The sequence below is a fragment of the Canis lupus genome, chromosome X (genome assembly GCF_011100685.1).
Source record: "Canis lupus familiaris isolate Mischka breed German Shepherd chromosome X, alternate assembly UU_Cfam_GSD_1.0, whole genome shotgun sequence".
Classification (NCBI taxonomy): Eukaryota; Metazoa; Chordata; class Mammalia; order Carnivora; family Canidae; genus Canis; species Canis lupus.
The window spans coordinates 41,706,075-41,843,152 of NC_049260.1; the positions used below are offsets into that span (position 1 = coordinate 41,706,075).

A 137,078-nucleotide genomic window follows, 5' to 3' on the forward strand; every position below is an offset into this window, starting at 1 on the left:
GAGAAGATATGGAAAAACCCTGCCTTACCCCTGAGAGATTCCCTCCCCACAGAATATAGTGGTTCATGTGTTGGGCCCATCAATCTGGTCTCATGCTTCATCTCTACACTCTGGCATGGGAAAAAATTATTATTATATGCCCTTCTTTGAAAGAAAAACAACTTCCCTATCCAGGCCACTTTCAAAAGCTGGAGAACTAAGGGTGGAGACTCAGATAAAGCACATGGGGGAGGGATTTTCTCCAGAACCCTCACAAGCATTTGGATAGAGCAGGGTTGGAGTTCATTTGCCCCACCCCCCACCCCCTCCCCTGCCAAGAGTGAAGCGGGGGTGATGCTGTGGGACCCCGGCCTGAGAAATATTCAAGTTTTCTGTTCTCCTCTGAGACTTTGTGGTATGAATTACCACAGTTAACAGAAAAAAAAAAAAAACAGTTCCCTGAAAGTTTTTTCTTCTTCTTAATTAGTATTTTTAATTTTAATTCCAGTATTTTTAACATAGAGCATTGTGTTAGTTTCAAGTGTACAAGGTAGTGCAACAATTCTACATTCTACACATTACACAGTGTTCAACATGACAACTGTACTCCTTAATCCCATTCCTGACACTTCTTAAGGTGAAGCAAGTCAATTTGAAAACTGAGGTTTTGCTTACCCACAAGTTGTACATGCATAGATCTGTTCCAAAGACTTTCTCTGAGCTAAGAGATAGATTGACACACACATGGGACACATCCAAATAGTACTGAAAAGGCTTTGAAAATGAAACTGCAACCAGCAGCCTTACCTCAGTCAGACTGATTGCTGCTATGGAATGTTTATGTGTTGAAACCCTAACCCTCAATGTGATGGTATTAGGAGGTGCTTGGGCTTGGATGAGATCATGAGGATGGAGTCCCCCTGATGGGACTGATACCTTTATTTTAAAACGCGGGGGGAGGGGGCGCATGGGTGGCTCAGTGGTTGAGCATCTGCCCGCTGCTCAGGTGGCTATCCAGGGGTCCCGGGATTGAGTCCTGCACTGGGCTCCCCACAGGGACCCACCTGCTTCTCTCTCTAAGTCTCACTCTATGTCTCTGCCTCTAAGTGTCTCTCGTGAATAAATACATAAAATCTTTTTAATTTTTTTAAAAAAACCAGAGCGCTTATGCTCTACCTTTTCTCTCCCAGTCTCCCACCCTCTAACATTCTTAAAGGAAGTTTTTCAAATAGAAGGGAAATGATAACAGAAGGATACTTGGGACATCAGGAATGAAGGAAGAGCAACAAACTTAGTTAAATAGCTAGGTACATATTCTATTCTCTTGAGTTCTTTAAAATATGCATTATGATTGAAAGTAAAAATCAAAACATTGGTAGCGTTTTTATGTATGTAGTTATAGCATTCTGGATCCAATCAGGAACATCAACGGTGTGGCCAAAGATAAGGAAATTAGTATGGACCAGCCATCCAAACAGAAGCCAGACACTATTCTTCAAGACTATGGAAGAATGACCCTGAAGGTGATTCAGAGATCCTCAGGGCTATCGCTGCCACCACAGCCCCAGAGTGCTAGGTCCTGTGGCCCCGAGCAGTCTCAAAGGCTGTGACTGTGGGGCACCTGGGTTGTTCAATGGTTGAGCATCTCCCTCTGGCTCAGGTCATGATCCAGGGATCCTGGTATCAAGTCCTGCACTGGGCTCCCCACAGGGACCCGCCTACTTCTCCCTCTATGTCTCTCTCCCTCCCACCTATGTCTTTGCCTTTCTCTGTGTCTCTCATGAATAAATAAAATCTTTTTTTTATATAAAAAGGGTGTAACTGCATGAGTGGGGCCACCTCAGAGAGCTTTATTGTGGGCAGCACCCTGTAGGGGTCACACTGCCCCCCAAAGGGCCCAGAGGGAGAACATTGAGCTACATAGGATTATTCTCCAGCTTTAAAGTTTACTGTTGTTTGCTCTGTTGGATCTGGGACTTACTTGGGATCATTACCACTTTATTCTTTCTAGTTCTCCCTTTTGGAATGGGAATGTCTATCGCATGCCTGTCCCACCATTGTGTTTTGGAAGCACATAACTTGTTTCACAGGTTCACAGCTGAAGAGGACTTTGCCTCAGCAAGAATCATCTTTTGAGTCTCACCCATATCTGATTTTGATGATATTTAGATGAGACTTTGGACTTAGACTTTAGAGTTGATGTTGTAATGACTTAAGACTTTGGGAGCTATTGGGATGGAATGCATGTATTTTGCATGTGAGAAGGACATGAACTTTGGAGGACCAGGGGCATAATGCTGCAGACTGAATATTTGTGTCCTCTCAAAATGCATATGTTGAAAGCAATCCCCCATGTCATTCATTTGGAAGTGGAGGCTTTGGAAGGTAATTAGGTCATGAGGGTGAACCTCTCATGAATGAGATTAGTTCCCTTACAAAAGTGACCTCAGAGAACTTCCTTGCCCCTTCTGCTGTGTGAGGACGCAGTGAGAAGACTGACATCTCTGAATGAAGAACTAAAGCTCTGACCTGACAAAGAATCTTGTGAGCACCTTGATCTTGCACTTCCCAGCCATCAGAACCATGAGAGATAAATTTCTGTTGTTTATATAGCCACTATGATACTCTGTTATAGCAGCCTGTTAAAAAACAAAACTCCAACCAAGTTTGAAGATCTAAGTAGCTTTATTAAGTGATTCATGCATGACGCAGGGCAACACCCCACCTAGTAAGTAGAGGGGAGCTGTAAGGAGTTGTACAAAATGGAAGGTTTTATAGAGAAAAGAGTGGGTCAAGAAAGTTATTAGCAGAAGAAAAGATAGGCTTGTTCCAAGCAAAGTCACCTTTCCTTCAGTGGAAGGACAAGGGGTCTTTAGGTGGATTACCTCACCTTCCTTTGGGCAATGGAGAGGGTAATGGAGAGGGTAACAGATTACCTTATTGGTGCTGATCAGAACATTCCTGATTAGACAGGTTAAGACTTACATTTCCGGGGAAGGTTTAAACTGCAGTTAGGTTAGGTATTAAGCCCTGGTTTGCTGACTTGGCCTGGAGCCAGTGCTGGGTTTTTGTGTTTAACAAGCTTAAACTGGGGCACCTGGTTGGCTCAGTGGGAAAAGCATGCAACCCTTGATCTCAAGGTTGTGAGTTCAAGCCTCACATGGGGTGTGGAGATTATGTAAATAGAAAAATTTTTAAAGCCTACACTGTGGGACACCTGGGTGGCTCAGTGGTTGAGGTCTGCCTTTGGCTCAGGTTGTGATCCTGAGGTCCTGGTGATGGGGGAACACAGGGGTAGCTGAGGACAAGGCACGAGCTTGGGGCAGCACATTGACAAGTCCTTGAAACAGGCAAAGGGACATTCCTCTACAGACTCAACTGCCTCTATGTTCATACTTTGCTAAGGGCAAAAGGCAATCTTAGCCTGACCCCCAGGAACCTGTAACATATAAGAATTCCTTTAAAATTTCCTTTATCTCTAAACCCCCAAGATGCGTGTTGGCAATCATCCCCCAAAGCACACGGCCCACCGATACACATCTGAAGGGTCTCATGACTCAGGTTTTATTAGACGGTAATAAATGACCTTTTCCCAACAATAGCTAGCCCCCTCAACATCCTGGAAACCTTGCTTCCAAAATTCCTTAGAGAGTACAGCTATCCTCAAACCTCTCCCAACTCTCAGGTATATAATCAGCCACCCCTCACAGGCCCAGGGCAGCAGCTTTTCCTGCCCATGGGACCTGTCCTCGTGCTTTAATAAAACCACCATTTTGCACCAAAGATGTCTCAAGAATTCTTTCTTGGTCGTTGGCTCCGGACCTCACCTCTATTCCAAAACTTCATCAAGAATGTGTAGTCCACTTGTAAGTCAGGAGCCACGTTTACCCAAGTTACACGAAAAGAGCAGATCCCACTTCTAATCAGAAGAGCTTACAGAATCAGATGTTGGGGTGCTAGCAAAAACACCAAATGTATTGATTTGCTTGTTTGTTTCTCTTATATTTTTAGTAATGTTAAAGATACCAGAGAGTCTGTTGGAATGGAGGTACAACATTCTTCCACCCTGATGATGTTTGGAGTTGTGGGCTCTGGAGCCTATGGCCAAGAAAGAGTTCTTGAGACATCTTTGGTGGAAAAAGGTGGTTTTATTAAAACTCAGGGACAGGACCCATGGGTGCAAAGAGCTGCACTGGGGTTGTGAGGAATGGCTGATTATATAAGATTTTCTGTCCTATGGAGGGGAGGGTGATGTTGGGAGTCCAGGAAATCGAGTTTATAGGTTTTCTGAAGATTGCTTTCATCTTATCAATCATTAAGACAGTTGCAAACTCATGGAATCATGCAGGCAGGACTGTGATCCTATCAGTTAACTATTTGTTTTTCCCTTTCTTTTGTTCTAGTGCAGCTAGGAACAAAAAGGAATGCCGAGGAATGTCACACACATCCCTCCTGGGGCAGGAAGTGGGCGGGGGCAGGGAGGTGTTAGCTTGTGCTTTGTCCTCAGCTTGCCTTCTGCTCCCTCATCAATACCAACAAATGGACTGATGCTCCATGTTCATGGTTTGGAAGAAAAAAAAATTTTTTTAAGATTTTATTTATTTATTCATAGAGACACAGAGAGAGAATGAGGAGCAGAGACACAGGCAGAGGGAGAAGCAGGCTCCATGCAGGCTCCATGCAGAGAGCCGGACGTGGGACTCGATCCAAGGTCTCCAAGATCACACCCTGGGCTGCAGGCGGCGCTAAACCGCTGTGCCACCGGGGATGCCCTGGAAGAAAAAATTTTGTTAAAATGTCTATACTACACAAAGCAATCTACAGATTTAATGTAATTTCTATCAAAATAACCAACAGCATTTTTCACAGAACTATAACAAATAATACTAAAATTTGTAGGATATTTACATTTAATGTAATTGTTAGGATTTACGTCCTATAGCTTATTACTTTTCTGATTGTTTCCTCTATTTTTGTTTTTTTCTGACTCCTTTTTAAATTATTTGAATATTTCCAGCATTCCAATTTGCCTAGTAAATTTTTGACTATATCCCTTTTAATGTATATTTTAACGGTATTGCTATGAATTTAAATATATATTAGCTTTTCACAGACTGATTGGAATTCATATTTTAAAACTTCATGCGGGGGATCCCTGGGTGGCGCAGCGGTTTAGCGCCTGCCTTTGGCCCAGGGCGCGATCCTGGAGACCCGGGATCGAATCCCACGTCGGGCTCTTGGTGCGTTGAGCCTGCTTCTCCCTCTGCCTATGTCTGTCTGTCTCTCTCTCTCTGTGACTATCATAAATAAATAAAAATTAAAAAAAAAACTTCATGCGGAATGTAGAAAGCCCCCTTTATGTTACTATTGCTGTTTTATATCTATGTGTCATTTATCAATTTATTGCCTCTTTGCTGTGAGCACTCTTCAATATATACTTTATGATAAACAACCAACTTCCTATAAGCATTTCTTCTTTTTTTTAAGATTTTATTTACTTATTCATGAGAGAGACACAGAGAGGCAGAGACCCAGGCAGAGGGAGAAGCAGGCCCCATGCAGGGACCCCGACATGGGACTCGATCCCGGGTCTCCAGGATCAGGCCCTGGGCTGAAGGCGGCGCTAAACCGCTGAGCCACCCGGGCTGCCCAAACATTTCTTCTTTGAAGTGAGCATAAGGTTAAGATTTCTCAGTAGAGGTCACTCACTGAAAGGACATGACAGGAGGAAGATGCTTCCTACAGTTTCTGGTGTAGGGGAAAGGAGTCTTCCCTGTGGATTTTAAGGACATCCATCCTGCCTGAGTCACAGGCCCAGAGCACTATCTCACTGTGACTTGGCAGCCTCAGCCTGGCAAAAGCCAGACCACAGCCCTTTGGATACAGATCTGGTACTCTGAAAACCCCCACCCTGGACCCTGTAAAACCCACGTGTGGCACAAGGGACCACAAAGAGTAGCTCATGTGTATGCCAGTTCCCCTTCTGCACATAACACATGTGCTCTGAAGGCCTTTTGCCCCCGTTGACACCTGTTGTGATGTGGGCCAGAAGTGGCAGTCAAGGAAGAATCCTTAAGACATTTTCGGTGCAAAAAGGTGGGGTTTTTAAATTTAAAAAAATTTTTATTTACTTACTTGAGAGACACAGTGAGAGAGAGAGAGACCATGAGTGGGGTGAGGGGCAGAGGGATAAACAGACTCCCACTGACCCCAGACCCACCAGGCTATTTTCACCTATTACTGGGGACTTTCAACTGCTAAGATGCCCCTGCCATTACATACATAAGGGTGCATCCAGGTCCCCATCCCTCACATAGCCGTTTCACCCCTGCCTGGGATTAACCTGTGCCTCCCGCCTCACCATCGTTTGCAATCCCCTGATGCCTGTCCCGCTGCCGAGTACGCTCCCCATAGGTTTCCCACTAGACCTGTCCCACTCGGACAGTAATCTAGAGTCCTCCGCCCGGCCGTCCGATTCTATACAGCACAGCCCTTCTCCTCTCCCCATTGCTCAGTTTGGTTCCACTGAGGTTCACGCCATCCGTGGGGAGGTGGTAAAGACAGTGCTCGCGGGGACTGCAGCAGCGGGAGTCCCAGGTGCGAGTCTATTCCAGGAACTAGAAAGGCTACAACCTGGGCGGCCTTTCCACGCAGAGGGCGAGGCAAGCTCCGTGATCAAAAGTTGGGCGAAACCGGTGTGGTGTTCTACATGAAGGGCGGGGTGAGCGGGACGTTTTGCGTGAAGGGCGGAATGTGTGGCGTGATCTACGTTGTGGGCCAGGCTATGGACAGGTCTACGTGGTGGGTGGGGTTTGAGGGCGTTCTACGTGTGGGCGGAGCGAGCGGGACGTTCTACGTGAAGGGCGGGACGGTCAGTGTGCTGGGAGGAGCATGTGAGGACGTTCTAAGGGTGGGCGGGCGTGTGGAGCGCTCTACGTGATGGGCGGGACAGGGATATACGTAGGGGGCGGGGTGTGGGGGCGTTCTACGGGCAGGCGGAGCGAGCAGGACGTTCTACGTGTTGGGCGGGGCCAGAGGGTGCGCTCTAACGGTGGGAGGGACTGTGACGTCATTCTACGCGTGGGCAGAACGAGTGGCGTGCTCTACGTGGGGGGCGGGACAAGTGGGTGGTTCTACGTAGGGGGTGGGATGTGAGGGGTGTCCTACGGGCAGGCGGAGCGAGCGGGACGCTCTACGTGTTGGGCGGGGCACGGGGGCGGTCTAACGTAGTGGGCGGGGTTAGACGTCTTGCTACGTGTGTGCGGAGGGAGTGGCGCGCTCTTACGTGTGGGCGGGACATGTGGGTTCTACGTGAAGGGCGTTCTACGTGGGGCAGGGTAAGCGCAGAGGTCTAACGTGGTGGGCGGGATATGTGGGCGGCTCTACGTAGAAGGCGGGGCGTGTGGGGCGGTCTAATGTAAGGGCAGGGCAGGTGAGGGCGTTCTATGTGTGGGCGGGGCGAGTGCCGCGCTCTACGTGGTGGGCAGGACCTGTGGGTCTTTCCACGTGAGGGTGGGGTTTGGGACGTTCTACGTGAGGGCGTGGCGAGTGGGGCGGTCTAACGTGGCGGGCGGTGCACGGGCGCACTCTTGCGTGATGGGCGGGGCACGTGGGGCGTTCTCTATGGGGCGGGGTGTGCAGGACGTGGGGGGCGGGGCGTCAAGTAAGGGGTGGGGAGTCCAGGGGCATTCTAACGAAAGCGGGGCGTCCCTAGGCGCCCCACACGCCCTGCCCACTAGGGTTTCTCGCAGCCCACTGGATGGGGCTTCCAGAGCAAGGGCTTCCTTGCGCTTCCTTGTGGGCGTTGTCTTTCGGGGCGAGAGCTGCGCCCACTAGCGGGGTGGCTGCGGCGTTACCTAACATTTAGGAGCTGGAGCTGTGGCCCGACCGAGTCTCTGAAGATTGTGGTTTCTGTAAACTTGGCCACTGTGTTTTTGTTTTCTTTTCCTATCCGCGTGCCTCAGTTTCTTCAATTACAACTTTGAAATGAAGATGGTAGTAATAGCTAACTCGTGACTGGTGCGGAGCGTCCTGAGCTAGGCTGTGAGCGTACCCTGGGTGGCGCAGCGGTTTGGCGCCTGCCTTTGGCCCAGGGCGCGATCCTGGAGACCCAGGATCGAATCCCACGTCGGGCTCCCTGCATGGAGCCTGCTTCTCCCTCTGCCTGTGTCTCTGCCTCTCTCTCTCTGTGTGTGTGACTATCATAAATAAATAAAATCTTAAAAAAAAATAAAACGGAATGATGTGTTTTCTAGGGCAAGAAAGGGGCATCCTGATTGGGGGAGATAGGCAGGTGCTAACAGAAATAATAGCTACAGTTAACATTCAGCCCTTAGGTGCTAACACTGTGCTAAGTGCTTTTTTTAAAAAGATCTTATTTATTTATTCATGAAAGACAGAGAGAGACAGAGACACAGGCAAGCTCCATGCAGGGAGCCTGACGTGGGATTCAACCCCGGGTCTCTAGGATCACACCCTGGGCTGAAGGCGGCGCTAAACCGCTGAGCCACCCGCGCTGCCCTGTGTTAAGTGCTTTGCTTTCTTCAGCTTTTATTTTATCTACTAAGAAGCTACCAAGTGAGGACTATCATTATCCCCATTTTATCAGTCCAAGGAGAGCAAAGCATGACACGTTCTTCCAGGTGCTGGGCCTCTCTGCTGAGCTCTCACCCCTCCTACATCTCAGTCTCTTGTTTGTGAGTCCTCTGCACTCCAGGCACTCTTGGGATTGGCGGAGTGCTCTCCCATCACATTTAATTGGAAAATTCACATAGTGTTCTCACACTTTAAAAATCTCTAGGTATTTTAATTATACTTCCTTTCTCATGCGTAATTCTGTTTTCATCTTAATTTTATCTTAATTGAATTTGACTGGCCTCAGGGCACCTGGGTGGTTCAGTGGTGAGCGTCTGCCTTGGGCTCAGGTCGTGATCCTGGGGTCTTGGGATCGAGTCCCGCTTCAGGCTCCCCACGGGGAGCCTGCTTCTTCCTCTGCCTATGTCTCTGCCTCTCTCTGTGTGTCTCTCATGAATAAATAAATAAAATCTTAAAATATATATGTTAAAAAATGGTCTTTTTCTTTTTAGTGGTGTTTGGTTTTGAAACCAGAAACTAAAGGCCTCTTAAACCCTCCATTCTAGACTTTTCATTCCTGGGTGTGGGCAGCTACCTACCACATTTATCCGGCACTTGCTGCATTCTGTCCCTCCTGATGTGACCACCGGGAAATGCCTTTTCCCAATCAGCCGAGGGACACGATGCACCTGTCAAAACAGCTCTTCCACAGCTTTGCAGCATATTTGCTGGGTTCTTGTCCCATGGAGCCAAAGAATGAACCTTGCAGACAAAGGATGAAGTGAGAGTTTATTTTGTTTTATTTTTAAATTTAATTTAATTTTTAAATATTTTATTTAAGTTCAATTTACCAATATATAGTATAACACCCAGTGCTCATCTTATCATGTGCCCTCCTTAATGCCCATCACCCAGTTACCCCATCCCCTTCTGCAACCCTTTGTTTCCCAGTTAGGAGTCTCTCATGGTTTGTCTACCTCTCTAATTTTTTCCCTACTCACTTTCCCTCCTTTCCCTTATAGTCTCTTTCGCTATTTCTTATATTCCACATATGAGTGAAACCATATGATAATTGTCTTTCTCCAACTGACTTACTTCACTCAGCATGATAACCTCCAGTTCCATCTATGCCGATGTAAATGGTAAATATTAATCCTTTCTGATGGCTGAGTAATATTCCATTGTGTGTGTGTGTGTGTGTGTGTATTACATCTTTATCCTTTCATCTGTCAAAGGACATCCTGGCTCCTTCCACAGTTTGGCTATTGTGTACATTGCTGTGATGAACATTGGGGTGCAGGTATCCTTTCACTACATCTGTATCTTTGGGATAAATACCCAGTAGTGCAATTGCTGGGTCATAGGGTAGCTCTATTTTATCTTCTTGAGGAACCTCCACACTGTTTTCCAGAGTGGCTACACCAGCTTGCCTTCCCACCAACAGTGCAAAAGGGTTCCTCTTTCTCCACATCTTCTCCAACATTTGCTGTTTCCTGTCTTATTAATTTTAGCTATTCTTACTGGTATAAGATGATATCTCATTGTAGTTTTGATTTATATTTCCCCAATGGCAAGTGATGTGGAGCATTTTTTCATGTGCTTGTTGGCTATGTGTGAGGTGAAAGTTTATTAAGAGAAGGTGAGAACAGGGGGTAGCCCAGGTGGCTCAGCAGTTTAGCGCCGCCTTCAGCCCAGGGTGTGATCCTAGAGACCTGGGGCTGAGTCCCACGTCAGGCTCCCTGCATGGAGCCTGCTTCTCCCTCTGCCTGTGTCTCTGCCTCTCTCTCTCTCTCTCTCTCTCTCTCTCTCTCTCTCAAGAATGAATAAATAAATAAAATCTTTTTAAAAAAAAAAAGAGAAGGTGAGAACAGAAAGGAAAGAAACACTCTAGAGTGAGTGGGGCTCTGAGTGGGTTGCCACGGTCTTTTATAGAAAGCTAACCAGGGACCTTGGTAAATATCCATAACATTTAAGACAAACAAGGTGTATTTAAAAATATTATGAAAATATCTCACCTATATTTAAAACAAGGTAGATTTGTTATGTTCCTTTCTCTCTGGTTAATATCTTGTCTATAACATTTCTCAACAACTGGGATTTCTGCAAATTTGGTTCGTAGCCCCCTACCTGTCTCTCCCTACTTTGCCTCCCCTGTCCCTTACTCACTGGCTATAAACCCCTCGAGGACAGGAAATGTGTATTCTGCATTTCTGTGCACCCAGACACCCAGAAAAGTCCCAAGTGCGTGACGGGAGTTCAAAGAAGTTTCGTTATATGAACACTCAGTGGTTTGGTATTTGTTACATTAATTTTTTTAAATTGGGAAGCTTTAATACACTGGGTAACTTGCCATAAGCATGCGTCGTGCTGTTGGTTTTGCAATTATATGTGTATATACACACACACACACACAAAGGCATAAGTAACAAGCACATAAGCATGATGAATCGCTCAAATGAACACTTCCATGTAGACATTATTCATTTCAAGGAACAGAGCATATTGTGTGTCCGAGCGCTCTAGCCGAAGACCACCAGGGACACACATGAGGTTGAGCAAGTTGGATTTATCACTCAGCGCAGCGAGGAAGAATGCACAACAGTGTGGTGTCTCAGTAAGGGGGTGTGATAAAAGACCTGCAGGATATGGGCCTCTGGTAGGTGATTTGGGGGAGGATTAGAGAAGCCAGATGTGGCTTTAGATTGGGTGCTGTCAGGAAGCAGGGGGTGTCTGAAGCCTGTATGGTGGAAGGAGTGAAGAAACGCTAAAAGTAATCGGTAAAGAAGCACGAGTCACTCACACTAGCTGACAAAGGGAGGGTATTCGATCATTGTGGTTTGGACAATGTGTTTTTGTTTGTGGTCAGACATGATTAGAGATGTTGTCTTGATTCATCCCAGCTGTAGAGTGACCTGGTCTGTTTTTCTACTGTAAAAATGCTCCCGTTCAGCAGAGGAATCCCAAGGCCCAGCTGTGTCAGGCCAGCTTCCTTTCCTACCAGCATCCCAGAATTCCCTTCCCATCTACTCTCCATAACAGTCCCCCCCCAAAGGTAACTGTTATCCTGATTTCTCCCAGGCTAGGTTAGTTGTGTCTGTGTTTGAACTTATCTAAATGGCATCGCATGGTATGTGCCCTTTGAGGTCAGCTTTCCAGCCATCGTTATCTTTATGACTTTCACCCACATCGTTGCATCGACCTGTTGTTTGTTTCCATTACTCTCGAGTATTCCACTCTATAGATTTACCACAGGTCCTTTGTCCGTTCTTTTTTTTTTAAGATTTTATTTATTTATTCATGAGAGACAGAGAGAGAGAGGCAGAGACACAGGCAGAGGGAGCATCAAACTTTTATTGAAGTATAATTGACAATATTTGTCTCCTCACACTCTAGGACTTTCGGGGCTTTAACTTAGGAAGCAGAGTTCCCTGGTGTGGAGAGGCAGCTGAACAAGTGGTCCTGACTCTGTCCTGAAATGTACCTTCCCCCATTGGGGTTCTCCTGCTTTAGTAATCTCTGCCGCAATAAAAAAAAAAATTAATATCTACTCTCTCGGCAACTTTCAAACTTGAATTCTTTATGTATTTTGGAGAGTAGCCCCTTATCCAATAGAGGATTTGCAAATACGTTCTCCAATTCAGTAGGTTGCCTTTTCATTTTGTTGATTTTTTTGGAATACATGAAGGTGGAAGAATCCATCTGTTACAAAGTTAACACAATATTATTGACTATATTCCCCATGCTATACATTATATCCCCATGACTTACATATTTTAGTACTGGAAGTTCCTATTTCTTGATCCCCCTTACTCATTATCTCCACCCATTAATCCTCTTCCCCTCTGGCAATCACCAATCTGTTTTCTCTATTTCTAAGTCTGGGCTATGTTTTGTTTTGTTTGTTTGTTTTGTTTCTTATGTTCCACATAAAAGTGAAATCATGTGGTATTTGTCTTTCTCTGTGATTTATTTCACTTAGCAGAATACCGTCCAGGTCCACCCATGTGGCAAATGGCAAAATTTCATTCTTTTTAATAGCTTTACAAGTGGATATCTCAAATTTTATTCTGTTTGTTCTAGAGGGCAATGATTACTTGGGTTGAATTATGGAGAGATTATTTTTATTTAAAATTTCATACCCTGGAGCACCTGGGTGGCTCAGTGGTTGAGCATCTGCCTTCAGCTCAGGTTGTGATCCTGGGGTCCTGGGATCGAGTTCCGCATCGGGTTCCCCACAGGGAGCCTGCTTCTCCCTCTTGTGTCTCTCATGAATAAATAAATAAAATCTTTTTTAAATAAAAATTTTATACCCCAAATAATACTTCCAGTGTGATACAGGCTTAACAGAGACAGAAAGCATGGGCACACCATTGGTGCCAGGTCTGCCCTTTGCAGCCAACACTAGCCATAGGTGGGGGCCAGTGCAGGAGGCCATAAAGGGGCCCAAAGATGTCTATTCCACTCGTGCAAAAAAGCAAAAAGCAAAAGAGCAAGATTTTGTTTAACGACACATCAAGGCTGTTCAAAGTACCCAAGTAGAAACCCTTCATCTGTTCAGCACCTGTTTGGTCTCCTGCTATCTAGACAGCCAGGTCCTGAACAGTGAGCTCTATATTCCCTTTCAGTGGGTCAGAGTCTTTCATTGCCTGCTCTCCCTCACCCATCCCTGGCATCTTTAGATGGGACAGGCCAGAGCAATGGCATTCCTGCTCTCTTCTGCTCTTCTTTTTTTTTTTTTTTTTTTTTTTTAATTTTTACTTATTTATGATAGTCACAGAGAGAGAGAGAGAGAGAGGCAGAGACACAGGCAGAGGGAGAAGCAGGCTCCATGCACCGGGAGCCCGATGTGGGATTCGATCCCGGGTCTCCAGGATCGCGCCCTGGGCCAAAGGCAGGCGCCAAACCGCTGCGCCACCCAGGGATCCCATCTTCTGCTCTTCTTCACACAGGCCGATCTGGTTCTCCACTAGAAACTGGCAACTTCTGTCTGAGGCTATTACACCAAGTGAGCGTCATTGAAGCTTTCACTTAAAAGAGACTGCCATCCCCTGTACCAATGTGTTTAACACAGCCAGGGGTCAGAGGGCCCCAGAAGAGTCTCTGCCCACAGTTGAGTCTTTTCTGTGCTGGGTAGAGTGGCTGCAGCAATGGTTATTGGTCCATTGGATATGAGATGGTAGTTAAAGTCAAGGAGGCAGGTCACCTGGGGGTGGATCCCAATTCTTTCACCGTACAGCTGGGTGGCTCTTACCCAGACCCTGTGGCCATCCCTGATTTGCCCTGTATGTCGGGCCTACTGCCAATGACAGCAAGGATGGAACTTCCATGACACTGTGTCTTCCACTAGTGATTGATCATTGGACATTGGCTCTTCTTCCAAGTCCTTTAAGAATAATAGGCACGCCATTGGTCAGTGCCCTGAGAAAATGGATCATCGGGTTTCACAGGGGAGACCGGGTTTTTAAAAATCAGTGATTTATTTTTTTAAGATTTTATTTATTTATTCATGAGAGACACAGAGAGAGAGAGAGTCATATACACAGGCAGAGGGAGAAGCAGGCTTCCTGCGATGAGCCTGATATGGGACTTGATCCCAGGACCTGAGCTGAAGGCAGACACTCAACCACTGAGCCACGCAGGTACAGAAAGCAGACACAGAAATCAGGTGAAGTAATAGGTGATGTTTGAGGCCTGGGTAGGAAATTTCTTTCCTCTTCCACACATTCAGAAACACTAATCTTTGGACTCTTACAGTATGCCAAGGTTATGCCAAGTGAAGGGATGAAGAGCACTATAAAATGGAATCTGCTCTGAAGGAGCTGAGAAATCTATCCTGACGACACCACCATGAACATTATGAGGAGCAAGGAAGACAAGAGTTGGCACTGGCTGGGAGGGTAGTGTGGCCCGAGGCTGCTGGTACTGAGAAGGGGGGAGGAATTAGGGTGGAGGTGGAACTGCCATAATGAAAAGACTTCAGAGGGCTTTGATCCAGGCTCAAAGAAGGCACATTCCCTCACCTCCCACCCCCATCAAGAGGCCAAGGTGGTCGGTGGCCCTCTGTGGGTAGAGGGTCACAAAGCACACTGTTGTTCCCCAGAGCACTGCCTCCATCTGCTGCATGGTGAGGCTTATTGGGTCCCAGGCCACCAGAATGAAGAGCCCAGGTCCCATTGGCAGGGCAGTGGTTGAAACTGGCTCCTGATACACCAGGAACAGTGTCCTACAAGGGTGCTATTGCAATGCAGCCCCTCTGTCCCCCAGGGGCAGAGGCTGAACCGTAGTTCCTAACATAGAATCCAGCACTTGACTGAGAAATGACTCCAAGAACCAATGCACACCAGCTTTCAAAAGTACTATGCATCTGCCACAGGGGGCTCCTCTGGGAAAGGTCCTGAGGGAGCAGGGGATTAACTGCAGTTGAGAAGGAGTGTGCAGGAAGGGCCTGGGGAGTAGGGATATCAGCCACGATCTAAAGAAAGAAGAGAATGCCTTGTGGATGGACAGAAATGGTTGTGGGTGGGGGCACCCAGGAAGGGCTGAAGGGAGGCCAGCTCCGGTGCCGGCTGGGGGTCACTCTTCCAAGAGGGGGTGGGCAGAGGTTTCCCAGGATGTGGGGGCAGGGCTGGATTCCCCTCAGGGAATGAGCCCCAAGAAGCCCTCTAAGCAAAGGGAGCAGAAGAGGATGCTCCTCAGCAGCAGAGGGTGCTCCTCAGCAACAGAGGGAGGCTTGACAGGGAGCCGTAGGCCAGGTGAAAGCCAGCCACTGAGGGCCATGGGGCTCTTCCAGAGGAGTCCTGAGCATGTTCCATCTCCCTAGCTGGCTCTGCCAGGCTGTCCGTATGCTGAAGACTTTGGGCTCTGCCCCCCTGTGGAAAGGAGACAAAGTGTGTTGGTGGGGTCTCAGGTCAGGGCAATGGCCTTTTTGTTTGGGTGAGAGGGAAGGAAGAAGTGGTAAGAGGAAGTGTCCTGAGTCATTATCGTGTTCCTGGTGAGCATAGGTAGGGGCTTGTGCCCTCTGTCTCACACAAAGCAAAGAGAGCTGTGTCAAGATGCTTTAGGGAACAGGGAAATGCTTTGTAGTGCTCTGGATGAATTTCGCTGCAGTGGCCCTCCTAGCAGGCTGGGAGAGTTAATGAAGATGACCCAGGCCACCCACTCAGCAGCAACAGCTTCATCTTTAGAATGATGGGAAGCTTCTTGTCTTATAGACACAGGACTGCAGAGAGAGCATAGATGGGGTCACTCAAAGTGTAGGCCCAAGGGACCAATATTGTACCCAAGTAAGGAGATCGTATTTTTTAAAAATTTTATTTATTTATTAAAAAATTAAAAAAAATTTTTTTTATTTATTTGCTTGAGAGAGCACACAAGTGAGAGGCAGAGGAGCAGACTCCCCTGCTTAGCAGGGAGCTGGACACAAAGCTCCATCTCAGGACCCTGAGATAGTGACCTGAGCTGAAGGCAGACACCCAACCAACTGAGCCACCTGGGTGCCCCATGGAGATTATCTTCAATACAGAGAACCCAGCCAGATTGGAAAGACTCCATAAATATTGTTCTAAAATACTGCTTTAGGGGTGCCTGAGTGGCTCAGTTGGTTAAGCATCTGCCCCTCCCCCCTACTTGTATGCACTCTCTCAAATAAAAAACTACTTTAATTCCTAATGATCCCATATCCCAATGGAACTAACAAAGTTAACTTTTAACCTTTTATTTACCAATAATTTCAAACTTAGAGATAATTTCCATAAACAATACAGAGAACTCCTATGTGCCGTTCAGCCAGATTCAACAGTTGTTAGTATTTTGCCACATTTGTTTTAAGATTCTTCCCCTCTATCTCCCCCCAACCCCACCACCACACACATTATGTATGTATTTTTTACCCCAAACCATTTGAGAGTAAGTTGTGAACATGATGCTTCTGTGCCTCTCAACGTCTCTGTGCATTTCCTTTTTTTTTATTTTTTATTTATTTTTTATTTTTTATTTTTTTATTTTTTATTGGTGTTCAATTTACTAACATACAGAATAACCCCCAGTGCCCGTCACCCATTCACTCCCACCCCCCGCCCTCCTCCCCTTCCAACACCCCTAGTTCGTTTCCCAGAGTTAGCAGTCTTTACGTTCTGTCTCCCTTTCTGATATTTCCCACACACTTCTTCCCCCTTCCCCTATATTCCCTTTCACTATTATTTATATTCCCCAAATGAATGAGAACATATAATGTTTGTCCTTCTCCGACTGGCTCACTTCACTCAGCATAATACCCTCCAGTTCCATCCACGTTGAAGCAAATGGTGGGTATTTGTCATTTCTAATAGCTGAGTAATATTCCATTGTATACATAAACCACATCTTCTTTATCCATTCATCTTTCGTTGGACACCGAGGCTCCTTCCACAGTTTGGCTATCGTGGCCATTGCTGCTATAAACATCGGGGTGCAGGTGTCCCGGCGTTTCACTGCATCTGTATCTTTGGGGTCTCTGTGCATTTCCTAAGGACAAGTATGTTCTACCTACCACTGTCTTAGCTCAGGCTGCTACAACATAATACCACAGACTAAGTGGCTTCAGCAACAAAAATGTATTTTCTCACAGTTCTGGAGGTGAGAAGTGCAAGGTCAAGGTTCTAGTTAACTCCATCTCTAATGAGGGCTTTCTTCCTGATGTGTTGGTAACTCCCTTCTCATTGTGTCCTCACGTGGCCTTTCCTTGTGTGTGGACATCAGGGAGAAGGGGGTGCACCCGTGTGAGCAAGGTCTCTAAAGTCTTCCAATCTTCCCGGGGCAGGGCCCTTCCCTTACAATCTCCACTTAACCTCATTACTTCTTAATTACTTCTTCAGAGACCCCATCTCCAAACACAGCCATACTGAGTGTTAGGGCTTCAACATATAAATTTGAGGAGGGGCACAAACATTGAGTCCATTAACAACAACCAACACAATGCAGTGGTTATAAAAATCAGGAAATTTGGGCAGCCCAGGTGGCTCAGTGGTTTAATGCCACCTTCAGCCCAGGGTGTGGTCCTGGAGTCCTGGGATTGAGTCCCACATTGGGCTCCCTGCATGGAGCCTGCTTCTCCCTCTGCCTATGTCTCTGTCTCTCATGAATAAATAAATGAAATCTTTAAAAAAAAGATATTTTAAAAAATCATGAAATATAACATTGACACAACTGTGTTACATCCACCCCTAGATCTCATTCATTTTCACCAGTTCCAATACAGGATCTGATTTGGGACCACACATTGGATTAGTTATGTCTCTCTAGTTTCCTCTAATTTGGAACAGTTTCTCAAATCTTCCCTTGATGTTATGGGCTGAATTGTTTCCAGCTGCCCACTACCCCCTGCCAATTCATGTGTTGGAGTTGTAACCCCCAGCATATCAGAATGTGAGTCTATTTGGAGATGAGGTCTTTAAAGAGGTAATTGAGGTTAAATAAATTCATGCGGGTGGGCCTCCTCCAATCTGTCTGGTGTCCTTATAAGGAGAGGAAGTTAGGGAGCACCTGGGTGGCTCAGTGGCTGAGCATCTGCTTTTGGCTCAGGGGTGATCATGGGGTCCTGGGATGGAGTCCTACATCGGGTTCCCTGCAGGGAGTCTGCTTCTCCCTCTGCCTGTGTCTCTGCCTCTCTCTGTGTCTCTCATGAACAAATAAATAAAATCTTTTTAAAAATAAGGAAAGGGGGATCCCTGGGTGGTGCAGCGGTTTGGTGCCTGCCCTTGGCCCAGGGCACGATCCTGGAGACCCGGGATCGAATCCCACGTCAGGCTCCCTGCATGGAGCCTGCTTCTCCCTCTGCCTGTGTCTCTGCCTCTCTCTCTCTCTCAGTCTGTGACTATGATGAATAAATAAATAAATTTTAAAAAATAAAAAAAATAAAATAAAATAAAAATAAGGAAAGGAAGTTAGGACACAGATACATACAGAGGGAAGACCATGTGAAGACAGGGAGAAGGCGGCCATCTATAAGCGAAGGAGCAAGACCTCAGAATAAGACTGAACCTGGTGACATTTTCATCTTGGACTTCTGGCCTCTGGAACTGTGAGGAAATAGATCTCTGTTGAAGCCACTCAGCCTGTGGTGCCTTGTCATGGCAGTCCAAGCAAGGTAATATCCTTGATTTGTGTGACCTCAACACTTTTGAAGGTTATGTGCTTTGAGAATGGCTCTCAGTTTGGATCTATGTCATGTTTTCTCATGATTGGATTCAGATCATGCACCTCTGGTAGGAATGCCACAGAAGTGATGCTGTGTCCTTCTCAGTGCTTCATATCTGGAGGCATCATTTCCTCTCTGATTTTGGTTTTTCCCCAAGGTGTAACACAGACTTGTTTTCAGGTAGGAACTCTACCTCACTCCTCACAGAGCAGTATGACTAGGAAAGTGATGAGAAATCCCCACCTGTGTTTCCTACATTGCCCAGAGTGGACAGGAATGTATGGTTACAAGCTGTGCCACCTGAGGATGTGGCTGTGTATGGCCCTCCAGCTGGAGGAAGCTGGACCATTCTCAGGAGCCTGATGCTGGAGAGTTGGAGCCACCTGGTCTCTATGGGCAAGGATAGCTTCCCTGTGCACGTGGGCATTTCAGGTTGGTATTTTCCATTCAGAGCTTTTACCTCTTGGGTTCTGAAGGCTGGGAGATTGCTCCAGTGATGAAAACATTTGTGTTTTTTTTTTAAAACAACATTTTATTTATTTATTCACGAGAAACAGAGGCAGAGACATAGGCAGAGGGAGAAGCAGGCTCCCTGTGGGGAGACTCAATCCCAGGACCCCGGGATCACAACCTGAGCCCAAGGCAGATGCTCAACCACTGAGCCACCCAGGTGTCCCATGACGAAAACATTTGACATGTGAAATAGGGATATTTGCCTCACAGGGCTTTTGGGAGGATCAGACAAACTTATTGGTAGAAAGCCCCTCACACAGTGGTCAGGGGGAGCCATAGTAGAGGCTGTGTAAGTGTTGGCTATTATTATTGTTATTTCTTTTTTTTAAAAGATATTTTATTTATTCATGAGCGAGAAAGAGAGAGAGAGAGAGAGAGAGGCAGAGACACAAGCAGAGGGAGAAGCAGGCTTCATGCTAGGAGCCTGATATGGGACTGGATCCTTGGGTCTCCAGGATCACGCCCTGGGTTGAAGGTAGCGCTAAACCGCCGAGCCACTGGGGCTGCCCTGTTGTTATTTCTGTTACTGCATGCCTATCCCCATCCCCCTGCCCCCAACCAGAATGCCCCCTTCTCTCCCTAGAAACCCCCACAAGTTCCTCAGGATGCTCACAGCCTAATTCTGAATCCTCTACTTATTACTATATTACAGTAATAACAATCCTTGGTATTTATTTTTAAGTAAAACATGGAGCCCAATGTGGGGCTTGAACTCATGACCATGATGAGATCAAGACCTGAGTGGAGATCAAGTCAAACATTCAACTGACTAATAATACTAATAACCAATAGTATTGGTGCCCCAATAATCCTTGGTATTTATAATCCTCAAACACAGTGTGTGTGATCACCCTTCTCTTCTCAAAAATTTAGAAAGCCGAGTCCCAGAAAGGCCTAGGAATAAGGTGCTCAAGTGTCTACATATCACAAGCATCTGAGGTAGGATTCATAGCTTTAGAGCCAGACCTAATAGGCAGGCCATTATGCAGCATTCTCTCTCTCTCTCTCTCTCTCTCTCTCTCTCTCTCTCTGATGCCTTCCCCCATTGAACTTTCAGCCCCAGTGATCTGGGTGGAGGGCAATATACCTACCCCTGACTCGGGAAGCTCTGCCTCAAGCACCCAATGTTCCCCAGGACAAAAATTGGGAGTGGGTCAGTAAGTTTGGTATGAGGTACAGCTTCTTCCCTTCCCAGCACTGGGAATGGGCTTGCCACTGAGACCCTCCTGATCTGGGCAATGATGGAGAATCAGGAGAGCTAGTCAACCAGGGAGCCAGGGGAGGGGTGGGTAGGTCTGAACTGAAAGAGCCTGACCAGTAGAGACATGGAAGGGTGATGCTGTATGGAATTAGATGAGCAGAGCATGGCAGCAAGGATGGGAGGTTAAGGAGGCTGATGAGGAATTGTGAGGGCCGTGAGCAGGGCCCACTGGGAACATACCTTGCATGGAGTCAGGCTATAGTGACGTGGAGGGTAGGGATGTAGAGGCTGGACATAGTTAGTAGAGTCTAGGGCAAGAGTAAAGTATTTAGTTTATTCAGGGCGAGGCCGCGGTATCCACCTTTTTTTTTTTTTTTTTTTTTTTTGGTTTGATGGATAATTTTTAAGGTATCCACCTTTAAATATGCAGTTGTCTCTGTTTTCTGGACTGGAGTTTCCAACCTTGGTACTATTGACATTTGGGTCTGGATCATTCTTTGTTGCGGAGGCTGACTTGTGCATCATAGGATGTTTGCCAGCATCCCTGGTCTCCCACTGGATGAAGTATCATCCCTCCCAGTTATGACAACCAAAAAAGTCTTTAGGCCTTGACAGATGGTCCCTGGAGGACAAAACTGACCCCATCCGAGAACTACTGATCTAAAGAAACTCTATGTTTCATGTAGTTTACTATAGGAGTCGGCAAACTTTTTCTTTCTTTTTTTTTAAAGATTTTATTTATTCATGAGAGACACAGAGAGAGAGGCAGAGACACAGGCAGAGGGAGAAGCAGGCTCCATGCAGGGAGCCCGATGTGGAACTCGATCCCGGGTCTCTAAGATCAGGCCCTGGGCCGAAGGCAGGCGCCAAACCGCTGAGCCACCCAGGGATCCCCCAAACTTTTTCAATGAAAGGCTAGGTAGGAAATACTTCAGGCCTTCTGGGCCATATATGGTCTCTACCTGTCTGCCATGGTAGTGGGAAAGCAGTCTAGACAACTTCTAAAGAAGTGGGCATGGCTGTGTTCTAATAAAACTTTAGTTATGAATGCTACTATTTGATAGATTTTGGATACTCACCCTTTATCAGATATGTCAGTTGTAAATATCTTCTCCCATTCTATAGACTGTCTTTTAGTTTTGTTGATTGTTTCCTTCACTATGCAGAAGCTTTTATCTTGATGAACTCCCAAAAGTCCATTTTTGCTTCTGTTTCCCTCATCTCTAGAGACATGTCTATTAAGAAGTTGCTGCAGCCGAGGTCAAAGAGGTTACTGCCTGTGTTCTCCTCTAGGATTTTGATGGTTTCCTGTCTCACATTTAGGTCTTTCATCCATTTTGAATTTATTTTTGTGTGTGGTGTAAGAAGGTGGTCCGGTTTCATTCCTCTGCATGTTACTGTCTAGTTTTCCAAACACCCTTTGTTGAAGAGGCTATTTTCCATTGGATAGTTTTCTCTGCTTTGTCAATGATTAGTTGACCATGTAGTTGTGGATCCATTGCCAGGTTTTCTTTTCTGTTCCATTGATCTATGTGTCTGTTCTTGTGCCAGTACCATACTGCCTTGATGACTACAGCTTTGTTGTTTTGTTTTATTTTTTAAAAGGTTATTTATTTATTTGCGAGAGACACAGAGAGAGAGGCAGAGACATAGGCAGAGGGAGAAGCAGGCTCTCCACAGGTAGTCTGATGCAGGACTCAATCCTGGGACTCCCGAATCACACCCCAAGCCAAAGGCAGACACTCAACTGCTGAGCCACTCAAGCATCCCATGATGCCTCCAGCTTTGCTTTTCTTTTTCAGGATTGCTTTGGCTATTCGAAGTCTTTTTTGTTTCTGTACAAATTTTAGGATTGTTTCTTCTAGGTCTGTGAAAAATGCTATGGATACTTTGATAAGCATTGCATTAAACGGGTAGATTGCTTTGGGTAATAGAGGCATTTTAACAATGTTTGTTCTTTCAATCTGTGAGCATAGAAATTCTTTCCATTTCTTTGTGTCATCTTTAATTGCTTTCATTAGTGTTCTATAGTTTTCAGAGTACAGATGTTTTACCTTTTTGGTTAAGTTTATTCTTAGGTATCTTACTGTTTATGGTACAATTGTAAATGGGATCAATGCCTTGATTTCTCTTTCTGCTGCTTCATTACTAGCGTGTAGAAATGCAACAGATTTCTGTACATTGATCTAATGTCCTGTGACTTTACTGAATTCATGTATTAGTTCTAGAAAATTTTTCATGGTGTCTTTTAGGTTTTCTATATAGAGTATCATGTCATTGCAAATAGTGAAAGTTTGATTTCTTCCTTGCTGATTTGGATACATTTTCTTTTTGTTGTCTGATTGCTGAGGCTAGGACTTCCAGTACTATGTTAAATAACAGTGTTGACAAGACATCCCTGCCTTGTTGCTAACTGTAGAGGAAAAGCTCTCAGTTTTTCCCCCTTGAAGATAATATTAGCTGTGGGTTTTTGCATATGGCCTTTATGATGGTGAAATGATTTAATGCCATTGTGTTACCTGTAAAGTTGGTGTTTCTGGTAATGGTCTCTGTTTCTCTCGAGTCTTTATTGCTTTTGGTCTTTTGTCCCCCCTACTCAAAGAGTCTCCTTTAATATTTCTTGCAGGGCTGGTTTAGTGGTCACAAACTCCTTTAGTTTTTGTCTTAGAAACTCTTTTTTTTAAATAAAAGATTTTATCTACTTATTTGAATGTGCGTGCACATTCTCTTCAAGAGAGAGCATAAGAGGGCGAGAGGAGGCAGAGGGAGAAGCAGACTCCCCGCTGACCAGGGAGCCCAATGCAGGGCTCAATCCCAGGACCCCAGGATCATGACCTGAGCCAAAAGCAGACACCCAACGACTGAGCCACCCAGGCACCCCTGTCTTAGAAACTCTTTATCTCTCCTTCTAATCTGAATGACAGCCTTACTGGATAAGGTATTCTTGGCTGCATATTTTTCCTATTCAGCATGTTGAATATATCCTGTGAGTGTCTTCTGACCTGCCATGTTTCTATGGATAGGTTTGCTATGAATCTGATCTGTCTTCCCTTGTAGGTTAAGGACTTTTTTCCCCCCTTGCCACTTTCAGGATTCTGTCTTTGTGTATTTTCTGAATTTGACTATGATGTCTTGGTGATAGCCAGGTTTTGTTGTATTTAATGGGAGCTCTCTGTGCTTCTTGGATTTGGCTGTCTGTTTCCTTCCCCAGATTAGGGAAGTTTTCAGCTATAATTTCCTCAAATAAACCTTCTGCTCCATTTTCCTCTTCAGGAATTCCTATGATATGAATGTTATTATGCTTTAAGGAGTTGCCTGAGTTCCCTAGGTCCACATTTGTGATCTGATACCTTTCTTTCCCTCTTTTTTTTAGCTTCATTATTTTCCATAATTTTATCTTCTACATCACTGATTTGTTCCTCTGCTTCATCTATTTTCACTGTCATTAAATCCAGTCAGTTTGCATATCATTTATAGCATTTTTAATTTCAGCCTGACTAGTTTTTAGTTCTTTTATCTCCACAGTAAGGGATTCTCTAGTTTCTTCTATACTTTTCTCAAACCCAGCTAGTATCCTTATGATGATTGTTTTATTTTTATTTATTTATTTTTAAAGATTTTATTTATTTATTCATGAGAGACACAGAGAGAGAGGCAGAGACATGGGCAAAGGGAGAAGCAGGCTCCCTGCAGGAAGCCTGATGTGGGACTTGATCCTGGGACCAAGGGACCACAACCCAAGCCAAAGGCAGACACTCAACCACTGAGCCACCCAGGCGTCCCGTGATGATTGTTTAAAATCCTAGTTCAGACATCTCACTTGTATCTGTATTGATTAAATCCCCAGCTGTGATGTCTTCCTTTTCTTTGTTTTGGGGTGAATTCCTCCATCTTGTCATTTTGTCTGGGTCAATGTTTTTGTTGTTGTTGTTGTTGTTTGTGATTGTTAGGAAAGCCTGTTATATTCCTGCTTCTGAGAGTAATAGCTATATTAGAAAGAAATCCTCTACTGTCTTGGGCCTGGTGCTTCAGGGCCTGTTTCAGAGTGTGCACTCTGCTGCTGTGTTGTGGCTGCTCCTTCCCTCAGGTCAGTCCTCTGCAAAGTGTCTCCTTGCCTGCAGTGGGGGATGTTTCGGCCTTGTCCACTGTGTAGCAAGTTTAACTAGGTGAGTTTGGGTTGCCTGTTAAAAGAAGCAGGATCCTATTTCCCCAAGATCTGAGGCTTTGCAGCACTCTATCAGCAGTAGACTTGGTGCATGCAAGAGGTTTGTGCTGGTCTTCTGGGAGAGGTACTTCTTTGCTGATTCTCAGGTGGATTTGCGCCTGTAGGATGCAGGGGGGCGGGGCTTGGTGTAAGTGGCTCCAGCCTCCACTGGGGGGCACTGTGTTGCTCACTGAAGTTGGTCTGTCCTGTTGGGCGAGTGGGTGGGGTGTATGGTGTCACCCTGCTGTCTTTCCCCGGAGTGGAGAGTTGGTGCTCACCACTTTTCAGAAATCCTCACAGAAGAGCAAACAATCTCCTCTCCTGTGTCCCTGGTTTCCGTCAGATCCCTGGCTTCACCTTGTCTATGCTTGAGCTGTCTGCCGGCCAGGCAGCCCAGTACTCCTGGGTTTTATCACAGTCAGTCACACCACTGCGTTTCAAAGCTCCAAATTTTAGGGACCCCCACAGGTCAGACCCACACAGATCCTCTCAGGGAGGATCTTGCCACACTGTGGCTAGTGCTGGTTTGTCCCAGGAAGCCAGGCCCATGACCACACAGCAGTTCAAAATTAATGGCAAAGCGCAGCAGACAGTGGGCACCAAGGTTTGCTGCCCTCAGCAGGTGTCTCTGTTCCTATGCTGGTGAACAGGGCAGCACATTGGTGCCCACCAGCTCTTTTGTCCCCAACAAGGCTGTGCCGCCTCTCCCAGATACACTCCAAGGAGGGGAACTGTTTCTCTCCGTGTGACCCAGGGGATCCTCAGACCATGCTCCTCACTCCCAGGCCTCTGCCCTCCTTCCCCACGCCTGCTAAGCCCGCCAGGCGTGACCCCAGTGATGGCACAGACTTCCAAAACTTCAGACTTTGAGCTCTATTGCTAATAAAAACTTGCAGTAGTCAGCATTTCTCCTTTTCCCAGGCAGTGGCTTTGGGGAAGAGTTTTTCTTGTGTAATCCCCTGTGCACAGCTTTCACTCTGGTTCCCCCTCTCTCTTTCTCTCTCACCCCTCTCTCCGTGATCAGGGCTCCCTCTCCTCCCCAGACCTGCAATTCTTTTCTCCCTCAAATCAGCTCTCCACAGCTCCTACCTTCCATCATGTGGCTGTTTTTCTACCTTTAAATGTGCAGTCTTTTGCTCTGAGTCCTCGGATTGATTTCTCGGGTGTTCAGAATGATTTGACATTTATCTAGCTGTGTTTGAGGGATGAGGAAAGCTTAGGGTCCCCCTACTCCTCCACTATCTTAACTTCTTCCCATTGCCCCATTTTTTTTATTGGGTTGTCATCTTATTGTAAGGTTTTTGGTATATTCAGGATATAATTCCTTATGCAATATATGATTTACAAGTATTTCCTCACAGTCTGTGGCTGGTCCTCTTATTTTCTTAATGATGTCTTTTAAGGAAATATTTTTTAAAAGATTTTATTCATTCATGAAAGACACAGAGAGAGAGGCAGAGACACAGGCAGAGGGAGAAGCAGGCTCCCTGTAGGGAGCCTGATGTGGGACTCAATCCCAGGACCTGAGCCAAAGGCAGATGTCCAACCACTGAGCCACCCAGGCATCTCGAGGAAATATTTTTAAAATTTAAGTGGAGTCCAATTCATCATTTTGTATGGATGGCACTCTTAACATCCCATCTAAAAAATCTTTGTGTAAGCTACAGTCACAAAGATTTTCTCCTATGTTTTTTTTTTAAAAATATTTTATTTATTCATTCATGAGAGACAGAGAGAGAGACAGAGACAGAGACACAGGCAGAGGGAGAAGCAGGCTCCATGCAGGGAGCCTGACGTGGGACTCGATCCCAAGTCTCCAGGATCACGCCCTGGGCCGAAGTCGGTGCTAAACCGCTGAGCCACCTGGGCTGCCCTCTCCTATGTTTCTTTTGCAAGATTTTTTCATGTTAGACTTTACATTTAGGTCTATAATTCATTTTGAGTTATGGATGGTGGGATATAAGAGTCTAGATTCATTTTTGTTCTATTTTGCATATGGATATGCAATTGTTTCAGGACTATTTGTTGAAAAGATTAGCCTTTTACCATTAAATTGCCTTGGCACCTTTGTCAAAAATCAGATGATCAAAAATGTAAGGATTTATTTCTGAACTCTATTCTGTCCCATTAAGCTCTATGTCTACCCTTAGCTAAAAATATAGCTTATTGTATCTTTTTGTTAAGCTTTGGATTCAGGGAGTGTAAGTCCTCCAGTATTGCTCTTTTTCTTTTCTTTTTTTTAATATTGCTCTTTTTCAAAATTATTTTGGCTACTCTATGTTCTTTACATTTCCATATAAATTTCAGAATCAGTTTGTCAACTTCTAAAAACAAAACAAAAACCCTGCAGGGATTTTCATAGGGATTACACTGAATCTATAAATCAATTTGGGGAGAATTGACATCTTGAAAATATTGAATCTTCCTGTGGTACCTGGGTGTCCTACTCTTGATTGCAGCTCAGGTCATGATCTCAGGGTTGTGAGATTGAACCCTGTGTTGGGCATGGAGCCTGCTTAGGATTCTCTCTATCCCTCTCTCTGCTCCTCCCCCCTTTCTCTCTCTTCCTCTCTCTCTCTCTCAAAAATGTGTTAAGTCTTCCAATCCTTGAGCATAATATATCTCTCCATTTTTGAAAGGTCTTATTTAATTTCTGGTGATAATGTGTTGTATTTTTCAGTGTATGGGTCATGAAGTTCTTGTGTCAAATTTATTCCTAAATATTTTATTCTTTTTTCATTCCATTATAAATGGAATGACTATTAATTTTCTTCTTAAATTGTTGTTAATGTATAGAATGCAATTGATTTGGTTTACTTATCTGTTATTCTATGACCCCACTAGACCCATTTATTAATTCTAGTAGATTTTTTCTTACTGTAGGTAACTCAGGATTTTCTATGAAAAGATTGTGTTGTCTGTGAATAAAAACAATTTTGCTTCTTCTTTTCCAGTATGTATGCCTTTAATACATTTTCCTTGCCTTATTATATTGGTTGGAATCTCCAATGCAATGTTGAGTAGAAGTGGGGAGTACAGATATTCTTGCCTTTTTTTCTTTTTTAAAAAAAATAATTTATTTATTTATTCATGAGAGACACAAAGGGAGGCAGAGACACAGGCAGAGGGAAAAGCAGGCTCCATGCAGGGAGCCCGATGTGGAATTCCATCCCAGGACTCCAGGATCACACCCTGGGCTGAAGGACAGCGCTAAATCGCTGAGCCACCCAGGGATCCTTATTCCTAGTTTTTTAAGGCTTTTACAGATGAAAGGTTATTGAAATTTGATAAGTGCTTTCTCTGTGTCTGTGGGATGATGGTCATGTGGTTTTTGTCTTTTATTCTATTAGTAGGATGTTTCTCATTAATGGATTTACTGGTTGTTTATAATTAGTTCAAGGGATTTCAGGGCTGTTCAAGGAAAAAGATGTGGTCACAAACTGGCAATAGCCTATGACAAGCTTGAAAAGGATGGGGGCAGCCTGGGTGGCTCAGTGGTTTAGAGCCTGCCTTCAGCCCAGGACCTGATCCTGGAGACCCGGGATCAAGTCCCATGTCAGGCTCCCAAATGGAGCCTGCTTCTCCCTCACCTGTGTCTCTGCCTCTGTGTGTGTGTGTGTGTCTCTCATGAATAAATAAATAAAATCTTTAAAAAAAAAAAAAGGATGTGTGCAGGGGATTTCCTTCACAGCAGGTGAAGGCCATACCAATCTGAAAGGGAGGAGGACAAGGGAACTCCCCAGCAAGAGGTATCTGAGAGGGAACTTATATGTCATGATAGGTGGGGAATCTCCTGGTTAAAGAGTTCCAAAGGCAGCAGTGGTTTTGTGTCTTTTATAGATAGATCTAGGGTTTATTTTATCTATGGCAGGCAAATTTTGCCTGCAGTTTTGAGGGTATACAAAGCAGACAGGCTCTAACTGGCAAAAAATTCTGCTTATTGGGGCTATATTTAAAATACATAGGGAGGGGTACCTGGGTGGCTCAGTGGCTGAGCATCTGCCTTTGGCTCAGGGCATGATCCCAGGGTCTTGGGATCAAGTCTTGCATCCGGCTCCACACAGGGAGCCTGCTTCTCCCTCTGCCTATGTCTCTGGCTCTCTCTGTGTGTCTCTCATGAATAAATAAATAAATAAAAATCTTAAAAAAAAACATGGGGAGGGGATCCTTGGTGGCTCAGTGGCTTAGCGCCTGCCTTCGGCCCAGGGCATGATCCTGGAGGCCCGGGATCGAGTCCCACATTGGGCTCCCTGCATGGACCCTGCTTCTTCCTCTGCCTGTGTCTCTGCCTCTGTGTGTGTGTGTGTGTGTGTGTGTGTGTGTGTGTGTGATGAATGAATAAATAAAATCTTTTAAAAAAGCACATGGGGAAACAAAGGATTCCAGAAAGGGAAGTGGGTACGGGAATAGGGTAGATGGGGAAGGGCATTAAGGAGAGCACATGATGAGATGAGCACTGAGTATTTATCCTATATGTTGGCAAATTGAATTTAAATTAAATAAGTCAAAAAAACCCACATGTGGATATTAAAAATTTTGGAAACAATGATTTTTGAACTAATGGTACTGACCTGCTGTGAAAAAGTAAACAACATAAGACCAATATATAGGGACTGTCATTGGCTCATTTATATAACAATCTGTCCCCTGTCCCCATGTTGTTTTATAGCTAAAGTTGTAATTCTTAACACATGAGCTTGGGAGCAGTGTAAAGCATCTCTATTCCTATGAAGGTCAGTTTGCATGGCTTACTGAAGTTCCAGGGAGTGTTAATAGAAGGACAGAATGTTGCCGTCAGACAACTTTGCTTGTTCTCTACTGTGCATTCAGCACCTAGGTCAACTAAAATAGTCATGGGCACAGCCCACGGTTAACCACATATTTCTGTGAGATTAGCCTCTGGATATTGCTGTTGGATGTGGATACTTACAGGAATAGGCGTCTCTTGGTAAAAGACGTTGATGGAGGAGCTTGGCCAGGCAGTTATTATGCTACGTGTACTAAAATCAGGTTGGCAGAAGCAAGGACAACATGAAGTTAAATGTGCCATCTTGTGGATGGTTGTGGCAAAGGCAATATGCAGGTTTGGTTTGGTGGGGAAATTGTATCTTGTCCTTCTTCTGATAAGTGGGCTCTGATGCTTGGGTTCCCTGCCAGTTGCCAGTAGTAGTATGTAGCATCAGTGTGATTCCAGTGTGTGGGATACACTTTGCAGGTGCTCTCGGCAGTTTGAAAAATAAAAAGCTGTTAATTTAGCCACACACCAAATTATATCGTGAACTACGGGGTACTAACATATAGATAGGATCTTTACATGGGGACCAAAGTATCTCCAAAATAGACATTAACTGTATTATACATTTGGCCAATTTCTGTCCCTTTTTATCTTGACTTTGCTGTGTTGCAGTAGAAGACCACCTGCTCTATCACTTCTGTTCTAAGGGAGATTTTTCTAAGGCAGACTCAGAGGTTGCCCCTTGGAAGAAGGTGATGGGACCCACAACTAAATTTCCTCCCAGATTAGCCTTGCCTCTAATCTTGTGATTATTGTTTCTGTCTCTTCTATTGTGGGATTCTGGACATTTTTAAAAGGATTCTCCAAGGAGAGTGACAGTCTCACTCAAATATTTCTAAAGCCTTGTTAATGGTCTTGGTAGGCCCAGCAAATGTGATTGTAGCTGTAAGCAATGTGGATTTGGGTGGAAAGACTCCCAGGCAGAGAGCAGTTAGATTTCTCCATGGGATCGTATATGGGTTTTGTGGGAATTGTCCTTGCTGTAATACCTAGGAGCTCTGCTTGTTCACTGTGGCAGCTAATGAATGTTGCATCTGTTGCAGAGCCCACTTCCACTGAGTGTAGGGTCAAGTTTCCCTCGGTGTTGTGGAATGTTAGGAATTCCCAAGCTGATCATAGACTGATATTTTAGACATGCTTTGACCTAGGAAAGATGTAGTATACATTGCTCTCCTTGTATATATTGATTAGCAGCCAGGAAGGAAGTTTGTGGTAAAGTCCCCTGGGTCACTTGGTTAGTACACTTTCTTTCTCCTTCAATAAATGTGACTTGTTTTGAAGGAGGAAAGAGATCATTATTATTAATAGGAGGAGAGGCCAATTTTAAGGGTGTACATTGTTGGCAAGGTTTAATTTATCATCATCTGGGGAATAGGTAAGAGGTGTAATTTTCTCTCCGTAAGCCCCATAGGGTTTGTTGGTATTAGGTCTGGACTACAACATTTTTAATTTGATTGCACCAATCATGAGCATCCTGGTTGTAGTATTGGTGCACACCCTCTCTGGGAATACCTTAAATGAGATTCATAAGTAGTGGCCCATTGCTCTATTTGTTTGATGGCACTAGTTGGTGATAGTCAATTTCATCTGATTTGGAGTAAAAGTTAACCCATAGAGTTAGAAGGCACCTGGGAGTCACAAGCCATGTGTTAGAGTCTGGCTTAGCCAGAATCGGTGGTGCTGGTAGTAGTAGAGGAAGAGGAGGAGCGCTAGCCTCAGTGTTGGTGTCTGTGATCATGTTAGTAGGACTGAGCCATCTGAATAGCCAACGGCATAGTTCTTGTGCTCCCCATCCTGACCTATGTCACTTGTCACCCTGAGCTGTGCATGTGGCATGTTGTTTCCAGAAAGACCTTGTCAGCAGTAGGGTGTAGATTGCCAGGGCAGGGTGATCCATCAGTGGGTGTGTAGCTGACACTGGTGAAGGTAGGAAGTTCTCAGGTAAGGAGGAGGCAGAGCAGCAGAGCAGAGGTGAAAATCAGAGGTCACCTGCGGGCAGCAGTGGGGAGAGAGAGGAGGGGCAGGTATTTGTCCCTTGGGAATCAGTCAAATGGCCCTACTGGTCTAGGAGGGATTAGTTCTACCTCCTGGGTTTGGGGAGCAGGCCCAGGTTTGTTCCATGGTGTTTTTAGTGGAGTATGTGGGCAGCAGAGAAGGATGCCTCTCTCCAGACAGTGCTGAGTGGTTTGCTCAGCTTACACTAGATGAGGAGCAGAAGCAGGCTGAGAGGATGGTCCTGGAACCAGTGGTCCATGGCTGGTCCCTGTCAGGTTGGAAGTTCCAGTGGTTAGGCTCTGGGTTTTCTATAAGAGAGAAAAGAAAGGTGAAAGATACCATGTGGACATTGCTTTGCTGTTTGGTGGCAATGTCAGGGGTCCCACATCTGTGAAAACAGATTGAGTTATGTCCAGTGTGGATGTGTGCACTAGCAGAGGTCATAGCGTCTCTATTGGTGGCCTCTTCATTTGTTGTGATTTTTAATATTTTATTTTATTTTATTTTATTTTATTTTATTTTATTTGTTAGAGAGAGCAAGAGAGCAAGAGAGTGAGAGAGCAGGAGTGGAGGAGAGGGAGAGGGAGCAGACTTCTGGCAAGCAGGGAGCCTAACTCAGAGCCAGGATCGTGACCTGAGCTGAAGGCAATGCTTAACTGACTGAGCCACCCAGGTACCCTTGTTGTGAATTTTAATGATGCAATTATGCCACGGTGTGTGTGTGTGTGTGTGTGTGTGTGTGTGTGTGTGTGAATTTAATGTAATCAGGACTGCGGGCAGTACTTTTGAACTTGAAGGATCATTGTTCTCTCAGGAGTCCTTGTTTTAAAATACCATTATTTTTTTCTATGCTCTCTCTTGCCTGTAGGATGGCAGGGTAGGTGGAAAATCTAAGCTATGCTATTTTTTATTGAGGTATACTTCACATATTATGTTAGTTTCAAGTATGTTGTGTAGTGAGTCAATATTTTTATATATCGTGCAATGATCACCACAAAAGTCTAACTAACATCCATCACCATACATTGTTACAAAAACATTTTTTCCTTGTGCTAAGGACTTTTAAGATTTACTCTCTTAGAAACTTTCAAATATGCAATACAATATTATTGACTCTCGTTACCATGGTGGACATTGCATCCCCAGGACCTATTTAGCTTATAACTGCAAGTTTGTGCCTTTTGTCTCCTTTCACCCATTTGCCCACCTCACAACTGTGCCACTGGCAGCCATAAATCCATTCTCTGTATCTATGAGCTTGGTTTTCGTTTTGGGTTTCTTTTTAGATTCTACATATAAGTGAGATCATATGGTATTTGTCTTTCCCTGTCTGAGCTATTTCATTTAGAATAATGCTCTGGGGGGCACCTGGCTGGCTCAGTCAGTAGAACATCAACTTTTGATCTCAGTGTCATGAGTCCAAGCCCCACATTACACATGGAGCTTGCATACACACACACACACGCACGCACACACATACATACATACATCAGGATAATGCTCTGAAGGTCCATCCATATTGTTGCAAATGACAAGATTTCATTCTTTTTAGTGTCTGAATAGTATTTTTTATATATACCATATTTTCTTTATCCACTCATTTATCAGTAGACACTTAGATTCTTGGCCTTTTCCATTATGCAGGACATACTAGAAATCTAGGTCTGTGGGGTAACTCGCTCAGCCCCAGAAAGGACCTCAGTTTCCCAAACTGCCCTGTATGCTGCCAGGAGTGGCCTCTCCAGTGGCAAATACATTTGGGCTGAGACTGGAAGTTGGTTATAGTAAAAGTCCATGGGTTGGAGTTTGCCTGTCCCAGAGGCCCCAGGAGGCAAATTTCGGTGGTGGAAACTTCTACCTGTATGTCCTGCCCCTGGGGCACTATTGGGAGAGCTGAAACTAAAGCCCCCTTTAGTTTATCTAGTGCCTCTTGTTACTCAGATCCTCACTGAATATGGAAGACCCCTGGACTACCCAGTAGATAGGGCCCAGCAGATAGCATGAGTGAAGAATGTGTAGGCATCAAAATCCAAACTTCTAGCAACCATTTAGCCTCCTCACAGATGTGGGAGGTTGGAACACTAGGAGATTTTCTTTTACCAGACTGGAAATAGTTCACCCTTTTCAGTTCCAAATGTAGCCCCCAAGCATAACAGAGTAGAAGAACCTTATAGAGAGTACCTTAGACCTTGTACCTTATGGAATGGGACAATCCTCTATCCCCTCTCTGGGAGGCATTCACTCATTGTTGTGGGTCCTTGAGACAGAGACTTGGCTAGGTCCAGTGAAGAGGATATCATCAATATGATGCCAAAGCCACTTTTGGTAGGAGTGAGGGGCAGGCATCTGGGTCCTGTCAGCAAAACCCATATGCAATGGCAAGACTATTGACGTCTCCCCACGGACGACCAGGAACAAAACAGGTCTGTTGTTGACCCGCAAAGGTGAAGGCAGATTGTGGTCAATTCTCCTGTGATATTTTCACTGAATGAGACATGTTAGCCAAGCCTGTAACTCCAAACCATTTACCCATGTTATTTTGAATGTTGTTCATTAAAGTGCTGTTATCTGAGGGCACCTGGGTGGCTCAGTCAGTTAAGCATCTGCCTTTGGCTCAGGTCATGGTCCCAGGGTCCTGGGATTGAGCCTCCAGTTGGGCTCCCTGCTCAGCGGGGAGTCTGCTTCTCCCTCTCTCTCTGTTCCTCTCTCCCTCTGACTGCCCCTCACTCGTGCTTTCTCTCACTTGTGTGCATGCGCGCACTCTCTCTCTCTCAAATGAGTAAATAAAATCTTTAAAAAATAGAATTTAAAAAACTAAGTGGTGCTATGTGGTAAAGGAGCTCTAGTGAAGGGAAAAAGCTTTATAGCTTTATAGCCTCCACTCACTACCAGCGGCTGTCAGCACAGGCAGACGGGGGTTGAATGATGAAATGGTAGTACCGCTTCTTCACGTCAGCCATGACAGTACGTCATCCTTCAGCACCTTGCCATAATTGCTACTGTGGTGTCCTTACCACCCATGCCAATGAGGGAATGTTAACTGGTTATCAGTGCCCACCAATAGCGTACAAGCCTTAGTCTGTTACTCCCTGATGACTGAGACAGCCCGTTCCAATAATGGAAACAGGCATAGTCTCCAAGGGAACAACCAGGACAAAGATCTTTTGGCATTTTGCCTCCCCGAGGCCCTCACCTCCATCTTGTCTTCCCCCAGAGTCTGTGCTGTTAGTCCTCTCCAGGCTGTATCCTGGTGAGAAGCTGCCTGGAAGCAAGGCCCAGCACGCCTCTCGTGGGTTCTGAGTCCCTATCCAGGAAGACAGCAACCTCCTTAGGGGTTCTGTGAGGGTCAGGAATGAAAACTTCCTTGCCTTGGTCACTTTAAGTAATGCTTTACCTGGATGAGCCCAAAGGTGGCGCTCTGGGTATCCCTCCAGGGACAGGCTAGCCGGTTGACACTTGCAACAGAATAATTCAATGTCACAACAGCTGAGACATGCTGGCTGCTTACAAATATGTCTCCCCCACCCCACCCCACCACAACCACAACTGCACTAAGGCAACTGGCCTCAGCCTGTCACAGTGGTCTCCAGGGAAGAGGACATCCTCTCATCCCCAAGCCCCTGGCCCAGCCACGGGGAGCTCCTCCTTCTATGGCCCGATACGGAGTCAGGAGTAGCCCTCCCTCAGTCCAGGGGCAGACACTCCTCTTCTTTTTCTCTCAGGCCTACAGGCCTTATGGTATCCAGGACCTGCCTGGTATCAGAGACCCAAGCAGGCGAGCTGATCGCCTTCCCTGGGCAGCTCAGCACCTCTGATGCCAAAAGTCAGTTCTAATGGTGTGAGTTCATTCAAATACTGGTGTTACTGCTTGACCGGGCTAATGAAGCACAGGAGAAGACCACAAGGGCACCTGGGTGGCTCAGTTGAACCTCTGCCTTCGGCTCAGGGCATGATCCCGGGATTGAATCCCACATTGGGCTCCATGCAGGGATCCTGTTTCTCCCTCAGCCTATGTCTCTGTGTCTCTCATGAATAAATAAATACAATATTTTTTAAAAGAGAGAGAGCATACCACACACACACACACACACACACACGCACACACACACACACACACACTGGAGCAACTGAAAAGAACAGTGCCATGCCAAACTGACACGGAGGCATTCCAGAGTTGAGCCCCAACCACTTGAAACCATCCAAAATGAATTTGCCATTTGAGTGTCCTCCTGACTAGGTAGACATGCCAGTTCCCCGTGCTTATGGCCTCACGTAGTGGGTTTGAGGATTTGGGGCTAATCAAAGAAAAGACATGATCACAATATGTCAGTATTTCTCAGCAAGGTTTTGTTTTGTTTTGTTTCGTTTTTGTGGTGGTGCTAGGACAGGGTGCATGTGACTGAGGTCCCTCATAGCAGGAAAGCTCCCGATTCAATGGCTTAGGGCCACCAGCTAGAAAAGTAAGAAGGCAGTGGAACTCCCAGTGAGGAGGGGTTTTGGGAGAATGGGGTATTGCACTCGGTGATGTCACTCAGCAGCAAGATGGGAGCCTTTGTCAGAGGGCTCTGACAGGTGACAGCTGCTCAGTGTCCGTGACCCCAGGGCTTGTCTCATCTATGGCTAGCAGATTTGGGGTACAGATTTGCAGGGTCCGTGAAGCAGGCAGGCTCTAAATGGCTGAAAATATTATTTGGGCTATATTCAAAGCAAGCGGATTTGTAAAATTTGAGTTTGGCACTGGCAAGCTTTGAAGTAATGGTCCTAGTTTGCTATGAAGAAGTAACAAATAGAAGAAGGCCAGGATTTAGGGGCCATATTTGCTTCATTTATGTAATAGCCTTTGAATTTTATGCGAGATAATAAGAGCATTTGTTTTGCAATAGATACTTGGTTGCTCCAACATTGCTTATTTCAAAAAGACTAATTTCTCTACTGAATTTCATTGTTCGTTGTTCATTGAATTTGTTGCAGTTCAGCTGATTTGTACATCTATTTCTAGATTGTTTGTTCTGTTTATTTGCTGGTCTGTCCTTGTTCTTCAAGTCTGGATTATTGTAGCTTTATAGTGCATCCTGAAATCAAGTAGTGTGAGTCCTCCAATTTTGTTTTTCCTGATCAACTGGGATATTCTAGGTCCTTTGTATTTCCGTGTATGTTTGAGAAGCTGTCAACTTCTCCAGAAAGTGTACTGGGACTACATTGAACCTAAATGTCAGTTGGGGGAAAATCGATGCCTTTACAATGTTTAGTATTCCAATAAATGCTATTTAGGGCTTGACATTCTTTCACTAATGTTTGTAATTTTCTCTACAAAGATCTCATGCATATTTTGTTATATTTATTCCTTGAGGTTTTTAAAAAAACATTTCTTGCTATAATTGTAAATTGCATAATTTTAAACTTTAATTTTCCAGTTGTTGCTGTGATATAGAAATACAATTGTGTGTATACAATTTTATATATTGACATTTTATTAATTTTGCTAACCTCACTTATAAAATCTAATAGATCTCTGAAGATATTTAAATTTTTTTACATTAAAAATATAATCTGCAAATTATGACAGTTTTATTTCTTCTTTCATATCCTTACTTTTTAAATTTCTTTTTCTTGATTTACTGCATGGCTAGGGCCTTCAGTTCAATACTGAATAAAAATGGTGTAGTGATAGCCGATATTCTTTCCTTCCTCTTGATCTGAGGATAAACTTTAACTCGTTCACCAGTAACAATTATGTTTGCTGTAGGATTTATATAGATGCCCTTTATTTTTTTTTTTTTTTTTTTTTTTTTTTTTAATTTTTTATTTATTTATGATAGGCACACAGTGAGAGAGAGAGAGAGAGGCAGAGACACAGGCAGAGGGAGAAGCAGGCTCCATGCACCGGAAGCCCGACGTGGGATTCGATCCCGGGCCTCCAGGATCGCGCCCTGGGCCAAAGGCAGGCGCCAAACCGCTGCGCCACCCAGGGATCCCTAGATGCCCTTTATTAGATTAAGGGAGTTCTTGTTATTTCTAGTTGACTAAGTTCTTTTTTTTATTAAGATTTTAATTTTAATTCCAGTAGAGCTAACATACAGTGTTATATTAGTTTCAGGTGTATGATGTAGTGATTCAATGATTCCATACATTCCTTAGTGTCCATCATAAGTGTACCCTTTAAATCCCCATCACCCATCCCTCACCCACCTACCTCTCCTCTAGTACCCACCAGTTCTCTATACTTAAGTGTCTGTTTTTTGATTTGTCACATTGTCTTCCTTTGCTCATTTGTTTTGTTTCTTAAATTCCACATAGGAATGAAATGATATGGCATTTGTCTTTCACTAATTTCACTTAGCACTATACTCTCTAGCTCCATCCATGTTGTTGAAAATGGCAGGATTTAATTCCTTTATATGGCTGAATAATCTAGTGTGTGTGCGCACACACACACATACACTCACACATCACATCTTCCTTATCCACTCATTGGTCAATGGACACTTGGGATGCTTCCATTATTTGACTATTATTTGATGTTAAAGAATACTGCTATAAACATGGGGGTGCCCATATCCCTTTGAATTAGTTTTTTTCTGTTTTGGGGAGAAATTACAGTAGCATGATTACTAGATTGTAGGGTAGTTCTATTCTTAATTTTTAAAAAGATTTTATTTATTTATTCATGAGAGACACCGAGAGGCAGAGACATAGGCAGTGGAGAAGCAGACTCCCTGTGGGGATCCTAGGACTCTGGGATCATGACCTGAGCCAAAGGCAGATGCTCAACCACTGAACCACCCAGGTGCCCCTCCCACTATATATTCTTTCCTCCTTTACCAAAGATTAACCATATAATTGTAGCCATGTAATTGTATAATTATCTATTTGGTTCCAGTACCGTACTATTTTGATTACCACAACTTTGTACTGTACCTTGAAGTCTGGAATTGTGATACCTACAGGTTTGTTTTTCTTTTTCAAGATTATTTTGGCTGTTCATGGTCTTTTTTGGTTCCATTTAAATTTTAGGATTGTTTGTCCTAGCCCTGGGAAAATATGTTGGTAATTTGATAGCAACTGCATTAAATGTGTAGATTGCTTTGGGCAGTATACACATTTTGGCAATATTTGCTCTTCCAACCCATGAGCATGGAATGGCTTTCCATTTCTTGGTGTCTTCTTCACTTTCTTTCATCAGCGTGTTATAGCTTTAAGAGTACAGGTCTTTCACCTGTTTGGTTAGGTTTACTCCTAAGTATCTTATGGCTTTTGATGCAATTGTAAATGGGATTGATTTCTTAATATTCCTTTCTGCTGCTTCATTACTTGTGTATAGAAGTGTAACAGATTTCTGTATATTGATTTTATATCCTACAACTTTACTGAATTTGTATATCAGGTCTAGCAATGTTTTGGTGGTGTCTTTCAGGTTTTCTTTATAGACTATCATGTCATCTGCAAATATAAATGTTTTACTTCTTGCCAATTTGGATGTCTTTTATTTCTTTTTGTTGTCTGACTGCTGTGGCAAGGACTTCTAGTACTATGTTAAATAATGTTGGTGAGAGTGGACATCCCTGTCGTGTTCTTGACTGTAGAGGAGAAGCTCTCAGTTTTCCCCCTTTGAAGTTGATGTTAACTGTGAGTTTTTCATAGATGGCCTTTATTATATTGAAATATGTTCCTCTAAACCTACTTGGTTGAGGGATTTTCATGAATGGATGTTGTACTTTGTCAAATGCTTTTTCTGTGTCTATTGAAACGATCATATGATTCTTTCCTTTCTTTCATTAATGTGATGAATGAGATTGATTTGTGAATATTGAACCATCTTTACAAAACAAGAAAAAAGGACTCCTGGGTGGCTCAGTGGTTGAGTGTCTGCCTTTGGCTCAAGGCATGATCCTGGGAGGAAGTCCTGCCATCAAGCTCCCCACAGGGAGCCTGTTTCTCTGCCTATGTCTCTACATCTCTCTGTGTCTCTCATGAATAAATAAATAAAATCTTAGAAAAAAAAAGCTAGAAGAAATCTCACTGGATGAATGATTCTTTTAATGTACTGTTGGTTTTGGTGTGCTAGTACTCTATTGAGAATTTTTGCATCCATGTTCATCGGGGATATTGGCCTGTAGTTCCCGCTTTTAGTGGAATCTTTATCTGGTTTTGATATCAGGGTAATGCTGGCCTCAGAATGAATTTGGAAGTTTTCCTTCCTTTTCTATTTTTCTGGAAAAGTGTGGGAAGAACAAGTTTTAACTCTTCTTTGAATGTTTGGTAGAATTTGACTTTTGAACCATCTGGGCCTGGACTTTTGTTTGTTGAAAGATTTTTTATTACTGATTCAATTTCTTTGCTAGTTATCAATCTGTTCAAGTTTTCTATTCCTTCTTGTTTAAGTTTGGTAGTGTATATGTTTGTAAGAATTTATCCATTTCTTCCAGGTTGTCCAGTTTGTTGGCATATAGTTTTCCATAACATTCTCTTATAATTGTTTGTATTTCTGTGGTGTTGGTTGTGAGTTCTCCTCTCTTGTTTATGATTTATTTATTTGGGTCCTTTTCCTTTTCCTTTTGTTAAGTCTGGCTAGAGGTTTATCAATTTTATTTTTCAAAGAACCAGCTCCTGGTTTCATTGATCTTTTCTTTTTTTTCTTAGTTTCTATATCATTTCTGCTCTAATCCTTATTATTTCCTTCCCTCTTCTGGCTTTAGGCTTTGTTGTTCTTTTTCTAGTTCCTTCAGGTGTAAGGTTAGTTTGTTTGGGCTTTTTCTTGCTTCATGAGGTAGGCCTGTATGCCTTTCCTCTTAGCATCACTTTTGCTGCATCCCAATGGTTTTGGATGGTTGTGTTTTAATTTTCATGTGTTTCCATGTACTTTTTAAATTTCTCCTTTGATTCCCAGTGGACCCATTCATTCTTTTCTAGCATGTCGTTTGCCCTCCATGTAGTTGTGGTCTTTCCAGATTTTTTTCTTGTGATTGACTTCAAGTTTTCTAACATTGTGGTCAGAAGAGGTGCATGGTGTGACTTCCCTCTTTTTGAATTTGTTGAGGCCTGTTTTGTGTCCTAATGTGTGACCTATTCTGGAGAATATCACATGCCTGCATGAAGAAAAATTGGATATTCCACTGTTTTGAGATGGAATGTTCTGAATATATCTGTTAAGTCCATCCGGTCCACTGTGTCATTCAAAGCCACTGTTTCCTTGTTGATTTTCTGTTTAGATGATCTGTTCTTTGATGTAAGTGGGGTGTTAATATCCCCTCCTATTATTGTATTATTATCAATTAGTTCCTTTATGTTTACTCATTGTTTTATATATTTGGGTGCACCTATGTTGGATGCATAAATACCTACAATTGTTAGATCTTCCTGTTGAATAGTCCCCTTTATTATGATATCGTGCCCTTTTTTAAAAAAATATTTTATTTATTTATTCATGAGAGACAGAGAGAGAGAGAGAGAGAGAGAGAAGCAGGCTCCACACAGGGAGCCCAACGTGGGACTCGATCCCAGGTCTCCAGGATCACACCCTGGGTCGAAGGCGGTGCTAAACCACTGAGCCACCCGGGCTGCCCTATAGTGTCCTTCTTTATCTCTTGTTACAGTCTTTGTTTTAAAGTCTAGTTTGTCTGATATAAGTATTGCTATCCAGTTTTCTTTTGACATCCATTTACATGGTAAATATTTCTCCTTCCCCCTCACATTCAATCTGCAGGTGTCTTGAGGTCTAACATGAGTCTCTTGTAGGGAGCATATAGGTTGATCTTGTTTTTTTTTTAATCCATTCTGACACCTGTGTCTTTTGATTGGAGCATTTAGTCCATTTACCTTCAGAGTAATTATTGATAGATATGAATTTAGTGCCATTTTTTACTTGTTTTGTCATTGTTTCTGGAGATTTTCTCTGATTCTTTATTTTTTGTTATTTTTGGTCTTTCCTTCCCACTCAAAGAGTCCCCTTTAATATTTATTGCAGGGCTGGTTTAGTGGTCACGTACTCCTTTATTTTTTGTTTGTCTGGGAAACTCTTTATCTCTCCTTCTGTTCTGAATGCTAGCCTTATTGGATAGAGTATTCCTGGCTGCAGATTTTTCCCATTCAGCACTTTGAATATATCATGTCACTCCCTTCCTGATTGCCAAGTTTCTGTTGATAAATTTGCAGCTAGCCATATGAGTCTTCCCTTGTAAGTCAAGGACTTCTTTTGTCTTGTTGTTTTTAAGATTTCTTCTTTATCAGTATATTTTTCAAATTTAATTACAATATGTCTTAGTGTTGGCCTGCTTTTGTTGCTTTTGATGGGAGTTCTCTGTGCCTTGTGGATCTAGATATTTGTTTCCATCCTCAGATTAGGGGAGTTTTCACTATTGTTTCCTCAAATAAATTTTCTGCCCCGTTTTCCCTCTCTTCTTCTTCTGGAACTCCTATAATACATTATTACATTTGATGCAGTCACCGAGTTCCCTAAGTCTATTGTCATATTCCATAATTATTCTTTCTTTCTTTTGTTCAGCATCTTTGTTTTCCATTATTTTGTCTTCTCTATCACTAATTCATTCCCTTGCTTCTTCTAGTCTATCGTTCATTGCATCAGGCCTGTTTCCAATCTGTTATTGCATTTTTCATTTCGGATTCTTTTTTATTATTTATCTCTGTGATAAGCGCCTCCAAGATGTCTTGCAGTCTTTTCTTAAGCCCAGGGAGTATCTTTATGATTGTTGCTTTAAATTCTCCATCAGGCCTGTTACTTATATCTGTTTTGGTTAGATCTGTGGCCATGGCCTTATCTTGTTCTTTCAATTGGGATGAATTCCTGTGTCTTGGCATTTTGTCTAAGTCTTTACCTTTTTCTCTGTGTTAGAAAAGCCAGTTATGTTTCCTGCTCCTGGCAGTAACGGCTTTATGAAGAAGAGGGCATGTTGTGCCCAGGGCCTGATGCTCTAGGGAGTGCCTCTGGTGTGTGCTGCTTGCGCTCTGCTGTTATGTTCTCACTGTTCTTTCCTTCAGGCCAGTCACCCATAAAGGCTCATCTTGCCTACTGTGGGCAGCATTTTGTCCTTGGCCAGAATGTGAAGAGTTGTTTTTTGTTGTTGTTTGGTTGTTTGTTTGTTTGTTTGTTTGTTTTGTGGGGAGTTTTAACTAGTTGTATTCTGGTCTGCTTGTTAAATAAAACCAGATACCACTAGCACCAGAACTGAGGGGCTGTAGCACTCTCTGGTCAGGAGACATGACATGGGCGTGGGTTTGGGCTGGTCTTCTGGGGGAAGGGCCCACTGTGCTGGGACTGAGGCAGGTGTGACTGAGAAGGGGCAGTCCTGCCAGAATGGAGGGGCAGGGGACTTAGTATGAGCAAGTCAGGAAGCCACTGTCAGTGCCATGCTGCTTCCCTCAGGTGGCCGTGGGTATGCTGAGGCTGGGAGAGGGACATGGCACCAGCCAGCTCCTTTGTGCCCAGAGAGGCATCTCTGTGACCACTGCCTGATCAGGGAAGAACTCCAAGAAGAGCAAATAATCTTCCCCCATGTGTCCCAGGCATTTTTCAGATCACTGTTTCCATGCCAACTGCCCCTGAGTTGTTTGCTCCCTTCTCTCCAGGTGCTGGGATAGTGCTCTCCAGGCTCCATCCCAGCCAAGTCTGCTGGTACAGATGCATCTAGTTTCTTGGGTTGGTCTTTACATCCTATATCTTTCTCCATCCTTTTGCTCTCTACATTTTTTTTTAAAATAATAAAGACACCTCACTGTTCTTGAATGCTGAAAGTCAGAGGTGGCACTATAGTCAGAACACCAGCAGATGAGCCAATACACAGGCCCACACATGTAGCTCAAGCACAGGCTTGGTGATGGGCCTTTATCGCTCAGAGCCCAGAACGCGTCCCATGTTCTCTGTGAGCATCATCCAAAATTAGTATGTCAGCACCATTCTGGTGGCCTGATCTCATGAGAGCCCTTGAAAGAAATGTGGTGCTATGTAGTAAGTGCAATCTGTTTGTGGTACTAGAACCAGACCTGGGGACCCACCCAGATAGCACTGGCCCCAGCTGGTTTCAGGCACTGGAGAGAGACTTAGAAAATTTAGAAGCAGGGGATCCCTGGGTGGCGCAGCGGTTTGGCGCCTGCCTTTGGCCCAGGGTGGGATCCTGGAGACCCGGGATCGAGTCCCATGTCGGGCTCCCGGTGCATGGAGCCTGCTTCTCCCTCTGCCTATGTCTCTGCCTTTCGCTCTCTCTCTCTGTGACTATCATAAATAAAAAAAAAAAAATTAAAAAAAAAAAAGAAAATTTAGAAGCAGCTACCCACTCAGGGCCTGGAGTCCCCATTTGCAGTGTCTATGGGCAAGACTAAAGAAAGTTGTCTCTCATATGCTATAGTTGGGCTCAGTACTCAACTGGTCTGACAGTTTTGGTCTTTTAATTCTCTGTGCTCTTGGCCTCTCAGATCTCCATCCCCTCAGCAGCTTTATGGTGCCTCCAAATAAATACTGTATTTTATCCAGTTTTTTAGTTGATCTCAGCAGGATAATTGGTCTGCTAAAAGTTTCTGTGTCATCACCAAAAGCAGAACTTTCTCCAATTAGATTTTTGTTTCTCAACATGTGACAAAAACCAGGTTGAGTGCAGGTGTTCTTTTTTGTGGGTTTTTGTTGTTTTTTTTTTAAAGACAAAAATTAAAAATTAAATTTTTTTTTATTTGAGAGAGAGAAAAAGAGAGAGACAGAGAGAGAGAATGTGCATCAGCAGGGGGTGGGGCAGAGGGAGAAACAGACTCCCTGCAGAGCGGGAGCCCGAATCATCCCAGGACCCTGAGATTATGACCTGAGCCGAAGGCAGACACTTAACCAACTGAGCCACCCAGGCACCCCGCAGGCATTCTTTCTTGAACAGAGAAGATGTTCCTGCATATATTTTCCTCATCACCCAGCGATGGCCATTTAGATGTAGTCATTACATGTCATTACAGAATCAGTGATGTTTGAGGATAAGGACAAAAGATAGCTTTCAAACCCTACAAATAAAAGGTATTGTGTAGGACACAATAATCATGAACACCAAATTACCTGGGCAAGCCTACCTTGCCCAGAGGCCTGGTGGCTGTATTTCTGTAAGATCACATCTCCACACGGAGTTCTCTGAGCAGGGCCTGTGTGCTACCACTCCTGTCAGGGGAAGTCCTCAGCCTTGTCTTCAAATGTCCCCAATTTCGTGATGACTCCATCTAAAGTTGTCATTCTATTAAAGAAGGTCATCCAGAGGATGTGACCACCAGGGGACCTATGAGACGGACCCAGGCAATCAGAGGCTCCCACCCCCCTCTCCTGCCCTTGGAGTCCCTGCCATTTGCATAGTGGGAGCTGTTCTCAAGGAGCCTTAAGGGTGATACATGACTCAACCCCGCTAAGACATCTATAGTAACTTATAAGACTTGGGCAGGCAGATACGGAGATCCACTCATCTCATGGCCACCTACGACAAGCCTCGGAAGTTCCCTTGATTTATTAAAACTGCCACCTGCCAATCTGGAATGGGCGGCCTCCTTCTCTGGTCTGTCGTTGCTCTCCGTGTATGGGGGCCGGATTGTAAGACAACACCTGGTGAGCTGTCCAAAAGTCCAAACAAATCCACCAGTTTGCAACCCTCCCAGAACCTTCCAGGGCATACTCTGAAACTGGCTCCTGGTACTCAGAGGGCAGCGAGAGAACAATAAAAGAGGCAGGCCAGTCCAGGTTAGTATATAGCCAGCCAATTTAATAAGCAAGGAAACTTACAAGATTGGTCTTGGGGAGAAGTGAGATGAGTAGACCCCCGTGCCTGCCTAGCAAATCTTGAAAGTTTATATATAGAGAGAGTGGGGTTTTATTTAAAGATTTATTTATTCACAAAAGACACAGCAAAAGGCATATGCAGAGGGAGAAGCAGGCCTGATGGGGAACTCGATCCCAGGACCCCAGGATCACAACCTGAGCCAAAAGCAGATGCTCAACCACTGAGCCACCCAGGTGCCCCGAGAGAGAGAGAGAGAGAGAGAGAGAGAGAGAGAAGGAGGGAGGGAGGGGGTTTAACTGTTCAGTCGAGTATACTTGCAGGTGTTCTCAACAGCACCTCATTATTTCAAGGCTGTGTCCTTGGAGCCACCTCTGTGAGCAGGAAAGGCAAGTGGAGCCCACGCTTCAAGGACAGGGTGGGGAATAAGGAGCCTCCAGGGGTCTGGGGCTGGCCCACAAGTTAACTGTCAGACACTTCCTTTCGATGACTTTCTCCAACACGATGGGCCTTGGGAAGGAAGCATCCATAGGGGAAATCCTGAGCTGGTCACAGCCTCTTTGTGGGGAGGTGGTGATGTTCCCGGGCTGCCATGTGGGTGTCGGGATGCCCCATAACACTGGCTGGTCTGATGTGTGTGTCTGGGGAACCATGCAGAGTGTACTGCCCCAGAGAAGGGAAACAAATTGCTGTCTCAGTGAGCTGGCTGCTGCCTGCACCAGTTCATCTGCCCAACGGAGGCTGAAGCTCGAGTTAGAAAGCTGGGAGAGGAGCTGGGGTTACAGAAAGGCATGCAGTGGTCTACTGCTTCACCAGCTTCGGGGCTGGCAGACGAGGTAGGGGAACAAGAGAATAAACTGGAGACCTTCGCATGCCATTTTGCAAAGCTGGGAGGGGGCAAGCTGCAACAGATTAAGGTCTGAGCACTCGGGGTAAAATCTGATAAAGATGCCGAGAGGTGGAGTCCTTGGGAAGGTGAAGAGAGTGAAGACATGTGGTGATTGATAGTAGAAAAGGTGAAGTGCCCTGTGCCATATGACCCCTGATACAAAGGAAAAATTTAAATAGTAATCCTAGACTTTTAAAAAATATTTTATTTGAGAGAGGGCACAAGCATGGGGAGGGACAGAGAAACAGGGAGAAATAGACCCCCAGCTCAGCGGGGAGCCTGACGCAGGACTTGATCTCAGGACCCCGGGATCATGACCTGAGCTGAAGGCAGATGCTTAACCACTGAGCCACCCAGGTGCCCAATCCTAGACTTCTTTTTTTTTTTTTTTTTTTTTTTTTTTTTTTTTTTTTTTTTTTCCAATCCTAGACTTCTGATAGAGAAATGTACCCCAAAACTCGTAGGTGAAATCTTGCATTCTTTCTCTGTCCCTTGAAATTGTAAATCATATTGTGTCTTTGAAAAGTAAACACCCTGGGAGATAACTAAAACGCTGCCCATGATTGCGTGAGACTGAAAAGAAAAAAAGGAGAAATAAGCTTTTATAATAGTACTACAGAAGCTCCCTCGCCCAAAATGTAGTCCACAGCTTCCATAAGATTGCTTGTCAAGGGCAAATTCAAATCTTAAAAGTCCTCCCCAAACGTTAGTGAAAAGCCTTAGCCATGTAAGCCGGTAACCTTAATTTGCTCCATCTTCCACAGACACAATTTGGATTCAGCTGTTATCTATAAACTAATGAGCTTTGCCTTGTTCCTGATTCATGACTAAAGCTTTGGAATGAAAGCTAAGGGGTCTCTGTGTCTCTGTTTATGGATACATGTTATATATACGTGAGGTTTTCCTACCTGTGGAGGATATTGCTAAAATTGATTTGTAAAAGAGCGTGATGTAATTGGCTTAAAGAAAATTGACTTTTAATAGTACATGTAGGTAAAACTAAAACTTAATTTTCTCTCATCTGCTAGAAAGACAAAGTTTTCTTGTACTATTTGTTCCTTTTTTAAAAAAAATATTTTATGTATTTACTCTTGAGAGAGAAGCAGGCTCCATGCAGGGAGCCCAACATGGGACTCAATCCCGGGGCCCCAGGATCAGGCCCTGGGCCAGAGGCAGCGCTAAACCGCTGAGCCACCCGGGCTGCCCCTAGCGGTCTGTTCCTAATGAAGTTGTGAAAGGTTTTCCTTTACCTTTTCAATAACTTGCCTAGAAAACAGACTCTGTTTTATCAAATACTTCCCTGTGCGCAAATGTTGTCTTAATCATGTCTTTGCTTAAGAAAACAGTGTTCTCTATTGAAAGAGCTAAGTTTTTTTGTAACTATGTAACTTTCTATATTTGGCTTTGATGTCTTTGTCACTGATTAAATGGACAGCTATTGTTTCACAGTGATCTATGATTCTGTTTCATCAAGTGTTTTTACATTATTTTGATATTTTTGACAAATTTCACAAAAATCAAATTCCGAAGTCTTTTTTTCCCCCAAGATTGAATTATTTTAGAGAGAGAGGGAGCATGAGCAGGGGGAGGAGAAGGAGAGGGAAAGGGAGATCTTTCTGCATGCTGAGCACAAAGCCTGATGAGGGGGGATGGGGGCCTGGATCCCATGACCCTGCAATCACGACCTGAGCTGAAACTAGAGTCAGACCCTTAACCAACCGTGCCACCCCGGCAGCCCAAATTCTGAAGTCTATTTTTTTTAAAGATTTTATTTATTTGAGAGACAGATTGTGTACAAATGGGGAAGGGAAGAGGGAGAGGGAGAAGCAGACTCACTGCCAAGCAGGGAGCCCAATCAGGGACCAATGGGGGGGGGGCTCCATCCCAGGACCCTGAGATCATGACCTGAGCCGAAGGCAGATGCTTAACTGACTGAGCCACCCAGGAGGTGCCCCTGAAGTCTTTTAGACCTCAAACTAACTTTGGGATTTTCTAGAGGTTCCCTGGAACATCCCAAAAGATGTGTTCTCTCTCCTTGTAAAAGCCAGGTATTAAGGTGATTAGGCTTATTTGATGTATTAAATTACATGGGAAGCATTGTCAAATAAGGAGTGATACTAAATTTTAATTGGGTTATATTCATATAAATACATTATATTTGTATAAATATAAGTGTTCCAGAAATTATATGAGATTTCTAAAACTGGAATGCCTGGGTGGCTCAGTGGTTAAGCATCTGCCTCTGGCCCAGGGCATGATCCTGGAGACCCGGGATCGGGTCCCGCATTGGGCTCCCTGCATGGAGCCTGCTTCTCTCTCTACCTGTCTCTTTCTGTGTCTCTCATGAATGAATAAATAAAATATTTAAAAAAGAGAAATTTCTCAAACTCTGATATTTCCTGGTATAATGTTACCAATAATAATTCTAGTTGTTATTTTTTTAAAGGCTATCACAGAAATAATCAAATTTCCCCCAGATTTTTTCACCACGCTTCCCAGACTCCCTCTCTCCCAACAGGGCCTCAAGAGGCCTGTCACTCCCTTCCTTGTCTCCTGGGCCATAGCAAAATTTGTCTTGATGTGTCTTTTCCTTAACATGCCCTGTTTGTATAAATGAAAGATACATAAGAGTTGTTCTCTCCAAAGAAAGAAAGAAATTTCCTTGTCAATTGCATTATAATGAACTCTCATCAGATCTCTAATCAGGACTATTTTTTTTAAGTCTTCTGTCATTTATAGATGGTTGTTCTTTTACTGTAATGCTTTTGCAAAAGTGTCCCTGCAAAAGTACATCATCTTCAAGGAGATTCACAGAAAAGACTGACTGGTGCAGGTTTCTGATAACAAATGAATTTGCCTTCGTGTGGGAGGGGCAACAATGCATCTTTCGAATGCTTCCCCACGGCTACCTGCACAGCCCCACAGTGTGTCATGGGATGATAGCCCGAGACCTGTTCCTGTTCTCTTTCCTCACATGGTGAAATAAGCCCATTTCATTGATGATATAATGTTAACATGCAAAGACTTTCCTCTGCTGTAGGACACTCTGCAGACTTTGCTGGAACATTGGTGAGGCAGAGGATGAACCATGAACCCACAGAAAATCCCAGGCACCACTGTAGTTTTGGGAAGTTGTTTGGGTAAGGTGTGCCTTGTCTCAGAAGCTGTGATTGATAGAGTGCAAGCCTCCCCAATCCCTGAGAACATGAAAGAAAGGCAGACCTTTGTAGGAGTTTTGCAGTTTGCGGGGGGGGGGGGGGGGGGGGGGGGGGGGAAGGACTTTTATTCTCCCCTGGCACGGTTCCTTCATCCTTTATACTGCCTCATAAAGAAAGGGCACGTGTGGGCCTGGGGATCAGAATAGCAAGCCCCTTTTGAGAAGGCAAAAATACTAATGGAGCAGATTAAAGCTCTGGACATCTCCCGAGCCTGTAGAGCTATCATTTCAGTTAGATGTGACTCCAGAGGTATGAGTTGGGCACCTGTGGCAGAAACAACAGAAAAAGCGAGTACCCCTAGGATTTTGGTCCCAGCTCTGGAATGGAGCAAAAGCCAAGTATACCCCCACAGAGTGACAGTTTCTGACAGTATGCATAGTGCTCCTTCAGGCAGAGCCTCTCATGAAGGAACAACACATCATGGTAAGAACCTCCCTCCCTGTGAAAGGGTCAGTTCAGAGTATGTTCCATCTACCCACGTGCCGTGCTTCAAGCCCTCATTTTTGAACGAGTCACATGCCTGTTTGCAACAGAAGAGCACCTTGCCCGCCAGCCCACTGTCTCTAGAAATACAGGTGCTACGAAGCTCTTCCACATGCCCCTGCCCCTAGTCCTGTGGCAAACCTGAAACTCATAGAGTGGGAGTGGGGGGGATTCCTGTTGATGCCTGGTAGACAGGTGCCTAGAAACAGGAACAAGCCATGGAAGCCATAAGGCTGAACTAAGAGTGGTTTGGCTGGTGATCACTCATGAGCTGCAGCTTAACCTTTTGCACAGACAGTTGGCTGTTTTAAAGGGATTTAATCCTATGGCTTAGACAATGGGAAACCGAGTGGTGGATGGTCATGAATAAGTCCTCTTCAGGTCAAGATAAGTGGAAAGGCATTTGGGTTCACTTTCAAGAGCGTGAGGCCTTCTTCACTGTCTTCTACACCCTGGGTCATAAGGCTCTGACACCCCCTGGCAATCGGGCAGCTGATGCCCCTGCTTGGGTACAAGCCCTAGCAACAGATCCTTCAGTAGATACGCACATTAGGTGCAAAGGAAGAGTGGCCACTGTATCTCCTGTGTGGGATGGTACATGTCCTTGAAATGCAGTGACTCAGTTAATGCGGTAACAGCATGTCCTGTGTGTGCTAAACAGAGCCCAAGACAGCTGCCGATGGGAGTCTGAACCATCCACTGGAGTTCCCAACTGGTGAGAGATTGGTGAATTGATCATATTGCCCCTGCCTCCCCCGAATCAGGGTTCTATATATGCTGTGGTTTGTATGGACACTGCATCTGGCCCAACCCAAGCTTCCCTCCATCACTTTGCAAACCAGGCTGCCACCATTAGCGGTAGAGAAGCTGCATACCGTGTACAGGTACCCTCGTTGAGCAGAGAGTGATGGGGGGGGTCACAGTTCCAAGGTCATGATGGGTGAGACTGGGCAAAAGAACATGGCCTTGAACAGAGGTTCCATCTCCCCTACAACCCACAAGAAGCAGGTTGGTAGAAAGGAAGAATGGAATGTTAAAGCAGCAGGTTAAATTACTAACAGGTGAACACACATTGGCCAGGTGTTGTAGCCTTTAATATAGTTGGATGGTCAACCAGTAGGGTCTCTTGTCCCCTATGCCAGACTGGGGGGCACTATGGAGACACCCAATACTCTAACGGTATGGAAGTCACAGGAGGCAGCCATTGCCCTTTCACCATGGCTCGACACACTATGCTGCTAACACTCTTGGGAAAGGCATTATGTACTGAAATTTGCAATGGGACATTTCACCAGGACGGGTGAATTACTTCACACCCCTTGGTGAAAGGGAACAGTGGTTCTCTTCTCCATTGAGATCCCACTGTCCTGCTATAAGCTGGACCCGCTGAAATGCACTATGCCTGAAATGGAACATGCACTATTGAAAGAAGGGAAAAGAAGGAGATCCTGTCATTAATCCATCTCCTCTTGTCTGACAGTACTGTCTCCAGCAGCCAACATATATGGTGTGCATAACCTGGTCAAGTTCCTAAAGCTTCCAATCTCCCTTTCCTCAAGACCAGGTGGGCACATTCTGTTTTCCACTGGTATGATAATCTGGCTGCTGTCTTTGTCCCTTCCATTGACCTGGAGGGTGTTATAGCATACATAGAAACCTTAATTCACCCAACAAAATGATAGCCAGCAGCACCTTCCTTTTATTGAACACTAAAGGGTCTCTAGTGAGAAAAAATGTCCTCCAAAATAGGGTAGCCTTGGACATTATTACTGCCTTGCAAGGAGGCACCTGGATCACTGAGTGATCCAGTCCCCAGCTTATAGGAATAAATAAATCAGTGATCTGGGTCATAGGGTTCTTGATGGAAAAAAACTTATTTTGGGAATTATCATTTTAATCTGTGTTTTCTCTTACATGTGCCTATTCTGTTATGTGGGTGTCTGCCTCAAGGGCCCAAAGGAGCCTCCAAAGGAGCCACTTCCATGCTAGTGATACTTCTTGGTGACTGACACGGCCCATCACAGAAGAGGGGCTTGTGTAAGATTATAAGAACCAATTGCAAGGGCTGGAGTGTTGGAGGAGGACTTCCAGTTCATCTGTGAGCTGGACCCAGGCAGTGAGAGGCTTCTCACCCCATCTCCTGTCCTTGGAATGTATATTATGTCCACCATTCCCACAGTGGGAGCCATTTTCAAGGATGCAGACCTCAGAGAATAATGTACTGTTGAGCCCATCTGGTTGGTATATGTGACCAAACCTAGTTAAGGTCTCTGTATAAACTTTTAAGATCGTGGCCAGTAGGTGTGGAGATCTGCTCACTCATCTTGTAGCCACCCTAGACAAGCCTCTTAGCAAGTTCCCTTGCTTATCAAACTCACCACATACCAGTCTAGAATAGTCTGCCTCTTTGGTCTCTCCTTGCATTCCGTGTGGAGTGGCCAGCTGGCAAACCAACATCATCCGTGGGTGATGATGGGAGCTTCTTGCCTGTAGAGTGCTGAAAATTTTCAGGGGCAAAAGATTCCTTATCCCCTTTGGCCCCTGGAGATGGTCTCTCACCTCCCAAGGGAAATGACCAGACTTGGACAAGATATAATTGGGCAGCTTTGTTATGTAGTCCATGAAGCTACCCTTTCCTCAGTCTTCAGAGGCCCCTGAGCCTAAGTAGGTGATCAAGTTACCAAACCAGACCTGATCTTCACCTTTGAGAAAGAGCCTTGAATGGCAGAAAAAATCTACAGTTGCATAGGTAAGGACTAGGAAGGTTGGTGATGGTGGGTGGAAGGTTCTAGCTGGTGAGAGGGAGATTTGACATGCCATTGACATATACCTTTGGTCTTCCTTAAAGGAGAGGAGGTAGGCCACTGGTGATTATAGGACAAGAGGGTGAGCTCCTTGGTTTAAATGACCTTTCCACATTCCCACAGCCCTTCCACCCTGTATTCTTTGCTTAGCTTTGAGAAAGAACCATGCCTGCCTTCCTTTTCCTCAGATCTCATCCCTGCCTCCTTCAGCTGGAATAAGCCCTTCTAGGTCATTCTCCCTTTCCCAGGCCTTTTCATTCTCCAACCCTCCAGTTGTCATCAGTCTCTTTTTTAATGCAGACATTGATAGATCTGTCCTTACCTTTGTGACCTTTGTTCCTTCTGCTTCCTTCTCTCCTCCTTGTGAGAAGCTGTAAGCTGCTTTTTCAGATTTCAGTCAGATTCCACCCCACCCACATGTAAACTCCTCCTCTCAGGGATCTCCGTTACCTGGCCCCATCTATTATTTGCTCTTCTGTTCCCCAAATTGACGCTATGGTATTTTTCTTTGTACTGACAACAACTAGAAAAGAATGTCTGTGTTCAAGCTTATATATAGCAGCCTTGCAAAATTCACTTAAGTCTATCAGTTCATTTATAGATGCTTTTGGGTTTTTCTGTGTATGTACATCAACTGTAAAAATTGAGGGGTTTATTCCTTTCCAGTCATTACTCTTTTTCACCCTCTTACTGTATATCACTAAGTCTGCCAGTACAGTGCATCCTAGTTCTCATTCCCAATCTCAGGAAGAAAGTTTTTACTGTTACCATTTTTTTTGAGACACCCTTTGTCAGACTAAGGAAGTTCTCTCTTATTCCTAGTTTGCTAAGAATTTATATTATGAATGGGTGTTGAATCGTATGAGATCCCCTTCTCTGCATCTATGGGGATTATTATGTGATTTTCTCCATTAATTACATTGACTAAAGTGTCAATTTTGTTGGCATAAAGTTTTTTTTCATAATTCCCTTTTTTAATGTTTATGGAATCTGTAGTGAAGTCCACTATTACCACTCCTAATTTGAAAGTTTGTTTTCCCTTTTTCTTGATCAGTTTAGGCTTTCTCGTGTTTTTAAAAAAAAATTTGTTTATTTATTCATAGAGACACACACACACAAAGAGAGGCAGAGACACAGGCAGATGGAGAAAGGGGTCACATACAGGAAGCCGGACATGGGACTCGATCCCGGGTCTCCAGGATCACACCCCAGGCTGCAGGCGGCACTAAACCACTGCGCCACCAGGGCTGCCCTTTCTCATGTTTCTTAACCCTTTCAAAGAACTCCCTTTGATTCTCTTATTGTTTGTCCTCTAGAAGACATGAAAACAAATGTGATGGAGGAAATTCCTCTAAGATAATAGATAATAAGCATAGATAATAAGCTAGGAGCTTGAGATAGCTAAGCTATCACCCTAAGGGGTGAAGTATAAATAACAAGCTGCCTGGCTTTTTTTTTTAAGATTGTATCTATTTATTCATGAGAGACACAGAGAGAGGCAGAGACACAGGCAGAGGGAGAAGCAGGCTCCACACAGGGAGCCCGACGTGGGACTCGATCCCCGGTCTCCAGGATCACACCCTGGGCCGAAGGCGGCGCTAAACCGCTGATCCACCCAGGCTGCCCCATACAATGTATTAACTAGTTAGCAAGTAAGTTAGTAGGTGATAGGATACACTAAAGATGAATAGAATATATTAAATACATGATGGAACAAGGGTGTTACTTTAAGATAGAGAAGAATGCGAAGACTAGGTCATGAGGTATCCTGCGACCCAAAGCAACAGCCACATTTTACTTAAATTCCCCACCAGTTGGTGACACTCAGTATTGTTCCATTGATCACAGATAAAACCCAGAACACTGCAGGAAGCTAACTGGTGAGCTACAGCTGAGGCAAGCAGGGGATGTCATTGGCCCCTTGTTTAAATTTCAGCTCGGGTCTTCATAACCAGTGAGGCTGATGCAAGAGATCCGGAGACACGGGAGACACGGAGCTAAGGGTGTATGAACGTTACATAACAAAGGAATCAGGGAAATGTCCATCACCCTGTTTGTGCCCTATTCTAAATGTGTTAACTACCCATCTCTTTCCGTTGCTTCTTGGTGGGTTTTTATATAGATCTTGTGCTTTTAAAGTGACAATAAGCCATGTGACTGGAGCATTTTATTTTGGTCTGTGAGCCGTCCTACTCTGTGACCTTTGGATAGCTTGCCTGGTAGTATGTCGGAGTCCATCATTATATCCGGGGGGATTTCTCATAGTAACAATTCCCAAAGGGTGAGGTGAAAAGGGATCATAATTCAGTGTGGAGTCTTCCTAAAGAAATGAGATAATGTGAAGTAGCTGGCTAAAAAACCGGGGGGGGGGGGGCAGTGCTGATCTGGGTGGTTTACAGGGCCAGTCAAGGGTCACAGGGCTGATCTTCGGAATCTGAGTAGTCTCCAGGATCCTAGGAAACAGGCTAAAGACGTCATTATGTTTATCATCTTAGAGGTTTTAGCTAAAGCAGTAAGACAAATAACTGGCATAAATAATGGGAGACAGGACTTGAAGCTGGCCTATGGGCACAGCAGAGCTGATTTGGGGGTGGTATCAAGGATACATTGTGCTGGGGCCTCTCCCTCTCCCACTGTATACAAATAAGAACAAGAACATAGAACACGGGAGGAACATTTGCTGAGCACTGCATCACAAATGTGGGCTGTTCCCATCCTATATGCTTATAATCACTGCAGGGTCTTCGGGGGCAGCTCCTCTTTGTGCAGAAACCCGTGACCATCTCCTGCCTCCTCCACTCAGTCCCCCCTAACCCTCATTGCCAATACCACAAGATCCTGCATCACCAAAACCCCAAGACCCTAAAGCCCAACTCCACAGATCCCAGCTGCTCACCAGAGAGCACCCTTTGTTCCCTGGATCCAGTGGCCTGTCCCGCACTGACACCCATACTCTTCCTCTTCACACTTGCTAATGCTCGGCCACGTTTTGCCACTTGTCTTGACTGTTCTGTTCTTAGCCCCATTTACCACCATCATCCCCAGTAGGCTTCACATCCCAACTTACTCCATGCTGTCCACATGTCCAACATCCACTCTTGGCCCATTCACTCAAACTACTTACTCCCACTTTCCCCCATCATCACTCCTACTGACTTATACTCTTTCTTCCCCAGTAACTCACCCCACTGGCTATTTAACCCATTTTCCCCCTACTCTTCCCTGTTCGCCCCACCCCGCCTCTTCAGTCCCCCCATTCCTCCAACACTCGGCCCTTCATTACCCTCCTCTACTTTCCCCTAATTCATCCATTTACCCACATCCTGCTGTCACCCTCCCTTTCCCTCCTCGGTCCACACTGCACTCACTTCCACTCACACACATGGCCCATCAGACTGCCATCTGTGTCTCAGGACACTGGTGTCCACGATCAACCTGAAACGGCAGATCCAACACCCTATTCACACCGCACTGCAGGATGACCTTTGAGAGGCCTGAATCCCCAGGAATATTCCTTATGAGCAGGAAGATGAAAGGCTTCATTCTTAGGACCTTTGGGTAACCTCTCAACTGACTGCACCAGAAGCAAGTCAGCCAGCCGCATATTTTTTCTCCAAGTTTCCTTCTTCCTAGAAAGGCACTAAATGGGACATGTCTGACTTACAGAGCTCATAAAAGTGGGCCCACACCTCTTTTTCTTGCAGGATAATTTACAGGAAAAAAAAAATGCCCAGAAGGGCACAGACAGGTCCTGGAGGTCTGACTCACTCACTTGTTTTGTTAAATCCGAACACTGACCATGCCCAGGTTTTACATAGCTCGGGTTACCCAGTTCCACCAGAGAGAGCCCCGGAGAAAAGCCACAGACCTGTGAGGGCCACAATATGGCACATGGTGGGACCTCTTATTCTGGAGCAGACATGCTGCTACCTGGTCTTTGGTAGCATTCAGACCGTGGCTACAGATACATCAACAGCAGTAGTGTGACCTAGGGGGTGAGCTACCCAATCTCCCTTTGTATTCATGCTTTTATCTCATAAAAATATACATACACGCAAACTACAAATGAAATGATTTAAAATCATTTTGTTCAAATATGGAAAGACAATGGTGGGCTTTATTACAGGATATTTTCAGAGGTCACCAGGCTCACCAAATAAATGTATTCTGGTCTCAATTACTTCCGGTTTCCATGATGTCATCCCAACTGACCTAAGAATCACCTTATTTGGCACCCTCAGGAAAGCAATGCCTGTGTGCCTTCGGAACTGGCTGGATACCTGTTGTTCTGACCCATTCTTCTCCTTATTCACTCAAAAATAATTAAACTCTCCATTGAACATATGTGTGTTAAATGTTATGAAATCCCATGTCTAGAATCTAACTTCATAATCACTGCCATGGAACAAAATATTCATTTTTAAAAGTTTAATTCATTGAAAAGGTAGTACATCCACATAGCACAATTTTCAAAAGTTATGAAAGGACATACAGTTGTCTCCCTCCTGGTTCCATACCCCTAGCCACCCACTTCCCTTCCCCTTCCCCAGAGGTAATCAGGGTACTCAGCTTCTTTTGTAACTTCCCAGAGCTCATTTATGCATATATGCTCAATTACGTACTTGCCATCTATTCTTTTTATATACGAACAGTAGCCTATTATATTCACCATCCTGAACCTTGCTTTTTGCACCTAATAATAATGTATGTTGGAGATCATCCCACATCAGTACACTCAGGACACTTGATGTCCAAGTTCTCTTTATATATTCACTTTGTCTACCTAGGAGTTTGCTGCATTAAATGGATTTCAGGATCCAGACCCCTGCCACCTGGACAACTTTCAACCATGCACCAGTGAATATCTGATGTGCGTTCATCATTTTGTACGTGCATGAGTATATACATTTCCAGGCGCGGAATTGCATTTGTGGTTTTCATTACTTCAGAATAGTTTTTAAGTAAGAGTTTTTCCTGGACTTGCTGTTTCCTGGAGGTTCATGTGGGATAAGAAACCAGGGCGACATTCTAGGCGGATAAGTTTTTCTTACAATTGCTTTTTTTTTTCTTTTTCCATTTGGTATTTCTTTTAGAGTTGACCTCTAAGAGTCAGTAAACTGGGCAGCTGTAGGGTTCTTCAGAAGGAACACTCCCCTTCTCTCACCCTAGCCCCTGCCAAGTGCTCTGCTCATGAGTACAGACTACTTTCTACAAATATGGCTTGTCTGAGCAATCCCTTGTCAAGGCCTCTCCCTTGGACCCCCAAATGGGTCTAAGAGACCTCCTACCTCCTTCCTGCCCATGCCAGCTGGTACTGCTGTGGATGGTGGTTGGCCTTGCACTCAGAGGCTATCCTGAACCTCTACTAAGTGTCCTCACCAGTGCTGTCTCACAGCTGCAGCCCTGAGTGTTCCCTTTGACGTCTCCTGCCCCGGTGCTCAATCTCCTCTGCCTCTGGCAGTACTCTCATCGGGATTTCTGCTATCTTCTCATTGTGTCACATTAGAGATGACACTTTTGCTTTTGCTCCTTGTAGTGTTTTGGTGAAGACTGAGCTAAAAAGAAGAGAGGCTGACTTTTACTCCCTGTATTTGAACCAGAAGTCAGAACGTACTTTTGAAGTGTTAATTCAACGGACAAAACTTTCCCTCAGTGAATGTAAACAGGCACCCTTGATCCTACTCTCTAATGTGCAATGAGCTTTGACTTACGGCTGTGGCCTTTCCCATGGGCCTTCTTTCCCGTGTGTGTTCTCTGATGCACAATAAGGTTTGATTTTTGGGTAAAGGCTTTTCCACATTCTGTACACTTGTAGGGTTTCTCTCCAGTATGAGTTCTCTGGTGTACAGTGAATGTGGATTTTTCCCTGAAGGCTTTGCCACACTCGGTGCATGCATAGGGTTTCTCTCCTGTGTGTGTTCGCTGATGTATTATGAGCTGAGACTTTTGGCTAAAAGCTTTCCAACATACAGGACATTCGTAGGGTTTCTCTCCTGTGTGAATTCTCTGATGTATAATGAGCTTAGACTTTTCTCTGAAGGCTTTGCCACATTCGTTACATTTGTAGGGTTTTTCTTCCGTATGAGTTCTTTGATGTATAATGAGGTATGATTTCTGGGAAAATGCTTTTTCACATTCACTGCATTCATAGGGCTTCTCTCCTGTATGACCTCTCTGGTGGAGCATGAGATAGGATTTCTGAGAGAATGCTTTCTCACATTCATTACATTCAAAAGGTTTCTCTCCTGAATGAGTTCTCTGATGTACGCCAAGGTTTGATTTTTGGGTGAAGGTTTTCCCACACACGTCACATTCATAGGGTTTCTCTCCCGTATGAGTTCGCTGATGCACGATGAGGGTTGACTTCTCATTGAAAGACTTCCCACATTCGGTACACTTATGAGGTTTCTCCCCCGTGTGAGTTCTTTGATGTATAATGAGGGTTGACTTATCACTGAAAGTTTTCTTACACTCATTACATTCATGGGGTTTTTTTCCTGTATGCGTACTATGATGTATAATTAGATCAAGCTTCTGTATGAAAGATTCCCCACATTTAGTGCATTCGTAAGTTTTCTCTCCTGTGTGGGTTTTCTGATGGACAATGAGGTTTGACTTCTGAGTGAAGGCTTTTCCACATTCATTACATTCATAAGGTTTCTCTCCTGTATGAGTCCTGTAATGTATTATGACAGTTGACTTTTCTCTGAATGCTTTTCCACATTCTGGACACTCAAAAGGTCGCTCTCCTGTATGACTTCTCAAGTGTATAATGAGCTGAGATTTTTGGCTAAAGGCTTTTCCACATTCAGTACATCCAAAAGGTTTCTCTCCTGTATGAGTTCTCCAATGTACAATGAGGTGTGACTTCTTGCTGAAGGTTTTCCTACACGCGGTGCATTCAAAGGGTTTCTCTCCATTTTTAATTCTCTCTTGTAGACTAAGACCTTTCTTTCGCCTGAGGGCTTTCCCACACTCTCTATATCCATGGGGTTTTACTCCAGGAGTTGTTTTCTCATATTCGGTATGGAAGAATAATTTTGCACATCCATTATCATGTTTCTTTCCTACAGAGCTTCTGGTAAATAGGTCTAAATTATCTACCATACTATTTCCAAATGACTCATGCTTATGGGATCTTTGTATTGAAGCAACAAGGTTTGTATTCAGATGAAATGCATTTCCAAATTCATTATAGTCATAGCCAGTCTTGGTGATAATTGTTTTGTCAGGGAATCCAACTTGCATCAACAAATATCTATCTTGGTCAACTTGGTGCTGTCTCTCAATCTGTTCATCAACTTGACAGGCTTCTTCTAGAAGGAAAAATAAATCATTTTTGTAATTTAACATTCTATAATGGACCTTCTTTAAAAATACCCTACCCTATAAAAGCTGACAGTATTATCTCATTTTATCTGAGTTCCTAGAGAGAGTCTTAACCATCAAATCTTGTTCTTTTACTGAAATCCCACCTGCTAGTCTCTTTGTTACCAAGAACAATCTTACCCTGACATCTCAGTATTTCTTACCTTTACTTTTACATCATCTCGGATTTCCATAAACTCTGGGGAACTTATCAACCTTTAAGCATACATGACTTACGCTATTTCTAACTAGGTAAAATGCAAGTGTGGTTAGTGGATTCAAATCTTACAACAATCCCAAATCCACATTCTTAGTGAATAGGACAAAGATCTAGAATAATTAACCTTACAAAAAACAAAACAAAACAAAAAACCCTTAAAGAACTTTCCCATTCTGGATTCATCTAAGTTTGCATTCATAGTTCAATATTACCTTCTGCTCCTGTTTTCACTATTTTCTGCTCCTGTTTTCACTATTTTCACTAAAAACTATGTCTATATTAATGCCAACTCCTTCCTCATGTTATGCTATAATCAGAATTCAGATAACTTTCAAGAAGCAATTCAGTCTTTCCACAAAAGCTTACTCTGATCTTCCTAACTTTAATTTTTTAAATTTCTAAAGTAGTCATCTGTACTGCTCACTTAGACAGTTAAAGTTGCAAAGATTCGCCTTAAATATACCATATTTCATCAACTGTAAGATGCATATTATTTCACATTTTAACACATCTCTGAATCCAAATGTACCTTATAACCAATGGCATGTCATCAATTAATTGGTGCCAATTTTTCTTAGTATGTATTAAAATCAATTGGATCTTGAAGTCAGTAAAATATGGTAAATAATTTTTGCATATATAATGAATTTTAATGATTTCTGTAGTTTTCACCTTCTCCTAAAATTTTGTATCAAAATTATCAAACATACAGAGAAGATGAAACAGTAAAAAACTACTCATACTACCACTTAGATTTAATAGTAATAACATTTGAAATAGTAAAACTGAATTTTAAAATGGAGCATGTTGTTAGGACATCCTTAATTTCATTAGCAAAGCACTAATTCTTAGTCACACATGAACATCAGAATCACAGAAAAAGTTTTTTTTTAAGATCTTATTTGAGAGAGACTGAGCTGTGCAGTGGGGAGGGGTAAGGAGGTGGAAGACAGATCAGCAGACTCCCTGATGAGGAGGAAGCCCCATGCGGGGCTTGATTGCAGTACTCTGAGATGCCCAACTGGCTGAACCACCCAGGTTCAGAAAAAAAAACTTTTACAAAGTACACCTAATAGAACACAAGCTCCACCAAGCATCTACTAAATCTGGTGGTAAGAAGCAGCATAATTAGGGCCATAAACCTTCTAACCCAGGATCAAATCCTGACTCAACCACTCACCTGCTCTGTGACCTTAGCAATTTAATCTATTCATATTTTATTTCCTACCTGGAAACAGGAATTATAACAGTGCCCACCTAAATATGTTGATGGGATTAAACTATTTGTAACAGGGCATGCATGGCACACAGGAAGTACTTTCAACTGTTTACTAAAACAACTGATGCTACTACTGCAAGAACAACTATTATGATTAAGAGCCACTACACTACTATAAAAAGGAATTATATTTAACTTAATCCTGGGATCAAGCCCTGCATCAGGCTCCCTGCTGAGCAGGAAGCGTGATTCTCCCCTTCTCTCTGCCCGGCACTCCCCCTGCTTGTGCACTCTCTGTTAAATAAATACAATCTTGGGACTTCTGGGTGGCTCAGCCGTGTTGAGCATCTGCCTTCGGCTCAGGGCATGATCCTGGAGTTGTGGGCTGTGAGGAGCCTGCTTCTCCCTCTGCCTGTGTCTCTCATGAATAAATAAATGAATCCTTAAAAATAAATACAAAAAATCTTTAAAAAAACTGTACATAGTAGGCTACCATTTTTCTAAGGAAAGAAATATATATTTATATACACTCATCATGTAAACAATGGAAGAATATACCTTTCAATTTTAATGAATGGTTACCTACAGAAGGAAGGAAAAGAGTGAAATGAAGGGAAAGAAGCTGAACTGCTTCAAATACACCTTGTTTTCTAGACTTGACTTTGGAACCAAGTATTTTACATTATCATAAAGCAAAACTGAATTTAAAAGGATTCCACAATAATAATATATCCTCATCTGTATTTCTAAACCATTTCCAACCATGAAGTCTTGATTATCAATGATACCAACATGATTACCTCAATTGATTCAAACCACTATAGACAGCAGTCTCAGAATAATATTAACAATATTACCATCAGATTTAAGATTAACAGAGCAGCCCAGGTGGTTCAGCGGTTTAGCGCTGGCTTCAGCCCAGGGCATGATCCTGGAGACCAGGATCGAGTCCCACATAGGGCTCCCTGCATGGAGCCTGCTTCTCCCTCTGCCTGTGTCTCTACCTCTCTCTCTCCTCTCTGTATTTCTCATGAATAAATAAATAAATTTTTTTAAAAAAATGATGTAAGATTAACAAATTAAAAACCTTTAAGTCCGGAATTAGATTTGGAAATACCGATTTTTTTAAATGAAGTGGAAATACCAATTTGAAAACATGATACGTTTTCTTTTAAAAGCCTTTTTGTGAGATGCCTGGGCGGCTCAGTCAGTTGAGCATCTGCCTTCAGCTCAGGTCATGATCCCAAGGTCACAGGATCAATCCCTGCACTGCATCAGGCTCCATGCTCAGAGGACAGTCTGCTTCTCCCTCTGCCCCTCCCCCTGCTCATGCTCTCTCAAATAAAGAAAGAAAATCTTTTTTAAAAATATTTTTTACATAGTTCCAAGCTCTGTCAATTTTTAAAAGGCCTAGAAACAATTCCCTAACATCCAAATTGTGGTCTCAAAACAGTATTTATCACAAAAAAAGGAAAAAACACAGGGTTCCTTAGAGAAATGTCTGATTCCAGGCCATGAATTGAACCTGGAACAACCTGTAACATCCGAAAGCAAGGAAGCTACCAAAGACTCAGGAGCCAATTTGAAGGGGTTTCTGTTGGCCAGAGATAGGGCAATTTGATTCATAGTGAGAATAAGGCAATGGATTAAAACACACAATAGTCATCTTTTGAATAATGCTACAAAACCAACTCATTACTTTTAAAACTGGTAAACAAATAGAAAAACATACATAACTGAAACAGAACTCATGCAACTAACATATAAGCAAATAACAGATGAAAGGCAGTCCTCTTTATAGAAGTATTCCAGCTAATCAACAAAGAAGGAACAACAAAATATCACCATTTTGCAAACATTTTTTAAAAATTTTTTAAAGATTTTATTTATTTATTCATGAGAGACACAGAGAGAGAGACAGAGGCAGAGACACAGGCAGAGGGAGAAGCAGGCTCCATGCAGGGAGCTCGAGGTGGGACTCGATCCCGGGTCTCCAGAATCACACCCTGGGCCGAAGGCAGCGCTAAACCACTGAGCCACCAGGGCTGCCCACATTTTGCAAACACTAATGAAGATATAAGCAATAGTCACTACTGTTAACTACAATAAACAACCAAGCATTACACGCCTCCTGATGGAAGTATGTCACACCAGCTAGGAAGTAAACTTGTTAAAAGAAAAAAGTAGAACCCTGAATCTGATCAAATTTCAGAATCTAACCACCAATTTATAAGAAAAACAAGGGACAGACGACTATATTAAATACCATAAGGCACGCAGCAAAGTCCAGATTGTGGGAAACTAAAAGACAAATTGACTAGTTACTTTAAAAAAAATAAAAGGGGGGTGGGGGAAAGATAGACAGGAATCATTTGTAGGTTTTGAGAAACAAGAATCCGAGCACACTCTGCATTCAAATCCTGATTTCTCAATGATATTCACCACTAAAAGGAATCAAAGATCCTTGGAGAAGTTGCTGATTCTGGGTCTGAAACAGGGAATGTACAGCGTGAACCTAGAACATATTTTTGTATTAGAAAGTACTCAAAGAAAGATGGGGTCATGTTAAAAGACAGAGGAGCCAGCCTGAAAGGACTCCTACTAGACAAACTGAGGTCAATTTGAACATCAAAATGAATAATGAGGGTTGCCTGGGTGGCTCAGTCAGTTAAGCATCTACCTTCAGCTCAGGTATCCCAGTATCCCAGGATCGAGCCCCGCATCAGCTCCCTCCTCAGCAGGGAACCTGCTGCTCCCTCTCCCTATGCCCCCTCCCTCTGCTCATGCTCTCTCTTGCTTACTCTCACTCTCAAAAATCTTTTTTTTAATAAACCCAACAAGATGTATAATAACAGTAGACTTTAATGCATTGGAGCATACTGGAAAATAAAAATCTGAATCCATACTGATACTAAAATTAGTTCATTAATGGGATAGGGTAAGAGAAGAATGCCAAGTTATAAATATATAAGGAATGATAGAAAATTCACTCTTCTTCCAACCATCTTATAAATTGATTCAGGCAAGAATCATCTGTGAGTGTTAAAACACTGGACAAAAATTTTTGAGAACAGAATATTCACCATTTGACAGTTCTACAAAATGTTAAACACGTGTCTGACAATTCCACTCCCATGTACATACTCAAAACATACATCACCATAAAAATTCTATGCAGGGATCCCTGGGTGGCGCAGCGGTTTAGCGCCTGCCTTTGGCCCAGGGTGCGATCCTGGAGACCCGGGATCAAATCCCACGTCGGGCTCCCGGTGCATGGAGCCTGCTTCTCCCTCTGCCTATGTCTCTGCCTCTCTCTCTCTCTCTCTCTCTGTGTGTGACTATCATAAATTAAAAAAAAATTCTATGCAAATGTTCATAGCAGCTTTTTAAAAAGATTTTATTTATTCATGAAAGACACAGAGAGAAAGAGGCAGAGACACAGGCAGAGGGAGAAGCAGGCTCCATGCAGGGAGCCCAATGTGGGACTCTATCACAGGACCCAGGAATCACGCCCTGAGCCGAAGGCAGACGCTCAACTGCTGAGCCACCCAAGCTCCCACATAGTAGCTTTATAATAGCCAAAAAAGTGGAAACAACCTAAATATCCATCAACAGATAAATGGATAAACAAAAGTGGCATATCCAGACAAGAGAATATGATTCTACCATAAAAAGAATTGAAGTCCTGATACGTGCTACACTATGAATGAACCTTGAAGCCGTCAAGTGAAAGAAACCAAACATAAAAGGCCACATTTTGTATGCTTCCATTTATATGAAATCTCTGGAATAGGAAAAACTATTGAGGCAGGAAGTAGTTGCCAGGGCATTGAGGGGAGTGGTGGTTGGAAATGGAGACTGACTGATAGGGGTGAGGGTTTCTTTTTGGGGTGATAATGACATTATAGAATTAGATAATGGTGATGGCTTCATAACCTGGTGAGTATACTAAAAATCGCTGAATTTGTATACTTCAAAAAGAGTGAATGTTATGGTCTGTGAATTATATCTTGATAAAGCTATTTTTTTAAAAAAAAAAGACAATCAAGATGAAAACAGGCAAACAAGTCTGATAGGACTATCTAAACTGGATAGAAACAGGTAATTCAATTTGGAATTAGACTATCAGTCCCTTGGCCCGTGATTCCTTTGGGCCTGGCTTCAGATAAGGCAATGGGAAATGAAAATGAGAGAAGTGGCAGGGCTTGGGGGTGGGGACTGGCACTTAACAGGACATGTATCCACTGGGGAAAGTAAAGGAGCAGAAACTTCTGGGTAAGCACCAACTTAAGGGAAGTGGTCTGGTAGGTGTGGGACAAGGGTGAGGAATGTCAGTCTCATGTCTGGGGTGTTCTGGTCTCTTGTCCAATAACATCAAAGGGTCACAACCCTTCTCCAGACACCCCTGAAAGCTCTTTCAGAGGTCCTCACCCCTGGTTGACAAGCTGGCACCTCCTGTCTCCATCATCTGAGTCAACCCCACTTACCTGGAAAGCTCCAAACTGAGATTTTTCTTTCTGCCAGGCATGGACCTTCTAACTCCAATTTGAGGATGAGATCTGGTTTGGTATCCTGCTGCCCTGCTAATGATAAATGACAGTGATACCTCCTTGGGTCTTCAGAGCCTCTGAGAAATAGGAAGGTGGAGTTTGGGGCAGCATGAGAGACCTATCACTTGACTCAATGGTCAAGTCAAACCATTTCACCTGGGTTTTGAGTTCACAAACACCCTGTCAGGAAACTTTGATCCCGGAACATTTCAATGTCAAACTTTTCAAGCAGTTCGGAGACCTTACAAGTTTTCCAAACTGAGAAAGGAATGGCCCTCTACCATACACAATAATCAGAAGCAGCAAAATTACTCGATGTAGCCATTCTTACCCACAGAGACCAGGTTGCCATAGGTCTCCAGCATCACTTCTCTGTACAGAGTCTTCTGTGAAGAGTTCAGGTACTGCCACTCTTCTGGGGTGAAATCCACAAGCACATCCTCAAATGCCACGAGTTCCTGTAATTGCACATTCCTTTTACTCTAAAACACTGACAACTGGGTGATGAGGATGCAATGTAGGGAACTGCTGACTGGGTTCCCAGTTCATGATGATGACTTAATACAGGATGCCTACTTCCTTGGAAAATTACAAACCAGGGTAAAAAAAAACCTATTCCATCAAGTATATGGAATATTCCATAAGAATATAGGATATACGTAAGACGATGCAGTATTTGCACAAGGATAGACAAATAGTCCAGTAGGACTACAAAGAGAATCCAAGTATGTATGGACACCTGAGTGTCAACAAAGTTGACACTGGCAAGGCAGTGGGGAAAAGATGATCTTTTCAAATAAATATGGACAGATTAGCTGGATACCTATATAGGGGGAAAAATCACATTTAGCCACTAACTCACCATACGCAAAAATAAGCTACAGATAAATTATAAATCTAATGTGAAAGATAACACAATAAGGGGCCTATAAAAGAGTACAGGAAAATGTTTTCATAGTCTTGGGGTAGAGAAAGAATTCTAAAACAAGATGTGAAAAATGCTACTCATAAAGGGAAAAAAAGGTTTATAAATGTTACAAGATTAAAAGTACAACAGGGAAATACAAATCAAAACCACGATGAGAAACCACAAATCAAAACCATCTCACACTTGTCAGAATGGCTAAAATTAACATAACAGATGTTGGCAAGGATGTGGAGAAAAGGTGGTGGGAATGCAAACTGGTGCAGCCACTCTGGAAAACAGTATAGAGGTTCCTCAAAAAGTTAAAAATAGAACTACCCTATAATCCAGCAATTGCTTTACTAGGTATTCATCCAAAGGATTCATAGATACTAATTTGAAGGGATACATGCACCCCAACATTTATAGCAGCATTTTCTACAATAGCCCAATTATGGAAAGAGCCTAAATGGACAAAGAAGATGTGGTGGTATATGTATACAATGGAACAGCACTCAGCCATAAAAAAAGAACAAAATCTTGCCATTTGCAATGTGGATGGAGCTAGAGAGTATTATGCTAAGTGGAATAAGTCCATCAAAGGAAAATAAATACCGTATGATTTCGCTCATATGTGGAATTTAAGAAACAAAATGAACACGGAAAGGGGAAAACGAGAGAGAGAGAGACAGACAGGCAAGCCAAAAAACAGACTCTTTTTTTCCCCAAAGATTTATATCTATTTATTCATGAGAGACACAGGGATAAGCAGGCTCCATGCAGGGAGCCTGACGTGGGACTCAATCCCAGGTCTCCAGGACCATGCCCTGGGCCGAAGGCGGCGCTAAACCACTGAGCCACCCGGGCTGCCCCAGACTCTTGACTACAGACACCAAACTGATGATTACCAGAGGGGAGGTAGGAGGGTGGGTGGGTGGGAGGATGGGTGAAACAGGTGATAGGGATTAAGGGAGGCACTTGTGATGAGCACCAGGTATTATATGTAAATGTTGAATCATTATATTGTGCATATGAAACTAATATAACACTATCTTGGGGCACCTGGGTGGCTGGTTGAGCATCTGCCTTTGGCTCAGGGTGTGGTCCTGGGATCAAGTCCCACATCTGCCTATGTCTGCCTATGTCTCTGCCTCCCTCTGTGTGTCTCTCATGAATAAATAAATAAAACCTTTTAAAAAAACACTATCTTAACTAACTGGAATTTAAATAAAACAAAAAAAATAAAAGTACAACAGTAAAAAGGCAAGCTTTAAATGGGGAGATTCTCTGCAACATTCAAAAGTTATGAAGGGATCTTATCTGGAACATATAAAATCCCTGCAAACCAGTAAGAAATACACAACACAGGAAAACAGAGAAGAGATGTGGATATGTACTTCACTAAAACAAAACCCAAATGACCTATGAACATAAGAGAATGTACTCAACCACATTAGCACTCTGGTAAATGAAAATCTCTGGTGAGACATTCCTATGCTCCCACCAGAAAGGTTCTAATTAAGCACACTAAAGTATCGTAAGATTGTGTTGAAATGAGAACTCTCATACTTAGTAGGAATATAAACTGGCATAGTTGCTTGGGGAAGTTAATTGACAGTATTTACTAAAGTTAATGATTTGTATACATTATGACCCAATAATTCTATTTCTAGGTACACAGCATAAAGAAAATCACGCACATATGCTCTAGATGTTCACAGAAGCACTACTTCTAAAATGAAATTGTAGAAAAGATTCAAATGTCCCTCAACAACACAATGGGTAAATTGTGGCACAGTCATTCAATGGAATCCTGTGTGATAATGAAAATAAATGAACTACAAACTGCATATCCAACACAGATGAATCTCACAGATGTACTGATGAGCAAAAGAATCCAAACACAAGAGTACACACTGCATGATTCTCTTTACACATAGCAAGACAACAGGCAAGGTGAATCAATGATGTTAAAAGTCAGGAGACTGATTATCTTTGTGGGTGATACTGATTGGGAGAGGGCGTGAGTGGGAATTCGAAGGTCCTCCTTACGTTCTAATCTTGACCTGGGAAGCAACTACTCAGTGCATTCACTTTGTGATAATGCATCAAGCTGCACACATATAAACTGCATTTCATGTACAATTAAATGTATTTTCTATCTTTATACTTAGAAATTATTGTTGACAAAAGTGCAAAGGCAATTCAAAGGAAAATGGGAGCTTCCTTTTCAACAAATGGTGCTGGAACAATTGGATATACATATGCAAAAAAAAAAAAAAAAAAACCACTCCAGTAAATACCGCCAACCTATATAAAACTTAAAACCTCAAAACAGATCACAGACCTAAATGCAAACTCTAAACCTATAAAATTTCTAGAAGAAGATACAGGAGATGGCCCAGCAGTTAAGTATCCAACAAGCTCTTCTCAGCTAAGGTCTTGATCTCTGAGTTGTGAGTTCAAGCCCCATGTTGGGCTCCACACGGGGTGTGGAGCCTACTTAATAAAATACACACACATGCACACACACACACAGGAGAAAATTTCTTTAACCTTCTTAGATGGGACATCAAAATTCAAAAGACATTGTTCAAAGAAGAAAAAGCCACAGAACCAAATAAAATACTTATAAATCATACTCTGGCAAAAAAAATGTATTGAGAATAAAGAACTCTTAAAACTAAAAAAAAAAGGCAGAAGAAAGATATTAAGCCAAAGAAGGTATACAAATGACAAATAAGCACACAGAAAGATATTTAACATCATTAGTCGTGAATAAACTCCAAATTAAAAACCACAATGGGAGGGGCACCTGCCTGGGTGGCTCAGTGACTGAGTGTCTGCCTTTGGCTCAGAGTGTGATCCTGGGGTCCTGGGATCAAGTCCCCTGCATTGCACTCCCCACAGGGAGCCTGTTTCTCCCTCTGCCTATGTCTCTGCCTTTCTCTCTCTGTGTCTCTCGTGAATAAATAAATATTTTAAAAAATAAAAAAAATATTTTAAAAATAATTTAAAAAATAAAACCACAATGGGAGTTCAAGATGGTCCTATGGGAAAACCATGAAATCACCTCCTTCCATGGACACAACAAACTTACAGCTAGATATAGAATACTCTTCCTCACATAAGCAGAGTGAATGGCAGGCAGAGGGAGAGGGAGAGGGAGAAGCAGGCTTCCTGCTGAGCAAGGAGCCTGACACAGGACTCGATCCCAGGACTCTGAGATCATGACGTGAGCCAAAGGCAGATGCCTCCCTGATTGAGCCACCCAGACACCCCATTTTACTGTCAACTTAAAAATGACTGTTAGATGCAAGTTATATGTAAACCTAACGGTAACCACAAAGAAAAATTTACAGTAAATACATAAAAAGACAAAGGAATCTAAACATAACACCAAAGAATACAAACCACAAGGGAAAAAAGAAAAGAAGAAACAAAGAGGAACTAAAAAACAGCCAGAAACATTGAACAAAAGGGTAGTAAGTACATACCTATCAATAATTAAATGTAAAGACATGGGGTGGGTGAATGGGGGGGGGAACCCTTTTATATGCTGCCTGTAAGAGACTCATCAAACCTAAAGACTCACAGACTGAAAGTAAAGGAATGAAAAAAAGATTTAACATGGAACTGGAAATGAAGAGAGATTGGGTAGCAATACTTGTATCAGACAAATTAGACTTTAAGACAAAGATCATAACAAAAGACAAAGAAGGGTACTACATAATGATAAGAGAATCAATCCAACAAGAGAACATGACATTTGTAAACATCTATGCACTGAATATAGGAGCGTCTAAATATACATAGCAAATATTCACAGAAATAAAGAGAGAAATAGCAATACAATAATAGTAAGAGACTATAACACCTCACTTAAATCAATGGATAGTTCATCCAGACAGAAAATCAATAAGAAAACATTGGCCTTACACAACACATTAGGCTACATGGACCTAATAGACATACACAGAACACCCCATTCCAAAACAGGAGAATGCACATTCTTTAGTGCACGAGGAGCATTCTCCAGTATGGACCACATGTTAGATCACAAAACAAGTCTTAAAAAATTTTTTTAACAAGTCTTAAAAATTTAACAAGACTGGTATCATATCAAGCATCTTTTCTACCACAATGGTATGAAACTAAAAATCAGCTACAAGACACAATTGGAAAAACACAAACATGTGGAGACTAAACAACATGGTATTAAACAGCCAATCAAGAATCTTCTCCCTCTCCCCTCCTCCCATCTGCTTGTGTACACACTCTCTCTCTAATAAATAAAATCTTAAAAAAAAAAGAAATCAGGGATGCCTGAGTGGCTCAGATAGTTAAGCGTCTGCCTTCAGCTCCGGTCATGATCTCAGGGTCCTGGGATCCAGCCCTGTGTTGGGCTCCCTGCTTGGCGGGGAGCCTGCTTCTCCCTCTCCTCCCTGCTTGCGCTTTCTGTTGCTATCTCTGTCTCTCTCAAATAAATAAATAAATAAATAAATAAATAAATAAATAAATAAATAAATAAATAAAATCTTTAAAATATTTTTTTAAAAAAAGTGGGACACCTGGGTGGCTTAGAAGTTGGGCATCTGCCTTCGGCTCAGGGCTCACGTGATCCTGGAGTTCCGGGATCGAGTCCCACAGTGGACTCCCTGCATGGAACCTGCTTCTCCCTCTGCCTGTGTCTCTGCCACTCTTTCTCTCTATTATCATGAATAAATAAAATCTTTTAATAAATAAATGATTAAAAAAAGAAAAAATCAAAAAGAAATCAACAGGGGTGCCTGGGTGCCTCAGTCAAGTGCTAACTCTGGATTTCAGCTCAGGTCATGATCTGAGTCTTAAGATTGGGCCCTCTGTTAGGCTCTCTTCAACATGGAATCTGCTTGGGATTTCCTATCTCCCTCTCTCTCTGCCCATACCCCCACTCACATGTGCTCTTTCTCTCTATAAAATAAACAAACAAATAAAAATCTTTAAAAAATATAACATGAGACAAATGAAAATAGAAACACAATGTTCCAAAATCTTTGAGACACAGCAAAAGCACTTTTAGGGGATCCCTGGGTGGCGCAGCGGTTTAGCGCCTGCCTTTGGCCCAGGGCGCGATCCTGGAGACCCGGGATCGAATCCCACATCGGGCTCCCGGTGCATGGAGCCTGCTTCTCCCTCTGCCTGTGTCTCTGCCTCTCTCTCTCTCTCTCTCTGTGTGACTATCATAAAAATAAAAAAAATAAAAAAAAAAATTAAAAAAAAAACTGTTTTAAAGAGAGAAGTTCACAGAAATACAGACCTACCTCAGGAAACAAAAAAACATCAAATAAACACTGTCTTAACATTCAAGGAAATAAAGAAAGAAGAACAAAGCCCGAAGTTAGTAGGAAAAAAGGAAAGAATGAAGATCAGATTGGGAATAAATGGAATAGAGACTAAAAGTACAGAAAACATCAATAAGGGGCGCCTGAGTGGCTCAGTGGTTGAGCATCTGCCTTTGGCTTAGGTCATGATCTCCGCGTCCTGGGATCAAGTCCCGCATCAGACTCCCCACAGGGAGCCTGCTTCTCCCCTCTGCCTATGTCTCTGTCTCTCTCTGTGTGTCTCTCATGAATAAATAAGTAAAATCTTAAAAAAAAAAAGAAAAAAAAATCAATGAGGCTAAGAGCTGCTTCTTTGAAAAGGTAAACAAAATCAACAAATTGTTAGCCAGAACTCAAGAAAAGAGAGAGAGCCCAAATAAATACAATCAGAAACAATCAAGGAGAAATTACAACTCATACCACAGAAATGCAAAGGATTAAGAAAATACTATCAACAATTATATACCAACAAATCAGACAGAAATGGATAAACTCCTAGAAACATACAATTATCCAAGACTGAATCATGAAGAATTAGAAAATCTGAAGAACAATTACTAATAATGAAAGTAAATCAGGGGCAGCCTGGGTATCTCAGTGGTTTAGCATTGCCTTCAGCCCAGGGCCTGATCCTGGAGACCGGGGATCGAGTCCCACATCAGGCTCCCTGTGTGGAGCCTGCTTCTCCCTCTGTCTGTGTCTCTGCCTCTCTCTCTCTTTCTGTGTCTCTCATGAATAAATAAAAAAATAAAAAATAACAGATTTACAAGTGCATCAAAAAAACTAAAATACTTAGGAATAAATTTAACCAAGGATACAAAAGACATGTATTCTGAAAACCATGTATTTTGACAAAAGAAATGGAAGATGACACAAATAAATAAATGGAAAGATATCATGCTCATAGGCTGAAATAAAAAATATTGTTAAAATGCTGTAGCTAAAGCAATCTACAGATTTAATGCAACCTCTATTAAAATACCGAGAGCATTTTTCACAGAACTATAACAAATAATCCTAAACTTTAAAAGGAACCACGAAACATCTCCAACAGACAAAGCAATCTTAAGAAAGAACAAGGCTAGGTATCATGCTCCCTGATTTTAAACTATACTACAAAGGTAATCAAAAAAAGTATGGTACTGGGACAAAAAGAGACACATATAGATCATGGAACAAAATAGAGACCCCACAAATAAACCCATGCTTATATGGTCAACTAATCAAGAACAAAGGAGGCAAGAATAGAACAATGCAGAAAAGACAGTCTCTTCAATAAATGAGTGCTAGGAAAAGTGGGCAGCTACATGCAAAACAATGAAACTGGACCGCTTTCATATAGCATATACAAAAATAAGCTCAATACCTGGGTAACACAGTAGGAAAATTATTCACTCTTCTTGGAGGGTATGCCTGAGAGGCAACACTCATGGAGACACCTCCATGGGAACAAAGAGGCTGGCCAATGCCATTTCAATTCCCTACCCCTCAGCATACACAGGGCCATCTGTAGCAAGGAACGTGTCGCTGACGCCGGCTACCTGACTTGCTTACACCAAGTCTATTGCTCCAGCACTCGGGTGGAACTGCCCTTCTCAGTCACGCCAGCCTCAGTCCCAGCACGGCATGCCCCTTCCCCAGAGGCCAGCACAAACCCCTGTCCACCCATCTCCTGACCAGAGGGCTCTGCAGGGCCTTAGTTCCAGTGAAGTTGGTGATGGGTCTCGTTTCACAGGCAGACCACAGCACACCTAGTTCAAACTCACTACATTCAGACCAGGGACCAAATGCTGCCCAGAGCAGGCAAGGAGAGCCTCTGCAGATAACTGGCATGAAGGACAGAGCAGCTGGAACTACAACAGCAGGGCTCAAACAGCACACACAGGAGACACTCCATGAAGTGCCAGGCCCTGGGCACTACACAGCCTCTTCATAAGGCCATTACTTTCAGAAGCAGGATAAATAAATGGTTCTCTACCACACAGAAAAAGGCAGAGACTTAGATAAAATGTGAAGATAAAGCAAACTCTTAAATGAAAAGAGCAAGGCCATGGCCAGAGATCTAACCAAAACAGATATAAGTAAAAGGCCTGATAGAGAACTTAAAGCAACAATCATAAGGATACTCACTGGGCTTGAGAAAAGAGGAGAAGACATCAGTGAGACACTTAAAATGAGAGATACAAGTTAAAAAAAGAATCAAGGATACCTGCGTGGCTTAGTCAGTTAAGTGTCCAACTCTTGATCTCAGCATTGTGAGTTCAAGCCTCACACTGTGGGAGGGGGGGCTAATTTAAAAAAAAGAAATAATCAGAGATGAAAAGTGCAATAAACTAGAAACATGGGCAGCCCTGGTGGCTCAGTGGTTTAGCGCCACCATCAGCCCAGGGTGTGATCCTGGAGACCCGGGATCGAGTCCCATGCATGGAGCCTGCTTCTCCATCTGCCTGTATCTCTGCCTCACTCTCTCTCTGTGTCTCTCAAGAATAAATAAATAAAATCTTTTTAAAAAAAAACCCTAGAAACACACCTGATATAATAAACAGCAGGCTGGAAGACTCAGAGGTAAGAATCTGTGATGTAGAAGACAAAGTAACGGAAAGTAACGGAAAGTAACGAAGCTGAATAAAAGAGAGGGAAGAATTATGCAACATGAGAATAGACTTAGGGAACTCAGTGACACCATCAAATGTAATAACATTCATATTGTAGGAGTCCCAGAAGAGGAAGAGAGAAAAGGGGGCAGAAAATTTATTTGAAGAAATAGTAGCTGAAAACTAATCTGGGGATGGAAACAGGCATCTAGATCCACAAGACACAGAGAATTTCTATCAAAATCAACAAAAGCAGGCCAACACCAAGATATACTGTAATTACATTTGTAAAATATAATGATAAAGAATAAAATCTTAAAAGCAGTAAAACAAAAGAAGTCCTTAAGGATGCCTGGCTGGCTCAGCTAGTAGAGCATGCAATTCTTTATCTTGAGGTTGTGGGTTTGAGCCCCATTTTGGGTATAGAGATGACTTAAAAAATAAAATCTTTACCAGTTCAATAAAGTGCACAACTTAAAGAAAAAAAAATAAAATAAAAATAAAATCTTTAAAAAAATTAGTCCTTAATGTACAAGGGAAGACCCATAAGGCCAGCTGCAGATTTATCAACAGAACCTTGGCAAGCCAGAAGGAAGTGGCATAATATATTCAAAGTGATCACTGGAAAAATCTGCAGCCAAGAATACTCTATCCTGCAAGGCTATCATTCTGAATAGAAGGAGAGATAATGAGTTTCCCAGACAAACAAAAAATAAAGGAGTACATGACCACTAAGCTAGCCCTGCGAGAAATATTAAAAGGAAGTCTTTGAGTGGAAAGGAAAGGCCAAAAGTGACAAAGACAAGAAAGGAACAGAGAAAATCTCCAGAAACAACAACAAAAGAAACAAAATGCCAATAAATGCATATCTATCAATAATTGTTCTGAATGTAAATGTACTAGATGTTTCAAAAGACATAAGGTGTCAAAATGGATTAAAAAAAAAACAAGACCTGGGGAATGCCTGGGTGGCTCAGCGGTTGAGCGTCTGTCTTCAGCTCAGGGCATGATCCTGGAGTCCAGGGATCTAGTCCCACATCGGGCTCCGTGCATGGAGCCTGCTTCTCCTCCCTCTGCCTATGTCTCTGCCTCTCTCTCTGTGTCTCTTGTGAATAAATAAAGAAAATCTTTAACAAAAAAAAACAAGACCCATCTGTATGCTGCCTACAAGAGATTCATTCATTCATTCATTCATTCATTCATTCATTTTTAAAGTAATCTCTACACCCAACATGGGGCTCAAACTCACAACTCCAAGAGTCACATGACTACTGACCTAACTAGCCAGGCACTTCACACAAGAGAATCATTCTAGACCTAAAGACATCTACAGATTGAAAGTGAAGGGATAAAGAAAAATTTATCACATAAATGAATGTCAACAGAAAGCCAGAGTAACTACTTATACTGAACAAACTAAACTTTAAAACAAAGACTGTAACAAGAGAAGAAGGGCACTATAGCATAATAAACGGGACAATCCAACAAGAAGATAGAACAATTGAAAGTATTTATGCTTCCAACCTGGGAGCACTGAAATATATAAAACGATTAATAACAAACATAAAGAAACTAATTGATAATAATAGTAGAGGATATTAACACCTCACTTACATCAAGGGACAGAAAATCAACAAGGAAACAATGGCTTTGAATGACACACTGGACCAGATAGACTTACAGATATATTCAAACATTCCATCCCAAAACAGCAGAATATATATTCTTTTTAAGTGCATATGGGAGGGGATCCCTGGGTGGCTCAGGGGTTTAGCGCCTGCCTTTGGCCCAGGGCACGATCCTGGAGTCCTGGGATCGAGTCCCGCATCAGGCTCCTGGCATGGAGCCTGCTTCTCCCTCTGCCTGTGTCTCTGCCTCTCTTTCTCTATGCCTATCATGATTAAATTTAAAAAAAATCTCAAGTGCATATGGGAGATTCTCCAGAATAAATCACAGATTAGGTCACAAGATAGGACTCAACAAATACAAAAAGATTGACTACAATGCTATGAAACTTGAAGTCAACCACAAGAAAAAATCTCTTAAGACCACAAACATATGGAGTTTAAACAATATGCTCCCAATGAATGGGTCAACCAGGAAATCAAAGAAGAAATTTAAAAAAATACACAGAAACAAATGAAAATTAAAACATAAAGGTCCAAAACCTTTGGGATGCAGCAAAAGCAGACCTAAGGGGGGATTATATACCAATACAAGCCTATATCAAGAAGCAAGATAAAAGGGACACCTAGGGGGCTCAGTGGTTGAGCATCCGCCTTCAGCTCAGGGCGTGAACTCAGGGTCCTGGGATCGAGTCCGCTGTCAGGCTCCCCACAGGGAGCCTGCTTCTCCCTCTGCCTATGTCTCTGCCCCTCTCTCTCTCTGTGTCTCTCGAATAAATAAATAAAATCTTCAAAAAAGAGCAAGAAAAAAACTCAAATAAAAAACCTAACCTTACACCTAAAGGAGCTAGAAAAACAACAACAAATGAAGCCCAAAGCTAGCAGAAACAAGGAAATAATAAAGATTAGAGCAGAAATAAATGATACAGAAACTAAAAAAAAAACAAAACAATAGAACAGTTCAATGAAATGAGGAGCTGGTTCTTTGAAAAAATTAATAAAATTGATAAACCTCTTGCCAGACTTACCAAAAAGAAAAGAGAAAGGACCCAAATAAATAAAAACACAAATCCAAGTGGAGAGATCACAACTAACAGCATGGAAATCAATTATAAGAGAATATTATGAAAAACTATATGCCAACAAATTGGACAACCTAGAAGAAACGGATAAATTCCTACAAACATATAAGCTACCAAAACTGAAACAGAAGAAATAGAGAACTTGAACAGACCCTAACCAGCAAGGAAATTGAATTAGTAATCAAAAAATTCCCAACAAACAAAGTCCAGAGTGTTCACTTCGGCAGCACATATACTAAGAAGTCCAGGACCAGATGGCTTCACAGACAAATTTTTTTACCAAACATTTAAAGAAGAGTTACTACCTATTCTTCTAAAACTATTCCAAAAATAGAAAAGGAAGGAAAACTTATAAATTCATTCTAGGAAGCCAGCATTACCCTGATACCAAAACCAGATAAAGACACCACTAAAAAAGAGAACTATAGACCAAATATCCCTGATGAATTCACATGGATGTAAAAATTCTTAATAAAATACTAGCAAACGAAATCCAACAATACAGTAAAAAAATCATTCACCACAATCAAGTGTAATTTACTCCTGGGTTGTGAGGGTGGTTCAGTGTTCACAAATCAATCAATGTGATACATCACATTAATAAAACAAAGGATAAGAACCATATGATCATTTCAATAGATGCAGAAAAAGCATTCGACAAAGTACAATATCCATTCATAATAAAAACTCTCAACAAAGTAGGTTTAGAGGGAACATACCTCAACATCATAAAGGCCATCTATGAAAAACCAACAGCTAAAATCATCCTCAATGGGGAAAAACTGAGAGCTTCTCCTCTATAGTCAGGAACAAGACAGAGATATCTACTTTTCCACTTTTATTTACCTGAGTACTGGAAGTCCTAGCCACTGCAATCAGAGAACAAAAATAAATAAAAAGCATCCAAATTGGCAAGAAAAAGTAAAATTTTCACTACTCGCAGATGACATGACACTGTCTATAGAAAACTTTTTTTTTTTTTTTTTTTTTTTTTTTTTTTTTTTGTGTCTATAGAAAACTTGAAAGACTCCACCAAAACACTGCTAGAACTGATACACAAATTCAGTAAAGTCTCAGGATACTAAATCAATGTACAAAAATCTGTTACATTTCTATTTACCAATAATGAAGCAGCAGAAGAAAATTAAGGAATCAATTTACAACTGCACCAAAAACAGTAAGATACCTAGGAATAAACCTAACCAAAGAGGTAAAAGACCTGAACTCTGAAAACTAAAATACTGATAAAAGACATTGAAGATGACACAAAGAAATGGAAAGACAGGGGTGCCTGGATAGCTCAGTCAGCTAGGGCTAAGACTCTTGATTTCGGCTCGGGTCATTATCTCGGGGTTGTGAGATCAAGCCCCACATCAGGCTCTATGCTCAACGTGGTGCCTGCTTGAGATTGTCCCTGTCCCTCTGCGCCTTCCTCCTGCTCGCCCACTCTCTCTCCCTCTCTCCAATAATAAATCTTAAAAAAAAAAGAAATTGTGGAGATGACACAAAGAAATGGAAAGACATTCTGTGCATATAGTTTGGAAAAGCAAATATTGTTAAAATGCCTATACTACCCAAAGCACAATCTACACATTTAACGCAATCCCTATCAAAATACCAACAGCATTTTTCACAGAGCTAGAACAAACAATCCTAAAATTTGTATGGAACCGCAAAAGGCCCCGAATAGCCAAAGCAACCTTGAAAAAGAAACACAAAGCTGGAAGCATCACAATTCCAGATTTCAAGTTATATTATAAAGCTATAGTAATCAAAACAGTATGGTGCTGGCACAAAAGTAGGCACATAGATCAACAGAACTGATGAGAAACCCCAGAAATAAGCCCACACTATATGGTGAATTAATCTTGGACAAAGCAGGAATTTGCATTCTACAAATGGTGTTGGGAAAACTGGAAGGCAACATGTAAAAGAATAAAACCAGATCACTTTCTTGTATCATACACAAAAATAAATTCAAAATAGATGAAATGTGAGACACAAAACCATAGAAATCCTAGAAGAGAACACCAGCAGTAACTTCTTTGACATGGGCAGAAACAGCTTTCTAGGTATGTCTCCCGAGGCAAGGGAAACAAAAGCAAAAATGAACTATTGGGACTTCAACAAAATAAAAGGCTTCTGCACAGTGAAGGAAACAATCAACATAACTAAAAAACAACTTACAGAATGGGGGAATATATGTGCAAATGACATATCTGAAAAAGGGTTAGTATCCAAAACCTATAACAAATTAACAAAACTCAACACCCCAAAAACAAATAATCCAATTTTAAAAATGGGCAGAAGGAGCACCTGGGTGGCACAATCGGTTAATCATCCAATCTTGGTTTCAGCTCAAGCCATGATCTCAGGGTTGTGAGATAGAGCCCTGTATTGGGCTCCATGCTCATCACACTGTCTGCTTGGGATTCTCTCTGTCTCGCTCCCTTTGCCCCTCTCCTCTGCACACTCGCTCTCTCTCAAATATATAAATCTTTAAAAAAAAAATGGGCAGAAGACAATAGACTTTTTTCAAAAGAAGACATCCAGATGGCTAAGAGACACGTGAAAAGACACTCAACATCACTGATCATCAGTAAAATGGAAATCAAAACTACAATAAGTTATCCCCTCACACCTGTCAGAATGGCTAAAATCAACAATCATAAAAAAACAGCAAGTGTTGGGTGCCTGGATGGCTCAGTGGGTTAAGCATCTGTCTTCAGCTTTTTTTTTGGAGGGGGCCCCCTGCTCAGTGGGGAGTCTGCTTCTTTCTCTGTCCCTCCCCCACCCGTGCTCCTGCACTCTCAAATAAATAAAATCTTTAAAACATTTTTTAAAAAAACAGGTGTTAGTGAGGTTGTGGAGAAAGGGGAACCCTCTTGTACTGTGGGTGGGAATGCAAACTGGTGCAGCCACTCTGGAAAACAGTATGGAGGTTCCTCAAAAATTTAAAAATAGACCTATTCTACAATCCAGCAACCACACTACTAGGTATTTACCCAAAGAATAAAAAAATACTGGGACGCCTAGGTGGCTCAGCAATTGAGCATCTGCCTTCGGCTCAGGGCATGATCCCGGGATCCAGGATTGGGTCCCACATCGGGCTTTTGCGGGGAGCCTGCTTCTCCCTCTGCCTGTGTCTCTGCCCCGCCCCGTGTCTCTGATGTCTCTGATGAATAAATAAATAAAATCTTTTTAAAAATGCTAATTCAAAGGGATATCTGCACCCCAATGTTTATAGCAACATTATCTACGATAGCCAAATTATGGAAACAGCTGCATGTTAACCAACTGGAATTTAAATGAAAACTTAAAAAAAAGCATGGTACTGGCAAAGGGTTAGGTAAGATATATAGATCAATAGAACAGAGTCCGAATATAGATCCACAAATATGGTCAACTGATTTATGACAAAACTCCAAAAGCAATTCAAAAGAGAAAAATGATCCTTTCAACAAATGGGGTTGGAACAAATGGAATTCCATATACAAAATAATAACCCTCAACCTAATCTCCACACCTTATATAAAAATTAATTCAAAAGAGATCATAGGCCTAAATGTAAAATTTTAAACTATGAAACTTATAGAATTGGAAAAAATCTTCACGACCTAGAATCCAGCAGAGAGTTCTTAAACCTGACACCAAAATCACAACACATAAAGGAAATAATTCATAAACTGGACATTTTCAAAATTAAAAATTCTTACTCTGTGAAGAGAGTTAAGAGAATTAAAAGAAAAACCATACAAACTATGTATCTGACAAAGGACTTGTACACAGACTATATAAATAACTCTCAAGTCTCAATAGTGAGAAAACAAAAAATCCAATTTTAAATAGGCAGAAGAGCTGATTGCACACTTCATCAAAGAGGATATACGAAAAGTAAATAAGCATATATAAAGATCTTAAACATCACTAGCTATTAGTGAAATGCAAATTAAAGCCATGATGAGATACCAACTATACTGCTAGAATGACTAAAATTAAAAATGCTGACAATATCCTGTGCTGGCAAAAATGTGAAGCAACTGGAATTCTTATACGTTGCTGGTGGAAATGAAAAATGACTCAACCATTCTGGAAAACAGTTTGGCAGATTCTTAAAAAGTTAAACATACACTTACCGTATGACCCAGCAATCCAATATTTATTCTAGAGAAATGAAAACATATGTTCACACAAAAACCTATGTATGAATGTTTAGTTGTACTCATAATTTCCAAAACCTGGAAACAATTCAAATGTCTTTCAACAGGAGAATGGATAGATAAGCTGTGGTACCTCTATACCATAAATACTATCCAGCAATAAAAAAAAGAACTGATACACACAACTTATCTCAGTCTCCAGGGAACTACAGCAAGTAAAATACCCTCAGTTTCAAAAGGTCACACACTCTATGATTTGATTTTTTTTTATCACATTCTTGAAATGACAAAATTCTAGAAATGGAGAATGGTATTTCCCAGGAGTCTAACTAAGAATGGAAGGACTGGGGAAAAGGGGTGGATTTAGCAATAAAAGGGCAACATAAGGGATCTTTCTGGTGGTGGAACTATGTCTTGACCATATCACAGTCAACATCCTGGTCATGACATTATACCATAGCTTTGTTAAGATGTACCATTGGGGGAAACTAGGTAAAGGATACACAGGATTTCTCTGTATTATTTTTATAATTGCACATCAGTGGATTATCTCAAAAGATCATTTAATTTTTTTAAAAAAGGTTACGTGCCATATGATTCCTTTATATGACATTCTTGAAGATTAAACTATAGTGACACAGAACAAATCTGTGGTTGCCTGAAGTTATAGGTGGGGAAGGATTAGACATAAAGGGGTAGCATAAGGCATTTTTTTTTTGGCCTGATGAAACCATTCTCTATCCCATAGATTAGTTACACCAATCTGTATTGGTGACATACCTTCATCCCAGCACTGACTTTAACAATGCCAAATGTGTTCACATTTATTGTACTGGACAATAACAACAAAAACAATTACTAATGCACACTAATTTTAAACATTTTTTAAGTGAATAGAAAAAGATGGCTGGCTGTGAGCACCTACAGGACTCTGTCTCTTGGCCAAGTGAAAATCCTAAGTCTGACTTATAAAATTACGTCAGGAAAACGATTCCAAGAAAAGCAAGTTCCCTAAGATATTTCATTCCCAAATTCCACTTTGACATTGTGTCTTCAGCTCACTGAGGAATGCCATAAGAAATATCTGCAGGAAACCAGGGATTGCATTTATCACTGCTGTGGCTGAAGACAATTCCACCATCCATATGAAGACTCAGAAAAGAAATGCCTTGGAAGGCAATTACAGGAAACCTTTACTTCCCTGAGGACTCGGTGTGCTCTCTCCTGATAACTAAGGGGAGCCAGCTTCCTAGTTAAGTTTCCCTCTGGCAGCCAGAGGCTCAAAGAGATATCTGTAAGTCAATGTTAGTATATGTTACATCCTAAGTCCTCCATGTCTACATTCTAACTTGGCCTTGCGGCTGCCTCTCATTTCCCAATCCTAATGCTTATTTACAAATAATTTCCTATTTATGTCAGAAATTCCTACATAGCTCATCACATCCATGGTTCAAAAAGGGGGGGGGGGGTGCGGTGGGGAGGAACAGACAACATACTTACCTGGGACTTGGCCATTTCCTGCTCTTCTTGGGAAAAGGCAGAGACGTGTGAAGGCTGAACTGGAAGAATGGAGAAGTGTACAGCATATGAGAGTACTCATCAGGCTTATCTGCCCGGAACTATCTGCCTAGAAATACCCTCATTGGCTGGGAATGAAGCCAATCTGTGGAAGTTTGGGCACCCTTGTGGTTTGAACACCCACCTGTGTATTCTTGACTCTTCCTCACATAAGCATCTAACACAAAAGATTTTTTCCTATATACACTTGTGTACTGACCCAAAAATTGTATTTCCAGCCATTTTCCTTAATGAAATAATGCATTCTAATGTATCACGATTCCTCTATAAGTACCTTCATCTCATCTCTGACTTTATAGATGCCAAAATTAACCTTATATGACTCAAGATAAGAGATTATTAAGAAAATACAAGGGAAGAAATGCTACACAGCTATTAAAATATTGTATGGAACTGTATACTTTAGTATCTGTGTACTTTTCTGTACATATTTCTAAATTAAAAGTTTTTAAAATGTCACAATAAATTTTTAAGCTGAATCACAGTAAACTTCTGAATGAAAAAAAAGTAGGTTATAAAACTGCAGGAACTCATTTCAAACTATATGTGAAATGTTTAAAAATGCATACCCCTAATACACACTAAAAACTGTCTAAGAATGGACGTTTAAATTTAGGGGGATAAAATCAATTCCTTTTGATTTTCTTTCCCTCTATTTTTAATTAATCTGTAATTCAAATGTGCTAGCATTTGTTAAACACCAAGAACACTGAACTTTGAAAACTATCATCCTCGTGATATTTGAATCCCGACGATCCCACCCCCCCGCCCCACCCCCCGCAGACCCCGTAGCACTAGTGTCTCCCACCCCGCCCCCCAAACCCCAAGCTTTAAGCTCTGAGGTGAGTCCTCTCAGGTGCCTCTTCCTTCTCCTCACCTCACTGGGGCCGGCTTGCCCAGGAGTCAGAAGGAAGCCTTCGGGTGCAGATTCACTTCAGAGGTTGTATTCACACCAGGCCCCTACCCTGGGGCGCGTGGGCAAGGGGAGAGGGGCAGAGAGGGGGGCGCGCCTAAGGAGGGGCCTGAGAAGTGCGTATGAACCCTTAGCGCAGGTCACTGTGCTGGAAAATGTGTAAAAGTCAACGTTTAGCAAGCCCCATTCAACCCTGACTAGTCCCATAACTTTGTTCACTATCGTGCCCAGAGACCTTCAATCGGTCTCCCATCACCCCATCACCCCCTAACTCCCCACATCAATGACCCCCCACCACCAAATCCCCCTTCGTTCATCCCCCGCAGAAGTCCCCATCACAGCCCATCACCTCTAGCGCTCGCCCTCTCAACCCCCACCCCCCTCTCACCCTCTCGACAATAGATTTTCTGCTCACTGCAGAGAAGACCAGTACAAGAACTGGCTCCGAAAAGCACTTCCGCTTCGGGACCGACTCGGTCTCCGCAGCCTACAGGGCTGCAGCAGCTGGGCGTGCGCACGCTCAGTGGGGGCTTTGAGCCCGCGTCCGCCAATAGTCACCACTGGGCCCCCTCTCGCCCCCCTCCCCCTGGCCCCACGCGAACGCGGCGGGGCCGCGGCGCCTGCGCGGAGGGAAGATGGCCGCACCCGCGCGGTCCCTGCCTTGAGATGGCCGCGCCCACGGGGCCTCTTCCCCTCGAGGGCTGCTGCGTGGGGCAGGTGTTTACTTTGTTCTGCCGAGGCTGTCATTCCTGAGACTTCGAAAACCATTTTCCTTATGGCAGGGAGGGGAATTGCCCAATTGAGGAAAATTCTGGCGGGCGGGAATTTGGTGTCTTGAACCCGAAGGGCAGCATCGGGTGTACAGGTGTAACTGAATAGGAAGCCGGGATGCGTGGCAGAACTGCGCGGCGTGCACAAAGGCTGGGAGGTGGAGAAAGATCACACTGGCTCCCTCCAGTGTCTAGAGCTGGGAGTTTTGAGGGACGGCATAAAAAACAAGCTGAAGAATAAATAAACGGCGACCTAGGATTCTCACACCCTGGGGTGAAGGGAATGTGTTAAGCAGGGGCTGACGGGTTGCTTTCTCTGGATGGCCAGGAACGAAATCCTTTCCTCGGAGGTGACAATTTTGCTGACCAAAAGGAGCTGGCCACACAAATAGCTGAAGCTATGACCATTCTTTTTTTTTTTTTAAGATGTTTTATTTATTCATGAGAGACACAGAGAGAGAGAGAGGCAGAGACACAGACGGAAGCAGGCTCCATGCAGGGACCCCGACGTGGGACTCGATCCCAGGACTCCAGGATCACGCCCTGGGCCAAAGGCAGGTGCTAAACCACTGAGCCACCCAGGGATCCGAGCAATGAACTTTCTGATGGAGGGCACATCTTGTTGCAAAGGCCCGGAAGTGGGATCTAATTCCATGTGTTGGAGGAATGGAAACTGGCAGTGTGTTGGGAGCGTAGGAGGTGTGAGGGAGGGAGAGGCAGGTGGGTGCCAGATGCACAGGACCTCCTTTGCCAGGAACAGAGCTCATGCTTCATTCTAGACAGAATGCGAAGGCGTAAAAGGGGAAAGATTTTTTTTAAGATCTTATTTATTTATTCATGACAGACACAGAGAGAGAGAGAGAGAGGCAGAGGGAGAAGCAGGCCCCATGCAGGGAGCCTGACATGACATGGGATTCGATCCCAGGTCTCCAGGATCACACTCGGGGCAGAAGGCAGCACTAAACCACTCAGCCACCGGGGCTGCCCAGAGGAAAGATTTTTAAAAGACCCCCTCAGAAGCAATCTCTCTCATTGTTTATTGCGAGTCTTGGACCACTAGAACATGAGCTCCACCGAGATTTGCTTAAGCACTTCCTGTAGGACAGTATTCTAGACCTTGGGAATACAGCAAGGGAGAGGACAGAACCAAACAAACACGATGGAGACAGCCTGGTTTCAAACCCCCACCTACCAGCTTTGTAACTAACTAGGGCAGAACTCTCCTCTGTGCTGTTTCCTCATCCAAAAAACGGGGACAGTGACAAATGAATTGATAATTATGATGTAGGATGAGTTAGGGGCAGATGGGGCTAGACAGGGAAAGATAAGGTAAAGGCCCAAAGTCAGGCTCCCATAAATCTGTGGGCTCCCATAAACCCCAAGGACACTGAGAGGCCCTAGAGTCAGGCTTCTACTCATCCCAAGAAAACAGAGATAGGGCAGCAAAAACAAAAAGAAACTTGTCTCCCTAGCTCCAAAATGTTAGGGAGAATCTCCCTTTAATAGTTACTAAGTAATAATCAAAGAAACTCACCAGACCACAAAGAAATAAGTCATTAAGGCATTATCAACAGTCCCTGCTCAAACTAAGACTGCACAAGAATCTCAAGGCCATGGGCTACCTGGCTAGCTTCTCAATAAAAGACTGCCACTAAAAGCCCTCAGTCACAACTCTTGTCAGGACCTGTCTCACTTCTGAGAGCTTTCTTTGTATCTTTGCTTAATAAACTTCTATCGCAAAAAAATAAAAAATAAAATAAAAATAAAATAAATAAACTTCTATTGCTTTTGTCTGTGAGATTCATTCTTCCACTCCATGAGACAAGAACCTAGCTTTCCCGTATCATTTATGTTTAGAACAATGCATGGCACATAGCAAGCACTACATGTTTTATTATCATGATTATTTAAATAAAATTAGGTGTGTATAAGTATTAAGCTTTTTTTAATAAAAAGGAAAAAAATTAAAAGATAACCTGCAGGCTCCTTTGGAGAACAGACTACAGATGGCAAGGGTAAAAGCAGGAAAAACAGTGTGGCTTCAGCCAACAGGCCCAGCAAAGTGATAATGGCGGCTCGGACCTAGCTCAGTATCTCCTGTGTGCCACATGCTGTATAAAGCACAGGACACGACCTACTTCACTCATATAGTCCCCACTATCTGTGAACAGTCCCATGGCCTCCATTTGTCAGATGAGGAAACTGAGTCCTGGAGAGACTAAGTAACTTGCCCAATGTTACACAGTTTCCTAAGGTTGGATCCTTGACTTCTACCCAATAATATTCCTCTTTTGTTTACTTAGTATCCAATACAACTTCCAGAAAGTATCTGAGGGTCTTCATCCCAGAACCATTAAAACTAGCCAAGGAAATGATTCTATCAGAAATCTAGATGGAGCTTCCTAGCAGACAAAGCAAAGAGAGGAAACAGAGGAATAACTCCTACCTCTTGTTCCCCGAAGGATCAGCACTTCTTGGGTACAAAACATGTCAGTTCTCTCTGAATGCATTAGAAGGTGGGAAGTAGGAAGGGCTGGACCTGTAGGGCTCATCCCAGCCTGGCCTCTTCCATCTTACAAATATCATCCCCCCAACCTTGTTCACATACCCCTGTGTGTAGAGAGAATCTTTTAGGGTTGGTGGGTATTGGGATACAGTGAATGCCAGCTCCAGAAATGTCCCTGAGCCAGGGATACAGGCCCCCAAAAACTGTCCCAGGGTTCACAATGCACAACCACAAGCTTTGTGAGGCCAGCTTTTCTGCGCAGAGCCAGGACTCCCACTCTGTCCTGGGCATCCTCTGCCGTCAGTCCCCACAGGTGCAACCTCCTCATACCATGGTCTAAGCAGCACATGGCTAGGTGGACGGGTATGGAAAGCTAACAGTAACTGATCCCACCACAGAATCTGTAAAATGTGACATTCCCACCCAAAGGCCCCCCCCCTCACTAGTGAGTCATTATCACAATTGCTCTTAAGAGCCATTTCATCCAAGGAGTGTCTCGCTGGCTTGGTCAGTAGAGCATGTGACTCTCGATCTTAAGAGTTATGAGTTCAAGCCCCACATTGGACATAGAGCTTATTTTAAAATAAAAGATCCTGGGGATCCCTGGGTGTCTCAGTGGTTTAGTGCCTGCCTTTGGCCCAGGGCGTGATCCTGGAGTCCCAAGATCAGGTCCCACATCGGGCCTCCTGCATGGAGCCTGCTTCTCCCTCTGCCTGTGTCTCTGCCTCTCTCTCTGTGTCTCTCATGAATAAATAAAATCTTTAAAAAAATAATAAAATAAAAGATACATTTCATCAAAACTATATTAGTGTGAAAAATAAATAAATAAATAAATAAATAAATAAACAAACAAACAAACTATATTAGTGTGGCCAATTGTGAGGAGTCATTTTGGGCCATAAGGTAACAGGTGAGTTTGTCAGAGCACACGAGCCAGTTCTTTGAAGCTGCCATGCTAGCTCTGAACTACTTGCTTCCAAGAGAGGAATCCCCTTCCATTCTTCTGAAGCCACTGGTATTTGTAGTATATACCATCACTTGTATATGAATCCTGAACAATATGTCAGACTTCTCTGTCTTGGCCAATGCAAGTGTCATTAAATCGGGGGCTTATGGGACTGGTTGGGGGCAGGGGTGAATAATGGTGAATGAAGGACAAATTGTGGGTGAATGCAGCAAGGAGAGATGGAGGGTGATGAAAGGTGAGGTGAATGAGTAGAGTGGAGTGAAAGTGGGTAGTGTGGAGCAGCATGAGGGAATGACTATGCATTTAATTTTGAATTAATGTGAGATCATGCATAAGGGCTGAGTAAATGATGGGAAAATGAGGCATGGTCTAAAGTGACAAAAAATGAACATGGGAGCAAACTGAGTGAATGGAGCAATTCAAGGTGGTGAATGTGAATAGAGCTAATAAAGCAGCAGAGTGCAAGTTATTCTGAGCACTAAGGACCAGAGTGTGAATAAATGATGGTTTATGGGGCATATAAGAGCAAGGGAGGTGAATTTAGGGGGAGTGGGAGTGAATGGAGGTAATGTGGGCCATAGAGGGAAAAATGGGGAGCACAAGGGACAAAGAAGAGGGAATAAAGATGTATACAAGGTAGAATGTGAATATGTGAATCAGGCTGAGTTTGAGTGGCCACACTCTGAAGGAGAAAGGGAGTGACTAGAAGTGAATAAGGGGCAGACTAGGGTAATGAGGGGCTCTAGGAATGTCCAGGGATCCCAGAGTCAATCAGCTCAGGGGAAGGAGCTGATGCATGTGCATGAATGGACCTAATGCTGGGAAGAATGAGAGGGAATGGAAGCAAAGAGCAGAAGAACATGAGGAACTGTGGGTGTTGTGAGTCAAAGGGCAAGATGAAAGTCACATGGCCCCACGGGAATTAAGGGGGGGGGATAGGGCCCAGTGTTAGCAAAAAAGTGGTGAATTCAAGGCAGAATGTGACTGAATGAAGGCACTATGGGCACAACAGAAACAACTAGACGGGCAATCAGGTGCAGAACAGGAGTGGTAAGTGGGAATAGGGGTTACATTGGAAATGAATTCCAATGAACGAGATCATTTCAATGAATGAGAGGCTGAGTGAGAGTAAATGGAGTCGATGAAGAGAATGTGAGGAATGGGGGTGAGCAAGCATAGAATGAGAATCTGTGGGCAACGCGAGCTAGTGTTTGGGAGTAATATGGGGAATAGGGATAACATGGGAGTAGCATTTGAGAGAATAAAGGGGAAGAAGGGACAGAAAGAGAATGAAGGAGGGAAAGAATGAGGCCCAGAGTCCATGAACAAAGCCGAAGGATGGGCCCTTTGAGAGTGAATGAGAGTCACTTCATGCAGTGTCCAGAAGTGGAGGGGGAAGTAGAAAATGAGAGTCTGAGAGTGAACGGAGGTGAAGAAATATGATGTGAGAGAATTGGGGTCATGCAAGGAGAGGGTTAAGGAACTGTGGCAATATGAGGCCCAGGGTGACTGAAGGTAGGTGGACGAGAGGCACTATAAGTGAACGAGGGAATAAATGATGGAACAAGAATGGAGGTGGAAACAGTAGTAGGGTGTGCATCTACATGTAATGTGTTGTGTATAGTATGTAATGGAGGGCAGAGAGTGAATGGGGCTAACGTGGGCCAGATTCCAGTAAATTGGGGTGGAACGGTGCATAATAAGTGAAGTGAAGGAAGTGCTGAGAATGGAAGGGCATGGTGGTAATATTGTGTGGAGCGGGAGAAACTGAGGCCATAGTAGGCACAGTGTCGTGAACAGTACTGACTGCTGAGCAGAGTGGGGGGAAGGGAGACAATGAGGGGCAGTGTAAGTGGAAATGGAGGTAACCAAATGGTATAGCATGATTAAAAACAGTGGAGTGGGACAGTATTTAAGGAATGTGGGGGAATGTGGGCTGATCATGAAGCCCAGGGCCTGAGTCCTGTCTGTGCTTTGCATCTCTGGCCCCTCTCTTCCTGCATCTCTTTCTGACATCTCAGGGTTTCTCCCTGGTTTTGCCTCCTCCCTTCTCTGTGTATAGGTCAGTATCTTTCTTTTTCATTGTGTGCCTGTCTCTAATAAGGGTAGCACTGGGAAAGATGTTGAGGTGTCCAGCCCTCTGGCTGTGTGTTCCAGAATCTACCATGTAGCTATTTCTTCATAGAGCCCAGAGTTCCAGAATGCCGCTAGTTCTAAACAGGGCAGGGTGAGTCTAGAGCAAAGAGTTGGGCAGGAGGGCCTATGGGTGTTATAATGCAGGCCTGGGTCACCATGGTGGTGACCCTGGCCACGCTGACAGTTGCCCCTGTGGATGCCAAAATCTATGAACGCTGTGAACTGGCAATGAAGCTGGAGAAGGCGGGCCTCAACGGCTTCAAGGGCTACAGCATTGAAGACTGTGAGACTCCAGCTGCCCCAAGTCCCACACACACCCCCAAGCCACCCATCACACTCAGACCCAGGCCCCCCTTGTCACTTATCATCTCCCTGGGCCAGGGCACCATCCTCTCGGTCATCCCCAGACTGACTTCTCTCATGTCCTTACCATCACTGCCTTCACAACCATCACCCTCATCTCTACCATCAATACCATCGCTACCATCAAAATCATGACAAGTACTATCACTATCACCACTGCCATCACTGAGATCTCACCAGAATCACCAACATCATCACCACCACCAAACCAGGATCATCACCCCCACAACTGAGATGACAACCATCCCCGCCCCCTCCCCCTTGTCCTGCCATCCCCTTGTCCCAGGACCCATGCCTACCCGCTACCTACCCCCTCCCTGTCCCAGGGCTGTGCATGGCACACTATGAGAGTGGCTTTGACACCTCCTTCGTGGACCACAATCCCGACGGCAGCAGTGAATATGGCATTTTCCAGCTGAACTCCGCCTGGTGGTGTAACAATGGTGTTACACCCACCCAGAACCTCTGTCACATGGAGTGTCGTGGTGAGGCAGCACTGGGGACACCCTGAAGCCCTGCCTGGCCCCACTGCCCAACACACAGAGTGCAAGGTTGCCTAAGCCATAATCTCCGGTAACAAGCAGAAAAATGATAGGGAAAGGAACAGACTTGCCTGGGCTGTTAGAGACACCATCCTGTATCTTTACTGACTACACTGAGATGTTGTCCAGGTCAGGAGGGCTCAGAGCTCCTGGACCTCACTGAGAATGGAGGCTGCAGTTTTCTGGGACTCAGAAAACAGGAAACTTGGCTCCATGCAGAATGGAGGGGGAGATTGTCCTGATTTGGGGCTGAGGTTGTTCAGGCTCTGAGGGAAGAAACATGTATCTGGCTGTAGGAACAGAAATAAAGTGTATCTGTGCAGAAAGGAGAGAGCTTTCCAGACAAGAGTGTGGTGTTATTGCAGACAAAATTTAATAGCAGTAGTTGTTCAGGGTTGGCCAAAATGGTGCTGGAGGTTGTCTGAGACAGACCAAAATGGGAACTGAGGTTACTGGGGTCTAGACCAAATGGAGGTTGAGGTTGTCCAAGTCCTGCTACAATAACAGAAGAGGTTACCCAGGATTGGTCAGCTTGAAGGTTGAGGTTGTCCAGGACTAGCCACCACAGAGGTTGAAGCTGTCTAGGACAAGGTAACATGAATAGTACAGTTTCTCAAGACTGGCTAAAATGGGTTAAGGTTGTTCACTTTGACGACTTTGTGTGTTTCACTTCACATGGAAGTTGAGGAGGGATCAGCTCCAATGGAAGCTGAGGTCCTAGAATGGTCAACATGGAGGTTGGAATTATTTATAACTAGTCAAAATGGCAATTGACCTTGTCTGAGGAAAGCATCCTCATCCTATGGACCGACAGGAAAGTGGCTTCTCCAGCCCAGCCGTCCGTGCTGCAGACCGTCTGCCCCTACTGCCTATGTCCTCCGGTCCTGCCCATTACTCCTGCCAAAAGGACATCTGGACACTTCGAATTTTTCCATAAAACTTGATCGTTGGATCATTAAATCTTTAGAACTGTTAGGAACCAAGGGCCTCCCTTCAGTAGACTTTTCCCTGATTCCAACTACCTTAAGTTTGCTCAGATTTGTGGGTGGCTTCATCCCCTCGACTAAACATTTAGTCCTTTGTTAGGATGACATCACAGAAGCACTGAAATCAACAGTCCAATAAAATACAAACTAGCCGTGAAAAAAAAAAAGGCAATTGAGGTTGTCCAGGACTGGTCACCATGGTGGTTAAGATCATTAACCAGTCAGAAGGGCAGTGAAGGTCACCCTGGTTGAGCAGTTGGGATCATCAAGAACCAAACACAATAATGACTGAGGTTGACTGGAACTAGACAGCATGCAGATGGAGGTCATTTGTAACCAAAGTGGCAGTTGAAGTTATCTAGGAACTAACAGCATAATGTTTGAAGTCAGCAAGACTGAATTCACAACCAGCTGACAAGTGAATCCAAGGTCATCCAGAATCAGCCAATGTAGTAGTTGAAGTTATTCAGGCTCCAAGGAATACAGAACCCCTGGGCCAGCCATATACAGTCACCCTGTCCCCAAAGCACCAGATCACTATGTCTCTTTCTTCCTTCCTCCCTAGACCTGCTCAACCGCCATATTCTGGATGATATCTTGTGTGCCAGGCAGGTGGCATCATCAAAGAATGGTATGACTGCCTGGTAAGTTCATGGGGGTGGCTTGGGCCCTGGGCAGCTGGGATAATGGCACTGCCACCCCATCAGCCTATCCACTTCATCCTCCCATCCTCCCTCCCTTCATTTCCCAGGGATTCTTGGACCCGGCACTGTTCTGGCCATTATTTATCTGAATGGCTCAAGGGATGCAATATGCATGCCAAATCTGACTCAAAGAAAATTAATTCATGACTCAGTTTCCCAGAGATAGAGATTTCCTGGATTTAATAAACGATGCTATCTATAAATAATGCAAGAGACCTCTGATGCCTAACTCTTCATTTTCCCAATGCCTGGAGGTATCCCCATTCAATCACTTCCTCCATACATTCAGAGTTCTAATCAGAGACACCAGATAACTCAGGGTGTAAGTAAGAGCGCAGCTTCTCCTGGGTTCAAATATCATCTCTACCACTTATGAGCTGTGTTGTGTTGGGCAAGGCATTTAATTTCTCTGTGCCTCAGTTTCCTCATTGGCAAAATGAGGATGATAATGATAGCAACTATTTCATAGGATCATTGGGAGAATCAAATTAATGAGTGTTCAGCAAGCACATAAAGTGCTTGGTACACAAGGCAGGTATAGGTCTGGAAACAGAAGGGCAGGATGAGTGTCTGTGAAAATTGGCTTTCCTTAAAAAGCATCACTTTCAGAAGTCACTACAGGGTCTTTAATTAAGGTCTTCCCCAGGGAAAATAATATTGGTTTCAGCTTACACTGGAGGCTCAGTGGGAATTAAAGTGTTCACATTCTCCCACATCCTCCCACACTTTCCCATTCTAACATTCTGCACACCCCCTCAGCCCCACCCCGCCACTCCCTCTTTCACCATGAGTATCCTAAATTTCAAATGACAGGGTGGGAATTTAGGCCAGGAATTCAATATATACACAGGGTAGTAATTTCTTTTCACGAATGCCTGGATTTTGATGTGTCTTGGGCAGAGAATTTAGGATTTTAAACTTGCCACTCTTTCTCTTTGTACCAGCCCCATCAGAAGCCGCCATCCCCGTGAGGAAGCAGTCCCCTCACGTCTTTTGTACTTTTTGGTTGGGGGTGGATATTCACCCACCTAAAGCCTTGTTTTCAGTGTTTGTTTCCTCCAAGGTAAGCACAGGTGATCATTAAAGCACATATCCACCAGTGTAAGAATGACCGAGCCTCCTTCCTAAAATGCCAATTTGATTTCTGCCTTCAGCCCCAACCAGCCTAGATGACCAAATTTCACATTTCCCTGGGGATCCATAAAGGGGGCCATCACTCTCGGTACCAATTTCAGTATTTATCAAAAGCAGCAAAAATAAACTCTGCTGAATTTAAGTAAATAAGTGGGTCTCCTAAAAGCCTATAGGTAGCTCATAGCATTTCTGGAAAGACTGCATGATCAAGCCCAGGAAGAAGAGAGGTATACACATAGACACAAAGCCAAAACTTTTTTATTTTATTTTTATTTTAAAAAAGATTTTATTTATTTATTCATGAGAGACAGAGAGAGGGAGAGAGGGGGGCAGAGACACAAGCAGAGGGAGAAGCAGGCTCCATGCAGGGAGCCTGATGTGGGATTCAATCCCAGGACTCCAGGATCAGGCCCTGGGCCAAAGGCAGGTGTTAAACCACTGAGCCACCCAGGGATCCCACAAAGCCAAAATCTTGACTGTAGAACAGGCTAGAGCAGAAATACTGGCAGTATCAACTGCTGCTACTTCTGGAAACTGGTGCCCTAGTGGTGTTTTCTTCACATCGTTCCAATTATGCACCCTTTCTAATAATGTCTAACATTTATATTTATAGTCATTTTTCCTTTAGGGATTATCTTTATTTTTTTAAGATTTTATTTATTTATTCATGAGAGACAGAGAGAGAGAGAGAGAGGCAGAGACACAGGCAGAGGGAGAAGCAGGCTCCATGCAGGGAGCCTGATGTGGGACTCAATCCCGGGACTCCAGGATCACGCCCTGGGCCGAAGGCAGGTGCTAAACTGCTGAGCCACCCAGGGATCCCCATTATCTTTATTTTTTAAAAATATTTATTTATTTATTTATTTATTTATTTATTTATTTATTTGACAGAGAGAGAGAGAAAATATGCACAAGTAGAGCAGAAGGCAGAGGGAGAGGGAGAAGCAGACTCCCCATTGGGCAGGGAGTCCCATGCAGGCTCCATCCCAGGACCTGAGCAGAAGGCAGATGCTTAATTGACTGAGCCACCCCGGCACCCCTAGTAATTATCTTTAAATCTGTAGCTTTATATCAATTGGCAAACTCTTTTTTTCTTGTGGATGGCACTTATTCCCCATCATGAGAGCCATCAAAATATCTAAACAGATTTTGTTACTTTTTTTCTATTGAGAGTTTGGTGTTAAATCTGGACTATTTCCCTCCCCAGAGGACTATGTTTATTGAAGTTAATTAAATTGGGTTTCTCTCGATACCTGTGCCCAAATTTATAGCAAGGCTTGGCTTCCAGCTAAAGCTTCTCATTATATTCAAGGCCCCAAAGACTGAAGACATGAACCACCTCTCTGATGTAAAATAGTCATTCAACACACACCCATGGTAGCCAAGTACAGAGGCCATGATTTTTGCATCAAGACCTTGGCTCATGCTACTCCTTCCTCTTGGAATGTTCTTACCCCTAGTATGGCTGGCACCTCATTTTCAGGTCTAAGCTCAAATGGCACCTTCTCAGAAAAGCCTTCCCCCACCATGTTAGCTAAAGCAGGATCCCTCACCCTGCCTTTTTCTTTTCCTTTGACTCTATAAAGGATTTCCCATTTTCATTTCTTTCACAAAGTTTCTTTTCTCTCTGAGGTCTTTAACTCACAATGAGCTTTTACTATGGAAGAAAGTTTTTCTCATATTCAAGAGAGGTCTGGGGCACCTGGGTGGCTCAGTGGTTGAGAGTCTGCCTTTGGCTCAGGGTGTGATCCCAGGGGCCTGGGATTGATCCTGTGGGGAGCCTGCTTCTCCCTCTATGTCTCTGCCTCTCTCTGTGTATCTCTCATGAATAAATAAATAAAAATCTTTAAAAGAGAAGGGAGAGAGAGAGAGAGAGAGAGAGAGAAGTCAAAGGGTTTTTCTCCTGTGTGGGTTCTCTAACATATAGTGAGTTTTGACTTCGTCCTGAAGGCTCTACTACACTTCTCAGACATAGAGGGCTTCTCTCTTATATGAGTTTTTTTTATGTATAATTAAATATGATTTCTGGGAGAAAGCTTTCTCACATATATTATACCCATAGGGCTTCTCTCCTGTGTGAACTCTCTGATGAATAATGAGATGTGATTTCTGTAACAAAGCTTTATCACATTCATTGCATTCACACATTCATTGCGTTCACAGGATTTCTCAAGTTTTTCTTCTATATGAGCTCTCTGATGTAACATGAAATAGGACTTCCAGGAGAAGACCTTTCCATATCCATCAGTTTTTTTCCTGAATGGATTCTTTGATGTACATTAAGAGTCACCTTGGGGCACCTGGATGGCTCAGCTGGTTAAGCATCTGCCTTCAGTTCAGGTCATGATCTCAGGGTCCTGGGATCTAGCTCCCTGCCCCTGGCCCATCAGACTCCCTGTGCACTGAGCAGGGAATCTGCTTCTCCCTCTCCCTCTGCCCCCTCCCAACTCTCTCTCTCTCTCTCTCAAATAAATAAAATCTTTTTAAAAATTTAAAAAGGGGTGCCTGAGTGGTTCAGTCAGTTAAGTGTCTGCCTTCACCTCAGGTCCTGATCTCAGGGTCCTGGGATGGAGCCCCATGTCAGGCTCTCTGCTCAGTGGGGAGTCTGCTTCTGCCTCTCCCTCTGCCCCTCCCCCCACTCGCTCACACTTGCTCGTTCTCTTTCTCAAATAAATAAAATCTTTAAGAAAAAAAGAAAAAATAAAACAAAAAAGTTTTCTTTTAAAGATTTTATTTTTTTATTCATGAGAGACACAGAAAGAGAGGCAGAGACACAGGCAGAGGGAAAAGCAGGCTCCACGTAGGAAGCCCGATGTGGTACTCAATCCCAGTACTCCCAGATCACACCCTGAGACAAGGCAGAGGCCCAACTGCTGAGCCACCCAGGTGTCCCAGAAAACAAAAAAGTTTACAAATAAATCAAAGTATTGACAACAGAGTAATGAGGAAAATACCAAATAAATAACAAAACATCTCTTTCCACCAAAAATAAATAAAATAAAATAAAATAAAATAAAATAAAATAAAATAAAATAAAATAAAATAAAAACATGACAGATTAGAAAGGGTATTTTCACTCAGTAGCGGGGAGTATAAACTTGCATGAACTTTTTCAAAGGCAGTTTGGCAAGGTCTATGAAAGTTCAAAATGGGGGGCACCTGGGTGGCTCAGTGGTTGAACATCTGCCTTTGGCTCAGGTCCTAATCCCGGGATCCTGGGATCACGTCCCACATCAGACTCCCCCAGGGAGCCTGCTTCTCCCTCAGCCTATGTCTCTGCCTCTCTCTATATATGTCTCTCATGAATAAATAAATAAATTTTTTTAAAAAAAGTTCAAAACATGCCCATCTTTTGAACCAGAAATTCTAGAAACGCTCAGCACAGTACAACAAGACAGGACATGAAAGATTATTGCCTTGCCATGCAACATGACACAGGCATACAAGACAAAAAAATGTGCAGCTGTTAAAAATCTCTGTCTTAGCAGTGAAATATCTTCTATCAACAAGTATTCATGGAGTAGGGACTATCCCAGCTATGCCAGTAACCAGCTCTGTAACCCCACGCCACTTGCTTATCTACTGTGGAACTCAAGTTTTCTCATCTGTAAGATGCGGATATTAAAGGTACCCACTTCTCCCACTTCTCAGGATACTTGTGAGGACTAGGGTGGTCATGTGTATAAAGTACTTAGTATAGTGCCAGGCCCAGTGCAGTCTCTTTAGGTGTTAGCTGCTGTTCCTGCCACTAATATTCTCATCATCATCTGTATTATCATTATCATTATCATTATCATTACTCCTACCACCTTCATCAATGTTACTATGTGAAGGGAAAACAGTGAGTTGCAAAACAGTTTGTGTATTATGAGCAAATGTTAGCAAAGGAAGGTTTATATCAACTCTATACTTTTATGTGTATGTAAATATAAAGAAGGAGGGACAGAGAGGTGTCCAGAGATGGCAATTAAATTCACCATAGAATTGGTTATCTGGAATGAGCAATGATACGAAATCCTGAGATACTTTCTCTTTTTATATTGTACATTCTTAAAAGAGTTTGAGGTTTCGGTGCCACTTCTATTGCCGCGAGGGGGAAAAATGACAAAATAATATAGACATTTTTAAAAAGGGCATAGGGGAGGGGTGCCTGGGTGGCTCAGTGGGTTAAGCATCTGCCTTCAGCTCAGGTCATGATCCCGGGATCCTGGGATCAAGTCCCGCATCAGTCTCCCAGCTCAGTAGAGAGTCTGCTTCTTCCTCTCCTTTCTGCTCCCTACCTCGTACTCGCTCTCTCTCAAATGAATAAATAAAATATTTTTAAAAAACAAATAAGGAAACCAAGGCACAGAGAAATTGGAGACTGCCTAATAGACTTAGGCAGCTATTATGAACATTTTGGCCCAGAGTCCATGCTCTTAACCAACACACATTACCCTTCCTTTGCTTCTAAGTGTTTTCACACAGGTCAGGGAGAGGGGAGCAAATAAGAACTCACCTGGAAATTAGTCATGTCTGCCTTGTGAAGAGAGGGCAGTGGCCTAGAAAAGCAAAGCTATTGAGAGAGGGGGGAAAGGAAAGAGAAGAGTTTGTAACAGCATGGGAAAATGGAAAGTTCACCAAATCATCAGGCTGGCAATCCATAAATGCCAGCTGGTAAAATGGCCATGCTGTAGCCAAGAAAAACGGGAAAGAACATTCGTTTGCCTCACAGAGCCCCATCATTCAACAACTCCGCTCTGTTATGCACCTCCAGACCTCCCAACACTCCCCCTCACCCATCACTGGCTCTAGACACTCCCTATCGCCCCAAATACCCCCATTATTCACCCCACAGCCCCCATGACTCACTTCACAGATCCCCCGTCACTGACTCCAAGGACCTCCCATCACACCCCAACACCCCAGAGACCCCACCTCCACAGCCCCCGTCGCTCACCTTAGAGGCTCCCCATCACGTACTTCCCCAGACTCCCAAGGCCCATCTCAGAGCCCCCTCCAAGTACTCACCTGGCAAGTTCGCGTCTTTGCAACGTCCACACTGGCCGGTGCCGCTGCAGCCGCAGACCAGCCCCGTCTCCCCGCCGCTCCCAGTGAACCCTCCGCCCTCCATCCCCTACTCTTCCTGTTTTCCACCCGGATTCCGGCGGCGCCTGCCTGGAGCTTCACAAATCAGTCCCAAGTTCCTGGGACGAGCCCTGTCTCGGTGTTTTACCCCACCGTCGAGGGGCTGGGGCTCTGCCTCCGCGAGCGCATTTGGCCTCGCCCGAGCGGTCAGTGCCAGCGGCCAGTGCCGTCGCCGCGCGTTTGCGGTTCTGCAACTGCGTGGACCACACGGCGGGGAGGCGGGGGAGGGGGATGGCCGCGCCCCTAAACTGATTTGTCACGGAGCAGGCATCTTTCAAAAGTTCCAGTTCCGTACAGCGGAGGTCTGCGCCTCGGAAAGTTCAGAAGACAGGGGATTTCGGGAGGACTTTGAAAACTTGCCGGGAGTGAGGTCCTCGGCGCAAAGGCTAGTGGTGGGCGAGTTACGCGCGTAAAGGCGGGTTTAATGGGAGCTGGTGTGGACAAACTAGGGCTCAGGACAAGACCACCCCCTCCGCGGGAAGATACCGCGGCAGAGTTGGGGCTGGGGGGACCGGGAAGAGCACAGATAGCCCCGGGAACCATGAGTGGGAAGAAAGGAGGCAAACCGGGAGTGAGCCCTTCCTCTACAGATCGGTACCCCTGGGAGAGGGGGAGAAAGTGGAGGGGTCGTAGACCTTGCAAGAAAGTAACACTGGGGGGCGCCTGAGGGGCTCAGCGAGTTAAGTGTCTCCCTTCGGCTAAGGTGTGATCCCAGCGTCCTGGGATGGAGAACCCTGCTCCGCGGGGATCCTGCGTCTCCCTCTCTGTCTCTCTCTCCCTGCCACCATCCTGCTTGTGTTCTCTCTCTCTGTCAAATAAATAAAATCTTGAAAACAAAAGTAACACCGGGGAGAGGGGAGAGGGAGAACCGGGGAGCAACAGTCCTAATAGATACTATTGGGCTAGCCGTCCTCTGTGGGAGATTCCAGAAGTGCAGATGGAAGAAATTGCGTCCTGGGAGGATGAGATGTGTGAAGTGACCAAGGAGAGTCAGAGACAGAAGCCTGGGGGGATTGGGGCGACTTGGACCTAGATAAGAATCCAAACCTGACGGTAATCTGCCAGGCACACATTCCATCCCTCCTTCTAGGAATCTGCCCCCAGAAAGTTGTGTTGTGGGAGGGTCGAGATGCCAAGTCAGAGTCCGATAGCGCCTCCCCGCACCCCCCCGCCCCCGTTCCAGGCCTGCAGGTCTCAGTTACCTGTGGAGGAGCAAAGGGGACACAGTGCTTGGGTGTCTTAAACACTCTACCCTATTAATCACTCTACCACTTAGTCGTGTGAAAGGTAAAATGCACAGGCTAATTAAGGAGATGATTTTTTTTTTCAGGCTATTGCAGTGGGGGAAACTCGTTAATGAGGAACATCTCAAAGGCAAGAAAAGGGACCTGGGGTTTCAGAAAGTGTTAAATAACAAAATTTAACCAAGTAAATTTGAAGATCTAATTGGTTTTGTTAAATGGTTCATAAATCCAGCAGCACCTCACCTAGCAAGTGGAGAGGTGCTCTAAGGAGTTGTAAAAAAGGCAGGTTTGCACAGAAGATGGGTGGAGGCAAGAAAGTTACTAGCCAAAGAAAAGGATTGTACCAAACCAAGCCTCACTCTAGAGGGAAAAGCAAGGTGTCTTATCATGCAGATTATCTCATCTTTCTTGGAAAGGAGGGTGGAAAGGGCCCAAGTGGCAGATTCATTGGTATGGATTGAAAAATCCCTTGCTGTCTGGTTAAGACTATACTTCTGCAGGAGATTGAAGCTGCAATTAGATTATGTCTTGGGGGAATAAAAAAATATAGATTTCAAGGGGTATATTCACCCCAATGTTTATAGCAGCATTATCAACAATAGTTAAACTATGGAAATAGCCCAAATGTCTATCAACTGATGAATGGATAAAGATGTGGTATATATACAAACATGTACTATTACTTGCCCATCATAAAGAATGAAATCTTGCCATTTGCAATGATGTGGATGGAGCTAGAGGGTATTATGCTAAGTGAAATATGTCAGAGAAAGACAAATATTATATGATCTCCCTCATATGTGGAATTTAAGAAAGAAAACAGATGAACATAGGAGAAAAGAAGAGAGGGAAACAAGACATAAGTGACTCTTAATAGAGAACAAATAGGGTTGATGGAGGGAGGTGGGTGGAGGATGAGCTAGATGGGTAATGGGAATTAGGGAGGGCATTTGTTGTGATGAGCACCAGGTGTTGTATGCAAGTGATAATTCACTGAATTCTACTCCAGAAACCAATATTGAAGTGTATGCTAACTAACAAAATTTAAATAATAATTTAAAAGATTATGTTTTTGGGAATATATTTGAGAACTTGGTCTAAGTGACACCATTTTGAGCCTGTGGGTTGTTTTGTTTTTGTTTTTGTTTTAACAAGAGGCAGGTAAAAAAAAAAAGTCATCCTTGAGTCATGAACAACAGAGATGGGTCTTATCTTGGAATATGCAAAAGTATTGGGAATTGCTATGGACTGAATTGTATACCCCTCAAAATTCATATGTTTCAACAAAATGTCCCCAAAATGATGACATTTGGAGATGGGACCTTTGGGAGGTTAATTAGGTTAGATGAGATCATACAGGGGACCCAGATTGGATGGGTTAGCATCCTTAGAAGAGACACCTCTGCCACACGAAGAAGAGGTCATGTGAGGACACATTGAGGAGGTGGCTCTCTGCAAGCCTGGAAGAGAGTTCTCCTCAGGAACCAAATCAGCTGGTGCCTAGATTTTGGACTTCCCAGCTTCCGGAACTGTGAGACATTATTTTCTGTTGTTTAAGCCCCCCAGTCTATGGTATTTTGTTATGGCAGCCTGAGCTTACTAATACTGGGAAACTTGTAGTTCTCTATTTCCTGGAACACAAACATGTGGCGGTATTTCTTCTCTATCGGTGCTTTCTGGAAGAACAGGACTCATTCATATATAAAGTCTGACTCTGCCAGGCCCCTCCAGTCCAGCTCACCTTTGCCCCTCATGGCTCCCATTCCTTCCTACTCTACCAATCATTTAAATCTATGTCATCCCACTGTGCCCCAGATTTCCTCATTCAGTCCCACTGTTTATTCACTTCCATCCACTCTGCTTCATAGCCACCATTCACGCATACTGTACCCCATATTAATACCTTTTTTTAAAAAGGTCTCACATATCTATTATTGAAACAACCTGCAGAAGTACAGAAGTACAGAAAAATCATTTTCCCAATTAAACATGTCCAGCTGTCCAGGAGTGATGTTTTCAGCTTGATAGGGTGAGATGCTAGTGACCTTGAAACAGCGTAAACAGAGGATCCCTGGGTGGCTCAGCGGTTTAGCACCTCCCTTCAGCCCAGGGCATATGATCCTGGAGTCCCAGGATCGAGTCCCAGGATCGAGTCCCAGGATCGAGTCCCGCATCGAGCTCCCTGCATGGGGCCTGCTTCTCCCTCTGCCTGTGTCTCTGCTTCTCTCTCTCTCTCTCTCTCTCGCTCTGTCTCTCATGAATAAATAAATGAAATCTTAAAAAAAAAGAAACAGCATGAATATGTGTGCAATCTCATGTACAATTCCTTACACACCTACCTTGGTTCTTCCCTGATGTCTCCTCTTGGAGTTGCACCTGGTTTTATCACCAGTTTTCATTCAAACCCATTGAGGAATAAGATGATTCTGCTTACATTTCTTGGTCAAGAATCATTTGATCTTGAAAGTCTCATGAAAAGACATGACGAGGAACAAAATCAATCATGCACACCACAATAGCAAAGAAAGGGAGAGAGAATTAACACCTTTTTTATTGTGGTAAAATACATATAACATGAAATTTATTATTTTAACCATTTTAAAGTATACGATTCAGTGTCATTTAGTACATTCCTGGTGGTGTGCAACCATCACCACTATCTAGTTGCAGACTATTTTCATCACCCCAAGATGAAACTCTGTACCCATAAAGCAGTCATTCCCTATTCCTCCACCACTGTCACCCTCAGCCCCTGCTTCACAGTAATCTGTTTTCTGTCTATGGATTTGCCTATTCAGGATATTTCATATAAATAGAATCATACACTACATGGCTTTTGTGTCTGGCTTCCTTCACTGAGCATAGTGTCTTCAGGATACATCCATGTGGTGTCATGTATCAGTATTCATTCCCTTTTTAAATACTCTATTGTAGAGATATACCACATTTGGTTTATCCATTCACTGATTGGTAGACATTTGGGTTGTTTCTATCTTCTAGCTATTGTGAACACTGCTGCTATGACCATTTGTGTATAAATTTTTGTTTGAACACCTGTTTTTTAAAAAATATTTATTTATTCATAAGAGACACACACACACAGAGGCAGAGACACAGGCATAGGGAGAAGCAGGCTCCATGCAGGGAGCCCAAAGCAGGACCCTATCCTGGGTCTCCAGGAACACGCCCTGGGCCAAAGGCAGGTGCCAAACCGCTGAGCCACCCAGGCATCCCAGAACACCTGTTTTTAATTTTATTGTGTATATACCCAGGAGTGGGATTGCTGGACCATATGGTATTTCTATGTTTAACTACTTAAGGAACTACCAAACTGTTTTTCACTATGGCTACACTATTTTACATTCCCACCAGCAATGTAGGAGGGTTCCAATTTCTCCACATCTTGCCCAACAGCTGTCATTTTCTGGTTTTTTTTTTTTATAGCCATCCCAGTAGGTATGAAGTGGTATCTCATTGTGGTTTTGATTTGCATTTCCCTGATGACTAATGATGGTGAGAATCCTTTCATGTGTTTATGGACCAGGTGTATATCTTCTTTGGAGAAATGTCCTTTCAAATCCTTTGCCCATTAAAAAAAATTAACTAACAAAAAAAAAAAATTAACTAGGCTCCATGCCCAACATGAGGCTTGAATTCACGACCCTGAGATTGAGAGTCATCTGTTCCACCAACTTAACCAGCCAGGCACTGTTGCCCATTTTTAAAATGGATTTTTGTCTTTTTGTTGTTAAGTTGTAAGAGTTCTTTATATATTTTGGATACCAAACCCTTATCAGATATATGATTAGTAATACCTTCTCCCATTCTCTAAGTTGTCTTTTTACTCTCCTGATAATGTCCTTTGATGCACAGAAGTTTTCGATTTTGATGAAGTCCAGTTTACGTATTGTTTCTTTGTTGCTGATGGTTGGTGTCATATCTCAGAAACCATTGCCAAACCCAAAGTCATTAAGGCCCTATGTTTTTGTCAAAGAATTTTATACTTTTGTTCTTATATTTAGGTCTTTGATACATTTTGAGTTAATTTTTATATGTGATGTGAGGTCAGGATCCAAGTGCCTTCTTTTGTATGTGGATATCCAGTTGTCCTAGCACATTGTTGAAGAGACTATCCTTTCCTCCATTTAATTGTCTTGACACACTTGTTGAAATCAATTGACCATACATGGATGGGTTTGTTTCTGGACTTTCAATTTTATTCCACTGAAATATATATGTCCATCCTTGTGCCAGTACCACACTGTTTCCATTGGAATTTTGATAGTGATTACATTAAATGTATACATTGCTTTGAGGAGTATTTGCCATCTCCACAATGTTAAGTTTTCCAATCCATGAACACTGGATGTCTTTCCATTATTTAAGCCTCCTTTCATTTCTTTTACTGATGTTTTGTACTTTTCAGTGCACAAGTCTTGAACCTGCTTAAATTTGCTCCTAAGTATTTTATTCTTTTTGATCCTATTATAAATAGAATTAATTTAATTTCTTTTTCAGATTGTTCATTACAAGTGTACAGAAATACAAGTATTTTTGTCTGTTTATCTTGTATTCTGCCACTCTGTTGAATTCAGTTATGAACTCAAATAGTTATTTGTGGATTCGCTAGGACTATATATATATATATATATATATATATATATATATATATGAAATATTATCTGGGAATAGAAATAGTTTTACTTCCATTCCAATTTGAGTGCCTTTAATTTCTTTTTCTTGTCTGAAAATTGCTCTGGTGAGAACTCTGAGTACAATGTTTAATAAAATTGGCAGAAGTGGGCCTCCTTGTTCCTGATCTTAGGGAAATACTTTTGTTCTTTCACTATTGAGTATAATGTTAGCTATGAGTTTCTCATAAATACCTTTTATCAGGTTGAGGAAGTTCGTTTCTATTCCTAGTTTGTTGAGTGTTTTTATCATGAAAGGATGTTGGATTTTTGTCAAATTTTTTTCTGCATCAATGAGATGACATATTTTCATTAACATGTGGTCCAAGACATTTCCTAATGTGATTTTTTCCTGAGTTATTTACAAGTGTGTGACTTATTTTCAAACATTTGAGGATTTCCTAGTTATGTTATAGATATATAATTTAATTCCATTGTGGTCAGAGAACATATACTATAGATCCTCATCCTTTGAAGTTTGTTGGAACTTTTTTATAGATGAGCATAGGATCTATTTGGGTAAATTCTCTTTGTGCACCTGAAAAGAATGTGAATTCTTCAGTTGCTGGGTGTGGTGTTGTCTATGTACTAATTATATGAAATTCATTAATTGTGTTGTTCAAATCTTTTATATCAATTTTTTTCTGCTTATTATATCACTCAGAGAAGTACTTTAAAGTGCCTAACTATGTTGTGGATTTGCCTATCTCTCCTTTTAATTCTATTGAGTTTCACTTTATTTATTTTGAACCTATATGATTAAGTGATATAATAGGCAGAATAATGGACACCCAAAGATATCCTGCCCTAATTCTCAGAAACAAATAGGAGTTTCCATATACATGAATATGTTTTGTCATATTGACAAAAGGGATTTTACAGATGTAATTAAGATTATTAATCAGTTTATCTTAATGTAGAGACATTATCCTAGATTACCCATATGGGCCTAGTGTAATTACATGAGCCCTTAACAGCCGATGTTGGGGGGTGGAGGCAGGAAGATGGCAGCAGAGTAGGAGGACCCTAGGCTTGCCTCATCCCATAAACAAAACTAGAATAACCATCAGATCATCCTAAATACCCCAGAAACCAACCTGAAGGCTGACAAAACAAACTCCACAACTAAAGGGAGAGAAGAGGCCACCTTGAAAAAGGTAGGAAGTGTGTGGATTTAGTTTAGGGGACCAAACGGATGGATCACAGGCTTTGCAGAGGGAAGGGAGCCATGATCACTGAGAAGGCCAAGAGAAGAAGAACACACAGGGGAACACACAAGGAAATTTCCCCAAAGCCATTGGATTGGAAAACAAGAGGGGTTGAATTTCATGAGTTCTTGCAAGCAGTTACCAAAATTGAAACAGGAAAAAATAGAACATGTGAACAGAGCAATAACCAGCAAAGATATTGAATCAGTAATTTAAAAACTCCCAACAGAAATATCAGGGAGGGAAACAGAACATGAAAGACCCCTAACTCTAGGAAATGAACTAGGGGTGGTGGAAGGGGAGGTGGGCAGGGGGTGGGGGTGACTGTGTGATGGGCACTGAGAGGGACACTTGATGGGATGAGCACTGGGTGTTATTCTATATGTTGGCAAATTGAACACCAATAAAAAATAAATTTATAAAAAAATAAAAATAAAAACTCCCAACAAACAAAAGTCCAGGACCAGATGGCTTCACAGGCAAATTCTACTATTTTAAAAAGGATTGATACCTATTATTCTCAAACCATTCCAAAAAATAGAAAAGGAAGGAAAACTTCCAAATTCATTCTATGAAGCCAGCATTACCCTGATACTAAAACCAGATAAAGATACCATTAAAAAAGAGAACAGGCCACTATCCCTGATAAACATGGATGTAAAAATTCTTAATAAATTACTAATGCTAAGTGAAATAAGTCCGAGAAAGATAAATATAACATGATTTTACTCATATGTGGAATTTAAGAAACAAAACAAATGAGCAAAGGGAAAAGGAGAGAGAGGCAAACCAAGAAGCAATCTCTTAACTATAGTGAACAAACTGATAGTTATCAGAGGGAAGGTGGGGGGATACATAAAATAAGTGAAGAGGATTAAGGAGTGCACTTGTCCTGATGAGCACCAGGTGTTGTATGGAAGTGTTGAATCACTGTATTGTACACTTGAAACTAATGTAACACTGTATGTTAACTGACTGGAATTTAAATGAAAACTTGATAAAAGAACAGATGCTGGGAGGTGGGAAAGGAAGGCAGAAGGGAAAGTTAGAGATTTGGAGCACATAAAGAAGTTGATGTGCTATTGTAGGCTTAAGGATGGAGGGGGCCATGTGCAAAAGAACTGAATTCTGCCAACAAACTGGATGACTTTGAAAGTGGATTCTTTCCCCAAAGCCTCCAGAAAGGAAGGCAACCTTGCCAGCACCATAATTTCAACCTTATGAGACCCTAAGAAGAGAGCCCAGCTGAGCTGCATGTTGCTTGGAATTCTGCCCTATGGAGACTGTGAAGTAATAAATGGGTGTTATTTTAAGCTGCCAAGTTTGTGGTAATTTGTTAAAATAGCAACAAAAAATGAATGATACAGGTAGATTAAAAATTTAGAATTGTTAAATTTTCCCTTGACCTGACCCTTTTATTATTATGAAATTTCCCTCTTTATATCTAGCAGTACTTCTACTTTACAGCCTACTTGACTATTAGTATAGCTATAACAGCTTTCTATTATTGGTTTCATGGCATATCTTTCTCCACCCTTTTATGTTCGACTTTTTTATACCTCTTCATTCCTTTCTATAATTCTTGCTTCCATTTGGGATCAGATTAAATAACTCCCTTTAGTATTTCTAGTACTACAAGCCTACTGGTGATCAACTCTCTTAGGTTTCTTTGTATGTAAAAGGCTTTATTTCACCTGATTTTTTAAACAAATGGGATAGATTGGGTATAGAATTTTCGTTTGGCAGATTTATTTCCTTTCATCAGGGCAATAATTTGTCCACATATACTTTCCAATATAAAAGTACCTGCCACACTGGCCTCTGAACACTCTGTTCTTCCTTTTATGTCCTTTCTAAACAGGAATAGAAAATGATACAGTCCCTACTGAGATGTGCAGTTGAGACTTAATTCACAAGGCCTGGGCTTTCCAAACCTGACACCTTCCAAATGTCTTCAGGACTGGCACTTAATAAGCAGCTCCTGAGAGATAACCTCTGAATCCTTGGAACATCTTGCCTGATAAGATATGGTATGTCTTTGTATACCTAAGTCCTCAGGCCACACCAGATAATCTATGCTAACAATCTGATTTATGGAGAATGTACATTTTTATATGTCTGGGTGTTCAGACCACACTGTATTAGTTTGGCCCCTAGGGGGCTAGAGACTAAATAGCTGAGTCACATAAGTGCCCATTGCTTAAGACTGACCCCTAATAAAAACCCTGGACTCAAGGCTCCAGGGAGCTTCCCTGGTTGGCAATACTTTATACATGTTGTCATACATCATTGCTGGGAAAATTAAGTGCTGTCCATGTAACTCCATTGGGAGAAGAAACTGGAAGGTAGCACCTGGTTTCTCCTGGTCTCTGCCCTGTATACCTTTTTATTTTTTTAAGATTTTATTTATTTATTCATGAGAGACACAGAGAGAGAGAGAGAGGCAGAGACACAGGCAGAGGGAGAAGCAGGCTCCATGCAGGGAGCCTAACGTGGGACTCGATCCTGGGTCTCCAGGATCACACCCTGGGCTGAAGGCAGCACTAAACCGCTGAGCCACTTGGGCTGCCCTGTGCACTTTTTTCATTTGATTTTAATCTGTGTTCTTTTGCTATAATAAACCACAATCGTGCATACAATCACTTTTCTGAGTTCTATGAGTCTTTCCAGTGAGTCATTAAACCTAAGAGTGATCCTGGAGACCACATATTTGGCATCAGGAATGATGTTCACTAAAATGACCCTGGTTCACTGAAACATGGCAAAGGCATTGTTTGAGAAAAGGATGAGGTAGTGGGAGTTCATGAATCTTTGATGCCTGGATAGCTACCAAGTCACCCATGGTATAAAATGGCAGCTATACTGTGATCAGTTACTAGAGGTAAAAGTTACCAGTGGAATTCAGAAGTGACAGACCTAACTCCTGAGCAGTTGGGTCACTGAATGTATTAGGGTCCTCCAGAGAAACAGAACCAATTATATATTTTTTTAGATTTTGATTTATTATTGGTTCTTTTTAAGATTTTATTTATTTATTCATGAGACACACACACACACACACACACACTCACACACAGAGGCAGAGACATAGGCAGAGAGAGAAGCAGGCTCCATGTGGGGAGACCAATGTGGGACTTGATGCTGGGACTCCAGGATCACGCCCTGGGCCGAAGGCAGACTCTCAACTACTGGGCCATGGAGGCGTCTCTTATTATTGGTTCTATTCTATATTATATTATACACATTTACCAGTTTATTAAATACAAATCAATAGCCAGATGAAGAGATACATAGGGCAAGGTATGGGGGGAAAGAGTACCACTGTCCTAATGTCTCCATGTGTCCAGCAACCCATTATCTCTCTGAGTCCAGTCCTTTTGAATTTTTATGGAGGCTTCATTGCATAGTCATGATTGCCTAAGTCATTGGCTATTGGCTGATTCAACCTCCAGTCCCTCTCCTCTCCCCATAGGTCAAGAGGTGGGGCTGAAATTTTCAAACTTCTAATCACATGGTTGGTCCTCCCGGCAACAAGCTTACCAAGAGTGGGCCCAGGAGTCACCTTCATTAGTAACAAGACACCCATGTCACCTTTATGTTTCTGAAGCCCTCTTAGGAACTGTTGATGAAAACCAAGTATATCTGAGAAATATATTTTGGTCATCTGAATGACCAAATACATATTTCTTATCAATTACTATATCATAGATGCTAAGAAAATTAGAGTGATTCACAAAAGAATGGAGAAATAAAAAAGGGAGGGTCAAGGAACTTTAACAGGGTGGAAATCTTTAAACAGTTATTGAGAAATGGGATTAATAAAGCAGATATTAATGGAGCCAAAACCAAGGCCTTAATGCAGCTCTATTGGAGGTTGGGTGGACTGATGGGACCCTCTGCTGGTCCACCAACATTGACGTGCCCTAAACAAATCCACTCTATTCTCCCTAGTTTGGAGAAATTTTAAAAGCCAGAATGCAAAGGTAATGATGGGAAAACTGACCTTGAGTTACCATGGGTAATGGTTTGGCAAATTTATCAGGATATGGATTGATGAAGGAGCCACAGGGTCCCTGACAGATCCCTGGACTGGGGACTCAAGGCTATATGAACATGAGTAAGGCTATATGAACATGAGTGAGTAAAGTGGCCAGGGTAGGGAAAAGCTTTCTGGGATTCCTTGACATGGAATCCCATTGCACAGTTTTCCAAAACTTGTTGGTGAAGTCCTCACACCTATATTGGGAGAATATTGAGCTGTAGTAGTTGATGAAATTAAGATGAAAGTTTGGATGAAAATTGAAATGTCTTGGGGCACCTGAGTGGCTCAGTCAGTTAGGTGTCTGCCTTCAGCTTGGATCATGATCCCAGGGTCCTGGATCGAGCCCCATGTTGGGCTCCCTGCTCAGTCTGCTTCTCCCTCTCCCTCTGCCCTTTCCCCCCCCAACCTGTGCTCACTCTCTCACTCTCTCTCTCCTGTCTATCTCTCTCACTCTCTCTGTGGATGTGTGCTCTCTCGAATAAATAAAATCTTTAAAATAAGAGAAAATTGAAATGTGTAAATGGACTTGATGTGAAGTGGTTGCCATCTCCCTTACCTGAATGTGTTATTGGGATAAGTCTGACTGCAGAACACTTCTCCTACCTAGTATTGTAGGACAGAAGGCATGTAAATTTACCCTCCATTAACTGAACATGCTAAACAGGAACCTACAGAATTGCCAGAGCCCACACAGGTTCTTAATTAGAAACAGTATAGAATACCTGGTGGACAGAAGGTAATAGACTGGAACTTATGACAAAAGTCCATGAGTGCCACCCAGTGGCGATCACTAAGAATCTGGACCAGAAAATTTCCAGACACCAAATAATAGACACTGGTTGAGAAAAAATTACTAGCTTGCTATTAGGCATCAATTGAAACTGTCCCCATGACTGAAGGTCATACAATGATCTTGAAATATGAAATACCCATAATGTCTTGGGTAATGTCAGAGAAATGCTCCAAGAAAGAAGGCAGTGCCCAGAAGAGTTCCATAATAAAATGGAAATGGTTTACATAGGAACACACTCCCAGAGGAATGCAAGAAATCGTATTCATAAGCAGATAGACTCCTCTCCTGAGGGCTGATTTTGGAATCACCTGAGGCACTCCCAAATCCTATAGCTATGTGGATGGGTCCTATAAACAGCTCGAAATTGAACAACAAAAAGCTGCTTAGTCTACAGATGGCAGTTCCAAGGTAGACAGATGACACCCTGTGTGGAAGGCCACCACACTGCAACTGACTGATGTAAAAACGCTGGTGGAAGATGGTGAGAACAAATCAATTCAGTGGGCTGAATTGCATGCTGTTTTCCTTGCAGTGATGGAAGAAATAGCACAAGGATAAGAACCACTATATCTGAGTTTCTACTGAATAATGGGTAGTAGCCACTAGCTTGGCCATATGGTCAGGCAGATGGGCAATAGAAAATTGGATTATTAAAGGGGTCCCCATATGGGTCACAGTCCTGTGAAAATCACTAGTGGAATTTAAACGGTGCAGTAAAGTAGAACATGTCAATGCCCCTCAGAAGAACCCCTTTCCAGAAACCAAAGGAACTGGCAAGTGGATATCCTGGTGTGTTGGCTCGAGGCAGTCCTCTGGGTCTATGAAATGAGTGGATGTGGGATAGATGCAACAATATAGACATGAGCTAATCATTGACATATTCCTCCAGCACCCACTGAGACACAAAATGTCAATAAGAACTGTCCTGTCGAAGACAAGATGGAGACCTCAGATAACTATGGAGCAGATAGTCCTTTGGGGAAGGTCCCACACATAAACTGGCAAGTAGATTATGGCAGACTACTGCTGATAGCTCCGGGAGGCTGTCAACAGGTCTCTGTTTTTTAATTGAGATATAACTGACATATAACATCATGTAAGTTTAAAGTATACAGTGGTGTTGATTTGGTACATTTACATATTGTGATATGATTACCACTATAGCATTAGCTAATGCCTCTATCATATCACATAATTATTTCTTTTATAAATGGGTCTTGACAGGAATAGACACTGTGCCGGGCTTTGCATACTTGGTGGTAGCTGCAAATATTCAGAATACTATTTTTTAATTTTTATTTATTTTTTAAAGATTTTTATTTATTTATTCATGAGAGACACAGAGAGATAGAGGCACAGAGACATAGGCAGAGGGAGAAGCAGGCCCCATGAAGGAAGCCCGATGTGGGACTCAATCCCAGAACTCCAGGATCACACCCTGAGCCAAAGGCAGATGCTCAACTGCTGAGCTACCCAGCGTGCCCAGAATACTATTTTTTAAACTGGAATAGAAGATGCTATAGCAATTGGAACCCCTGTGTTACATTTTTTCAGACTGAAGAACACATTTTACAGCTCATAGTGTCTAACAATGGACAACGAGATATCACATCAAATGGATATATCATTTTGCATATCATCCTCAGAGTACTGGTTTGATAGAGAATTAGAACAGGCAATTGTGTAAAACAAGGGAGATAACGTCATGGAGAGTTGCCTTACACCCCTTCATGAACATATGCCTGCATTTAACATGATGGGCCAGAGGAGGGTCTCCACTAGATTCCTACAGTTTTCTGAGAGGTCTGAAGCTGAGGGTGGGGAAGATGCTGGTAATACAATACAATTCTTTCCCAATCTGACATCAATTTTCTTCTTCCCTCCCTGAAGCAGTCATCCTGAGACCCCAGCTACACCTGCAGATGCCAGAAGCAGGCATGATCCTTAAATGAGAGACTGTAACTATACTTCTAAACTTTATTCCAGCATTCCTAAGGACCTAATAGGATGGATTATGCCTTTGCCTGTTATATAAATGGGCCAAAGATGACCTCTGTGTATTGGTCCCTAGGTTGTTTATATCTTCACTGCAAGCTGAGACCAAATAGCCCAAAAGCCTGCTGGTGCCTAACTTAAATGTTTGCAAATCCAATTATCTTATAACCCAAACAAGCAGATTTTTCACCAATTAGAACCTACCTGCTTTGCACATCCCATGAAACTTCACCCTACATCTGCTGGCAATAGGTAAGGTAAGCCCTGGGCTATAAGAGACCCAAGTTGCCACTCCCCTTCAGAGCTCTCTGACCCAGAGACTCCCCACTTTGCTGCTGAATGGCATCACCTAGATACATAAGCTCCCTCTCTGATCCTCTATCCCCCAGCAGTTCCCTCGCCCTCTTGCCCTTCTTAGTGGCCCTTAACGTTAGCCTCTGTACAGACTCTCACGGTGAAGCACTTACCCTGCCTGCCAACCCTGTCCAAGTGTCACCCAATAAAGCTTGTGTGTGCTACCGCCACCTTGTGGTCATATAGTTTTCCTTGATCAGCCCCCACATACCTCAAACTCCTGCAAGTGGCAATGAGGAGGAAGAGAGGATCTCTGGAGATAATTAGGAAATAGAGATGGGGGCCACCCAGTCAGTAGGACAACCAACTGGCAAAAATCCTGGACAGCCTCTAATGGCTGGAACTCAAAATTTGAAATGCCACTGCTGCACTTTGGCATGACATTATTCTGTGCTGCATTACGTATTTTGCATCATCTCCCCATGCCTCATCACCTTAGCCAGGCAGTTATACCAGTATTTGAATGAATCCAAGCTATTGTAAGTGACTTTTGAGGTCAGAGGCACTGAGCTGCCTGAGGAAGGAAGTCAGCTCGCCTGCCTAGGTGCCCCATTAAACAGGGCGATGAAGAAGACCTGTAGGCCTGAAAAGAAAAGAGGGAGAAGTGCATGCCCCTGGACCAAGAGTGTGCTACCCCCACCCCATCACAGGCTATGGTGGGAGGAACTCCCTGTTACTGGCCAGTCACTCAGGGGTACTTTGAGAGGAGAGCTCATCCTCATCTCTGGGGACCACTATGACAGTTAAACAAGCTTATAAGGCAGAGACATCAGGCCAAGGCTGGTCTCCTAAGTGTGGCTTGAGGAAGCCCCTTTGCACACAGCCGCTGGCCTGACTCTGATCTGCTATTGCAGATCCCATTCTAGTCTCTCCCTGGAGAGGTGTCCAGATCCCCCTTGGGTTGAGGTGGCCAAATCATTAAAGTGACTAAAGACAAGGAAGTTTATATGCATGCTCCTTCCGAGACTCCTAAACTGGGGGCTGTCCCGCTGAACAGGGGCTCCAAACCAGGAGAGGTACACTAGGCCTTCCCCTTGGCAGCTTCTCATCAGGACAGGGCGACAAGATAGAGGGGAGAACCCAGGAGAAGAGGACTAGTGTCCTCTAGAGGAAGAGTCAGCACTATCCCACAGTGGTAGCAAAGAAAAGACTCTACCTTCTCCCCATTACCACCTGCAAGGTAATATAGACGAGAGACAAATGGGAAGGGTCAAGAAGGAGGGGCTGGTTTTCATTTGAAGGAGGAGACTCCTCTTCTTCCTCCTCCTCCTCCCTCTTCTCTCTCCCTATGCCCACACCCACCCTGCTCTTTCACTCAGATATCCACCTAATAGGGGCTGAAAGAAAAACAATTGGCTGCCATAGTACAGGATGGAAAAGTGGAGTCCCTGCTAAAGGATCCTGCACAATTGATAAGGAAGGTAGGAAGCCCCCAGAGGAGACTTTGGACCCCAGTCCACATATACCTTGTTGATGCAGATTTTTATGGCTTAGAGGACAACCCATCCTACATGAGGCTTTATTGCCACCTGAGCAGACTGTCAATAGAAAATGCTAGCTGAGGCCAAAGATCTCCTCCATCAGCTGGGAATGCTGGAGTGGGCTTATCAGGTAACAGATGGTGTGCTGCATGACTTGGCAAGTCAGAGGAGGCGAAATTGAATCCTGAGTCCACACAGTTGTTTCTCGGGGGCGGGGGGGCATGGGGGACTCCTGACAAATATGTCATCTTTACTGACAATGATAGCTAATGCTAAAACAATACAAGAAGCCATAGCTGCCCTGAATTTAATAGAAATTCATAAAAAACATAGAGCCAAGTGTTTAAGGCCACCTGACCTAAATCAAAATTACTATCAACAGTGAAGCCGCCCCTCTCCTGAGCCAAACAAATCACCTAAAGCCAGGCCTCTGCTTAAGCGTAAACCCTAAGAAAACAAGACAGGTTATACATTAGTCAGGATTCTCCAGAGAAACAGAACTAATAGGATGTACACATATAGAAAGAGGTTTATTATAAGAAATTGGCTCATGTGGTTAGAGACACTGGCAAGCCCCAAAATCTACAGTCCTCAAGCTAGAGCCCCAGGAGAGCCAACAGCATAGTTCCAGTCCAAAGACTTGCTGGCTCAAGGCCTAGGAAAAGCCAATGATTCAGTTTGAGTCCAAAAGCAGAAAAAATAAACCCACCACAACAAAGTCCCTGCTCAAGGCAGTCAGGCAGGAAGAAATTCCTTCCCACTCATGGGAGGGTCAGCCTTTTTATTCAAGCCTTTAACTGATTGCATGAGGGTCACTCACATTGGGGAGGACAATCTGCTTTACTCAATCTACTGATTCAAATATAATCTCATTCAGAAACACCCTCACAGACAACACCCAGATTAATGGTTGGCCATATACCTTGGCGCTCCATGGCCCAGTCCACTTCACACATAAACTTAACCATCACAGATTATATCGAACCCTGAGAGACAAGAGGGTCCCAAATTGGATGCTGTCTAACAAATAAGCCGAGTAATCACAATACTAGGATTAGGTTATTAGCTACAGCAGGCTTCCCCTTCAGAGGCAGCCTTACTTTCAGGACCTACCTCTTATCTCCATCGGTACCCAGGACAGCCCCCACATAGGGATCCAGCAGCCACAGAAGTGAGGAGCCTTCTAGAAGAAAATCACCCTTGTATCATAATAACTGTGATTTGGGGCTTCAAAAAAGAAGTATACTGGCTGGCTCTGTTGGACATGAGTGCTGAATCCTCCCTAATCCGAGGGAGCACTCATGCTTCAAAGGCACTATTCAAAGGAGGTGACCAGATAGGGAGGAGAATTAATTTTTTTAGAGCATGCATGTCTGCTTTTTAAAAAAGATTTTATTTATTTATTCAGAGAGACAGAGAGGCTCCCACAGGGAGCCTGATACGGGACTCGATCTTAGGACTTCAAGATCATGACCCTGGGATCAGATGCTCAACCACTGAGCCACCCAGGTGCTCTGGGAGATAATTAATTAAGGGGAAAATTACCAACTTAACTATTAAAATTGGCCCTGGGGGTGGGGGGCGGGAGAAAGAAATAAAAAATAAACTTGGCCCAGATTTGCTAAAAGATGTTTTTCTCCTGGTTGTTCCCTTGGAGACTATGCCTGTTCTGTTATTAGAATGGACCATCTCAGTCAGCAGATAACCTCATGGAACAGACCTAAGGCTTTTACACTGTTGATGGGCACCACCCAGCAGAAATGAGTTAATGTTTCCCTATCTGTGTGGGCAGTAAATAAACCACAGTAACAGCTACAAGCAAGGCACTTAAGGATCACATCCTGTCATGGCTGACATAGTGAAAGAAGGAGTATCTACCTTCTCACCTTTCAGTTCCCCATTATGGCCCGTGCTTACAGACTCTACTAGTGAGTGGAGGCTAATTATAAATGATAGAGGATTAAACAAGGCTTTTCCCTTCACTAGAGCTCCTCTACCACATAGCACCACCTTAATGATCAACATTCAAAATAATATGAGTAAATGGTTTGGAGTTACAGGCTTGGATAACATGTTCCATTCAGCGAAAATATCACAGGAGAATTGACTACAATCTGCCTTCACCTTTGAAGATCAACAACAGACCTTTTCCTCATTGCCTGTGGGGAACATCTATAGTCTCGCCATTGCACATGGGTTTTGCAGACAAGACCTCAATGCCTGCCCCCTATCCTACCAAAAACTCGGCTTTGGCATCATATTGATGACATCCTCTTCGCTGGATCTAGCCAACACTCTGTCTCATGAGCTGTCACAACGCTGAATGAACACCTCACTGAGAGGGGATGGGCAATTCCCCTCCCATAAGATACAGGGGTCCTCCTAGTCTGTTAAATTCGGAGGTTACATTTGGAACTGAGAAGAGCAACTATTCCCAGTCTGGTAAAAGAAAAGCTCTAGCGTTCCAAACTCCCACATAAGTAAGGAGGCTCAACATTTGCTAGAAAATTTTGGATTTTGGTGTTAACACATTCCTCACCTTAACTATCTGCTAAGCCCTATATACTGATTAGTCCATAACTCTTCCATATTCAGTGAGGACCTGAGTAACAACAGGTACCAGATAAACTAAGGGGGGCTTTCACTTTAGCTCTCCCAATAGTGCCCCAAGGGCAGGACATACAGTTAGAAGTTTCTGCCACTGGGGTGCCTGGGTGGCTCAGTTGGTTGGGCATCCAACCCTTGGTTTCAGCTCAGGTCTTGATCTCAGGGTCATGAGTTCAAGCCCTGTACTGGGCTCTGCGCTGGGTGTGGAGCCTACTTTAGAAAAAAATGAGAAGTTTCTGCCACCACAAAATTTGCTTCCTGGTGCCTCTAGACCAAATGGGCAGGCAAACTCCTACTTATGGGCTTTTGCTGTAAGCGGCTCCCAGTCTCAACCCAAATGTATTTGCTACTGGAGAGGCAACTCCTGTTAGCATACAAGCCATTTATGGAAACTGAGGCCCTTTCTGGGGCAAAGCCAGTTACCCACAGACAGAGATTTCTAGTATGCGTTGCATAAAGGAAAAAGCTCCTCATAAAAATCAGATCAGCAATAGAGGCCCCCTTATTGAAATGGAAATGGTATCTAATGGTGGAGGTAAACCCAGCCCTACTGGAATGTTATAAACTCCATGAAGAAATAGCTACATACCCTGCCACTGAGGCTAACTTGCCCAAATCGCAGAAATGCCTCTGCTTCAGCTCAATGGGGACAGCAGGGAGAATGGTCCACACTCTCAGAACAAGAAAGGCAGTGGTCTTCCTTTACCAATGGAGTGAGCAGCAATGGATAGCTACAGCCTGTCACTCCTATTCAAACACTCCAAAGTCCATATAGGGGACATACCAAAGTGCCCAGTGGGTGGAACTATGTGTAATACTTGGTCAGGACTCTGGCAAAATCAGGCTAAAAAATACAAGCTGATCCATTTGGGATACAGAGATGTGAGGAAATCACCACAATGGCTCCCGCTATCCCATCTGGATACAACGTATCTCTATTCATGCCAAACTAGTGACAGAGGAGGCATGCTACAATGCCAGACCTTATGAATTAACCAAACCACCAAAGGAGGTAGGGCTCTAGAAAGAAGGGGAGTCTCCAGACCTTTGAGAGGAAACACCCTACCCCTTTTATCAGTGGACACATGAGAGGTCAGAGCATTTGAGCATCATGTGGTTATAAACATGGATTTCTTTTCTTTTTAAGATTTTATTTATTTATTCATGAGAGACACAGAGAGAGAAGCAGAGACATAGGCAGAGGGAGAAGCAGGATTCCTGTGGGGAGCCCAATGTGGGACTTGATCCCAGGACCCTGGGATCATGCCCTGAGCTGAAGGCAGATACTCAGTCACTGAACCACCGAAGCATCCTGGATTTCTTTTTTTTAATGGGTTATTAATACAGGAGTCTATGCAACAGGGAGTTATTTAAACAAAGCCATTAGGGACTGCACTAGATGCCAGAAATCTAGACACTGGGCTTAACTCACAGGAGAAAGATTCACAAAGAAGGGGGGCTACATCTGAAATACCAAATCAATTTCATTAGGCCCCTCACGGCAGTGATAGCTTTTGAGAGTGCCACGAGTTATATAATCAGATCAAGGCTCCCGCTTCACTGCAGAGAAAATGCAACAAGCATGATAAAAATAACATTGTTTGGGTTTTTCATCTACCCTATTGTCCTACAACAGCAGGTATCACAGGAAGATATAATGGTATCTTAAAACTGTTCTAAGAAAACACGGAGGACAATGGTTCCTCGGATTCAAAAGTACTGCCCATGGTCCTGATTACATCAAATTCACACCCCTATGGCATAACTGCACTATATTAAAATTCACAACAAATGAAAGAGACCACTAATAGAGATACTACGACTCCTGCTAGTATACACACCCATACTGGGCACAACTTAATTGCCTATTTTTTTTAAAGTAGGTTCCATGAAGCCCACTGCGGGGCTCGAACTCACAACCCTGAGATCAAGACCTGAGCTGATATCAGAAGTCATATGCTTAACCAACTGAGCCATCCAGGCACCCCTCAATGATCAGTTTTCACAGATGTGGGACCCCTTATATTGCCACCACAGCAAAGCAATGTCCACATGGTATCTTTCACCTTTCTTTTCTCTCTTATAGAAAACCCAGAGCCTAACCACTGGAACTTCCAACCTGACAGGGACCAGCCATGGACCACTGGTTCCAGGACCATCCTCTCAGCCTGCTTCTGCTCCTCATCTAGTGTAAGCTAAGCAAACCACTCAGCACTGTCTGGAGAGAGGCATCCTTCTCTGCTGCCCACATACTCCACTAAAAACACCATGGAACAAACCTGGGCCTGCTCCCCAAACCCAGGAGGTAGAACTAATCCCTCCTAGACCAGTAGGGCCATTTGACTGATTCCCAAGGGACAAATACCTGCCCCTCCTCTCTCTCCCCACTGCTGCCCGCAGGTGACCTCTGATTTTCACCTCTGCTCTGCTGCTCTGCCTCCTCCTTACCCGAGAACTTCCTACCTTCACCAGTGTCAGCTACACACCCAGTGATGGATCACCCTGCCCTGGCAATCTACACCCTACTGCTGACAAGGTCTTTCTGGAAACAACATACAGCTTGTGACTCACAAGTGCCCTCTAACCCTATGGGCCAACTTTTACTTCAAATATGTGGCAAATCATGGTCTGACATAACCAATTGATTTGACCCAGGAAGTGAATATGAAGTGGATAGCACATAGGTTTTTTTGGCTATACTATATATAACATTATAAGCATGTGTTGATACCACCTGGAATTGCATTAAGCCACACAACTTGCCTTCACAGGAACACAGAATACAGGCAACAGAAGGAGCCTGGTGGGCCTATAAGGGAATCCTTTGTAAAGGGCTTCCCCTATTACAGGCTTCCCCTTGTCCAAAACTGGACATTGGACTTGAGTCAAAATTCTAGTAGATTTTTCCTCAGCATCAACTCCCTCCATGACTTGCCCTCAGCAACCACACTAGCCACAACTCTCCATCACTACAAACAAGCTTTCCAAATATTCCTGATAGGGATACCTGGGTGGCACAGTCAGTTAAGCATCCGACACTTGGTTTCAGCTTGATCCTGAGATTGAGCCCTGTGACAGGCTCCATGCTCAGTGTGGAGACTGCTTGAGATTCTCTCTCCCTCTCCCTCTGCCCCTCCTGCTCATTCTCTCTCTCTCTCTCTCTCCCCCAAATAAATAAATAAATAAATAAATAAATAAATAAATAAATCTTTAAAAATTATTTCCCTAATACCAACCACTTAAGGATCACTAATTGGAGTAGGGGGAAGCAATAAGAACAGCATATGTACAAGACACCACACAGCAATGAAAAGAAATCCAGATAGCTGTGTCCTAGGAGTTATCCACACAAATTAAATAAATTGTCAAGAATTGCAACTCTTGGCCAAATCATACCATACTTTAGCAGACATGGTGTTAGACAACAACATAGGCCTGGATTACCTATTGGCTGCTGAAAGAGAGGTCTGAGCCCTTATTAATACATCTTGCTCCATGTTGGTTGTCAAAGAAAAACAAATCAGGACTTAGTAAGGAGAAACTTTTTTTTCAGAAAGAATTATTGCAAGGGAGGGAAAAGGACCATTTCAATGGTGGAGGGAGGGTGGTCGCAATGGGGAGAGTGCTATAACTAAGTTTGCAAGGGTCTCAAAATGAAGCAGAAAAAGAGACTTAAAAAAAGATTTTATTTATTTATTCATGAGAGACACAGAGAGAGGCAGAGACATAGGCAGAGGGAGAAGCACGCTCCCTGTAGGGAGCCTGATGTGGGACTCCATCCCAACACCCTGGGATCACGATCTGAGCAAAAGGCAGATGCTCAACCGCTGAGCCACCCAGGTGTCCCAAGGCTTTTATTTTATAGGATAAGGAGGAGGCAACCAAAGACAAGCTGAATCTTTGAGGGGGAAGTTGGAAGGGAAAATGACTAGTGGGGACTGACAGCAAAGTACCTGGCTATTGTCAGTCAGTTCCCAGGAGAAGCTGAGAAGGGGGGCATGTTCTGCTTTTTATGTGTTTGTTCAGGCTTGGAGATAAGCAGAGTTCAGGAACCTGGAAGAAAGGAGAAGCCTGACTAAAGTTAGGTCAAGACAAAGCAGAGGGTAAGCAACGGGTAATTTTGAGCACTTAGTCCCCCCGTTAAGACAGACAAGTCTGTCCTTAAACACTATTAGGGGATGGAATAAGACTCATTGGGAAGTTGAGTTTGGTCCAAATAGTTTCAAGAGGTACTGACCTTCATCTCCTTTGTTGTTCCTGTTGTATCATCTATTGATTGTGCTGTCAGGCCACCACCTGTTGGAATGTCTTAGAGATTAGGCATTTAACAAGAGATATACCTAGGAATAAAATAAAATAATAGTTATTAAAGGTTAAATAAAGGAATAAAAGCAAAAGTTAAAGTTTAGAGAGATCCTGTCAAGAAGATTCATAAACATTGGGCCTGAAGCATATTCAGATAGTGGAGTGAGGATGACAGTGGTGATGTGAAGAATTTCCTGAAATGTTTGAATGTTTTTGGGGATGGCATAAACATCAGGGAGGTTTCAGGGAGTACAGGCATAGCAGTACCTTCCAACCATTAAATAGGTGCCCCCTTGAAAAGCCAGGATCATGTCCAATGCTAGAAAATTATGAAGGACCACCTGGAGTTCCTGGAGTTCTTTGGTAATCATCCTGGTGGTTCTGATAAAATTGTCCACAGTCATGGTTAATTCCTGTGGCAGAGTATGGAAGATGCAGGAGTTCTGGTGAACTTCAGAGTGGCCCACATGGCAGCAGCAGGTCTAAGTATGGAGGTTGCCCATACATGATTTGCTGCAGCAAAACTTTTAGATTTACTCCTAGTCTAGTCTCTTGTTCTAAGGTTTATTAAGAATATGATGAGAAAAAAGGGCCACAGCCTCCTTCTGGGACTTGAAGTATGCCTAAACGTATAGATATAACATGCTTTTATAAACCTTCTGGCTCATCTAGAATCTGGAAAACCTGAATCAGAAGTAATAGAGTACTTAAGATGAAAAAAGAGGGATGCCTGGGTGGCTCAGCAGTAAAGCATCTGCCTTTGGCTCAGGGCATGATCCTGGAGTCCCAGAATCGAGTCCCACATCAGGCTCCCTGCATCTCCCTCTGCTTGTGTCTCTGCCTGTGTGTGTGTGTGTGTGTCTCATGAATAAATAAATAAAATCTTTTAAAAAAGGAAAAAAGAAAGCAATCTGGTTAAGCATAGATTGCCCTTCTTGAAAAGTATTGAGATTGAAGGAGATTCCTTATATCTAGGGAGAAAAGCTAAAGCACCTCTGAGTGATAGCACTAAGGATGCCCTTAAATCTGAAAGGGCATAGGAATTTAGGGAAAACTGGAGGCTCCTGAAGAAAAGAGAACACATAACCAGCAATGAAAAGTAGGGTTGTAGGGCGCCTTGGTGGTTGAGCATCTGCCTTTGGCTCAGGTCATGATCCCGGGATCCAGGGGTTGAGTCCCACATCGGCTCCCCACAGGGAACCTGCTTCTCCCTCAGCCAGTGTATCTGCCTCTGTCTGTGTGTCTCTCATGAATAAATAATAGATGATAGATAGATAGATAGATAGATAGATAGATAGATAGATAGATAGATCAGATCCTAAATGAGCCAGATTGGGAAAGCCTCGAGTTTTCCAGAGTTTACTGAAGTTCCAAATTGCCTTTGGTAAATTTTTGCTATTTGTGAAGATCTTAAACTAAGTGCAGTAATGGCAAATCATGTAGTAAACAGGGAAGAAGAGGAAGGAAGGTGCCTAAAAGAATGAGTTACCTATGGGATTAACAGATAGTTAAACCAAGATTAGAGAGTTTAGGGAACCCTTCATGCAATCTTCAGGACAGGGAGCCAAGTGAACCCCCACATGCAATCTCCAGGGATTGGAAAGCTAAAGGAATTTTCACACCAAATCCAGGAAATTCCCATGCATAATCCCCAGTTTAGGGAAGCCAAGGAAAAACAGAAGAGGCCTTACAGAAGAACAAAGAAACATGTGTTTTCCAGAAAAAAAGTAACATCTTACTACCATGCTACAACAGACAAATGTCCAGAGCATTGGACTAAAAGAGATGTGATTCACCACTATGAATCTGTATTTTTCCACTCAGAAAAGGACACAAAGGTTTCAGAAACCAGTATGACTACCTGGGTGTCGATACCAGCATGACTACCTAGAAGTCCAAATAGCCCACTAGTTCTGTACTCATGAAACCCTACCCCATATAAATGCAAATGGACTGAGAGGGGAAGCATTGCTAGACTGATACTGTCATTGGCAATCTGAACCATCACAGTGGCTGACCTTTCCAAACGTGGAAAAGTTTGGGTTCAAATCACTGACAAGGAACACCTGGGAGGCTCAGTGGTTGAGCATCTGCCTTCAACTCAGGGCATGATCCCAGAATCCCGGGATTGAGTCCTGCATTGGGCTCCCTGAAGGGAGTCTTGCTTCTCCCTCTGCCTGTGTCTCTGCCTCTCTCTGTGTGTCTCTCAAGAATGAACAAACAAAAAAATTTTTTTAAAAAAAGCAAATCACTGACAAATGGAGAGAAGGAGGAATAGCAGTAAAGGAAAAGGAATGAATAAGTTTTTTAAATAAATAATGCAATGAGGCAAATCAATATTACATTGACGCCTTGAGAAAGGCTCAGAGCAAAGTAATGATATTGTCTTTTAACACAATTATACAAGATGCTTAAAAAAGTGAAGCCATAGGGGCACCCGGGTGGTTCAGTGGTTAAGGATCTGCCTTTAGCTCAGGTCCTAATCCCAGGGTCCTGGAATCAAGTCCTGCATGAGGTTCCCCACAGGGAGACTGCTTCTCCCTCTGCCTATGTCTCTACCTTTCTCTCCTTCTACCTTTGTCTCCTTCTCCCTTTCCCTCTGCCCCTCCCTATGCTCACACTGCTCTCTCTCAAATAAATAAGTCCTTAAAAAAAAGGTGCCTAAAAAAAAGTTCCCTGATTATAATGGGCAAAACCACAGAAGCAGCACAGCATGCTGTGCCCTTGCTTTTATGGACAGAAAACTACTAAACAGAATGGTGGGGGAGTGGGTTTCGGATGGGGAATAAAGCAGTTATCACATGGTGGGTTTAAATTCCCTGCGGGACAGCTTCTCTCTGAGATGAAGAAGTCTATTGGAGGCCTGATGGCATTCTCAGATTAAATTAAATCTTGATGTGCCCACCACTCATCTAACACTAGTGGAGGTCCCAAAATTTTGAGTACAAAATATATATCCTAACTACACTCAGGCCATTAGTTCACAGTGGCAGCAACATGCATGGTGGATTAAAACAACCTAAGTCCACAAAACAAAAAAAGGCTTCAGGGAATATAGGTGCTAGTTTAAATATCATGGGAAAAGTTGAATTCACTTTTAATGAAGAGCAATATTCAGAGGGAAAAGATTTATTAATTAGAATGAGCAGACTTGGGGCACCTGGGTGGCTCAGTGATTGAGCATCTGCCTGTGGCTCAGGTTTTGATCCTGGGGTCCTAGGATTGAGTCCTGCCTCGGGCTCCTTGCAGGGAGCCTGCTTCTCCCTCTGCCTATGTCTCTGCCTCTCTCTGTGTCTCTCATGAATAAATAAATTTTAAAATCTTTTTAAAAAAATAGTATGAGCAGACTAGAGGGATTCTCTTCCAGGAGGAAGGCAAAGGATAGGCATCAGCTGTTTAGGGAAATACATCAGGCAGACTCGACAAATAATGCAGGATGATGTTAGGGTCTAGTGCTTGTACCCTAACCTAACAGGACCTCTTGACTGTTTTAATACAGATGGAAGCTGAAATGGCCTTTGGGCAGTAGCTCTCCATTCAGCTGATGAGATTCAAGGGACACACCTATGGTAATATTATGGTCTCCAAACCTGTGGAAGGTCTCTGGGGACTCTTGTAAATAACATACATCAATGTACTATAACTACCATTGACCCAGGAATAGATCAGAATGAGATATATCCTGCAGTACAGTTAGCAGAGATAGGAACCTACGCCTGAATACCACTTGTGTCCTCTACACAGGAGGGAAGTAGATCCTGCTATATAAAAGCATACAAAGCAGTATACAAAAGAAGCCAATCCCAGTCCTATGAATCACGCATAGGATGACTAATTTTCTCCCTGACTGACTTGGAACCCAGAAATAATCAAATTATAATACATTACAAATTGTAATGACATATGTCCAGCTTAAAATCTGGTATATGGGTAAGAGTTGATTCTGTTGGGCAGCCCAGGTGGTTCAGCGGTTTAGCACTGCCTTCAGCCCAGGGTGTGATCCTGGAGACCCAGGATCGAGTCCCACGTCAGGACCCCTGCATGGAGCCTGCTTCTCCCTCTGCCTGTATCTCTGCCTCTCTCTCTGTGTGTGTCTCTCATGAATGAATGAATAAATAAATAAAATCTTTTTAAAAAAAGAGTTGATTCTGTTGAGAAGACCTAGTAAATATCTCCATAATTCCTTTTTTAAATTGAAGTATAGTTAACACACCTTTGTATTTCTTACTGACTTGAAATGAATCATACCCTGACCATTACTGTAATATGGTATAACACTGGCACTGTCAGTAAGATTCAACTTCCTTATGTAAATAACTCAAGTGATGGTACTGGTGTTCATGATAAAATTATCGGGAAATTTAGTTAAAGCCTTTTTTTTTTTTTTTAATTTTTATTTATTTATGATAGTCATACAGAGAGAGAGAGAGAGGCAGAGACATAGGCAGAGGGAGAAACAGGCTCCATGCACAGGGAGCCCGACGTGGGATTCGATCCCGGGTCTCCAGGATCACGCCCTGGGTCAAAGGCAGGCGCTAAACCGCGGCGCCACCCAGGGATCCCAGTTAAATCCTTTTTAAGATATAAGATAGTAAAGAATGACTAGCCTGAGGAAAAATTGGATTTGCCTAATCATGAGCTCATTTCTATGCTAAATAGCTCTACACAAGTTTATCATAAGGTACAAATAGTAGAAGATCAAGAGGACAAATGAGAAATGAAATGAGTACAAAAATGTAATGGCTTTATAGAAGGATTAGTTGTTTCTTTAAATCCACCCTTACCTTGTACAAGTTCCTCCAAATATATAGGGATATTCATACTAGTACTATTGCTATACCTAATACATGTTGTATTAAATATGACACTAAATGTAGATGTTCAGACAAGTCTGATCATTTTGCTGTTAGAGAGTCTAGGCCAAAGGCCAGGGGGATGAGCTATGTAGTAAAATAGTTAGCAGGCCTGAGCTGACCAAACTCTACATATTCCAAATGTCTTCAGGACTGGCCTTTAACCAGTTTCTGGGACATAATTCCTGAGCCCTTGAAATATCTTGTCTTGGGTAGCCTAGGTGGCTCAGTGGTTTAGCGCCACCTTCAGTCCAGGGCATGATCCAGGAGACCCGGGATCAAGTCCCACATCGGGCTCCCTGCATGGAGCCTCTTCTCCCTCTGCCTGTGTCTCTGCCCCTCTCTCTGTGTTTGTCTCTCATGAGTAAATACATAAAATCTTAAAAAAAAAGAAATATCTTGCCTGATAGAGAATGTCTTTGTATACCTGAGATCTTGGGTCATGCCAGACAGTTTAAGCTAACAGTGTGACTTATACAAAAGCCTGTTTTTGTATGCTTAGGTTTTTAGGCTACACTGTATCAATTTGACTTCTTGGGAGCTGGAGACTGAATAGCTAAGGTCAACCACTCCATTCCCACAGCTGGACACTCCATGCCTACATGACTGACCACCAATAAAAACTCTGGATAGCAAGGCTCAGGTGAGCTTCCCTGATTGACTATATGTGGAGGCCGAGAAAATTAAGGCCATTCCACTTTAAGTTCAGCGTTATCACAAGTACAGCCATCCCAGGCCCCTGTGAATAAGAGCTGAACTTTACCTTACTTCAGTTACAGGAAGAAAACAGCTTACAGCTTAACGTCCTAGAAAGCACCATCTTAGAATAAAAACAGAGCCCAAGCCAAGGGCAGGAAGCCCCTATTAGAATGAGAACAGAGCTCAATGCCCTTGAAGGCCCCATATCAGAATGTAAACAGAACTTGAGGAATTGCTCCACCCCTTCGGGAGGTCCCCTAGACCAGTCCTTAAAACTAAGCTGAAACCCACCTCGGGGTCCAGGTCCCTGCTCTGCTGTGTCGGGTATACTTGGACCCAAGCTCGAGCTTGTAAATAAACCCTCGTGTGTTTGCATTGGTGTCGGCTCCTTGGTGGTTTCTCAGATTCGCAATCTTGGGCACAACATTTGGGGGCTCGACCGGGATCCGAGAAACCCCCAGGACCCCATCCGGAGGATTTCACGCGTGGTGAGTGCCCTCAACTTTTTCCACCTTTTGCGCGCATATTTTCTGAGAGCTCTAAACTGTACTTTTACCTGTAGGAATTCCAATCTGTATTGGGTCGGCATTGGCTTAGGTGGATGCGCTGGCGGGCCGGCGACCCGGGGTCTTGAGGAGACGTCCCTTGCCCCTGCCTGGAGGACGGGGTCCTCATCTGTAAGGAGGGCCGGCTGCCAGCCCTTCAGGTTACTTTCTGTTTTGTCTCCGCGACCCCACGGAACGTTTGTCTGTTACCGTGTTCTTGTTAACTGTTTGCACGTTTGTCTGTGTTACTATGTCCTTGTTAACTGTTTGTGCATTTGTCTGTGTTGTTGGGTCCTTGTTAATCGTCTTTACTGTCTGTGTCTTGGTGTGGATTGGGGACATAATGGGGGAGAGAGAAACCACTCCCCTGTCTCTTATGCTCTCCCACTTCTCGGATGTTAGGGAAAGAGCTCGTATTCTGAGCATAGACATACAGAGAAAGAGATTCCAAATTTATTGCATATCAGAATGGCCAACCTTTGACGTGGGATGGCCCTGAGAAGGAACTTTTCACCTACCTATTATCTTACAGGTTAAGGCTGGGATCTTCAGGGACAAACCGGACGGCCACCCTGACCAGATGCCCAACATCCTGGCCTGGCAGGACATGATCGAGAATTCCCCTCCTTGGCTAAAACCCTTTTTACCCCCCAAAGTGCACAACTCGGCTGAAGGTAAGGAGAGACCCCGGGTCCACCGCCAGACTCTAGGGGCAGGTCTCCAGGCTGCCGCGCACAAGCCTACCAATCTGGCCAAGGTCTATGATGTGAGGCAGGGTAAGGATGAGAGTCCAGCAGCCTTCTTAGAGAGAGTCATAGAGGCTTTTAGGCAGTGCACCCCTATGAACCCAGAAGCCCCGGAAACAAAGGCCGCAATTATCATGGCTTTTGTTAACCAGGCTGCTCCGGATATTAAAAAGAAATTGCAAAGAGTAGAGAGGCTGGGAGAGAAGAGCTTGCAGGACTTAGTGATAGTGGCAGAACGAGTCTATAATAATAGAGAAAGTCCGGAAGAACAACAAACCAAACTAAATGACCGGCAGACCCGAAACCTGGCCAAGATCCTGCTGGCCACAATCATGGACGACCCACAGGAGGCACCTCAAGAAGCTGGCTTCAGGGACCGGTAAGGAGGATGGCCCTGGTCCCCCTCGGGAGCACCCTAAGCTGAACAAAAACCAATGTGCTTATTGCGAAGAAGAGGGCCACTGGGTAAAAAGCTGCCCTAACAAAAGATCTAAGGCCCCTGCCAAGATCTTGAAAATGGAGGACCTGGACAATTAGGGGAGTCGGGGTTCGGCACCCCTCCCCGAGCCCTGGGTAACTCTTAAAGTGGAGGGGCAACCTGTTGAATTCCTAGTGGACACTGGGGCACAACATTCAGTTTTATTACAACCCCAAGGGAAATTGGCAAACAAGACTTCATGGGTGCAAGGGGCCACGGGCACCAAACAGTACTCATGGACTACCCGAAGAACTGTGGATCTCGGCATGGGCCGGGTATCCCACTCCTTCATGGTCATCCCTGAGTGTCCCTACCCGTTGTTAGGTCGGGATTTGCTCACCAAGATGGGGGCACAAATTTGCTTCCATCCCGAAGGGGCAAAAATCCTAAACAAGGAGGGGCACCCGATTCAGGTGTTTCTCCTGAGTTCAGAAGACAAATATTGTCTCCACCAAACGCCCTCAGCCCCAATGACTGACATTGACCATTGGCTGCAGGAATTTCCCCAAGTGTGGGCAGAACCTGGGGGAATTGGGCTGGCCGGGCACTGACCAGCCATAACTAAAGCCGGGGGCCGACCATGTCAGGGTCCGCCAATACCCCATGCCTCTCATCTCCCTAACCCAGACTGGGACCCCCCTCTGCATGACTGTCAAGAAATTTTGGCACAGGTGCATGGAATCAGAGCTGATCTCCAGGACCAGCCACTGCAGAATGCAGATGCTACCTGGTACAGGGACAGCAGCAGTTTCATCTGAGAAGGAATCGGATGTGGGGGCAGCTGTAACCATGGAAACGGAGACCCGATCTGGGGGCACCGACCCTGCCTGACACCCCCAACTATACTGATGCTGATTTACACTGGATCAAACGCTTGCCCATGACCCAGTGCTTGTTTGGCTGGTGGAGGGCCGCAGACTCCAGCATCATCCTGCCAGAGGAACTAGGACGGCGAGTCCTATCCAGAATGCATCGGAGCACTCACATGGGAACGAGGAAGATGGGAGACCTCATACACATGCAAAGATCACTATTAAAGACTCTCGAGCAAAGATCGAACAGATTGTGGCGAGCTGCCGCGCATGCCAGTTAACTAATGCCACCGCCCATGGATTTAACCCAGGCACCCGGCTCCGGGGGGGGGGGGGTTGCTGCCCAGGAGCCTACTGGGAAGTGGACTTCACTGAGGTAAAACCTGGAAAATACGGATACAGGTATTTACTAGTGTTTGTAGATACTTTTTCAAGATGGACAGAGGCATTTCCCACCAAACATGAAACAGCACAGACCGTCACCAAGAAACTGCTGGACGACATCTTACCGAGGTATGGTTTTCCTGTTAAGATTGGGTCAGACAATGGCCCAGGATTCGTCTCTAGGTAACACGGGGGGTGGCACTAGTACTTGGGGCAGATTGGAAATTACATTGGGCATATAGGCCCCAGAGCCCAGGACAGGTAGAGAGGATGAACAGAACATTAAAGGAGACCTTAACTCAATTAGCCCTGGAGACTGGCGGGGACTGGGTGACTCCTCCCCTTCGCCCTGTATAGGGTGAGGAACTCCCCATATAAGATGGGACTGACTCCCTACGAGATCATGAGATCATGTTCGGTCTTCCTCCACCTGTTATCCCCAATTTAAAACCTGAGGTGCTTGCTGAATTTGATGATCACCAACTTCTTTTCTCCCTCCAAATGTTACAACGAACCCATGAGCAGGTGTGGCCTAAGCTGAGGGCCCTCTACGAGACTGGGCCACCCCCGGACCCCCATCGATATCGGCCAGGTGACTGGGTATATGTGCGGAGATACCAACACCAGACCCTTCAACCTCGCTGGAAGGAAGGGACCCTACCTCGTGATCCTGACCACTCCCACCGCTCTCAAGGTCGACAGGATTACTCCCTGGGTCCACTACACCCACGTCCGGCCAGCTGACGCACACGCCGTTCTCAAGGACTTTGTTCCAGAATGGAAAAGCCAACCGGACAAGGACCATCCCCTAAAGCTAAGACTGCGCCGTTCTCACTTATTTCCCACCTCCAAGGCTCCCTAGTCTGAGGTTGTCTTTTAAAATAGAAGGGGATTAGACTTAGTCTTTTTACAACAAAGGGTGTGTGGGGGGTTATGTGCTGCCTTAATGTAGGATGTTCCTTCTTCGCTAAAATGTAAATGAGAGCGAGAACAGCAACAAGGTTGGTTCGAATCCTGGTTTAATCATTACCCCTGGCTCACTCTGAGAGCAACCTGGACCCATGATTGGGTCCTTCCTTAGGTTCCTCTGAGAGGGGGAAATGTGGAGGCCGAGAAAATTAAGGCCATTCCACTTTGAGTTCAGCGTTATCACAAGTACAGCCACCCCAGGCCCCTGTGAATAAGAGCTGAACTTTACCTTACTTCAGTTACAGGAAGAAAACAGCTTACAGCTTAACGTCCTAGAAAGCACCATCTTAGAATAAAAACAGAGCCCAAACCAAGGGCAGGAAGCCCCTATTAGAATGAGAACAGAGCTCAATGCCCTTGAAGGCCCCATATCAGAATGTAAACAGAACTTGAGGAATTGCTCCACCCCTTCGGGAGATCCCCTAGACCAGTCCTTAAAACTAAGCTGAAACCCACCTCGGGGTCCAGGTCCCTGCTCTGCTGTGTCGGGTATACTTGGACCCAAGCTCGATCTTGTAAATAAACCCTCGTGTGTTTGCATTGGTGTCAGCTCCTTGGTGGTTCCTCGGATTCGCGATCTTGGGCCCAACACTATACTTCTTATGTATTGTAACGCATCATTGCTGGGAGAATTAACTACTATCTATGTGACTCTACTTGGAGAAAATAGCTGGAATCTTGCTCCTGGTTTATATTGGACTCTTGCCTATGGACTTTGTCCTTTTGATGATTTTAGTCTGTATCTTGTGCTGTAATAAACCATAATCACAAGCATAACAGCTTTTCTGAATTCTGTGAGTCCGTCTAGTGATTCATCATAACTGAGAATGGTCTTTGGGACCCCCAACACAGTGTTCCCCACCTGTTTTTCCATACAACAAAGTGGAAAAGGGAAAATAATTGAAAAAGGGGATTTGAGAAATTTGGAGAGAATAAAAAGGTAATAGCTTATATGTCCCTCCTTCTATATAACCTACATACATATTTGTCTGTTAGCTTCCTAACAACCACAATAAAAAAAGGCAAATATAATCAGCTACATGATTTGCATTCAACATACAGAGAAAATGAATCCGCTCCTAAGGAAGTAAAGATTTCCAGACACTTAGGCCTATTAAATTTTATTGTTGGTTCTTTCTAAAGTTATGCCCCAACTCAAGGTAAGTTCCTTCTCCTATGCTCTTCCACCTGAAGAGCAATTTTTCTCCACAAACACAATCCATATGTGGAGAAAAAAATGTAAACAATATAGGTTAACTTTTTTTTGTTTTAATTTTTATTTATTTATGATAGTCACAGAGAGAGAGAGAGGCAGAGACACAAGCAGGCTCCGTGCACCGGGAGCCCGACGTGGGATTCGATCCCGGGTCTCCAGGATCGCGCCCTGGGCCAAAGGCAGGCGCTAAACCTCTGCACCACCCAGGGTTCCCAATATAGGTTAACATTAGGAAAGGAACGATCTCTGTAACAGGAAAAGGAAAATCCTCCATAATGTATTCCCTGACTTCCAATCCAACGTAACCATGATTATCTGGTCTGAACAACTTCTGGCCAGATTTTGTTTAATATACATATAAGCCCATCTATGTGTAACTTTGTGTAAAGTGAGTGTGTTGCTCATTATATCCTGTATTTTCTTTGACAAAAAGAAAATCAATCTACTATATGTTCTGTCCTATTTGCTTTGGGTTTTGTTTTTTTTTTTTAGATTTTGTTTATTTATCCACGAGAGACACACACACACAGAGAGAGAGAGAGAGAGGGAGAGAGAGAGAGGCAAAGACACAGGCAGAGGGAGAAGCAGGGGCTCCATGCCGGGAGCCCGATGCGGGACTCAATCCCAGGTCTCCAGTATCATGCTGCAGGCTGAAGGCAGCACTAAACCGCTGAGCCACCCGGGCTGCCCCTATTTGCTTTGCTTATGGTAGATTTTGACATAATTTGACGAAAAAATGTTTATAGAGAAAAACTTACCAATCTTTTCTTATATACAATCTAGGTTTCATATAATGCCTTATAACGACTATTCCACTAAGAAGTTATAAACAAAAATTCTCTTGATTCTTTTGTATTTCTCTTATTGTTTCTCTCCGTGTTTTATGGTTTCAATATTTTAGGTTTAAGTTTTTGTTACATATGGAATTCTTTTTTCTAAGGTGTGAGATAAGAGTCCGACTAGATTTTTTTTCCCTCAGGGCTACTTGGTTTTTTTTGTTTTTTTGTTTTTTTTTTGCTACTTGGTTTTAAATAATCTATCTTTACTCCATGGATGTAGAATGCCACGTATATCATATTATTAAATTCCCATTTGTAGTTGGGTCCTTTTTGGACTCCATTTTGTTACAATTACTGTTATACTGATGGCATGATTTTATTTCTCTTATAAAGTACAGGCAAAATCTAGGTGCATGGTAAACATTCTACACAAATGTGATAAAAATGATGAGAATGATCACTTCAGGCTGAACAGGGATCAGTAACATTTAAGGACGTAACTGTGGACTTATCCCAGCAGAAGTGGCGGAACATGAGCCTTATTCAGAGGATGCTGAATAGGAAAGTGAAGCTAGACTTACAACCACCTGGTCTCTGTGGGTAAGAATGGCGACCCTCTGTAGTTTAATTAACCTAATCCTTTTCTCTGTCCCTCAGAGCTGTCCGTATGTTTTTCCCATAACAGAGTTTTTCGTCTTTTATTACTTTTATGGTTTCTGGGATTTTTTTTTTTTTTTTTACTGTTTACCTTTCTGTTACATATGGAGTTTATTTTTTGTGTATGGTATGAGTTAGGGATTCAGTCTCGATGGGAGGCTAATGGGCAGCTTCATTATGATGTCCCTGAAACTGCTTCTTTTATTCATGAATTTTTGAACTGTTAAGGCAAAGACCTTTACGATTTTCCTTTAACAGTATTTTTTTAAGAAGTCAAACTCTCCCTCTTTGCAGATGACATGATACTGTACATGGAAAACTCAAGAGACTCAACCCCAAGATTGCTAGAACTCCTACAGCAATTCGGCAGTGTGGCAGGATACAAAATCAATGCCCAGAAATCAGTGGCATTTCTCTACACTAACAATGAGACTGAAGAAAAAGAAATTAAGAAGTCAATCCCATTTACAATTGCATTCAAAAGCATAAGATACCTAGGAATAAACCTGACCAAAGAGGTAAAGGATCTATACCCTCAAAAGTATAGAACACTTCTGAAAGAAATTGAGGAAGACACAAAGAGATGGAAAAATATTCCATGCTCATGGAAATGTGGAATCAAGAGTGGGACACTTAACGAACTGAGTCACCAGGTGCCCCATAGTTTCTGTTTTATTATAAATGTCGAGCTGGGCAGCCCCGGTGGTGCAGCGGTTTAGCGCCACCTGCGGCCCGGGGTGTGATCCTGGAGACCTGGGATCGAGTCCCACATCAGGCTTCCTGCATGGAGCCTGCTTCTTCCTCTCTCTCTCTCTCTCTCTCTGAATAAATAAATCTTTAAAAAATAAAAATAAAAAAATAAATGTTGACGCTGTGCTATTTGAGACATATGTACTGGTTCTATTTAGATCTCCATTTTGAATTCCATGCTTCATCATTAAAAACTGTTAGGGTAAAAAAATAATAAAAATAAAATAAATAAAATAAAAACTGTTAGGGTGCCTGGCTGGCTTAGTCAGTAAAACATGTGACTCTTGATCTCTGAGTTGTGAGTTTGAGTCCCACATTGGGTATTGAGGTTACTTAAAAACAAAATCTTTTAGAAAAACTGTCTATATTTTCTCATTTTTTTGCTTATTGCCCTAAACTCAACATTTTCAGATATTAAGACTTTTTTCTCACTTCCTTTTGTTTGCAATTGTCAGGTGTGATTTTATATTTGTCCTTCTATTTCTAATCTTTGTAAATTGTCTCTTATATTTTGGGCTTCATTTTATATTTCAAACTGAATATATTTGGTCTTTAAATAGATAGGGTTAGGGATGCCTGGGTGGCTCAGGGGTTGAGAGCCTGCCTTAGGCCCAGGGTGTGATCTTGGAGACCTGGAATCAAGTCCCACATCGGGCTCCCTGCAGGGAGCCTGCTTCTCTCTCTCTGCCTATGTCTCTGCCTCTCTCTCGCTGTATCTCTCATGAATAAATAAATAAAATCTTTTTTAAAAATTAATAAATAAACAGGGTTACCCTGATTTTGTCTGTACTCCTGACAAATCTATTTGGTCTTAAAGTCTCCCAGCATATTTCCTATTGGTCGGGCTGTTTTCATCGCTTTTGTCTTTTAATCTTTTGTCATGTGGTCCTGGTTTCCTTCATATTATTTTGGGTACATTTCTTGTATAACAAAAGGAGGGACACTCCTAAAGGTTTTATGGGAAGTCAACATAATTGTAAAACAGAAATCTGAAAAATATGGACAAAAAAGCAAGCTATAGATCAGATTTATTTGCAAATATCAATGCAAAACTACTAATTAAAATACCAGCAAAATTGCATTTGCTGCACTCTGGTTCATAGCATGAACAGATGAAGTTTATTACACTAATGCAAGAAGGGTTCAATATAAGCATATTTATTAATATATTTTACTATATAATGGATCAAAATGAATAGTCATATGATCATCTCCATAGATGCTGAGATGATTCAAAAAAATAACTCCAACAAAATAGGGACAAATGGATACTTCCTTACCATCATATATTATCTCTCTCTCAACTCAAGCCTACATGTTTTGTGGAAAAACAATATATATGCTGACTCTCAACAATATGAGAAGCCCAGGAAGAGCAAGTGCTATTGTTTAATGTTCTGAAAATAACCTGACAATGTCTTTAGACTTTAAATATGTCTCTTAAAATGGCATATAGCTAGATTTTATGTCATGCAACCTGACAATTTTGTTTTTTAACTAGTGAGTACAGTTCATATTTGTTATGATTGGTGATATATTTGTATTTATTTCTATTATCTTATTTTGTGTTTTTTTATTTGTAACATTATTTTTCAATATTTCTTTTTGTCTCCCTTCTTGCTTTCTTTTGGGTTGTTTTTTTTTTAATCCACCTGTGATAAGCAGGATAATGACCACCAAAACTGCCTATGCCATAATGCTCAGAACCTGTGAATATGTTACCTTACATGGAATAGGAGTCTTTGCAGATATGATTAAGGTTAGGGACCTTGAGATGGGGGAATTATCTTGGATTAGGAAGGTGGGCCTAATCTAATTACATAAGTGTTTAGAAGTGGAAAACCTTCCCCAGTTATAGTCAGAGAGAGATGTGACAATGTAGGAAGAGTAAGAGAGCTGTAACACTGCTGGCTTTGAAGATGGAGGAAGGAGGTCATGAGCCAAAGAATTCAGACAGCCTTCAGAAGCTGGAAAAGGCAAGTAAATAAATTCTCTCTGAAAGCTTAGAAATGAATGTAGCCTTGTCAACACTTTGAGTTAGCCTAGTGAGACCTGTGTTAGACTTATGACTTACCATGAGAT

General features: G+C 43.3%; 2 protein-coding genes across 14 annotated transcripts; one reads left to right on the forward strand and one right to left on the reverse strand.

Annotated features, from left to right (window-relative positions):
* Positions 1-57,571: 57,571 nt before the first annotated feature.
* On the reverse strand, positions 57,572-99,568 carry ZNF182 (zinc finger protein 182). Of its 9 annotated transcripts, XM_038587322.1 has the most exons (7): positions 99,272-99,568; positions 98,760-98,816; positions 84,118-84,301; positions 83,163-83,221; positions 66,266-66,392; positions 65,872-65,967; positions 57,572-59,893 (listed from the first exon to the last, which is right to left on the reverse strand). In XM_038587322.1, exons 4-7 carry the CDS (start codon positions 83,175-83,177, stop codon positions 58,263-58,265), a joined length of 1,869 nt encoding a protein of 622 aa, XP_038443250.1. In that variant the 5' UTR covers positions 83,178-83,221; positions 84,118-84,301; positions 98,760-98,816; positions 99,272-99,568; the 3' UTR covers positions 57,572-58,262. The 9 variants fall into 9 exon arrangements, with proteins under 9 accessions (XP_038443250.1, XP_038443252.1, XP_038443253.1 ...); XM_038587324.1 differs by lacking the exon at positions 98,760-98,816; XM_038587325.1 differs by lacking the exons at positions 98,760-98,816; positions 99,272-99,568 and adding an exon at positions 84,879-84,899.
* Positions 90,602-112,383, forward strand: SPACA5 (sperm acrosome associated 5). 5 transcript variants are annotated; one of them, XR_005386266.1, is made up of 5 exons: positions 90,602-90,815; positions 91,222-91,380; positions 92,989-93,067; positions 108,393-108,561; positions 112,256-112,383. XR_005386266.1 is itself a non-coding variant. In XM_038587333.1 (4 exons), exons 1-4 carry the CDS (start codon positions 90,659-90,661, stop codon positions 108,403-108,405), a joined length of 408 nt encoding a protein of 135 aa, XP_038443261.1. In that variant the 5' UTR covers positions 90,602-90,658; the 3' UTR covers positions 108,406-108,970. The 5 variants fall into 5 exon arrangements, 4 of the variants coding, with proteins under 4 accessions (XP_038443261.1, XP_038443260.1, XP_038443259.1 ...); XM_038587333.1 differs by lacking the exon at positions 112,256-112,383 and having other exon boundaries at positions 108,393-108,970; XM_038587332.1 differs by lacking the exons at positions 108,393-108,561; positions 112,256-112,383 and adding an exon at positions 94,072-94,296.
* The last annotated feature ends 24,695 nt before the right edge of the window (positions 112,384-137,078 follow it).

Excerpts from the sequence above, each read along its gene's own strand:
- ZNF182 (XM_038587324.1), bottom strand. Across the intron at positions 65,968-66,265 it reads TGGCAACCTGGTCTCTGTGG|CAGGGCAGCAGGATACCAAA; the intron begins GTAAGAATGGCT and ends ATTTATCATTAG. Across the intron at positions 59,894-65,871 it reads CTCAGTTTGGAGCTTTCCAG|AAGAAGCCTGTCAAGTTGAT; the intron begins GTAAGTGGGGTT and ends TTTTCCTTCTAG.
- SPACA5 (XM_038587330.1), top strand. The coding sequence starts at position 90,659 with ATGGGTGTTATAATGCAGGCCTGGGTCACCATGGTGGTGACCCTGGCC. Across the intron at positions 90,816-91,221 it reads GGGCTACAGCATTGAAGACT|GGCTGTGCATGGCACACTAT; the intron begins GTGAGACTCCAG and ends TCCCTGTCCCAG. Across the intron at positions 91,381-92,988 it reads CTGTCACATGGAGTGTCGTG|ACCTGCTCAACCGCCATATT; the intron begins GTGAGGCAGCAC and ends CTTCCTCCCTAG.